Source organism: Nuphar pumila, chromosome 13 (assembly GCF_984573655.1).
Source record: "Nuphar pumila chromosome 13, dmNupPumi1.hap1.1, whole genome shotgun sequence".
Lineage (NCBI taxonomy): Eukaryota > Viridiplantae > Streptophyta > Magnoliopsida > Nymphaeales > Nymphaeaceae > Nuphar > Nuphar pumila.
In genome coordinates, this window is record NC_143261.1 from 99336712 (window position 1) to 99462378 (window position 125667).

At 36.9% G+C, this 125667-nt stretch overlaps 3 protein-coding genes and 2 long non-coding RNA genes across 5 annotated transcripts; 2 read left to right on the plus strand and 3 right to left on the minus strand.

The window, feature by feature from the left end:
- Positions 1-1205: 1205 nt before the first annotated feature.
- Positions 1206-4115, plus strand: LOC149819421 (uncharacterized). The gene is made up of 2 exons (XR_016427127.1): positions 1206-1468; positions 3935-4115. It is a non-coding gene; the product is annotated as an uncharacterized LOC149819421 (long non-coding RNA).
- A 2692-nt stretch (positions 4116-6807) lies between these two features.
- On the minus strand, positions 6808-45006 carry PRMT7 (protein arginine methyltransferase 7). The gene is made up of 14 exons (XM_089985992.1): positions 44546-45006; positions 42718-42952; positions 42155-42280; positions 38977-39141; positions 38761-38879; positions 38615-38682; positions 38068-38339; positions 13428-13664; positions 13050-13123; positions 8369-8462; positions 8136-8285; positions 7960-8034; positions 7620-7716; positions 6808-7501 (listed from the first exon to the last, which is right to left on the minus strand). Exons 1-14 carry the CDS (start codon positions 44869-44871, stop codon positions 7338-7340), a joined length of 2202 nt encoding a protein of 733 aa, XP_089842118.1. The 5' UTR covers positions 44872-45006; the 3' UTR covers positions 6808-7337.
- A 17775-nt stretch (positions 45007-62781) lies between these two features.
- On the plus strand, positions 62782-96187 carry HINT4 (histidine triad nucleotide-binding 4). The gene is made up of 6 exons (XM_089985993.1): positions 62782-62911; positions 63027-63073; positions 93819-93895; positions 94006-94072; positions 95757-95834; positions 95923-96187. Exons 1-6 carry the CDS (start codon positions 62840-62842, stop codon positions 96020-96022), a joined length of 441 nt encoding a protein of 146 aa, XP_089842119.1. The 5' UTR covers positions 62782-62839; the 3' UTR covers positions 96023-96187.
- LOC149819424 (uncharacterized) lies at positions 90133-92179 on the minus strand. The gene is made up of 2 exons (XR_016427299.1): positions 90929-92179; positions 90133-90356 (listed from the first exon to the last, which is right to left on the minus strand). It is a non-coding gene; the product is annotated as an uncharacterized LOC149819424 (long non-coding RNA).
- A 4239-nt stretch (positions 96188-100426) lies between the features above and the next one.
- Positions 100427-102372, minus strand: LOC149819425 (Eukaryotic aspartyl protease family protein). Its single transcript, XM_089984783.1, has one exon. It carries the CDS (start codon positions 102136-102138, stop codon positions 100690-100692), a length of 1449 nt encoding a protein of 482 aa, XP_089840909.1. The 5' UTR covers positions 102139-102372; the 3' UTR covers positions 100427-100689.
- Positions 102373-125667: the final 23295 nt, after the last annotated feature.

Sequence of the window (125667 nt, forward strand, 5' to 3'; positions counted from 1 at the left end):
TTTGACCAAAGGGAGACGGATCAGTCAGATATCAGATAAAATTCGATCCATTGACTTCCCTAGTCCAGTTTATAGGTCTGCCAATGGGTCAGACCTCCTGCTAGATTTTGTCTAGGTGGAAATTAAAAAGAAATCGCTTGACCCAACTCAGGCCCATCAAGGAGCCCACCTAAAACCCGGCCTGAGTTGTTGTCGGGCTTGGGCCAAGCCCTTTCAGCCCATCTAGCTAAACGGGTCGGGCTAGTTAGGACCTGTTCTGTTGTCACTTTCAGTCGGGCCCACGCTGGGCTAGTTAGGGCAACTCTTAGTCTCCTAGTGAACTTGGGCTGGTTCATACCACCTGAAAGTTCAATGGGTACCCTCACTGATGTCTACAACTACAGATTGGGATGGGTACGGAACTGATCCAAATTAGAGTGTTGGTACTGGATCTGGGCCTGATCCCATCAAATCAGGTTTAGGCACCACTTCTCACCATATCAATTATTGGGCCCGTTACAAAGTTCATGCCACTGCCAGGAGACTGTTTGCACTAGATATCTCTCAACAGGTTGGGTATGACCTGATATTGGCCAGAAGATCCGGATCTGGACTTAAAGATGTAAATCCATTTAGTTAATCTGGTCGGAACCATAGAATTTGCTTAAGATTTTTTCACAACAGGCCTGGGGTCTGAAACCGGGTCCATTGTTCTTCAATAGGGATGGCAGTGGACCGGGGCGGGGAGGGAGACAAGTTTTCACCCCCGCCCCATCTTAAAATCCTGCCCTCCATCCCCACCTTCATCCTCACACGGGTTTTGATTTTAATCTTCATCCCCGTTTCATGTCCTCCATCCCCGGTTCAAACGAGGACAAGGCAGGATGGGGCAGTGTAAAACCCGCATTTTTTCCTGCATTCCATTTGAAATTTTAATGGAAAATTATTAATTTGGAGCCTGAGATCCAAATTTTTAATCCAGGATCCATATAGAATATCATATAACATATACCACATAATTTAACTTATGGATCCGTGGTTGAATCCATTTGGATCTGACCTTCGGACCCACTTCAGTAAGTCATCACGGATCCAACTCTAAGGGGGCTTTCGAGTTTTAGGTCCGGACCCGAGCCACGCCCCGTGAAATGGAAAAAAAAAATAAAAGTATAAAGAAAGAACCAATAAGTGGGTTGTTCGATAAAAACCTGCTGGGAGCAGGAGTCCATAACGCTGCTGAGGTGAGGGAGCGTTGCGTAGCCGCCAGGGAGGGTTCCTCCCTTTTCGGGCAACCCACCTACAAGTAGGGGTCCTGAATCCCTCATCCTCCCTCACTCTCCTCTGCCTCTCTACCCTTCGAATTGCCCTCTGAGCTGCGGCCTGTTGCTCGAAGCCCTCGTTGGATACACCGACCTCATCTCCACTGGTGGTGCTATCATGGTCGGCCGACCTTCCCTCGTGGTTGCCGCAACCACTTCACCGGGAAATGGTAGGATCATTGTACCTGTTCTTTCGGGTATGTCATGAAGCTCGTTTGTGTGTGGGAGTCCAAGAAATCCAAAAAAAAGGGGGTTCAGGATTTTCCATTCGAAGGTTTCAGATTTTTAATATGAAGAGGGTTTGCATGTGGACATCAAGGGGTTTCAAGTTTTAATTAAGGAGGGTGCTGCAAGGGCTGTTGGAAAACCCCAAATCGCTCAATTTGGGGATTCCGACTACAAAAAAAAAAAACCCAATTTTTCTGATTTGGGGGTTTTCCAGATTCGGTTAAGAGTAAATACCTCTGATGTTTGGTTGTTAATACTGTTCGGGTATTACATTGATCTTGATGTCATGTGTTCAGGGTTGAACTGTGCAAACAATAAATGCTGAAATGTGGGTATGCATTTTAGTTGATTCTCGTATCTTAATTTTTTTTTTAGATTGTGCTTATCATAAATGTGTGGGTGTAATGTTCTCTAATTTAAGTGGTATGCATATGACTGAGTGATACACATGTCAATTACTCTTCATAGTTCCAACACACTTTGTTCCTGTCTTATTGCTTTAGCAGTGTGATATTGATTGGCGCCGTGATTTAGTTTGTGTAGGGGTTTTCAAACAATAGCTCTTGTGCAGTGCGGTGGAACCTTTTAGCAAATAACATATTTGCCTTATAGTCGCCTCACTCTTAGATTTGTCATACAGAGCTCGGATTAGTTCACGTCAACTGTATACCTTGTTATATGCTGAGTAGATAACGTGATTAGCATACCTTATTATATTCTGACTAGATGTCGTTAACTGTATTCACAATACTGATTTTATTGTACCCTTATGATTTATTTTCAGAGTACATGGCTTAATCTAATTAGTCTTCCTTATATATAGTAATAGTTGTTTAAGGTCATCTCTGTGGTTGTCTAAAGGTAAGTGTGATACAGATGGGTTGTGTGTCAGCTAAAGAATCACAGGGTCTGAAAGTTATGCTACAGTAGTGCGGCTAATACTCACCTGTTCAATGCAGTTACATGCTTGAGTAGCTCTGAAATTATAACCTGCTATGTAGTTGCTGTAATCATCATTGCATTCATCGTTGTACGCTTGCTGTATCACACACTCATAATAGATTGGCTATATCAGGATTGCAGCCTCCAGGTGTTAGTTATTTAAAGAGCATTTGTTGTTGACAATACCCTGTATATTATGTCAGCATATGCTGATGTGTTGGTTATGTTTTATTAAAAGGACCCACATGCATGCGAATGTTTATAGTTACGGGTTACACTATGTCCTACACATAAGGGGTTTTGATTTTACCATAGTTCCTGCTCACTATGTTTAACTTTGGTTAATGCCTAACATGTAAATAAATATCTGAAAATACATTTCTGTTTCAGGACTGGTATAGGTATATGTCTTGAGTGGTTTGAGAAACCCTGCCTAATGGGCAATATGAGTGATTACCCGATGCGGGTATTTGGGATGTTAGCTTGTGTGCTAAGGCAATAAAACCGTTGAAAAACTTAATCTTAAATGTTGAGTGTCCGACTGGTTTAAAGGTACCAGGACTTTTGTGCTTGACTGGTTTAAAGGCACCGGAGCACTCTGAGTGAGTTTGTGTAATTAATATGATTTTTTTGAGGTATGTGTACCTTAGTAAAATGACTAAGGTTGAGAATTTACTACTATGGTAGTAGGAGGTAAATGGAGAAACGCCCCCATACTTCGAAAAAATAATTAAATGAAAAGATTAACCTGCTTAGATTCGGGCTTACCTTGGAGAGGGTAGGTGGTGCAAAACTTCGGGGGACGTGTTTAATTGTTTCGAGCTAAAATGACTCGTTGGTCTCCAATCCTCAGAGTTGGGGGACCCAGACCATCAATATGTCATAGGTGGTAGCTCTTTGTACTTCTGCAGAAGTTAGAGATGCATCCTATTTTGGTTTTGGCCTTTGGGAGGCTCTCTCGGTCACTGGCCGCTACCCTAGGATTTATAGTTTCAGTGACAACGTTCGAGTTAATAAAACACCCATGAATAATAAACTCTCAAATGTTCTCCTTCGTTACAGGTGATTCGGCCTACGTGTACCCGCGGGATAAATAAAGATAAACATTAATTAACACAATTTAGGTATCACACTGAGTAGTATAATTGAAACTTGTAGTTACAGTTCAATATTCCTTCTTGAATATAATTCTTTACCTGCAACATACTTTTGAAGTTGTAACATGTGCGATGTTTAAATTATGTTGATGTGTAGCTAAATGTTATCCCTACAAATGTTGTGGTTGTTGGTTAAATAATATACATGTTACTGTTATTGTAGAGTTTCTTTATTTGATTTTATATATGCTGAAAATCACTCACGACACCCACATCATATACTTGACACACGATATATCTGCAATAAAGGTTACAAGAATTCCTACTTAGACAACTATAGTCTAATTCATATAATTTATCATTTTTCAGGTGAAGAGTAGAGTTTATGAGCGATTGCGGGATGAGGCATCGATCAAGACTTAATTTATTTGTTCCTAAGCGGTCCTACTCACTTTCAAATGTGATTTTATTTGAGACTCATAATGTAGAAACTCTGATGTTTGATTCTATTATTACTGAAATAAAAATAAATGGTGTGGTTTGCTTTTACCTTCATGTATCGTTCCAGAATGCTTAACCTTGGAATTATTATTTGTTTCTGCTGTTAAAAAAAAAATCCTAAAAAACCTGGGTTAAAATTTTGGGCGTTACAGGCCCCTTTCCTCTCGATCCATCGTCATTCCTAAAGAAGGATTGGGGACGGGATGGGGGGCAAGGCAGGGATCGGGGTGGGACGGAGGAAAGCGTAAGTCCATCATGGCCTCCATCTCCACACAGGTTTTGATTTTAACCTTCATTCCCATTTCATGTCCTCTATCTTGAGTCATTTATAATAAGACCCTGGTCCAACGGTGAATGTTGTTAAAAGCGAAAAGCAAACTGGAGTGTTAGACCTTAAAGCGAGGTGTATCATGTATAATTCAAATTAAGTGAAAAGCGTTCAAAAAATAGAAAACTTTTAAAAGGATAATGACATTCCAATATATAATCAATATTTTAAAAGTGAAATTATAATGAACATAACCAACAAATTTATTCTCTCAATTAAGAAGCCAAAACATGGTACGTATTTTCAAATCATCTAAAGCATGCCAACCAAAATGGAAACCAAGCTTTTTCTTCTTCTTTTTCTTGCTAGGCCAAAGAAAAACTGGTTGTCAGTTGTTAAATCAATTGAGGTTCCCATACTCATGGCCAATGGAGAGTATGTTGGTCATACACGACCTTAGTAGCCATGTTTAACTAAGAGTCTCACTCGTTCAGGAGAGAGGTGGGCACACTCTCTCTCTCCAACAGGTGAAATCATCCAAAATAGGGTTTTATTCAAAATGAAGAGTGCTTCATTTTGGATAAACTCAGAATGTAAAGCGGTTAGGCTATCCAGAAGGGAGTAAATCCCCATCATGTTATCTCTCTTATTTAAATAAAGAGCTTACTCACGAACATAGCAAAACAAGTGACAGCAAAACCCCTTCTAAAGTAGGCTGTATACATCATCCTCACGTACATCAGTTTTTGATCCATCAAAGTAGACCCATCTTCATCCTTGTGGCAAAAGTGGTATTCTCAATGGCAGATCATATGCAATCACATTGCACACTTTGAGTGTACTGCTGCATCTTACTGCCCTCCATCTGATGTTCGGCTTTACAACTGACACACTGTCAGTTAAAGATGGAGGGTGATCAAGTGCAGCCGCAAACTCAAAGTGTACAATTCATGACGTCTCACTTGGTGATGTTCACATGCCACCCCTACCAGATGAGCAAAGTCTTTGTGGACCAGACCGAAATAAAAAATATTTCACAATTTCATGCTACCTTTTGACAAACAGGTCATTACTTTTGGATTAAGCCAATACTAACAGTAAACAACCTCAAGGAACAAACATGATTTCTAGTGCAACCTATCAGAGCCAAAATACATTCCTAGCCCAGTTCAGAACCTAAACCCTATCACTTGCTCTCGAACATGTATTTTCAAAACCCCATGGAGTTTGGCGTTAAAAATTTAATAGGACCTTCCACGTGTTTAGAAACCTGACCTAAAAGTTGATAATTTTCTATGCAGTGGTTTGAGAGAAATAATTATTCTCCCAAGCTCCATCAGAACCCATTATAACCAATTTTGACTAAGTTAGCTTACCTAACCTACTTGTCTGAACCCAGCCCAATCTCGTAGGCTCAAGCACACAACAATTAAGCAAACCAATACCAAATTCGGCGATGAAAACTGCTTGACCGACTTCAAGAATAGTCTTCAAACCATCACCACCATGCTGCAGCAACTTTTGCACCCAACATTTGTATTTGCCTAATTTCATATTTAAATATCTCGTTCAATCCTTTTTCCACACCCATAAAAGAAGAAAACTTGTGAAAAGACACTTGGGTTTTTGAAGAAAACCCATTAAGAAGGAAGAGGATGGAGAGAAATTACTAAGGGCCTGCATCAGAGGGGTTCCATCATAGAGTTTTCCTCTATGTGTTGATTTTCAGCTCTATTGACAGCTCTATTCACCACCAACTACAAACTGACATGTCACTTGGTAAATTAAACTCTTGAGCACCAACGGGGGTCGACTTGTGTAGTAGGGGCAGCTAGTGCACGTCACCTTGTGTTGAGACATTGCAAGTTCGAATCACAATGGTATTGTTGTATAACTGGTAGGGGTCTGCCTAACCCCAGCTTGCCTTTCAAAAAAATAAATTAATTCTTGAGCAATGTTGTCAGTATCAGAATCGGCTCTGGCTTAAAAGGTATCCAAGTTGGACATTGAGAATTCGATACCAGGGGCGTGGTTCGTTTTTGAACCTGCAACGTCCCAAACACAAGGAGACCGCGCTAGCTGCTCCTACCAAACAAGCAGAGCCCCCTCGGTGGAGGAGTGGGGGCTTTGGCCTGTGGATCTCAGGGGCTTTATCGGTGGAGACCTGTACTAGGGCTGGCTGGATTCACCTCCGTCCCAGTTGTGGCTGATGAGAATCATGTTTTCCCTTGGCTTAGTCCCCCCACCCCCCCCCCCCCCCACCCCCACCCAAAAAAAGTAACAGTACAATACTCCAATTATCTCCAACAGCCCGCATCAAACTTAAATTGGCAAGGTTGAAATCGAATTGTGTGGGTATTTCAAAGTCCATTCAGGTTAGAAATTCTTCATTAGGCTGGGGTCTGTGACAGGACTCGGGACTAACCAAAGACCAAAAGCCAGAGCCAATCAGAAAGAACCTTACCATGCATATGCCTGTAAATTTCATACGGGCTCTTTTCCTTTACCACATAAACTCTCACATACAACATAATTTTTTGCATTCATATTCTCTACACATTTGGCAATTTTCATTGTTACTGTCATTTTCACTGCCCAGCTAAGTAAAGGTATTGGATGCTTTCCTCGAACATGATACCTTAGTCCTTGATGAATTTTGCCGCTCAGAATTTGTCTCCAATGAAGCTCCCATATCGATTCAGCACCTTTTCAATGTCATGGAGTTCATTGATTTTGCATGCAATTTCGTGACAAGCACAGGAATTACTTGCTTGACAAGAAACAGAGATCTTGGTGGTGCCCATCGGCTTGCAACACACATGACCCGATAACTATTCATCTAGAGCTCGATCATATATTGGCGCGCCATAGAGGCTAAGTATCAAAGGGACCACTTCGAGAATTAATAATATAAGCAGCAACCACTGTACTGATAATAATAACTTGCTCACCTGAGCTGTCTGTGCTGAAAGAGCATGACCATAGTTTCTTGCATTCATGATGTCAATTTGATGAGAATGAATGCTTCATCAGCAGCTCCCCATTAGATGGATCAAAGGTGCACTCTACATCCGTCGATGAGTATTCATCTAATTTGAGTTCGCCACTTGTCCTGGCTGAAACAGGCCTATTCAACAGCTTGACCCCTTGTTTCCAATACCTCCTTGCTTCACATGATGATCCAGCAAGAAAATTTATCAAAGTCAAATGAACGGTTATTTTTTACAATAAAATATAATTTGAATGCCAAAGATCACCATAGTTCTTTGGTTAGAGAATATGCACCTGGACCTGTAGAGATAACAATTTCACCCCTTTGGTCCATCACCCAATCAATCCAAAGTGCAAATCCATGGCAGATGCCAGGCTCAATAAACATGGCCTGATATGAACACAAGTCCAAACTAAGCTAGAGAGAGAGGTCATGCCATACAATTGATATGAAAAGAATTTTATCCTAGATGTATCAAGTTTTTATTCACTTTTTGAATAAACAATAAAAAAGAAACAGTAGGAGCCCTGCATGTGTCACAGTAAATTTCCAGTGACAACTAGACACTCTATTATATAGGGCAACTTGTGAAACTAATGAGAACCACTGAACATGATATATTCAACAGTATACCTTAGATTTTCCAAAACATGTACTCATTGGCTCAGATAAATTGAACTCCATGATTGTAAAGGCCTCGCTGAGTTCCTGCATTTAACATACAATCGCTTTATGGAAGGATCTTCATGAACTGTTTGCATGAAAAAAAGTATCAGGTTAAGTCACCAATAAAGTTATTATTTGCTTACCTTTGTTTCTCCACATTGCCAAACAGAAGATGTCAGGAAAGGACCTTCATGAAACTCAGGTAAGTCACTGCAAGCCCCTAATATCTCATTCACAGGTGAATGGTCAAAGCCTTCAACTCTTTTAAGCATGCGACGACTTCGCCATAAATCCTGCAATGCTGCAAGCATTAAGCTATATTCTGAACAGCCAAAGCTAGATCGACTTCAAAACATGAGTACATGGAGAAACATACTGGAAGAGACATGGCACAGCATCTTAGAATTCCTTTATAGGGCATAATGGTTGCACCTTCGGATAACATGGGACCCAACGTAGTCCTTTCCTTCCTTTATCCAGTTTGCAATGAGGAAAAGAGGAAAAAAGAAAAGTAATATCAATTATGAAATGACATTAAATACAGACAGAATTAGCACACTGAAAATGAGACATAAGGAAACGAGAGAATTTTTTGATATGCAACCTGGGGTTTGGAACTCAAACCCAAGACACCTTGACAAAGATAGTCCAACCCTAAAAATCCAGCTACCAAATCGTATATCTTTCTTCCAAAACAGGGGGAAGAAAAAGAAAGATAAGTTGCATCTCTGATGAGCTGTGTGAGCAGGTATCAAGCAGCTTAACAGTTGGGACAGCAAAGATTGAATATATGACAGGATTAATAAAGATGGACCAATTGGAGCGTCACAATCGATCCTTGTCACAACCACAATGTCCTGAACTTAAGCAAAACACTTCTTCGGTAAAGGGTAACTGGGCCAAATCCCAATCTATCTAGCGAAGAGGGCATCGAGAAAAGGCTTGAAGATCTAAGAGACAGAAAAACCTAAGACAAAACAAAAACAGCTGCTCACAGCTGATTGCAAACCTTGTAGCTAAGCAAATACAAGCACATATTTATCTCAATTTAGATCTGTCACATGGGTGCGGGTGCGGCGCAATTCCAAAAAATTTGGACACGGGGACTCGACTATATATATATATATATATATATATATATATATATATATATATATATATATATATATATATATATATATATATATATATATATATATATATATTTTAAATATATATAATTATATATAACAATAAATTAACACATAAAGATTGTAAATTTTAAAGCAAAAATAAAAAAGCAATTCTTAACAACACAAACTTACCAAAATATAACACATAAAGAAGCTTGTGAGTGTGATAAACAACAAAACTTATCATAAATCTGCTTCATCGTCTGAATTAGAGGGAAGAACAGGATCGAGGTAGTCCATGTTGAGAGTATGTAAATTATGTTCTCCCTCCAAGTCAAAATCTTCTGGATTTACATCCCAATTCTTGAATGGTCCACAACTGCATCAAAAAATGATTATATTAGTATCTAACTTAAAACTTTGAATGCAAATATTTAAATACGAACTTTGAATACAAAAAAAAAAAAGTACCTATACTCTTCTTTGGTGCGGCGAGAAATTAATCGTAGATTTGAGTGAACATAAACCAAATCCTATACTCTTTTACTAGTGAGTTTGTTTCTTTTAATGTTATGAATTTGAGCATATGTACTCCAATTTCTTTCACAACAAGATGATGTAGCAGGTTGGGATAACAACTTCATTGCAAGACGTTGCAGATTTGGTGTCTCTGATCAATATGTTGCCCACCAATTAAGGGGATCTTCCTCGTCCCTTGCCAAAGTGCTGCTAAAGAATCAAATCTCCCAGTAGAAAACTTGTCAAACTCACTATTTATAACCTTAAACATGTGAGGATCATTAAAAAGTCTTCCCAAATATATCATTCTATTTCTTGATATCTCAGGATCTTTATTTGGAGAAACACGACCAACACCTGTTGTCAACCATTTTTTTGCATAGTATTTTGGATTGAGAGAGTGTGCCATGCAATGCAAAGATGTATTGCTTTTATCCCATCTTCTCACTAAAACTGAATGTACATGATTATAAAATTTTGAATCATCAAGTGCAATATCTTTCTTCTCATGTTTAAAAATGATACTTTGAACTTTTTCAATCATATTGTCCCACATTTCATAAATTCTATGAAGCATGGGTACATTTCTGTCAACTTCTCTCAACATTTCCCAAATAGGCTCTGTAAATTCAACAAAATATGTAATTTTATCCCACAAAAAATCATCACAGATGCATTTTTTGATAGCTTGAGCCTTGACATCATCTTCAGTACGATAAAAATCCCAATTTTGATCAGCCACCATCATCATCAATGCATTCTTGAGTTGCTTAATTCTTTTTATCATAACAATGAGAGAAGCAAAACGAGTTTCAGCAACTTTCAGTAACTTGAGATCAGAATGCCTATTAAATATAGAAAGGGCATGATGATGGTTTACAACAAAATTTCTAATATTTCGAACATCATGTTCTATTTCCTCAATCCATAAGCACATTTCATGTGCATGTGCATCATCTTTTGATGGATTGCATATACTCTTAAGTGCCAAATTTAAACTGTGTTGCACAAGGAGTCCAAAAAATATGTGAATATGTATCTTCACTTGCCAAATTCATTCTTGCACGACTGCAAACTGGAGCATTGTCAGTAATGATTTGCACCACACTTTCTTCACCCACTTCTTTTATCACTTCGACAAATAATCTCTTTAAATATTCAACATCTTTATACTCTCCAGATGCATCAACAGTCTTCAAAAAGATTGGCCCATTAAGTGAGTAAGCAATGAAGTTTATCAGTGGTCGCCTTTGTATATCAGTCCACCCATCAGAAACAATCGACACTCCATGTCGTTTCCATGCAAATTTTTGAGTCTCTAACAAGTCTTCAATTCTATTTTTTTCCTCTGCAAGAATGACTGTTCTTAGTTTTTCTGAACTAGGAGGCACATAACCACTCAAATTGCAATTAGCCAAAAATGTAATCATATCTTTCCAGTATGGACTTCTAGCTACATTAAAAGGAATTGAGCTTGAGTAAAAGAATCAGCCAATATTTTTATCAATTTCTGCTCTTGCCATGTTTTTGAATGACGCTTGTATTGTTTTATTGCTTTCCATCTTTCTTTTCTTTCAAAGCTCTTCTTGTATATCACTAGCAGTAGGAAAAGACAAATTAATCGAATCCCTTCTCATCTCTGCAATTTTCTTATTTTCAGCTTCCTCTTGTTCTTTTTTTAATTGCTTTAACATGTCTTTGTCAACCCCAGAACATGCTCTAATTCCTTGACCACGAATATGCAAAAGATGTGCTTTCACACGCGTATAAGAACCTGTGAAAACAGTCTTACATAGATTACAATGAAACTGCACATTCCCACCACCACCACTACTAGCTTTTACCCCTTTTGTCACAAGCCTCCAAAGTGGTTGAGAAACTTCTAATTCAGGGTTAGAACTTGAACCAAATGTATTGACACTACCGCTAGAACTCGCCATTATATCTGAAAAGTGAAAACTGAAAAGAAAATAAGTAAATAAAATAAAGTTAATAAACACTTCAAAATAATAGTAATATGAGCTACCCCCTATCTAACGCAAAAAAGGAGGGGCAGGGCAAGCCCCTGCTGAACCTTATCCGTGCCGGGGGCTTCGCCCTTGCCAAAAACCCAAAGGCAGCAGGGGAAACGAGGAGGGGCCGAGCCTCTCCTCGTTTTCCTTTTGTTCGACAGGGGTAAGAAGGAGTGGGGGAAGGAGAAGGGCTCGGCCCCTCTTCTGCCTTCAACTCACAGAAGAGGGGCTCAACCCCTCATTTTCCTTCTGTCCGGCGTGGCAAGGCTCGGCCTGTCAGCCGAACCACCTCCTTCCCCCACTCCTTCTTACCCCTGCCGAACAAAAGGAAAACGAGGAGAGGCTCGGCCCCTCCTCGTTTCCCCTGTTGTTCGGCGTGGCAAGGCTCGGCCTGTCAGTCGAGCCCCCTCCTTCCCCCACTCCTACTTTGAACTTTTTCAATAAAAGGGAAACGAGGAGGGGTTGAGCCCCTCCTCTATCAGACGCACAGGGAGGGGCCGAGCCCCTCTTCTGCGAGCAGAGGGTGCAGGGAGGGGGGACGAGCCCCTCCTCTGCGAGCAAAGGGTGAAGGGAGGAGGGGCGAGCCCCTCTTCTGCGAGCAGAGGGTACGGAGGGAGGGGCTTGCCTGTCATAAGTGATACGAGGAGGGGCCAAGCCCCTCCTCTGTGAATAGGAGGCACAGAGAGGGGCCGAGCCCCTCTTCTGCGAGCAGACGGTGCAAGGGAGGCTGCGAGCAGAGGGAGGGTTAATCGACGTACCTATTGAGTGTTGACGGAGGGGGAGACGGTGGCTGCCTGTGCGTACCGTCGCCGGAGTCTGGATCGCCGACGTGGGTGGAGGAGAAAGCTGTAGGGGCTAAAGGGGAGAAGCAAAATCGAGAGGGTAAGCCCCTCCCCCTGTCGATAAACCCCTTTTAGGGTTCGGCTGCAAAAAAAATGGATCTGGGTTGGGTCCAGACCCGACCCAACCCAGATCCAAAATGTAATTTAAAAGTCGAAATGGACATTTTTGGACTCAGTCAAAGTTGACCGAGTCCAAAATGTGGAGGGACTCGGCCTGGACTCGTTGACCGAGTCCGAAGCCGCACCCGAGTCCGCACCCGTGTCGGGGCGTGTAGACTCGGGTGCGGCACCTCCTTAGCCGAGTCCGTATGACATAGATTTAGATATATTGATAAAGCTTCAAAGACAAGGTTTCTTACAGATCCAAGGATCACCACCTAGGCAGAGTGCATGTTTGCAAAAAATGGACATTGCAAACCACTTATACGTACACACACACACACACACGCACATATGTGTGTGTGTGTGCTCTTCCAATTGTCAAATATGTCTACATGATACATGGAGAATAGTGAGGTTGCGTTATGTTTTAAAGGAAAATATATCTTTGGTAGAAGTTACAAATAAAATACCAAAACTGCAGTTGCTGCCATGGAAGCATTCCCTCTCTCCCACTATAAAAAGGCTCAGCCATAAACACGTCCACCTGAAACAGCCCACAATGAAGGTACTCTAGAAGATGTGAAGAACTTAAGAGAGGAATAAAAGATGATGGATTGTGTATCAAATTTTTTTTAATTCAATATGAACTCATTTATCCTCCTGAAGAATTATTCGTTTAGTATGTATGTATGTATGTATGTATGTATGTATGTGTGTGTGTGTGTGCAATGACACGCTTATGGCTATCCAATAAAAATGAAACTTAAATGATGAGTCAATTCAAATGAAACAGGCTATTTTCAATAAAAAATATTACTTGCTTAGATGTATAGGACATGAACATCTACCTGTTTATGATTAGTATCCTCAACAGTCAAGCATGTTGAACTTTTACCAAGAACCTTCACATGGTCCATAGAAAACTCATTGGAATTAGCCACTGTCTGCAGGTACATGTAACCCCTCTTACGTAGCCTTGGAAGCATAGAAATGACATGCGAACTTGCTGATAAATGTGCCACGAGTACTGTCAAGAAAATACTGTCATCTGCAATAACACATAATGGAGAAACCCTTTCCTGCAACTGTAACAAACGTCCACATCATGATTTTGAAGTAATATTTCTATAATCATGGACCTAATATTATAAACTTTATGTGAACTCCAACTTTACTTTGACAAGACATATATTCAGAATATAAATAACATTTTTACATCTTGAGCCTTTAGAAATCTGATTATTAGCACCGTCAAACTATTGGGGCGTGACATGATTTGGGTTGGATCTGGGTCCAGACTCCATACTGACCCGATTATTGTTTGTAATTTTCTGTTTTCATTATTTGCCCCTTTATGTTAAAGGTTCTCTTGTATATTAGTAGGTGCATTATTGTCATGTAAATTTTTGTTGTTTCTAATATATAAAGAAAAGAATAGGGCACAATCTCGCTCATTGGGAATCGTGCAGCTTCACAGCCCAACATCTCTATCGTGTCTCTTTGCTGCAGAACTTTTCTAGTACAATGCAAAATCTCACATGCTATTAGAGCATGGTGAGATTATGGGACTGGCTATCATCGATCTAAATGACCATTGAGATCTACACACATCGGTCACTTCCTCTTCCTCAACGCATCTTTACCTCTTTCTTCTAATCCTTCTTTCTGATCCTACTCTCTGTTATTCTCGCCCCATTATTCTTCTCTTTTCTATTTCATTATTATAGTCCCCATTGATGCTGATTATCAAGATTCCCAATCATTGTGTGGCTTTCTATTTTCCTCATCTTGATTTCCTCTTAAATCGTTCCATATTTCTTCTATCGTTTACTTTGGGTTTCTTTCTGAATAATTTTTCTTAAAATCTTTTCATATTTTTCTTGTTGTTTTCACCATCACGTTGATGTTATTCTGTCCATACAATTCTAGACATATTACTCACAGGTACACACTCTATTTGGCAATTAATTTGATTTTGATTTGTTTTTGGGCATCTGATTAGAGATGTCGATTGTTGTTGCTAAGGACTAGTTGAGCTTGTCAAGGATCTGCAAAAAAACAAACAAAAACAAAACGCAGATCAGATTACATATTTATTGATATTTTATTTGAGACATTGAGGGTGTTTTTGTTATCTGGTGGTGCCCGTGTTTCGTTTTCGGTTACCTGGTAGTGCCTGTGACCGTTACCAAATTACCTGGTAGTGCCTGCAGCAGTTATCAGTGAGTGTTCTTGACTGTTATTTATTACCTGGTACTGCCCGTTGTGTTCTACCATGCGTGAAGGGTGAGGAACAGAGAGAGAAGGAGCTGCAGAGAAAACCCGATTCCACTTGCTGGAGTCGGCTGCTAATCTTATTCATTTATATGTCATTACTAATACAAATTTTAGGGTACTAAAATACCCTTTTACAACAAGAAATAATTACATATGTGCCATTAATGAAATGGCATGATTACGGGTCTGGATCCCTTGACCTGTGACCCATTATAAACAAAACACGCACGTCTTTTCACCCTCTCTCAAGTTGTGCATGGTTCTGAACCATGAACTTGCCTTTCAACATCCAAAATTTGTCTTTTGTCAATCCTTTTGTGAATATATCAGCCACTTGATCTGTAGTTCGTACAAATTCAGGCTCAATCTCCTTTTCTTCTACCTTTTGTCTCACAAAATGTTGATCTATTTCAATATGTTTGGCACGACTATGATAAATGGGATTAAATGACATATTGATGGCACTTTGATTATCACATAAAAGAAGAGATTGAGAGATCGATTCTCCCACTTTGGTCAGTAAGTGTCTAATCCAGGTAGCTTCAGCAGTAGCGGCTGCCATTGACCTATATTCGGCTTCTGTACTTGATCTAGCAACAACTTTTTGTTTCTTACTACTCCAGGAAACCAAATTCATCCCAACAAACACATATTAGCCGAATACCGATCTAAGTTCATCTGAGTCTCCCACCCAGTCTGCATCAGTATAGACAGTAATTTCATGGGCATTCAAGAGATGTTTGACCTCTAAAATATGCATTTTGGAGTTACCTGTGATGATAATATTATCTACATGTATCAACACCATATTAACTATGTCTTGGTTCTTGAATATGAACAAGGAATGGTCAAGGAGAGATCACCTAAACCATATTTTTGTATTTCAAGAGAGAAACTATCAAACCAAGAACGGGATGCCTACTTCAACCCGTATATCGCCATTTTCAATTTGCATATGTATTTTGTAGGATTGCCTTATGCATAGCCAGTGGGTTGTTCCATGTATGCTTCCTCCTTCAAATTTCCATGGAGAAAAGCATTTCTCACATCAAGTTGACTAATTGTCCATTGATGTTCAATAGCTAAAGAGAGTATGACTATGATTGTCCCCATTTTCACCACTGGACTAAAGGTCTCATCATAATGTTGTTCTTGCTCCTCTGTAAATCCTTTGGCTACAAGCCTCGCCTTATACCGTTCTATAGTCCAATCCGGTTTGTACTTTATTTTGTACACCCATTTCGACCCAACTACATTTTTGTCAGGTGGTCTCGATACAACATCCCACGTACCACATTCATGTAGAGCCTCCATTTCTTCATTCATTGCTTCAATCCATCTTTTAGAATTTGATGCTTGAGAAAATGTTGTGGGTTCATCTTCCTTGCTCAAAGATGTTAGAAAAAGTTGAAAATCCAGTGAAAATTTTTCATAACTGACCCATCTTTCTATTGGATGACGAGAGCGATTGGATCTTCTAACATCAAAGGTAGAAGTGGATATAGAGGATGTATCCATTTCCTGATTAACAATAGTGGGCGCCTCTCTTCCTCGTCGTGTGTAAACAAGACCTTTATACCTTTTTGGGTCCAAGGATGGCTCTGATACCATGTTAGATTTTGTAAATCCAGAGTTCTACCATGCGCCATGTTAGATTTTGTAAATCCAGAGTTCTACCATGCGTGAAGGGTGAGGAACAGAGAGAGAGAAGGAGCTCCAGAGAAAACCCGATTCCACTTGCTGGAGTCGGCTGCTAATCTTATTCATTTATATGACATTACTAATACAAATTTTAGGGTACTAAAATACCCTTTTACAACAAGAAATAATTACATATGTGCCATTAATGAAAGGGCATGATTACGGGTCTGGATCCCTTCACCCGTGACCCATTATAAACAAAACACGCATGTCTTTTCACCCATGACCATTACCGTATTAACTGGTGGTGCCCACAGCCGTTACCAGATTACTTGGTTGTGCCTGTGGCAGTTTCCTGTAAGTGCCCATGATTTTTGTTGTGATTCTTTTTTACTTTAAACGGTGTAGATTCTTCGTCATTTTCTTCTCAAAATAGATTTAAATTCCTTTCAATCATCCCTTTCAGCCAACTTTATGAACCAGCTTCTCCCAAAAGCTTAATAATACCAACTTTTTTACCTATAAGAGACATTATTATTTTTATCAAGAGTCAAGATCTCGCTGGTCATTTGGATGAATGGATTCACATCCCACCTAAATATATTTTGCACAAAGAGAAGGATGATAAAGGGATTGTCATTTTAACGAAAACCCTATGAAATCCTGAGTTTGTTAGCTGGATAAAGTGTGACCATGCATTTGGTTGCGTATATTACCTTTACTCTTTTCCAAGAGATAATGATTGCACAACACGATATTCTCTGATCTGAGAGGCAAAGGTCATGTACTTGAAAAGAGAATTTTAGCTTCTTCGTAAAGATCTGTTCATGTCCATTTTGGCCTACTTTAACAAGATTAAGAACATCATGGATCAACCATGGTTGTCAGTCGAGGAAGCAAGAGCAGAAAGCGATACAGGAAGCGGAAGCGGGAAGTGAGGCACTATCAAAATTTTAAGAAGCGGAAAGCGTGGGACAACTTAGAAGCGAATCGGGAATCGTCTCGGAAGCGACCTAGGAAGCGAGGGAAAAGTGCGGGAAAAGCGTGCTTCCCATAAAATTTTAGTGCTTCTCAGTGCGACGCTTCACGCTTCCCCACTTGCCTAGGCATTTCTGGTAACTCTGGGATCAACTGATTTTGGTTGGTTATGTGGTTGAGGACAAGGACATGGTGCAACAAGCTTTAACTGAACCGGACCCGAATTTCATGTGTTCTACGACGCTTCTTATGTTTGATGAGTTGAAGTCCAAATTGTTGCACTATGAGATGTCGATGAAACAAGATGCAGAACAAGAGAATACATCTCATGAAGTTTTAGTGGGAGGTACCTCTTCAGGTTGTGGACAGGGAAGTTATGGTCGCGATCGTGGCAATTACTAGGTAAGTCGTGGCATGCTCCTTACTCCAAATATGCTTGTTTCTGCTAATAATAATACCAACAGATTACCTAATCGTTTCATATGCAAGAAGCCAGGCCATGTGAAAGCAAACTATTGGTTCAAGGATGACCCTAGATACAATCATTAGGCACAAAATAAAGGGCAGGGCAACAAATAGGGTTAGAATAAAAAATAATGCAGTGATCTCAGAATGGGTCAAATAAAGAGTTGTTGGCAGCTTTGGGAGGATTGAATTTCAAGCAGAATGATCAAGGAGTTTGGTATGTAGACTCGGGTGCAACCACCCATGTTACGGGTGACGTTGGTAAGTTTTCTACATTAGTTCCTTACTCTGGAAAAAGTAACATAGTAACCAAATATGGTAATCATCATCTCATAACTTGTAATGAAACAAGGTACAATGGAACAATAGTGAAACAAACACAATGCCAACAAAGGGCTTTAATAAACTCACTTGGTCACTAATGGACCAAATACAAATAAAAAACCAAAACAACACAAGAGGCATACAAGTCTATAAGATGGGAAAAAACTCTAGAGAAAACCCTCAAATGTTTCTTAAAGCATTGAGGAATAACAAGGGAGTGAGGCTCTATTTATAGAGCCTCACTCCAACACATGGGAGGCAGTCCATCTCTTTGGACTGCCTTCCAACAGTCATTATTATGACTGTTGGATGGCAGTCCAAGTTGGACTGCTGCCCAACAGTCATAGATATGACTGTTGTGCTTAACTGTATGACAGTTTATTTATTACAATGCAAAATTACATTTCAGTCCTTAGTGGACTGTACTATATGATAAAAGACAAAAATACCCTTATCGGGTATTTGAATACAATTTCATTTTTAACACTCCTCCTCAAACTTATGGGAAAATCACCGAAAGTTTGCTAAGAAGATACAAAAATTGAGGTAGTGGAAGAGCTTTGGTGAAGAAGTCTGCAATCTGAAATTCGGACTTGACATATGGCAACGTAATGGTCCCCTTCAAATATTCTTCGCGAACATAGTGACAATCCATCTCAATCTGTTTTGTCCGTTCGTGAAATGTGTGATTGTTAGCTATATATATGGCACTTTTATTATCACAACATAGCTTTGAAGGTTCTGAGACATCAACACCCATATCAGAAAGTAGTGCTCTCATCCACACAACTTCAGTGGTTGTGGTAACCATTGCCCTGTACTCAACTTCCGTAGAGGATAAAGACACTTTCTGTTGTTTTTTGCATCGCCAAGAAATGAGAGAATCACCTAAAAACACACAAAAGCCAGTAGTTGAGTGACAGTTATTGGAATTTCCTCCCCAGTCAGAATCAGTGTAAGAAATAAGACTTAAAGATGAGGAAGAGGATAAGAATAGTCCTTTAGATATAGTTTTCTTGATATATTGAACTATTTTTAATACTGCACTCATGCGGACGGTTGTGGGCGCATGTTGAAATTGACTTGCAGAATGTACAACATGTGCAATATCTGGCCTTGTAATGGACAGGTACATCAACGATCCAATAAGTTGTCGATAAGGGGTTGGATCATCTAATAATACTCCATCTTCAGCTCGCATTTTTGCATTTATTACTTCAGGAGTATCAACATAATTTGTGTCTGTGATTCCTCAACGCTCAACAATATCAGCTGCAAACTTGATTTGAGATAAAATATATCCTCTTGGTGAGTAGGCTACTTCAATTCCTAAAAAGTATCTCAAAAAACCAAGATCAGTCATATCAAAATACTTTTTAAGTAAAATTTTAATATCTTTAATTTCCTTTTAATCATTCCATGTGATGATCATATCATCAACATACAAAAGAAGAATGGTCAATGAAGTACTTGTAGATCTCACAAAAAGAGCAGTGTCAGTGTAACAAGATTTAAATCCAAGTTTTAATATCGTACCACTGAACCGATCATACCATGCTTTAGGGGCTTGTTCAAGCCCGTAAAGGGCTTTTTGAAGACGAAGGACCATGCCTTTTTCAATAGACAGACCAAGGGGAGGATCCATATATACTTCTTCATTTAAGTTTCCGTTCAAAAATGCATTTTTAACATCTAACTGGTATATCGGTCATTTTCGAATGGATGCTATAGCAACTAGAGTACTAACTGTAGTCATACGAGCTACTGGGGCAAAGGTTTCTTCATAATCTATACCATATTCTTGAGAATATCCTTTTGCAACAAGTCTTGCTTTATATCTCTCAAGAGACCTATCACTTTTTGTTTTAATTTTAAACACCCATCTACACCCTATTGTCTTTTTTCCGATAGGAAGAGGTTGAATTGTCCAAGTGTGAGCCTTGTGTAATGCATCTAATTCAATTTTCATGGCTTCAACCCATTCGTTTATATTTTTGACCTCGTTATAGTTGGATGGTTCATGATAGGAATGAATAGCTAGAAGACATGCCGTGTAGTTTGGTAAGAAGGATTCATATGAGACAAACCTACTTGGAGGCCTATGTGTTCGTTATGACCTTCTAACCCTAGTTTCTTCAGTATTTGTTAATTGATTATATCTGTCAAGGGCACATGGATGCTCCCCAGTATTTCGTCTAGAGTATTGAAGAAGATCTTGAGATGGTTCACTACTTTAGTCATTAATAGACTCGAAGGTTTTAATATCATTACTAATACCTTTATTGGGTAACAAATCAAATAAGAAAGCATACTCGGATTCTTCCTTAGGAACTTCAAAATCAAATCCACTGTCATTTTCTAGAAAGGTTACATTTCTAGAAACATAGAGTTTATCATTTGTTTTATCATAACATCAATATCCCAATATCCTTTTTTATTAGTTGCATGACCAAGAAAGACACATTTTACGGCTTTAGGAGAGAGTTTGCTATAAGCATTTACAACCAAATACCCTTAGCCTTTTTAAATCAGGAGAAATTTTAAAGAGTTTTTCAATAGGAGACTTGTTTTCCAAAGTTTGAGAAGGCATTCTATTTATTAGATAGACTGCGGTTAGGGCAGCTTCAGCCCAAAATTGCTTTGGAATTTCTTTTGAAATAAGTAGGGTTCTAGTAGTTTCAATGATATGACGATGTTTTCCTTCAGAAATCCCATTTTGTTGAGGTGTCCTAGGGCATGATTTTTGATGTACAATTCCATGATTTTTTAGATATAATTGAAATTCATTTGAAAGAAACTCTCCCCAGAGTCGGAGCGAAAGACTTTAATATTTGTTTTAAATTGATTTTTAACTAGATTGTGAAAGTTTTTAAAACATGAAAAAACTTCGGATTTGAGTTTTAGAAAGTAAATCCAAGTATGTCTACTAAAATCATCTATAAATGTAACACAGTACGAATAGCCACCTTTTGACATAACAGGGGCGGGACCCCACACATCTGAATGCACTAATTTAAAAACTTTATGTGTCACAGAGGTTCTAGACCCAAAAGGTATCATTTGCATTTTTCCAAGTATACAATCTTCACGTACAAAATTTTTATCTTTACAAAAATTTTCCAAAAAATGGAAAAAAAGATAATTTGTATATACTTGGGTGTCCTAATCTTTTATGCCAAAGATCTATATTAATGTCTTTGACATGATTACAAAACGAGTATTTTGGTAAACACAGGAAATCCATATAATAAAGGTCTCCTTGTCTATGGCCTTGCCCAATCAACTTCCCTTACTGGAGATCATGCACCCAACACGCCTTAGATGAGAAGAATACTTTACAACCATAGTCAGCAATTTGAGAGACCGAAAAAAGATTTAAATCCAGATTGGGAATGACTCTCACTTTTGGAACAAAGATTTTTTTTGAAATATCATCAAGGTTTCCTAAGCTTTTGACTTTTAAAGAGGTACCATCGACAGTTGACACACATGAGAAATATGATTTAGTGCAATCGGATAATAGAGATTCATTATGAGTCATGTGGAAAGAAGCACCTGAGTTTAGAATCCAAGAGGTCTTACCTGGAGGAGACGAGGAAAAGATGGCAGCTCCGGATGTAGAAGGTGCAGCCTTAAAAAGTTGTGAGACGGCTTCTGCTATTTGAGCAAGATTTAATTCATTGAAGCTGCCCCCTTTTCTTGATTCTTGAGGTTCTTCACTTAAGGCGGCCACCTTTTTAAATTTTGGACATTCCGGTCTTATATGTCTGGGTTCCTTACAATGATGACAAATAATTTTTCCTTTGTATCCTCCTCCATTATGTCCTTCCCCATTGAACTTCTTCTCAAAGTGAAGTGGTTTATATGTTTTCACAAAATTTCCGAGTCTTGCCATGCCAAGGACCTCATCATTAGACTTGTGCATTCCAAGTCTTGTCTCTTCTTGACAAATTTGAGCAAGGTCCTCACTTATAGAAGGAGAAGTGGTCCTATGAAGTAAGGAATATCTTGCTCAAATTCCGGTCGAAGGCCATAAAGAAAGGAGAAAAGATTTTCTCTTTCGATTTGGGTCATTCTCATATCAATAGCCGAATCTTCCCATTTTGGTTCCAACATGGCTAATTCATCCCAAATAGGAGATAAAATACCGTAAAAATCCCTTACACTTTTATCTCCTTGTTTTGAATTACGTACCTTGTCTTGGAGATAATAAAGTCTAGCCATATCCTTTTGGATAAAGGTACTTCTTAGAAAGCTCCATGCGTCACATGCCTTCTTGAATTTGATGATATTGGTGGCGATCTTGAACTCCATGGTATTCATAAACCATGAGAGTATTTGTACATTGCTTGCCTCCCAATCTTCCAATTTATATATGATTCTCCATAGCCGTCGCCCACATCAAGTAGTTGTTTTCATTGAGTTTGTAGGTGATGACGGTGGCGGACTCTCTTTCTCCCATAATGAATACTTAGAGTTTAAAATAGAGGAGATAGGGAATGATCAATGATCGAAGAACACTTCCTTCACGAGATTCTCCTTCTTTCAAGAGCCTAGCTCTGATACCATGTAATGAAACAAGGTACAATGGAACAATAGTGAAACAAACACAATGCCAACAAAGGGCTTTAATAAACTCACTTGGTCACTAATGGACCAAATACAATCTCAAGAGAGATAAAAAAACCAAAACAGCACAAGAGGCATACAAGCCTATAAGATGAGAAAAAACTCTAGAGAAAACCCTCAAATGCTTCTGAATAACAAGGGAGTGAGGCTCTATTTATAGAGCCTCACTCCAACACATGGGAGGCAGTCCAGCTCTTTGGGCTGCCTTCCAACAGTCATTATTATGATTGTTGGGTGGCAGTCCAACGTCTAGTTGGACTGCTGCCCAACAGTCATAGATATGACTGTTGTGCTTGAATTGTATGGAAGTTTATTTATTACAATGCTAAATTACATTTCAGTCTTTAGTGGACTGTACTATATGATAAAAGACAAAAATACCCTTATCGGGTATTTGAATACAATTTTATTTTCAACATTACTCATATTGGAAATGTTTCAATTCTTGTATCTAGTTCCAAATCTACTGAATTATCTAATGTCCTTTGCTCTCCTAATATTAAGAAAAATATTGTGTCTATATCCAAACTTGTGGATGATATAAATTCTTACATCGAATTCACTTTCTCTTTTATGTATGTCAAGGTCATCCGAACGAGAAAGACGTTCGCTAAAGGGAAATAATGTGGAAATATGTAAGTCTTCAAGGAGGATCCTATAATGAAATGGTGATCTTCCACAAAAGCATGAAAACTCACAAAGGGTATCCATTTGAGACACTACAAGCATAACCCATAAAAGGGCATAAATGGAAGAACACAAAAGAAAATAATAATATTTTTATTCTTCACAAGAAATGCTTAAAAAGCAATTGAATACAATGAAGGGGGATTACCCCTATTTATACAAGAGGGAGAGGAGTGAAGGAGACTGCTTTTAGAGCTCTCCTTGAGAGTTCCAACGGCTCTAAATATAGCCGTTGGACTAGGTCCAACGACTATATTCTAGTCAAGTCCTAGCTGGGACTTGACTAGATTATAGTATCTAGTTCTAAATGAACTAGATAACAAAATAAAATTAAAAATAAAGGAAAAGAGAATAAAAATAATATTATTATATTATATTATTATTATATATATTATGTATGTTACATTTTAACACTCTCCCTCAAACTTATGGTACAAGGAGTGAAAGTTTGTTCAAGAGAAAGTGAAATCGGGAAGCAACAAAAGGTTTGGTGAAGAAGTCTGCTAATTGATATTCTTATATAACATATGATAGATCAATGGTTTCATGTGTTAAAATGTAAAATTGTACATATATATATATAATATTATAATATTATATACATATATATATATATAAATACATTTTTTATTTCTTTTTTTCTGTAATTTTTTCCCTTTTTTTTATTTTTTGTCTTTATGTCATCTAGTTCAGTTCGAACTAGAATGACTGTTGCTAGTCAAGTCAGTCCAACAACTCTATTGAGTCCTCTTTCAGCTGTGTCTATAAAGGGGTGCAGCCCCTCTTGTATTTCATTTCCAATGCTTCTTATGCAATTGGTTTTTCATATCAATAAAGAATACATTTTTATTTTTATTTTTATTTTGTTTCCAGTTATACCCTTTTTAAGGGTTATGCTTTAGTGTCATTCTTGACACTTGCCCTTGTGAATCTAAGCTCGTGTTTCGAAGATCCCCATTTCATTTCATGGTATCAGAGCCGCGAAAGTATTAAATCTTGAGAAAAATCTGCCTTGGTTTCCGTGCCCATTTGCAAAAGTGTTCGCCACTTGAAGAGAAGTGGTTTATCACTTCATTAGGGAAAATTTCACATCTTGTTGTATTGTTCATTTTCCTTCTTGTTTCTCTTCTATCCCTATTCTTTCTCTCCTTGTAATCGATGGATGACAATGATAAAGTCACCATCATGCCTATGAAACTAAGTGATACGAACTATGTAACATGGGCTTCAATCATGAAGCATCATATATGGGGAAAAGACCTATGGGGGATTGTGGATGGTTCCGATTCGGAACCTAAGCTATCTCTTACTAAAAAGGAGTGAGATAAAGAGGTCCCTCTATCGGAAGAAGAGAAAATCAAGGCTATTGCCTCATACGAGAAATGGAAAGAATGGAGAATATCTCATGCGAAGATAATGTCATGGCTTATCAATAGCGTTGACATTAAAAAATGCTCAAGTCTTGCCAAATTTGATCATGCCGATAATGCATGGGAATACCTTAAGAATATGTATTCCCTTAAAGATATTGCACACGTGTGCAACCTCCAAGAAAAAGTTTGAATGATGACACAAGGAGACAAAACTATTCGTGAATATTACAATGGGTTGTCCGAACTTTGGGAAGAACTTTCCCTTTTAGAACCAAAGTGGCATTGTGCCGAAGACATCGAGCTTCGTCAGAAACAACTCGATGCTGAACATTTTTACCAGTTTACCATTGGATTAAGGCCGGAATTTGAAACCACTAAATCGGCCCTACTTCACCGGAAAAAAAAAATTTCTATTGTAGAAACTATTGAAGAGTTAACAATGAAAGAAAATAGTCTCCGGAAAGGTTCTTTAAAAATTGAAGATGATTCCGTTTTAGCCGTGTCTAGACCAGGGAATCATGTTCGATCATACAGGCTTCCTCACTTTAACCGACAAAATGGCGACTATGATAAAAAGAAACTTATTTGTCATCAATGTCATGAATCGGGACACTACAGGCCACAATGTCCCAAACTTAAGGAGCTGAGAGAAAAAAGAGCTGCAATTGCTGGATCAGAGCCTAAAGATCAGGATACACCAGTTTCCCTGGCCCAACTAATGGAGATTCTTCAGCCTCTCATCAAAGGTGTCTCTTTCTCATCTGAAGCTTCAACCGACGTAGCAGCCTCATCTTTTTCTGATCTAGGTAAATTTTCTTGGCTCCTTGACTCTGGTGCATCTTTTCATATGACCCCAAACAATCAAAGTCTATCCAAATGTGTTAAAAATAAAACAAGTGTGTCAAAGGTCTTTACTGTTGATGGGACTTCTCTTGAAATAGAAGGAATAGGAAATTTTAAAAAAAATTATAAAACAAAAAAAAATCTATTCCAGAAATTAGACATGTTCCCAAATTAAATTTAAATCTTTTATCTGTATCTTAAATTTCTGATTATTGGTGTAATATTTTTTTTTCTTCTCATGGTTGTTGGGTATAGGATCGCCAGTCAGACAAGTTGATTGGGGAAGGCCATAGAGAAGGAGGACTCTATTACATGGATTTTTTGGAAATGCCAAAGAAAGCTTTTTGTTATAATATTCAAAAAATAGAGTTGAAATTGTGGCATAAGAGACTTGGTCACCCACATATAGCCAAAATCCAACATTTTCAAAATCTAAGAAAATTTTATAACTCTGAATCATTTGATTGTAAAGATTGTATTCTCGGCAAAATGAAAAGATTACCATTTCAGAACAGAACTTTTTTCTCTTCAAGACCACTTGAATTAATACACTCGGATGTTTGGGGTCCTGCATCAGTAATTTCTAAAGGAGGATTTGTTTACTATGTTATTTTTGTCGATGATTTCTCCCGACATACGTGGATGTACTTTCTCAAACATAAGTCTGAAGTATTTTCATACTTTCAAACTTTTCATAATATGGTTAAAAACAAGTTTCAAAATGATATTACTATTTTTCGCACAGATTCAGGGGGAGCGTTTTTATCCACAGATTTTCAAAATTATCTTAAATTGCATGGCATCACACATCAAAGATCTTGTCCTTATACACCTCAACAAAATAGACTAGCAGAACGAAAACATCGCCATATTATAGAAACCACTAGGACTTTATTAATAGCAAATCAAGTCCCGAAAGACTTTTGGGCAGAAGTTGCCTTAACTGCCACCTATCTCATTAATAGGATGTCATCTTCTTCATTACAAAATATCACTCTCATTGAAAAACTTATGAACATTTCTCCAGACTACTCTAGACTAAGAATATTTGGGTGCAAATGTTTCATATTTACTGACAAAAATGATAAACTTTCCCCTCGTGTGATTCCTTGTGCCTTTTTAGGATATGCTGAAAACCAAAAAGGTTATAGATGTTTTGACTTCAAAAATAATAAACTATATGTGTCTAGAAATGTTTCCTTTCTTGAAAAGGAGAGCTTCTTTGATTTTAGAAAATTAAAAGACGTCACTGAGTACTCCTTTTTGCTAGATCTAACATCAACATCTGATGAATATGACCTTGACTGTAACTTTGATGATGATCAAAGAATTATTGATCTTAATGTTGAAAATGAAGAAGTTCATAGAGATACTAGTATTCAATATTCCAGGCGACAAGAGTCTAATCCTCCATGTGCACTTGAAAAATATTCTAACATTCCAACTAGACAATCATCCAGAGTCTCGAGGCCTCCAGGAAAGTTTGTATCATACGAGTCTTTCTCACCCACATATAGGGTAGTTATTGCATTAATTCACTCATATGAAGAACCATCCACATATTTTCAAGCAAAAAATGATATCAAATGGATAGAAGCCATTAAAGTTGAATTAGATGCACTTGAAAAGGCTTCTACATGAATATTCAAGATCTTCCTCCAGGGAAGAAAACTATAGGATGTCGATGGGTTTATAAAATTAAAACCAAGAGTGATGGTACTCTTGAAAGATATAAAGTTCGTTTAGTAGCCAATGGTTATGCCCAAGAATATGGGATTGATTATGAAGAAACCTTTGCTCCGGTGGCTCGTATGACTACTGTCTGAACCTTAATTGCCTTAGCTTCTATCAACAAATGGTCTATTTTTCAAATGGATGTCAAAATGTTTTTTTAAATGGAAAGCTAGTTGAAAAAGTATACATAGAACCCCCACTTGGTCTAAGTATTCCTAAGGGTAAAGTCCTTCGCTTAGAAAAAGTTCTTTATGGACTTAAACAAGCACCAAAAGCTTGGTATGATAGGTTTAGTCGTGTTATGATTGATATTGATTTTCAATTTTGTTTAACTGACATTGCTTTGTTTATTAAGAATTTTGATGCAGGGATCATTGTGCTTCTTCTCTATGTGGATGATATGATCATCACCGGAAGCGATAAACAGGGAGTTGAAACAATCAAAACACTTCTTAAATCTCATTTTGAAATGACTGATTTGGGCTTGTTGAGATATTTTTTAGGCATTTAAGTTGCTTATTTTCCTAGAGAATATTTATTATCTCAGACTAAATTTGCTTTTAATATTGTTTTCAGGTCTGGTATTACTGATGATAAGAAAGTTGATACTCCAAAAGTTGTTAATGTTAAAATGAAGATTGATGATGGAGAACTTCTTGCAGGCTCTACTCCTTACAGACAGCTTGTCGGGACACTTTCCTATCTATCCATTACCAGACCAAATATAGCACATGTTGTTCACACAGCAAGTCAATTTAAACATGCTCCTACTTTTGTTCATATGGGAGCAGTTATGCGTATTATCAGATACATCAAGTCATCTCTTTCACGAGGACTTTTCTTCCTCTTTTTCTCTTGATTTAATTGCATATACTGATGTTGATTGGGGAGGTGATCCCAATAACAGACACTCAATCACTGGCTTTTGTGTCTTTTTAGGGGAATCATTAATCTCGTGGAGGTGTAAAAAGCAGAAGGTATCTCTCTCATCCACCGAAGCTGAATACAGAGTCATGGCAACCACGACCATAGAAGTAGTTTGGCTCCGACGACTGCTTGCAGACATGGGAGCTGAAACAACAAAGGCTTCACAAATGTGTTGTGACAACAAAAGTGCGATCTACATTGCCAGTAACAGAACATTCCACGAACGCACCAAACACATCGAAATGGATTGTCATTACGTCAGAGAGGAATATCTACACGGGATAATTGATCTGCCATATGTCACTTTATAATATCAATTAGCAGACTTATTTACAAAGCCTCTCGCTGCACCCCGATTTCACTTTCTCTTAGACAAACTTTCGCTCATTGTACCGTAAGTTTGAGGGGGAGTGTTAAAATGTAAAACTATATATATATATAAATACATTTTTCATTTCTTTCTTTTTTGTAATTTTTTTCCTTTGTTTTTATTTTTTGTCTTTATGTCATCTAGTTCAGTTTGAACTAGAATGACTGTTGCTAGTCAAGTCCTGTCCAGACTTGACTATCAATAGAGTTGTTGGACTGACGCAACTCTTAATAGAATTGTTGGACTGACACATTCCAACAGCTCTAAATAGAGTTGTTGGACTGTGTCCAACAGCTCTATTGAGTCCTCTTTCAGATGTGTATATAAAGGGGTGCAGCCCCTCTTGTATTTCATTTCCAATGCTTCTTAAGCAATTGGTTTTTCATATCAATAAAGAATACATTTTTATTTTTATTTTGTTTCCAGTTATATCCTTTTTAAGGGTTATGCTTTAGTGTCATTCTTGACACTTGCCCTTGTGAATCTAAGCTCGTGTTTCGAAGATCCCTCATTTCATTTCACCATGTAGATATTAATCTTTGACGTACTGATAGTTCATCTCAATATGTTTGGTGCATTCATGAAAGATCTGGTTGCAGGCAATATAGATCACACTCTTATTGTCACAACACATTCTTGACGCTTGTGTTGCTTCAGCTCCCATGTCAGCTAGCAAACGTCTGAGCCAAACTACTTCTATTGCCGTGGTCGTCATGACTCTATATTCAACTTCGGTGGAGGAGAGGAAGACATATTGTTGCTTTTTGCACCTCCAGGAAATTAAAGATTCACCTTATAAAATACAAAAACCAGTGGTTGAGTGTCTAGTATTGGGATCACCTCCCCAATCAACATTAGTATAAGCAATTAAATCTAATGACGATGAAGCAGACAAGAAGAGGTCTCGTGAAAGAGAGGACTTTATGTATCTAATAATACACAAAACTGCTTCCATGTGAACAGAGGTAAGAGCATTATGAATCTGGCTAGCTGTGTGTACCGCGTGTGCTATATCTGGTCTAGTAATGAAAAGATAGGAAAGTCCTCTGATAAGTTGTCTGTAACGATTAGGATCATCAAGAAGTTTTCAATCATCAATTCTAATTTTAACGTTGACAACTTCTGGAGTCTCCACTTTCTTATCATTTGTAATTCCAAACTTGGAAACAATATCAAAGGCAAATTTAGATTGAGATATCAAATACCCCCGAGGAGAATAAACTTTAATTCTTAAAAAATATCTTAATAAAGCAGAATCAATCATTTCAAAATGAGTTTTAAGAAGTTTTTTGATGTTTTCAACTCTTTGTTTGTCGCCTCTGGTGATGATCATATTATCCACATAGAGAAGGAGAACAATAATCCCTGTATCAGAATTCTTAATAAACAAAGCAGTGTCAATCAAACAAAATTGAAAATCAATATCAAGCATAACATGACTAAACCTGTCGTACTAAGCTTTTGGAGCTTGTTTAAGATCGTAAAGAACTTTTTTCTAAACGAAGAGCTTTACCCTTAGGATTCATGTGGAAGACCCAAAATGAATTTCTTTTTTTGGTTCATATCGCTGACCCCAATTGTTTTGAGATGAAGGCGTAGTTGTTGTTGTTGTTGTTGAAGAGCTTTACCCTTAGGAATAATTTCAGGTGGGGCTTCCATATACACTTCTTCAACTAGATTTCTGTTGAGAAAAACATTTTTGACATCCATCTGAAATATGGGTCATTTTCTAATGGAAGCTAAGGCTATTAATGTTCTGACAGTGGTCATTCGAGCAAATGGGGCAAAAGTTTCTTAATAATCGATGTCATACTCCTGAGCATACTCTTTGGCCACTAATCGGGTTTTATATCTTTAAATAGTTTCATCACTCTTGGTTTTGACTTTGTAAACCTATCGACATCCTATAGGTTTCTTACCTAGAGGAATATCTTGAACAGTCCAAGTGTTAACCTTTTCTAATGCATCTAATTTTACCTTCATGTCTTCTACCCATTTTATATGATTTTTGACTTGAGAATAGGATGACGGTTCTACATATGATTGTATTAATGTGATAACTGCCCTATATGTGGACATAACTTTTCCTTCTCTTTTTTTTGTGTTTCTTCCTTTTTTATTTTTCAACTCACGCCTACGCCTTGAGGCACAGAGGGTTGCACCTCAAGGCGAGGCATGCCTTTTGCGCCTCAAGGCGCGTTTTTGATAACGCTACCTATGACACAAATTTTTCAAGAGGTCTAGGAACTTTGAATGACCTTTTGATTGATTTTTCGAAATATTTATCTAATGCAAATGGAAGATTTGGTTCTCTACGTCTTGAGTATTGTAAACTAACGTCCCTATGAGTTTGCTCTTCATTATCAACATTACGTTCCAAATCAATAGTACTTGGATCATTGTCAAAATCACATTCAAGATCATATTCATTAGATTTTGAAGTCAAATCTATTAAAAAAAATATTCAGAGATTTCCTTAGGTTTTTCAAATTCAAAAAAAAACTTCTTTTTTTCAGAAAAGACACATTTCTTGATACATATAATTTTTCATTTTAAAAATCAAAACACCTATAGCCATTTTTATTATCAGCATATCCTAAGAAGGCACAAATCGCACGAAGAGAGAGTTTGTCATTCTTGTTGGTGAAAACAAAACACTTGCATCCAAAGACTCTTAATATAGAGTAATCAGGAGAAGTTAACAAGTTTTTCAATAAGAGTTATATTTTTTAAAGAAGAATATGGCATTCGATTAATAAGATAGGTAGCAATTACTGCAGCTTCTGCCCAAAAACCTTTTGAAACTTGATTTGCTATTAATAAAGTTCTAGTGGTTTCCATGATGTGTCGATGTTTACATTTAGCAGACCATTTTGTTGTGGTGTGTTGCTATGTAAGTTGAGATAGTCATTGAATTGTTTGGACATAAATTTGCCCCCTGAATCAGTGCGAAAAATGAAAATATCACTTTGAAATTTATTTTTAACCATTTTATAAAATGTTTGAAAGTACGAAAAAAACCTCAAATTTATGCTTAAGAAAGTAAATTCAAGTATGCCTAGAAAAGTCATCGACAAAAATTACATAATATGCATATCCACCTTTTGAAATGATTGGTGTTGGACCCCAAACATTCGAATGTACTAATTCAAGTGGTCGAGAGAAAACAAAAGTTCTATCATGAAATATTAATCTTTTCATTTTGCCAAAGATACAATCTTTACAAGTAAAACTTTCACATTTACAAAATTTTTCTAAACTTGAAAAATGTTGGATTTTAGATATACGAGGATGACCAAGTCTTTTGTGCCACAAATCCAACTCTAATTTCTGAACATTATAACAGAAAGCATTCTTAGGCGAATCAAAAAAATCCATGTAATAGAATCATCATTTTCTATGGCCTTCCCTAATCAGCTTCCCTGATTGACGATCCTGTACCAAACAACAATGAAAAGAGAAGGAGATACTACACCCATAATAAGATGTTTGAGAACCAAATAAAATATTAAGATTTAGTTTAGGAATATATCTAACTTCAGAGATAAAAAAAATTTATGAAGTTTTTCAAAATTTCATATTTCTTCTATTTCAAAAGAGATACCATCAGTTGTAAAAACGTTTGACACACTTGAGTTATTTTTAAGACATTCAGATAAACTATTGATATTTGAAGTCATATCAAAAGAAGCACCAAAGTCAAGGAGCCAAGGAAGGTTACCGGGATCGGAGAAGAATGAAACAGTTCTTCCAGTCGAAGCTTCAATCGAAGATGATGCTCCTTTGAGAAGAAGGTTGAAGGATCCCCATTAATTGAGCTATGGACATCGGTGCATCTTGGTCTTTTGATTCTGATTTGACAAATACAACCTTTTTTTTCTCTTCTTTTTAGCTTAGGACAATGAGGCCTATGATGCGACTTTTCTTTTATCAAAATCACCATTTTGTCTACCAAAATGAGGTAGCCTATAAGTGCGCACATAATTTCACGGTCTAGATACAGCTAAAACAGAATCATCTTCAGGTTTTGAAGTATTTTTCTTAAGTCTGTTTTCCTCCATAGTCAGTTCCTCTATAGTATCAATGATAGAGGGAACCTTACCTCGATGTAAAAGAGCTGATTTGGTAGACTCAAATTCCAATCTTAAACTGTTTATAAACTGATAAAAATGCTCCATATCGAGTTGCTTTTGGCGAAGCTCGATATCTTTGGAACAATGTCATTTTGGCTCAAGAAGAGTCAATTCTTCCCAAAGTTCGAATAACTCATTGTAATATTCCCTAATAGTTTTGTCCTTTTGAGTCATTGTCCGGACTCCGAACTTTGTCTTGCAAATTGCACATGTGCAATATCTTCAAGAGAATACATATTTCTAAGATATTCTCAAGCTTTATCGGCATGCTCAAATTTAGCAAGGCTAAAGCATTTATTAATGTCAATGCTATTAATTAGCCATGACATAATTTTGGCGTGCCCTATCCTCCATTTTTTCATTTTTTTTCATAAGTCGCCAATGCCTTATTCTTCTCTCCTTCCATAAGAGATACTTCTTTGTCATTCTCTATTTTTATGAGAATTAGTTTTTGTTCTGAATCAGAACCATCCACTATACCCCACAATCCTTTTCCCCAAATATGGTGCTTCATAATTGAAGCCCACATCACATAGTTTGTGTCATTCAATTTCATGGGTATGATGGTGATCTTATCATTACCATTCATCTTTTACAAGGGTGAGGAAAAGAAAGAATAGAGAAAAGGAGAAGAAAAGAAAAGAGAGAAAGAGAAAGATAAAGAAGGAGAAGAACGAGCGCATCCACGAATTTCCGTAGCCAAGCTTCCTCCAAATGCTTTCCTTCAAAAAAAAATCACTTGAGCCACGAACAAGAGGATGAATGACCTTTTGCAAAGGGCGGCATGAAAAACGAGGTAAAAATTCTTCAAGATCTAAAAGTCTTCAAGGCTCTGATACCATGTAATGAATTGGTGATCATCCACAAAAGCACAAAAGCTCACAAAGGGTGTCTATTGGAAACACTACAAGCATAACCCATAAAAGGGCATAAATGTAAGAACACAAAAGAAAATAATAATATTTTTATTCTTCACAAGAAATGCTTAAAAAGCAATTGAATACAATGAAGGGGGATTACCCCTATTTATACAAAAGGGAGAAGAGTGAAGGAGAGTTCTTTTAGAGCTCTCCTTGAGAGTCATTGGACCCGGTCCAACGGCTCTAAATATAGTTGTTGGATCCAACGACTATATTCTAGTCAAGTCCTAGTTGGGACTTGACTAGATTATGATATCTAGTTCTAAACAAACTAGATAACAAAATAAAGAAAAATTAAAAATATAATAATAATATATATAATATAATTATATTATTATATTATTATATATATTATGTATGTTACATTTTACATTTTAACTGCATGTGCTCAGTTGGGCCAGAATTCGAAGCTCGAGTTTGTTTCTCCTACATGTGTCTTCAGTTTGTCTAAGTCCAATAAGCCGGATATATGGCACAATAGTTTGGGTCATTGTAGTCATATTTTTATTGAGAAGTTGGCTTCTATTGGTCTTTTAGACAAGTCCAGTTTGAGTCAAATGGTCATGTTTGTTCAAGCTGACAAATATGTAAGAGTTATGTTTTTCTTTTTAATTCCCATAATAAAAGAGCTTTGAAACCTTTTGAGATTGTTCATTCTGATGTATAGGATGAACCTAGCCCTATTTTATCATTTTCTGGTAGTCGACATTGTTATTTTTATTGATGATTATTTTCGCTTCACATAGATTTTTTTTTATGAAACATAAGTCTGAACCGAAGTTTTCAAATTGTTTTGCAAGTTCTACATCTTTGTTCAGAATCAATTTTCTTCTACCATCCTTATTTTTCAGTGTGATGGTGGGGGCGAATATTCATCTAAGTAATTCATCGATTACCTCAAGAGTAATTGAATTAATCGTAGAATATGCTTGCAGACACCTCAGCAAAATGGTGTGGCTGAGAGGAAGCACCATTATATTGTTGAAAGTACCTTGTCTATGATTCATGTCAGCAATATTTCTCTTAAATTTTGGACAGAGGCATTTCATACCGTTGTTCATGTTATCAATAGGCTGCCCATGAGAATTCTTGGGAATGAATCACCCTATTTTTTATTGTTTGGAGAGGATTCAGATTATGCTGATTTTCGATTGTGTTTGTCATGTTCAAGTTGACAATTCCTTGAGGAACAAGTTTGATAACAAAGCATGGGTTTGTAGATTTGTTAGATATGCTTAAAATTACAAAGGTTTTCGATGTTATGATCCCAGGACAGGAAAAATCAAAGTCTCTAGAAAGTTAGAAACGTTGTTTTTTATCAAAGTAATTTTGCACAGGAACCTAGAAACTCACTAATTCAGGGCAATGAAGGTGATGAAACTTATCAATCATGGATGAGTATAGATCTATTTGCATCCATTGATCATGAAGGTGCACCTTTAGTAGTTCTTTTCATTCAACAGAAACAGGTGATCAACATCTGCAACATGAAGAAAACAACGGGCAGAATGAGATGGGTCATGCAGAAAACATTTCTGACAGATTCAAAGAAGGGTGTGCCTACATTAGAAGAAGCAAGGAGATGCACGATACAGGTGAACAACCACAAAATGAAGCGAATAATCAGCTTAATTAGTCACATTTACAGCAGCAACAGCAGCAGAGAAAGTCTACCAAGATACATTACCCTAGTGAAAGATGGGTCAATTATGAGAATTTAGTGTTGACTTTTAGATGTTCCTCACTCAAATCGAAAGGCAAGAAGAGCTGAAAACCTTTCAGCAGCTAGTGAGATCAAATGGATGGGCTGAGGCTATGAATGAAGAAATGAAAGCCTTACATTAATGTCATATATGGGCCATAGTCAAGAGGTCACCTCATAAAAATGTTGTAGGGTGAAAATGAGTTTATAAAATAAAATATAAACCACGTGGAAGCATTGAAAGGTGCAATGCCAAGTTGGTAGTTAAAGGCTTCACACAAGAGTATGGACAAAATTACGAGAAAATATTCAGTCTAGTTGTTAATATGGGCACAATACAGATTATTTTGTCTTTAGCAGTGGATCATGATTGAAAATTGATTCAGTTGGATGTCAAGAATGTGTTTTTGCATTGATAATTAAAGGAAGAGGTATATATGGAGCAACTACCATGATATAGTGAGAGTGATTCAAAGACGTATGTATGCATATTGAATAGAGCCATATACGGGTTAAAACAAGCACCGTGATCTTGGTTTGAAAATTTCTCCCTAGAAATTCAACGATATGGGTTCTATCGTTCTCATCTAGATTATTCGTTGTTTATTATTTATAAAGGAGAAAACTTTATTACGCTGCTCCTCATTTATGTGGACAATATAATCATCAATGGTGGTTCTAATCAACACATTGATGATGTGAGAAATGTTGAATAAAAGATTCAAGATGAAGAGCCTTGGCATTTTAAGATATTCTTTTGGGGTCGAAGTAGATAGAAGAGATGGGGATATGTATTAAGTCAACACAAGTATACTATTGATCGTCTCGCGAAGTCAGGAATGAAAGATTGCAGGCCAGCGTTGACTCCTAGCCGCATAAATCAGAAACGCAATATGAATGATGGGGAACTGTATGAAGATCCTACCAGATATCGATGCTTGGTTGGCATGTTGCAATATCTTACCTTTACACAACCAGACATTGTTTTTGTTAATAAGGTATCACAATTTATGCATGAGCCGAGAAAAGTGCACATGAAAACAATGAAGAGGATCTTGAGATACTTGAAAGGAACAGTATGGGACGGTTTGTGTTACAAAAGAAAGATCAAAGAGGAAGATGTTTTCCCCATTATGGCTTACTTTGATGTAGATTGGGCAGGGGACCCGGATGAACGAAGATCGGTATTTGGTAATTGTACTTTCATTGGAAGAAATTTAGTCTCGGGGAGCAATAAGAAACAACAGGTAGTGAATAGATCTAACAATGAGGTTGAGTATCGGTCCATGGTTGTTGTGACAGCCAAAATTATGTGGATAAGATATCTTCTAAATGATTTGGGTGAGGTGATTCTCCTGTGTGACAACCAAAATGCCATAAAAATATCTTAAATCCAATTCATCATGGGAAGACTAAGCACATTGAAATAGATCAACACTTTCTTAGAAGAAAGATTGAAGATCATGAGTTGTAAGCAAAATTTGTTAGAAACTTAGAACAAAACATTAATTAGTTGATCTGTTCACAAAAAGATTGACCAAGCAAAGGTTCTGGTTTTTAAAGGACAAGTTGTCCATGGTAAAGAACCATGCACAACTTGAGGGAGGCTATTGGGCCATGACATGATTTGGGTTGGATTTGGATCCAAATTGATTTGATTCTTGTTTGTAATTTTATGTTTTCATTATTTGCCCTTTTATGTTAAAGGTTCTCTTGTATATTAGTAGGGGCATTATTGTCATGTAAATTTGTGTTGTTTGTAATATATAAAGAAAAGAATAGGGCACGATCTCCCTCATTGGGAATCGTGCAGCTTCACAGCCCCAACATCTTTATCGTCGCTCTCTCTTTGTTGTAGAACTTTTCTGGTACAACGCAAAATCTCACATGTAGATTCCTGTAATCATCATATACAGGTGGCTTCAAAGAAGTTAGAAGTTCCATAATGTCAAATATGAGAAAGGCAGACGGTTTATCTATGGTCTAATGTTAAGTAGGTGAGTTCATGGTACAAGAAAAACATTTAAGTGAGAAATGTTATGGAACTTACATAGTACTACTGTGAGCAAAGCACCTTGCAAGATTACAAAATGACTATATAAAGCCAGGTTGAGAGACCTGAGAAAACTATTCCAAAGAAAATTGAGAAATAAATATCGTGCCAAAGTAAGCTCAATCTTTTTTACATTATGTGTTGCCTCCAATAGGCCTCATCTTGTGTTAGTCTTTTGCTTTTGAAAATACTGGGTATGAGGCCATCCATTTTTTCTGCCATGCTGGAATAAAATGACTGCAATCCAGGACCCATCAGTCACGTGCATACACATACAAACACACAGACTGTTTAATTGAGAGGTGCTTTCACCCATCAAAGAATGGTACTTTTTAGCAAACACTACAAATTAAGCTCAAGTTCATGTTTAATCAAACATGGGAAATGTGTCTAATTCATTTTCTATCTAGTTGATATGAGAGATGTACTCACAGCATTTCTTATAGCTGCTGACATAGCAAGCCTCCATTCTCTATCTGCATAAATTGCAATTCTTTCTGGTGGCAATTCAAGATGAGAATACCCCACAGGAATATCATGTTTCCATTCTTTTCCTGGATCATCATAGTTTCTGACATTATAGGAGATACTAATATTATCATGAACAGCTTCAAGAAGGACCTGTTCATCTTTGGATACAGATATTCCCGAGCCAGGAGTGAACCATACACACTGCTTCCAGTGATCACACCAGTCCAAAGCACCTTGTCAACAATAAAAGTCATTACCAATCATCTGGCTGCATAGCCATGCCATGCCACACCATACGGAATTTGCAAACAGGCATGCACATGACAGAAAGATTTCAGGAAATATTATTTTCAATATGAAATCACGAAATAAAAGGATAAGAACAAAATACACTACTACATTACAAGGATCACAAAAATCAATTGGCCTTTATGGTTATCATGATACTTGTGATAGATAGATAGTGTATGCTCACCAGAAATATGAGACATTGTGTTAAGAACATTACCTGACTTTATCCATCGTGGAGCTGTTGAGTATAAAATGGTCCCTTCATAGTCAAGCTGAAGAACCCACCTGTCAATGAAATTCATGCACTCATCATCAGTCAATAACTGGCAGAAGGAATATTTAAAAACCTTTTAAGAGAATTACCATGAAATAACAGCATGAATGCTGCCATTATCCTTTGCCTTGATTGACAGCTGCACATTTCCATGACTTTCTGGCCTCCTCCAAAAATCAAATTCAAAAATTTTAAATGGCTCTGACAGCTGGAAGCAAGATATTAGTATTAAACCATGGGGTTTTCAACAAATGTGTCATAGGCCTCATGGCTCATACCTTAACAAACAGATTTTCATAACATACCAATCTTATCTCTCCTGACAATGGATCGCAATGCATTGGATGTTGTTTTTGTTCAACACGGATAGCTGTCTCTGAACAATGTGGGACAAGATATATGCCATCTGAAACTTGGGCTTCATTGCCATATAAATCATGAAGCTTCCATAGAAATGAACTCTCAACAAGCTGAGACAAAGGAAGTATCTTAAGATGAGACAAAAGTTCCAATAACATAAAAACTAGTAGACTGCAGAAGAATTTGGACAATCATTTTATCACAAACAAGTCACATTATTAAGGTGAAAAATCTGTATCCAGAAAGGACATCATGATCCCAAGCATAATTCAGCTAACTAAATCTGAGATCCCAAACTTTTAAATGAGAAAAAGTGAAATCATACATGATTACATAACATGTAGGAAAACTAAAATCCATGTGACAATGAAACTGCACAACTTCTTATACAAGTAGAGGCCTGTACATGACAATATTGATGAAATTAAATGGAACACTATCCCGCGTTATGTGTATGAACAAAATGACTCAAAAAAACCATAAATCTTAAGTTCAGAATGTTAAAATGTAAAACATATATATATATATATATATATATTATTGTATATATATATATATATATATATATATATATTATTGTATATATATATATATATCTGTATTTTTATTTTTTTCTGTATTTATTTTTGTATTTTTTAGTGTCTAGTTCTAATAGAACTAGACTAACCTTATCTAGTTAAGTTCCACTTGGAACTTAACTAGAAAGGTAACAATTGGAATGGTCCAACGGTTACATTTCTAACCGTTGGACCATTCCAACGGCTACAAGGAGAGCTCCTTAAGAGCTCTCCTCTTCTTCCCTTTTTCAAACTTGTATATATAGGGGTGCAGCCCCTCTTGTAAAATAGTTCCAATGCTTCAGAAGCATTTGATGTTTTTCATATCAATAAAAGAATATTTTATTTTTTTGTTTCCCATTATACCCTTTTTTAAGGGTTATGCTTTAGTGTCTTTTTAGACACCTTCTCGTGCGGATCTAAGCTCGTGTTTGGAAGATCCCCATTTCATTTCATGGTATCAGAGCAAGGTTCGTCCTATGTCATGAGAATTTCTTGCCTCATTTTCCGTGCCAAGCATACAAAGGTGTTTTATCATCTTGGTTGGGTTCTTTGAAGCCCCTTTTTGAAGGAAAGAGAAAAGATGAAGGCTCGTTGCATCAAAATCTTGTGTTTGCTTTCTTTTAATCTCTTTTCCCCTTTATTTCTTTTCTTTTTCCTTTTCTTCTGTTATCACCTTTATGATAAAGAAGTTCTCTTAACCGAAGAGGAGAAAAACAAAGCCTTAGCCAACTTTGAAAAAAGTTGGAAGGAATGGTAAATAGCGCATGCTAAAATTATGTCATAGCTAATTAGTAGTATTGACATAAAGAAATGCTCTAGTCTCACCAAGTTTGAGCATGCCGATAAGGCATGAAAATATCTCAAGAATATGTATTCCCTAAAAGATATTGAACATGTGTGCAATCTTCAAGAAAGAGTGAGATCTGTGACCCAAGGTGATAAAACTATATGTGAATACTATAATGAACTATCGGAACTTTGGGGTGAATTAGCTATTTTAGAGCCAAAATGGCATTGTCCCGAGGACATTGAGCTCCGGCAAAAGCAACTTGACATGGAGCACTTTTATCAATTCGTAAACGATCTAAAACCGGAATTCGAGTCGACTAAGTCGGCCCTTCTTCATCGGGAAAAAGTTCCCTCTATTGTCGATACTATAGAAGAATTAACTATGGAAGAAAACAGAATCAAGAAGAATACTCCAAAGACTGAAGATGACTCCGTTCTAGCTGTATCTAGACCGGGGAATCATGTACGATCTTATAGACCTCCTCATTTTAACCGACAAAGTGGTGACTATGACAAGAAAAAAGTTATTTGCCATCATTGTCATGAACCTGGACATTTCAGACCTCAATGTCCCAAGCTTAAGAAGCTGAGAGAGAAAAGAGTTGTGATCGCTGGATCAGAGCCCAAAGATCATGATGCACCAGTTTCCATGGCTCAACTAATGGAGATTCTCCAACCTCTCATCAAAGGAGCATCATCTTCATTTGAAGCTTCAACTGGCGCAGCTGCCTCATCTTTTTCCGATTCAGGTAGCTTTCCTTGGCTCATTGACTTTGGTGCTTCTTTCCATATGACCCCAAATAATCAAAGTTTATCTGAATGTATTAAAAATAAAACAAGTGTGTCAAAAGTTTCTACAGCTGATGGAACTTCTATTGAAATAAAAGGAATAGGAAATTTTGAAAAAAATCATAAAACTAAGAAATTTTCTATCTCAAAAGTTAGACATATTCCCAAATTAAATTTAGATCTTTTATTTGTATCTCAAATATCTGATTATGGGTGTAATATTTCTTTTTCTTCTCATGGTTGTTGGGTTCAGGATCGTCAGTCAGGAAAGTTGATTGGGGAAGGCCATAGAGAAGGAGGACTCTATTACATGGATTTTTTGGAAATGCCAAAGAATGTCTTTTGCTATAACGTTCAGAAAATTGAGTTGGAACTGTGGCATAAAAGACTTGGCAAGGAATCTTACATGTATTCATCAAATGTGGAATCTAATAGAAAGCTCTGATTCATCAAATGTATTCAGACTCAAGTCTACTTGAAATGCAAAATAGTGAAAAACATGTTTCACAAAAAAATAGAAATCTGATGCAGACATGAATAGAAAGATTGGCTATGGAAATTAACATTAATGCAGACCACTAGAAACCAAGGTGTGATTCATCAAAATTACTTCGTAACGTGATGTAACAGAACAGAAATGAAAATTTCTTGTACTTTGAAGGCACAAGGTCATTGAACAGAATATTATAATGAAAACATAACTGCAGTTTTCCATCTAAGGGGAGGCAGCTCATGTGTTCAACATTTAAAAAGGTCAATGTTTCTCAGCAAGTGCAACCAGAAGCAGCATTATGTATTGTATGTGACAACAATCAGGATAGCAAAGGAATTTCACTTCCATGCTTATGATTTTCCTTCACAAAAAAGGGACAGTGCGTGAAATTAATAAACCTAGAAATATACAGTCACCAGCAGCTTGTTAACTGAATTCATGAAAATGTTGCTGTAGGCATTCCCATAAAAAATAATAACCAGTAAAAAGTACCTGACCATATGTGGTAGCTCGATATGGGACAGTTTGAGGATTTTTATTCAGCAACATGTCATGTGCATGCTGAAGAGTTGGTATCAGCCCTTCGCCTAATAATTCCGAGTCAAGTATCTCACTTATCTGCACCCCATTAAAAAGGTTTCAATAGAAATTTATTAACCTTCGAAATGCATTAGGGGGAAGCAATTTCAAAAGGTTTAGTTGAACATGAAAATTGCCTAATAAGCCAATAGGTCTGTATAAAACATATTAAGATATGAATACAAACTTTGTTCGGTCCTACTAGATTGCCTGTATTTAAATATATGAAGAAAAACTTCTCAGTCCCACTAAACAAAAATGACAAAGCAAAAAAAAGTTAATTTGAGCAGCTTCAACACTTGCATCTTTTGGTTCATAGGAATGCTGTCCAACCCAATTTTTCAGTGTCTGACTTGGTTATCATTTCAACCTTATTTAGGGACCAAAGAAGGTAGAAATTCATGCAGCCATGCAACATAAACTTTCACTGGAGGGACCACATTAACAAGCACTAAAACAGTTTGGTGTCTTCTTACCAAAATATCTGCCTCGGAAGGGAGGTCCACTCCAACTTTAGTTTCATCAGAACGTTTGTGGATAAGATGTATTTTGTCATTCATACCATTAAGATGCAAGACCTTACGCATTAGTCTTCCCATTGGAAGGTAAGACTCACAAGCTGATATCATCCCTTTTCCACCACTCCATTTCATTTCCTCACATGCATCCATTGCTTGCGCAGCCATCATTGATAGTAAGCCAGTACCTGCACTGTGCTCACATCATTCATTTTAGTGCATGCATAGTTGTGCAAAAATAATAAAGCTAGCATAGGCAAAATGGATTAGCTACGTTTTTAAGGATTCTCATAGTAAACATGCTAACTGCAACTAGTTTCAAGTTTGACTGCGTGTTAATTTCCACTCGGTAAAGTTGTCATATTTTCATGATAGTTTCAGAACCCCAAACAAATCACCACTGAATTGAGATCTGCATCAACCTTTAAACAGATAACTCACCACTGAATTAGCTGATTATTTTTCACAGCACTTAATGTCCATTTATTGAAAACCCCACTGCAGTTCAGACACGGTTGTGCTGACTGGTGAGTGCATACTGTTATCATAATTAGCAAGAAAACACCTTTCCAGGAAATTTCCTTTAAGAAACATGATAAGAAGGTCCCTAGCATGCAAAACAAATTTTCAGGAACAAGTTGGAAAGTTCCATTATATTGGTCTAAAAGCTGTCACATTTATGTTGGGGCGAGAATTCAGAAAATATTTGTCAAGAAAACACTGATCTCAAGCCAACATTTTGGATGACCTGTGCAAAGGCCTTTTTCCCATCTTTATGTATGCGTGACAAGATAATTAAGATACCTCAAACTTGGCCTGGGTCGTTCATGCCTTTTTGTATATTTTTCTCTCTCTCTATTTTATTACATATATGTGAAATAGAGTAATGATACAGTGACCTATGGAAGAACGCAAAAGACAAGTTACATTATGTTGTGATCACAAATTATATGCAATCGATGGTCTTTCAGATAGAAGGACAAAGATGAACGAGATTTTCTAGATAATTTTTCATAACTCCACAAGTAATGGCAGCATTAGGGAATTATTTTCAAAATAACAAATTGAACTAAACACGGGCTTGTTCGCCCAAGGGGTGAGGGTGCATAAAAGATTTGTCCTGTGAACCCGGCCCCAAAATGCGTCATGTACATTCACTATCCTTAGTTTCAACCACTCAACAAAATATAACTGATGGAACATTTCTTGACTCGTGTGAAGTAAACCATATAAATCCAAGCCTAACCATGTGACTTGATCATGCATTGACTTTCTTTGATCTCCATCCCTCATATGCACTTCCATCTCAACAAAATGATGGAAGGATATAAACCATCCAAGTAAACATCATCCACACAAGCTTCTTATCGTGTAACTCCATAGATATCGAATTAATAAAACAGAGCGGTCACTTTCCTTATCGCAGAAAGCATCAATATTTAATCCTGGCAACCAAGTAACAATATATCCCATATATGATAATGGGTTGTAAGACATATCCACCAAAACCTTCAACTTATTTTCAACCAAGTATTCAAATTAAGAAAACTACACAACTTGACAACCCCAACAAGTAATCCAATAAGCGTAAAAAAGAAAAACAGTTGACCATGAGCTATATGTAATAAAAGAAAAACCATCAGAACCACCTTTTTGTTTCTCTTTACTCTCAGACTACACATTCAAACCAACGCAGGAAATGACCATCCAAATCACCAAAACCAACAAAGAAACCAATAAATATCCGAAAAACAAGAAGGTGGTAACATGAGTTTCTGTTCAGTACCCAATATCCAGCACATGGCAAGGCTTCCTTATGACCTTCTTGATGGCTTCGTGGTAGGCCCTGTTCCTCGAGGAATCGTTGAGCATGTCGAGGTAGGACGTCGAGGAGAGGAGGTCCCTCGGCGGGTCGGTCTCGCCTGTTTCCTCCACGACGACCCACTCTGAGCTGCCGGTCACGGGATCGAATCTCAGCTGGAACATTCGTTGGGAGCTCATCCCCGAGGCCTGGAGGCTTCCTCTGAGGGCGTTGGCGGAGACGGAAGGGAGCGTGGGACGGAAGCGATTGAGCGTTTGGAGGACGGAAGGGCGGAACAGAGAAGCCACCATGGATGTGTCTCGCTTCTTCTGGGTGGTTTTTGGCAAGTCTAGGGCTGTTAACGGGTCGGATTTGTGTCCGACCCGGTTTTGGTCCGAATCTGATGTGCTGGTACCGTGTCAGTGTCTGACCGAGGACACTTAGCGTACGCCGTACTGTGTAAAAATAAGGGTAATTCCCTGACTCGGTCCCACATTTTACCTAAAATTTCATGTCATGACCATGTTTTCTGAAATTGCTGAAATGTGCTTTAACTTTTTCTTTTTTCATTCGTTAATAACTTAACATGTTCGTTATGGATCTATTTGGGGGTGTCTGTTTGGCCAAGTCTTGTGCAAAACCGAAATATGGGTAAATCTGTTTTTAACCTAGTTATGATATGTTTTAATCACTTGTAATTAACAATGTTGTGTTAGAATCGGCCTGTATCGGCAGAAAATCGATACTAACTTGAATGGGCTATTTTTTAATAGAAAAAAATACTTAACATAATTTTTTTTAATATTATTTTAATGGCTTTAACATGTGTATTGACACAAAATATTTTTTTTAATTATTTTTTAGCCCATTCAGAATGATTCACTTGAGAATCGATATCAACCCGATTCACCTGAATAGTTGGCCAAACGATTCAGGGCCCATGCCGATACTGATAGCATTGGAAATTTCCTAAAATATATGGACAAGTGGACATAAGTTCATAACATTTAACAAAGCTTGGTATATGTCTTTTTATAAAGGTAATCATGTCTTTTAGGAGATGTTTGATGCAGTGTTTGTACGCATCACCCCAAGACACCGGATGTCACATAAACAACTAAGACAAGACCGGGCAACAGTCCTTCTGTCTGGGGACACGCTGTCCTGTCCTGTCCTTTGCTATCTGTGATTCAAATGCCTTAATGAATAAAAGCTAAAAATAGATTTTAGAACAGTTTAAAGCATTTCTTAACATTGTGTGTAGGGATGAATTAAAATCAAAACCCGTGGGGGGATGGAGGCAGGACTAACGCTTTTTCCCGCCCAGACTCGTCCCCATCCCGATTCCCGCCTTGCTCTGTCCCCAATCCTTCTTTAGGGATGGCAGTGGACCGAGGGAATACAGGGCTCCGCCCCGCCTCGCCCCATTTGGATCGGAGATGAAGGACATGAAACGGGGATGGAGGTTAAAATCAAAACCCATGCGGTGATGGTGGACAGGATTTTGAGACCGGGTCCCCCTGCCACCGCCCCGGTCCACTGCCATCCCTAATTGTGTCTCAAAGGCTAACCCAAGGTATTTGTTTTCCCTAAAACAAAATAAAGTCTTTGTTTGTCCATTGTCAACAACATGTAGGTCTATCTTACAAATTTCAAAAAATCAGGTAAAAAGGAGATTTTTCTTTTTCTTTTTTAGTTTAAAGTTAGTGGATCTTAATTTGAACTTGGGTCAGACCCTTGTTTGGGATGAAATTTCATACACTTTTGCATTCGCAGATAGCTTGGACACGTGGGCTTGAACTGAATAGCCGAACAGATATATTCCATCATGCATGATCCCAGGATCTATTGGATTGGGTTATTTGCTTGTCTTGAACTGACCAACCGGACCTCACGAATGGATTCAGCATGGTCTAAATACTAAGAATGACTTCCAGCAAATTGTGTTTTTTATTAGAGTACATAGTTTTATAAGTTGATGTATTGTTGCATGTTATAGGTCCTTGAGGAGGTGTTTTATTGCTTGTTCATGATTGGACCAAAGAGCAGAACATAACAGGTATAACACATGTTTTGTTGTTATATAACAACTGGACTACATCCAATGTTTGTTTTGACTGGACAAGAAGTTGTATTCCTTGTGTTCAGCATTTGATTTTTACCTTGTGCGAACAACTTGAACAATAATGGGTCGAATAACTTCATTTTGGATCATACGTCTCGTTATGCCCCACCATGAGTGTTTTAACATGTTTATTATGGATTTTAGTCTCATATATGGATCTCATATTAGATTTAAATACAAACATATGTTAAAATTCTAGGTAATTTGAGAAAATCAATAATTGATATTTTTTTATATATAAAGGCTTTAATCGATGTCATGTTATATCTGATTATTAAAGTTTATCAAAAAAAATTCTGAATTTTAGTCTCAAATATGAATCTCAAAGTGGAACCAACTACCAAAAAAATTTGAGTAAACTGAGAAAAAAAATTATATTTTTATATGCAAAATGCAAAACCCATAAATAAATCATAAAACCCTAAAATGCAAGAAAATACATCATAAATGAACCAAAGGATTCTAAAATACAAAAAAAAAACATAAAAAGCCCTAATTCAAACCTTAATCAGAAGAAATAAAAAATGGCCATAATCGAATACAAGAAAAACTTTGAACAAATTAATTATACAAACTTCTAATTAAAGAATTTTGATTCAAACCCCTAATCAAATGAACTATAAAAGCTCTAATTTAAGAAATTTGACCCAAACCCTAATAAAAGAAGATCAAATAAAAATCTTTAATCAAATTAACTATAAAAGCCCTAATGTAAGAAATTTGGTTCAAAACCCTAATTAAAGAAAAAAACTTAATTAAATCAAATAAAAGCCCTAATCAAATTAACTATAAAATCAAAGATAAAACCCTAATAAAGGAGATTTCTTGTTTTGAGTCATAATTAAAGCCCTAACCAAATCGACGAAGAAGAAGATAGAGAGAGATAAGGGAAAAAAGAAAATAAAGAAAAAAGGAAAAGAGAGAAACCAGGGTATCATCGTCGGCCACTCATTGTTGGCCTTTTGCCAGTGGTCTTGTCTTTAAGCCATTGCACATGAGAGAGAGACTTGCCGTCAATGGCAGCTGCACAGGGGCAAGAGAGGGGGGGGAGGGGGGGGTAGACCCTTTCTCCCCGACTTTTTTTTTAAATAATGCTCCCACCTCCATATTCTCAACGTAACAAGGGCTATTGTTCCACGAGCGTGGCAAACATGCATTACACGCATCCACCACATTTAGCGTTTGATTATCATAATGTCCCATGGGACACACAATCAAAAACACCCAAGGCTCGTAAAATGGTGATTTTAGGGTGAACACGGCCATTAAGGACACCATATCTTATGTCCTTTCACTACAAGAATTTTGTGGATTAGCGATGGACACTATCCGAAGATAATCAGTCATAAATCTGGCGCTAATTCATTTTGTGATGGATTGGCGATAGATAGCGTACGTCGTAATTTTTTGGTTGCTAATTAGCGACATAAGTGATATGTCACTACTTTCGTCGCTAATTCATGACGAATTACCGAATATCATGATATGTTGCTAAATAAGGACTGATTTGGTTTTGCGACAGATACATATCTGTCGATAATCCATCGCTAAAATTTAACATTCCATGGCTAAATTTTGTCACTGATTTAGCGACAAATTCGTAGTGGATTACATTCCATCGCAAAACATTGTCTGAATTAGTTTTTGAGACAGATAAATATCCGTCACTAAATTCACGGTGGATATTACCACCGGATAATATTCATCGCTAATCTATCATAAATTTTTAAAAAAATATAAAAAAAAATGTTTGAAATATAAATATCGAGAAAATTTTTCTCGTTATACAATTTATATAACCTGTGTATAAAAACAAAGTACACATAAAAAATACATATACAAAGCAGGTGAAACAAATTTAACACAAGTTATAAGTAAAACAAATTTAACAACCTACTATCATCCTCGCCAAGTTCTAATTAGTTACAAGTGAACATATACAAAGAGTTTTGTTTGAAACAACAAGTACATTAAACAAATTCAACACATGAATCTAATCTTTGCCAAGATTTGGAGCATCATCCTCTTCGTTGTCTCGATATGCCTCTTCATCCATGCCTCCATCAGCTCCTCTACGCTGATCATCTCTAGTATCCTACAAAAGAACCGAAATGTTAGTATTAATAAATAAAATATAATAAACTAATTTATGCAATACACCTAATCTAAGGCAATCAAAGTAACATGGTTGAATGACACATAGACTAGCAATAAAGTGAAGAACATTAACATAATTCAGATATTATTTTAAGGTTGACAAAAAAAATCACAGTGATTCAATCATTCAGATATGTATTTTAAGGTTGTCAAAAAAATGTCATAGTGATGAAAGCATGCATGTATGGTTTATAAGGTTGTCAAATAAATGTGTCATGTATCATAATCATGCATATATGTGTTATAAGGCAGTCAAAAAACTTTCATAGTGATGAAATCATGCTTATATGTGTTCCAAGGGTGTGAAAAAATGTTTATAGTGATTTAATCGTGCATATATGTGTTATAAGGCAGTCAAACAATTTCATAGTAATGAAATCATGCTTATATGTGTTATAAGGTTGTCAAAAAACTTTTATAATGATTCAATCATGCATACATATGTTCTAAGGCTGTCAAAAAACTTTCATAGTGATTTAATCATACATATATATGCTATAAGGTAGTCAAAAAACTTTCACAGTGATAAAATCATGTCTATATGTGTTCTAAGGTTGTCAAAAAACTTTCATAGTGATTCAATCATGCATATATGTGTTATAAGGCAGTCAACAAAATTTATAGTGATGAAATCATGCTTACATGTGTTCTAAGGTTGTTAAAAAACTTTCATAGTGATTCAATCATGCGTATATGTGTTATAAGGCAGTCAAAAAACTTTCATAGTGATTCAATCATACATATATGTGTTATAAGGCAGTAAAAAAATGATAGTAATGAAATCATGCTTATGTGTTTTAAGGCAGTAAATTTTTTTTATAGTGGTTCAATCATGCATATATGTGTTATAAGGCAGTCAAAAAATTTTATAGTGATGAAATCATGCTTATATGTATTCTTAGGTTGTCAAAAAACTTTCATAGTGATTCAATCATGCATATATGTGTTCTAAGGTTGTCAACAAAATTTCATAGTGATTTAATCATACATATATGTGTTATAAGGCAGTAAAAAAATTTCATAGTAATGAAATCATGCTTATATGTGTTCTAAGGTTGTCAAAAAACTTTCATAGTGATTCAATCATGCATATATGTGTTATAAGGTTGTCAAAAAACTTTCATAGTGATTCAATCATGCATATATGTGTTATAAGATTGTCAAAAAACTTTCATAGTGATTCAATCATGCATATATGTGTTCTAAAATTGTAAAAAAACTTTCATAGTGATTGAATCATGCATATATGTGTTATAAGGCAGTCAAAAAGCTTTCATAGTGATGAAATCATGCTCATATGTGTTCTAAAGGTGTCGAAAAATTCACAGTGATTCAATCATGCATATATGTATTCAATCATACATATACTATCTTGAAATCTAACAACATGAAATAAATGACATGAAACTTTATACCTGGTAGGTACCGGAGCTCATGTTGAATGCATACAGAGTTCCTCTACCATGGAAAAAGTTGCACAACTCATTATGAACAAGGTTGAGAATGACTTTATGTAAAAAGTCATGCATTATGTCCTGAAGAAGTTGGTGGACACCATCTCAAGAAATAGCGGGGTCAATCGGACGGTGAGAGTTGATGCTGATGGGAGAACTCTGCGAGCCCTGATTGTAGGAAGCAACGACTGGTGTGACGTTCATGTTACTCCTAAACTCGAACACACGACCCTTTTTGGGTTCACTGGTTGCAGTCACCCATGCTGCAGAATAAAAAAGGCAGATGTTGAGTAGAGTTATCGCTATATCGTTCTACCGTCTGTTGCTCGTATGACTCTTGCAAAGTAATGATTATAATATGAATTAATAATTAAGAATTATAATGTTTATGAAAATATAATTCATAGTAACTTGTATATTACAATATTTATTAATACAATAAATACACATCATTGTTGCTCTCGCCTTCTTTGATACGAACTCTCTCGTGTTATTACGTTTATGTGTTTCAACAAACACATTCTTGTAAGAGACAATGCCTCTTTTTTTTGCTTTCTGTAGGGTTAAATTATAAAAAACTTAATTAAAAAGTATGCAGAAATACTTAAAAAATTGACAATATATATTGATGAGTTACCATTTTCTTTTGGTGGTTCCCAAAAGTCCTAGATTCATATGTGTGTAGATGGGTATCAGGCATCTTTGCTCAGTTTTGTGCAGACTTTGTTGAGTGGCTTTAAAAATCATGGCTCTCTCACTTGTTGCACATTGCATCTCAATAATATGTCCTGATAGTAGAAGGGTCATGACCCTTCTACTGCAGTGGATCATCTATCTCACCAGCTGCTTTTATTGTTGCAGTCTTCATATTGTGCAGCATGTCGGCAAATCGACTCACAGTCACCTTCAGTCACACTAGCCTTGTGTCCTGTTCTTCCTTCACAGTCATAAAATGATTCGAAACCTATAAATAATTCTAGAAAGTTAGTACACATGACTATAACAAAAAAATAAATACGAACACACATTAGCTATGATAAACGATTGCTTACCATGAATGAGGACCATAATCTGTCGAACACCTCCTTCGGGTACTCTTTCCATTGAGCGACTGGTCCTGAAAGATGTTGAACTAATGACTTCCTAATTTATCGTATTACTTTTTGTGGCTCGAACCTCATGCTGCACATGAATTGATGCACATTAACAATCGACTATCAATATACACTATTTATAAGATAAGTATTGAACAAGTGACAATGAAATACTTACGATCGACTATCAATATACACTATTTGAATGAGTCATCGTGTGTCAAACTAAGAAGACCCTGCATCCGGCATTGTCTTATGATGTGTATGAGTAGCTGGTGTAGGTGGGTCATGTGCAGGTAAAACATCATCTACAAAATAATGAGTTAGAAATTTACACAATGCATATTTAAACTAATTAAGTATGTAATTATTTAAATGGTATACCTATCAAAGCATTACGTGAAGACGAAGACTGAGACTGGCTATCACTGAGCTGGGATCCTATAAAGACGATTAACAAGTAATATATTTTATATCAACATATAAGCAAAAACATAATGAATGCTTATATTTAAATATAACACAAAGACATCTACCTAATGATGTTTAACGGCCTCCACTTGGTCCTCGACCACTGTGACCTCCACAAACCATATTCTAACAAATAAAAATGTTATTTAGATCAGTTACATAACTCTTGATCTTAGCATAGACATGACATATGCATGAAATGTAAAGATTTAAAGGTCTTATATGAATCAGTTTTATAATTATGCATGAACTGTGCATGTACATGTTAAGTATGCATGGAATGTAACATGATATACAATTTCATGAACATATATATATAATCAAATCGAAAATAACTTCATGCAAGTATGAATACAGTCACATCAAACATGGTAATAAATTCCAATCATTCATATCACAATAATGTCAAGCATGTAACTGCAGCAAACACGCTCTAATATTCCACTAACTACAACCATTATTAGCATGGTATCCGAACTACAAAAATAAGAGCATATGAGAAAGTGATGTGGTATGTATTACAAGATATATTTCACTAGCTCGAGTATGCTTCCTCATCACTTATTTGACTTTCATATTCTTCTTCTTCCTCCACATTTTCGCCTTCTTCTTCATTGGGCGCCCATCCACTTGATATATCATTTGGATCATATTCTTTCATATGTGTGTCATAAGACAATGAAGATGTGACATGCAGACCATATGTGACATCATGACCATAAGAGAAGTCATACATATCATCTGATTGATATTAAGCACCATCTTCAACAATTTTATCTTTCAGTAATTGATCATACTCGGGGTATAGTTTAGACTTCACATTGCAAACCGCCCACCATTCATTTCTATATGACTTCCTTGTATTCAGATATGAAGTATAGTAAACTTGTTGAGCTTGCAATGCTAATATGAATAGTTCATATATTTCAAACCTTGATTTATGATTCACCTTCATAATGCCTGAGACTTTGTTGACTCTTGTTGTTGTGTGATCAAGCCAATAACACTTGAATAAAGTTACCCTATTATTTATGCTTAAGTAAGTCAACTCCATTATTTTTTCTATAACATCGTAGTAGTCAAGTTCATTTTCACCGTAACTGCTACCCTTGACACACATGTCACTATTCATCATTGACTTGTTTACATCATAGTCTTTTGTATAGAATCAATAATCATTTATGATGTACTCGTTATAACATTGCACAACTTTCGTCAGACTATTTTGTAAATCACATATTCATTGGTCATTAACATTGCAAGTGTATCATCACATGTTTCATAACGTCAAAAAATGTTGGCAAAAATATCTTCTCTAGCTGACAAATAATAGTGACGACAGAATCCTTAAAATTCTTTACCTCAGTTATTATAACTTCTGATGCGACTTAACTCGAATAATACCGCCCATATAGGTTTGTCTAACATATCATGGAATGCTATGGAAAATCAACCATTGCATGATGACATAACAATCATAGTTCTTCAACCTATATAATTGTCCCTCATCTATCTTCACAGCCCAAGCAATGTTAGAGACGTATCCATATGAAAATCTCAACTGTCTCAACCACTGACATACTTGCTTTACTTGATCTGGTCCAAGCACGTACCTTGCCTTTGGTTTCAGTTCTTTGCCATTGTAATCTTTGAGTTTCAATTCTGGTCTTTTACATATTACTTTTAAATCCATACGGGCTTTCGAATTATCCTTCATTTTCCCTTTGACATTCATTATCGTATTGAACATATTAATAAACACATTTTTCTCCACATGCATCACATCCAAATTATATCATATCAATAAGGTCGACCAACATGGGAATTCCCAAAATATAGATTTCTTTGTCCAATTGTGATCCTTTTCAAATTCAAGAAAAGGCGTCGCACTATGAGCATCTGTCAGTCTATATGGAAAGAATCACAATTGTCTTAAGATCTTTGTGCCAGACAACCGTGTAGGTGGACCTTCTATTTCAGTTGTGCCTGCTTGAAACACGTTCCTTTGTCGTCGAAACAGATGGTTGTTGGGTAGAAATTGACGATGACAATCAAACAAACACAGATTCCTTTTATGCATCAATATAAAAGATTGTGCATCCTTCATGCAATACGAATATACCAATCTCCCATGTGTGCTCCAACCAGATAACATACAATATGTAGAGAAGTCACTAATTATCCATAGAACAACATCCTTCATAATGAAGTTTTATTTGTTGTGAGCATCGTACGTGAGAACACCGTCATCCCACAATATTTTTAGTTCATCAATCAATGACATTAAATATACATTAAGATTTTGGCCTGAAAACGTCAGACTAGGGATCAATAGAGACAAGAAAAGCTTTTGATGCTTCATGCACAAGCTTGGAGGAAGGTTGTATGGGGTGACAAATACCGACCAATATGAGTATGGGGTTGATCTACCCCCAAATGGATTAAATTCATCTGTACATAAACTGAGCCTAACATTTCTCACTTCCATTGCGAAGGTCTGATGAGTACGATCAAAGTGCTTTCAAGCTTTCGCGTCAACATGATTCATGATCTTGTTTTTATCATGTTGAACTTTATTTGTATATCATCTTATGTGTTTAGCTGTCATCGAAGGCATATACAATTATTGCAATCTAGGAGTGAGAGGAAAGTAGCAGAGTGACTTGTATGACACTTCTTTTGACCTCGTGCTGGCATTGTCTCTTGTCTTTGGCTTGAACCGATGATGCCCACATGATGGACATAATCTGTTATTTTCTTGATCTTTAAAATACAACATGTAGTGATTTGGACAAACATCTATCTTTTGATGCCCCATACTTAGAGCATTGACTATAACCTTCGCACGGTAATTTTTTTTTTATAATTTCTCATATTTGGGCAACATACTCTTTGCAACAGAGCACATACAATCAAAACATAATTGTCTCAAATTATACTTTGACTTCAAATTTAGTAGTTGAAAAACTACAGATAAGATAGTGTGACTCTCGCAATCATTCCACAATGACTCATCAACATCTCTAAGTAAGTCATAAAATCTACTAGTTGCATCGTTTGCTGCTTCTTCCTCTACTACAGTTGGTACATCATTAGGACCGATAGCAGAACTCAGTGTTGGTCCTGCGGCATTAAATATCAAATCCACATATGGATTATCGTACACCACATCCACATGTGCATCAAAATTGTTTCAAAATTCTTCACCATGAAGCATCCAATTCTGATAACCACTCATAAAACCCTTCATATATAGGTGATGTCTAACGCCATCAGGTTCTACAAATCGATTATTCTTACAGATCGTGCAAAGGCACCTGATCTGACTGGTGGGATCCACTGTACTGACACTTGCTATTGTAAATTCAATAAAATTGTCAACACCATATATATATATATATTCAAGCAACACATCATTATCAATTATCCTACGGTACATCCATTTACGGTTTGCAGTCATTTTGTCTTATAATATTAAGGATATTATCCTAACCAATTAAAAGAAAATCATAAGAATGCTATGTGGTTTACAAATCAGTTAGAAATTCTTTTTTGGTGATTGTTGGTGAGCAATTTTTTTATTTCAGTTAATGGGCAAATTTTCTTTCTCTCTTTACCACATACATGTTTAACATAAAATGAAATTCCATGAACTATTATGCATGCATTGATAATTCAATATTTTCGTGTGTAACACCATCATATCATATTTACACACATCACAAAGATATTTAGAAAGATAAAATCACATTTACAAACATGATACATTCAATTTAAGCATGTTTTCATGATACAATTTTACATGAAATGCATAATCAAATCTAAAATAACTTCATGCAAACATGGATAGTCATGTCAAACATTGCAATATATTCAATTATTCATATCACAACAATGTTAAACATATACCTGCAACAAACAAACTTTAATATCCCGCTAACTACTACCATGCCTAACATGGAATCTGAACTGCACAAATAAGAGCACTTCTATTCTCATACATTCAAATCATTCTCAACATGATATTCAAACTCCAACAAACAGTCCTAGATATCCACAACTAAGTCAATGTGTGAGCAGGAAAGTGTTGCATCTAAGAAAGTAAATAACATGTGATGTGCTTGCATCACTCACTCACCATGGGTATTTACCCGATTTGCATTTGTATTTTTCTTCTTTCTTTTTGCATGGCATTTTAAGCCACATGCGATGCTTAACATTAAGCATCGTGCATTTTGTTTTGCTACGCACCTGCAGTGACAAAGACTACCTGCCAAAGACAAAGACACAGACAGGGAGCTTCGCCACGCTCTGCCTGACGAAAGGGAAACACAACAGGGGGTAGAACCCCCTCCCCTTGTCGGTAGAAGAACCACTCAGGTAAGGGCTTTGTCCTCCCTAGCCGACGAGAAAAGACAACAACAGGGAGGCGGAGCCCCTGCCGGCCGGAGAAACAAAGTGGACAGGGGGTGGAGGGGCTCCGCCCATATCGACTGAAAGAACCAACGATAAGGGGCTCCACCCTCTGCCGACCGAATGAAAACAAAGAAGGAACGGGGGAGGGGTCGAACCCCTCCCTCGTAACCCAAGCAACAGGGAGGGGGTCTCGGCCCCTCCCTTACAAAGAAGGACAAACGGGATGGGGCTGAGCCCCTCCCTCAAAACCAAAGAAAAATGAAGACATGGAGAATAGGGAGGGGGTCTCGGCCCCTCCCTTACAAAGAAAAAGGAACGGGAGGGGGCTGAGCCCCTCCCTCAAAACCAAGAAAAAGAAGATAGGGAGGGAACTTAACCCCTCCTTGGCAAAAAAGAAGGAACGAGTGGGGAAAGGGCCTTGCCCCCGCTTGCTGGAAACACCCGAGCAGTAGGGGCAAAGCCCCTATCGACCAGAAGGAATGAGGCAGGGGCCCAAAGCCCCTAATGAAAACTTTGTCATAGGCGGCAGGGGGTGTCTCCTCTGTCGACCTGTCAGAAAAACTGGCAGGGGCTTTAGCCCCTGCTGGTCGGCCATGGTTTGCCAGCAGGGAAGAATGACATGCCTCTGCTGGTCGACAGAAAAGAAAGAGAAGTAGAAGAAGAAGACACATAAGAAAGATAGAGGGGGTGAGAGGTTACCTAAAAAGGGGTCGACGAGAGGGAGACCACCAACGTCAGGTGCAGGCGACAGGCGAGGTGAGTGTGGGTTTGACTGTGAGAGTTGAGTGAGGGAGAGGGTTCGGGGTCCGATCAAAGGAAAGAACTCAATGGTAGGTGGTTGGCGGTCGATCAAGGGATAGGGTTCGATTGTCAGCGGTGGCACATGGCAGTGAGAGAGATGGAGTGAGGGAAGAAGGAGGAGGTGAAGGAGAAAACTCAAGCGGCGGTCGACGACTATGTGCGAGGGATGAAACAAAAAGGAAAAGAAAGGGGCTCGCATTAAGGTTTTATGGGGAAAATCAGCCACGAAAAAAAAAATGTCTCAAAATTCGTCTCTAATTAGCGATGGAAAAATGGAAAAAATATGTTGCTTATCAGTCACGAAGTTGCGCTGGAGTTTGAAATGATTTTTTTTCTTCGCTAATTCGTCATTAATTAGCGACGAATTTTGAGACAGTTTTTTTCTGTCGCTAATTCTGCAACTAATTCTAATTTTAGGGACGACTAGTTTTATCTAGCTAATCCATCATAAATTTGCGACAGATTATTTCCGTCGCTAATTAACATTTTTCTTATAGTGTTTCTTCATACAACTTTGAATAAGAATGGCATACACCACTGTTATTTTTTTCATAAGTATACAAAGTGTCTTGCCCTCTCATGTTTTATTGGAGGAGGCAGATCTCCTCTCAGCAAGCATCCTAGAGAAAAGCTTTTGTAAAAGTGAGGAGATGTTTGCGCATATCGTGTTTGTGTGGGCAGTGAGCGCATGTAGACCCCATGCATTGCACATATGGAAGACATTGCCGCACAATAAAATGACAATCAAACCACTCAATAATATGATTCCCACTAACCAATTTGCATCTAAAAAAACATGCAGACATGTCATGACAACCTGACTATATGTATGTTTTAAGGCTTGCTTGATGGCTTGTATGGGGCATGATTTGGGATGGCTCAGCCACAAATCACGCTCTCGCTAACAAGCATCCTGATCTATATTTGGAATGGTGTTTCACCATTCCAGTACCTATCATGTCATGAATAGGATAAGGGAACAATTGAAAAAAATGGGTGGGGTAATACCCCGACTCCTACTATTCTTGTTGCCCTTCATCGAGCATCCCTTTGGCAACCGTCTCGCCATTGAGCCTCCATTATTGAGCGTCCCTCTGAAGAGCCTCCCTCATGCGACCGTCCATCCAGTAAGCCTCCTTCCTGTGAGCATTCCTCCAGCAAGCTTGTAATACATGCGATTTTTCAAAGTTTTTTCATAATTTTTTACCATTTCCTTTATATGTGATGAATTTTATATGATAATGTGAACTAAATGCTATGCTATAGGTTGTGTAAGACTTAAAAAAAATTATATGAAATACACTCACACAGCCCGAGGGTCCATCTACCCTAGTGAAATTCCTTTTTTTCAAAAATTATTTCTAAGGAATTCAAAATTTGCTAGAAGAAAAATATATAATAAATAACTAATATAGCCACAAATTGGTAGAGACATTCACCGACATTTAAACCTAATTTAAGTTGCATTTAAAGTCATTTCACTTAAATCAAAAGTCTAGTTTTGAAATAATTGAAATCCAAAATACCTAATTTAGTTAATTAAAAAATAATAAAGTGTAATGAAAATTATAATTTAACCAAAGTTAATAAAATTGTAGGAGTCCATAGGTGGGCCGTCTCATCCTATGTGGCACTCTTTTTCAACTTTAAAAAGTTAAAATCAATTTTTAACTTTGAATTCATAAGGTTTTTAAAACTTACTAAAAATCAAGACATGTTTTAAAAAGGTCAAAACTTGCCTTATTTCAAGGGAAGCCTCCCAAGGGGGGTGGGGGGGCATCCCATCCTACATGCTTCTACAATGGGATGGCTGGAACAATAAGGAGAATAGAATGTGCCTTGAGAAAAGGAAAAAAAAAATAAAATAAAAGAGTTTTTTTTGACTAGTCAAACTTGCTTGCCAAACAAGCAAGTTTGAGTGTTTTGGAATATAAAAAGGTTGAGCCTATGGGGGTCGACTAACCCATGTTCCCCCTCATCTACCATAATATGTACCATGCATGTAATATGATATGCATATGAGTAATACATAATATGTACCATGTAATATGATATACATATGAGTAATACATATTCTAACCTGAGCTAAGTAAAGATATTAATGAAAAAAAAGTTTAAAGCAGGAAAAGGGAAAGTAGAAAAGTTAGAGGAATTGAAAAAAGTCATGATCAAGAACAATGGCTGAGATTAACCCAGCCCTTGAATTAATCCCCAAAATCTATAAAAAAATTAGGAGGGGCTCCCCCCCTGTTTGCCACTTTTGAGATTTGTGCCTCTTGCTCCCTTGATTCCCCTCCATTTTCTTCTCTTTTCCCTACATTTTCCTTGTGCTTCCCCTCTTGACTCAACTAAGAGGGCATTCACGTACGTGTTTGGAATGTGAGAAAAAGTTTGTGTGGTCACCATACACAGTGGGTGGCTGGTTCGTGACAAAGTTTATTTTTGCAAGCTAATAAAGTGTTTTCGTGAAAGAGGTAAGGGGTTCTATTCTTTACACGTAAATCAAAACTTGTATGCACAAATTCTTCTAATTTTTTATAGGGACAAGCCCTATACCACGCCCTCCCCCCCTCCTCCCATATATGAGATTGGCGTGGGGTTTGTCGAAAAATTTTTATAGAGAGGATTTTCGGAAGAAAACCCCCTCTCAAAATCGTTTTAGTAAAATCGGTTTCTTGAACCCAATCCAAACTATTGTTAAAGAGAGAATCTTTGTAAAAATTTGAGTTTGGTTTGATGAAGGGGGGTTGATTTTGGTTTATCCTAGAAGAAATTGATTCATCCCCTAAATTATTCGAATTATTGAAATTTAAAAAAAACAAAAAGGAATAAAGATTGTGGAGCATGCTATCGATTTTCTAAAAAATAAAAATTGTAACTTCTCAAAATACATGCAATGCTTATTTGGTTTCTTACAAATTTTTAGTTAGAAATTGTTGTTAATATTCATGTCCATGTACAATGGTGCTTAGAATGAATTTCCTTGTTTTTTGACATAAAAAATTATGTGTTGTTAAGTGTTTTGTTGCAAAAATACTGAAACTATTTTTGAGAAAATAGGGTTTGGAGAGACAGACCCGTTTTCTGGGCTGATAGCTGAAAAAATTGGATTTGTCCATAGTAGAATAACTAAAATTAATGTGATGATGTTTTTGAAGTTTTATTTAAGATGTTCATGTAAAAATAAATCAGAAATATGAATTCAGGTGGCCTATTTTGGCACACCCAAATACATATTTTCTGTTAACACGTATTTCTAGACTGACACCTGACTAGTAAATCATTAGTATCTCCCCCATCCAATGGAGTTTTTATGAACAATTTGTTGCGTTAGAAAGATAACAAAATTTTACATCTTGTGTGAATTTTTAGGCTATGTTCATGTACTAAGCACTGAACTGTGATTGTCGGAACAGAAAAAGTATAAGCATGCACTAAATCGTTCGTATCTCCCTCATCCGGAAGATTTTTTATGAACGGTTTACGACATTGGAAAGCTGACGAAATTCTCTGCAAATTGTAAAAAGTTCAACTCTATCTAATAAATGTAAATTTTTCTGTAACCTCTATAACAGTGGGACATATTTGAGTTTTCGCAAGTCTGAAACCAGTTTAAAACTCGACTAGCAAATACTTGTGAACTCTATACAATTTCATATGTGCTTTTGTGAATGATTATCGTACTGTTTATGGACTATTAAAAATCAGTTTTTTGCAAGGAACTAAGTGCCAATTATAAGGCGTGAAATAAATGATGTGCTAATGCACTACCTTGCTTTTGTGGCCTCTTGCTAGTGAATGGAACGGCAAAATGCGTCTTGTGAATCAAATGTGAATGTTTAATGAACCATGCATGTTATTTCTATATGATTGACATATACATGATGATGATGTGAATGATTGGATGCATTTAGTGTAAAGGAAAATTCATTGTTTTATTTTTGCATATGCGCGTAAGTTTGAAACAAAAGAAGCATGAACAATGATACCAATTTTAATGTTTAAAAAATGTGCATCCGTAGGCCCTGAAGTGTCAGAATCTTTTTAGTGGATTCATATGTGTGTGTTGTATGTAAAGTAATTAACTTAAAAGTATAAACATATAACACTAAAGATCGATGCCTGTAAGGAGAGGGCAAGCGGTACTTTCAGTTTTGTGGGAAACGTTTTGAGCACGAAAGGTTGCTCCTCCCCAACTACGAAGATAGAAAAAACCTCTGCATTAGACTGAAGCATAGATGATAGAAACTTATAAGTGAAAAATTGATACATCGGGATGATGGTGTTGGGAGCGCTCTTTCGATATGCTCGTTCCTCACCTGCAGGACTGGTGAAAGGTGTTCGACCAGGCTAAAGCCATAATTGTATGAAAACAGTGTCATCACCATGGCCCTGATCTAGGTTTAAGTCTGTGTTAGTACCCAGAGGGTTAAGAACTGAATCCTAAGTGATTGTACATTAGATAGGCATAACATGCATCATATAAGAAATGAAACCTAATTAAATATAATAAATGACCCATGCATAACTTCTACAATGGTAAGTACATGCATTTTTAATTGTTCATGTATATGTAATTATTCATAGTCAAGTGCATGATTGATTGAAAGATATTGCGTGAATATTTACTTGAATGACATATTAAAGACTTATGCATGTAATTCTAATGTATCTAGTTTTATTTGAATGTATGAAAGATTGAATTTATTCATTTATGCTGATTTTAATTTATATGTTTTGAATAGCTTTATCCTACTGAGACTTAGTTGTATGACCTTATTGAATTTAATTATTTTCAGGTAGCGAGTGAGTTTATAAGCGATGATAGGAGGTTGCGATGGGGACCGAGCCAAGCATTTCCTATCGTTTCAATTGTTTTTGGACTACAAATATTTTATCATGCTCAAGACTCTAATTAACATTTAATTTTAATGAAATATTATTATTAAATTTTGAAATATAATGGATAATTATTAGATTATGGATGTTTAAAATTAGTGAATTTAATATATGTATGAAAAAGAATGTATTCGTGAAGTAACACGCCAAGTTTTTATCCCGTTTTGCTGCAGTTTTTATAAATCAATTTATTTATTTTTTTTATGATTTTTGGGATACAAAATTTGGGGTGTTACAACGCCTCCCTCATGCGAACGTCTATCCTGTGAGCCTCCCTTTGGCGTCCTCCAAGCTTCCCTCCTCCTCTCTCTCTTTCACTGTTTTGAGATCCATGTTTAGGACAAAAAATTATTGATCTTTTTACATACGCTCATAATTTGATCCAATATGATATCAATTATAACATTTGTATATAAAAAATATAGTTTGCTCATTTGTTTTAGAAAGCTTTTATACAAATTGTTTTGTCCATATTTGATGTTAAATCCCATAATATACTTGTTAAAATATAGATAATGGTAGAGCAAATCAGGTCTTACAATCCAAAATGAAGCTAATCTAGTTACACGTATCCAAATTGTGCGCACACCATAAATCAAACAACCAATGTAAGAAACACAACTTCCATGTACGATCCAAATAAACGTTGAACGAAATACAGTTGTTAGAGAATAGACATCTTGGACAGACCATCAAACGCGCCCTTAGAACGAGATTTGGAAGGCAATCGGATATGATGTCCGAGCAACCAACCCGTTCCTTCCCTCGTCTCCATTTTCAGTTTTTTGAGAAAACGGAGCGATAAAAGAAGTTACCTGTAAGGGGTCTGACGACAGATATTCGTGTCAGAGAAGTTTGAAAAATGACGAGCAACGCGCCGTGTCTGTTTTGTCAAATCGGCCGTTCTGCAACTCCAACGAAGCTCCTCCACGATGTGATTTCTTCCTCCCTCCCCGTCCCCTTCTTCATATTCTCCCTCTTCGTTCCCCCTCTTCCTTTTGCACAACGATCTGTTTCTCAAGTTCCTTTAGTTCGTTGATTTCTTTCAGGATGGGAAGGTGGTGGCTTTTGAGGACATTAATCCTTCTGCTTTCAGGTACTTCTCATCTCTTTTCATGCTAAGGAGTGTGAATTTCTGAAATGAGTTCTCATTTGTGTTGGCTTCTTTGCCTTCTTAACCACCAATTGGATGTCACCTTTTTTTTTCCCCTTTATTCCTTTTCATTTTGATGGTAAGGCAGAAATTGGGTGCCACCCATATTCTTTTTCTTTTGTGATGGCTTATGGGTCTTTTAAAGGCAGCAATTGGGTGCCACCCATTTTCTCATTCTTCTTCCTTTATAAGTTTGTTGGTCTTGGATGTAAGCTAATATCTATTTGAAAGGTTGTGATTGTGCATTCCTTAAGGCTTTTATATATTGCAATTCCATTGGCCTTTTTTTTTCTCCCCATCTTTTTTCTTTCAATATTTGAATGAGTTAAAAGTTATCGGTGTTCTTGCCCGTTGCTTCTTTTGGTAAAAGAATAAGGAAAGCTGTATTTCGGCATTTGGTTTAGCCAATTCCTTTCCGAGGCTGGTGGATTGTTACGGTGTAGATTTTTTAGAGATTCCCATGCATTTGTTGGTTGATTTACGGCATGCTTCAAGTGTGGTATAGTGGATACTTTATTATTCTCATATTCTGCTATCATTCGAATATGGACCTGGATGGCTTAGAAGGATCGTAGTTTATAGTGTTTTGTAGACTTACAAGTTTGATGCAGTTGAGGATCTCTGGGAATTTCATATTTTTTATCAGGTTGGTGCAATGCCTAAAAGTGGTTGGTTCCTGTGGGGATCAAACTATCCTACCTATTGCTCCTTTAGTTCTTTTTCTACAACTTTTTGTTGTTTTGAAAATGTAAAAAGTTATGCATTTTCGGTCAAATCTCTACACATGGTAGCCTTAGACCTTGAAGGGGGATTTAGAAGGAAAAGGCTTCTACCATTCAATTTACGGAAAAAGATGGCATGTGAGTTAAACATTGTCTGAACATTGGCTTTATATTTGAATCTACTTGAGTGTGATTTCCAAAGAAAAGTTTAGTATCCTCTAAAGTGCATGGTTTGACTTTTCTGACAAGCGGCTAATGAGTGTTCATGAAAAAGAACACAAAGAATGCATAGAAAAGTATTCTGTAGCGATGAAACTCTTAACTTTCATATTCAGAAAACCCCTTGCCAATTATGATAAGTGGATTTTCAAAGATAATGCTTGGTGCTGATGTCAACACCCAATCTTATCCTGGATGAGAATAAGTTTCCATATATTGACTAAAATTTATCGTGTAGTTTTTTTTTTTTTTTAATTTGTCAACTATTGACATAATAAACTGATGTCATCTATGATAATAATATAAACGAAAGCCCTCGATAATGCACACACTTCAAAAGGGAGGAAGGCTAGTTTTTAATTTAATGTAAATAATATTTCTCATTAATCACTGTTAATTTTGGCAGAGTTTCAGCCTGTATATGAGAGAGAGAGAGAGAGAGAGAGAGAGAGAGAGAGAGAGAGAGAGAGAGAGAGATTCCTCTGTTTTCATATACAAGCGGACGTCCCTATGTGTGTATTTATAGAAAAAAAATTGAGTTACAATAGGATTGTTATACAACAGTTTGTGTTTAACTAAAACTGGTCCAGCAGAATGACCAAAATACCCTCAGTTGGGATGCCACTAAGAGTCCTAGTTATAATAGGATTGGTATGCCTAAATGACTAGAATACCCTCTTTATCCTTCATGTCTCTATCCTCAACACTCCCCCTCAAATCGTGCAAGGGTCAAGACCATGGACAGTTTGTTTTTAAGTATCCAATGACGAAGAAAGGGTAATGGTTTGGTAAAGAGATCAGTCACTTGATGTTCTCCAGAAATAAAATGTGGTTGTACTTTCTTATCCTTCACTCATTCGCGAACAAAATGTTGATCCAATTCAACATGCTTTATCTTCCCATGTTGAACAAGATTAGCTGCAACTGCCACTGCACTTAGATTATCACAATATATAAGAGATTTATCTATCCACTGTCTCAAGGTTGAGAGTAGGTGATGAATCCATAAAACTTCAGCCATGACAACAACCATTGCTTTATATTCAGCTTCCATGCTTGATCTGGCCACCTTTCTTTGTCTATTGCTAGACCATGAGACCAAGTGCCTTCCCAAAAATACTCCATAACCTGTCATTGACCTTCTCGTGGAGGGATCACCTGCCTAATATGCGTTTGAATATGCAATCACCACAAGGTTCATCAAATATGAATGATTTGTCGGTTTGGAGTATACAAGACCATCAATAATCGTGCCTTTTATGTATCTAAGGATTCTTTTCATAGCATCCATATGACTTCACCTAGGAGCATACCTGAACTGCGATACCTGGTTAACGACATAGGCCAGATTTGGTCTTATAAATGTGAGGTATTGAAGTGCCTCTACTATGCTTCTAACAAGTCATCATTCACACTATGTCCATGCAATTTTGTATTTAATGCCATTGGCGTTTTAGGAGGGTTACATTTTGCCATACCACTGCATTGTAAGAGATCCTGGGCATATTTACTATGTGAAAGGGCCAAAGAATTGGTTGTTATGTCCACCTCTACACCAATAAAATACCTTAAAACACCAAGATCCTTCATGTGAAACTTATGATGTAGAAATGTCTTCAGATCTTGGATGCATGACTGACTACTCCCTGTTATAATTATGTTATAAACATAGACAAGAATTAATGTCATATCACGATCATCAATGTGGGTGAATAAAGAGTAATCACATTGACTACATGTGAAGCCAATAGATCGAGCTGTTGTACTGAATTTCTCAAAGTATGCCTTGAAAACCTGCTTCAGCTCATAGATAGCCTTTCTTAATCTCAAGGCCGTCTTCGTAACATCACCTTCGAGATAACCGAGATAAAGCTCCATATATACTTCTTCATTTAATTCTCTGCGAAGAAATGCATTCTTCACATCAAGTTGATATACCAACCAAAAGTGACGACAAGGGAGAGGATAACACAGATTGTCCCCATTCAAACAACAGGATTGAAGGTTTCATCAAAGCCAAGACCATGTTCCTGGGTATACCCTTTGGCAACTAATCTTGCCTTATATCTCTCAATACTACCATCAACCTTATACTTAATCTTATAGACCAAGGTTGCCAAACTAAGAAGCAAAAGCGGGAAACAATACGGGAAGCGAAAGCGAGAAGCGCTACATTTTAAAATGTATAGGAAGTGGGAAGCGAGGAATAAAAAAAAACAATATAAGAATTGAATGAGAATCAAAATGCAACACAAATAAAAACTAAAATAAAAGTGATTATTCTTATATTTAATAATTTTTTAGTGTAAGAATTAATTTTTTAACAAAATCTAAAAATGATGATTGTCAATTTAGAGAAAACACATGGAAGTGAGTGAGAAGCGTGAGAGGAAACACATAAAAACATTAAAAGTAGAGTGAAAAAACATATAAGAAGAATAGATGAAGCATGTGGAAAGAATATGAGAAGATTGGAAGAATCGAGATTCCCATCAAGTTTTAGAAGCGAGGAGTATCGCTCTTCTGAAGCGAGTTTTTGGGAAGCTTGCTTCTGTTAAAATGTATTGTTCTTTCTCTCTCTCTCTCTCTCTCTCTCTCTCTCTCTATATATATATATATATATATATATATATATATATATATATATAAACCCGATAAGGGTATTTCGGTCATTTCCCACATTTTATGCATATTCTCATTTGAGAATATGATTATATTTTCCCTTTTTATTTTTTTCTTTCTTTTTCTTTTTTGTTTTTATTCAATATTGTAACATGGGGGCCCCCACAACATATACGTTGGAGCCCCCCTCGAACGGTCGCATATGTTGGAGCCCCCCACTTCTCCCTTTTGTATATATAGGGGTGATCCCCTTCTTGCTTTATAATGTTTTTGTAAAGCCCATTTGAGACTTAATATATTGAAGTTCATTTTTTTATGCCTTTGTGCATGCGTATCTATGCCCTTGTGCACTTGTGAGAGTTCTCCTTATGCATTTGTGCACACTTCTTGTTTCTAGTATTGTGTTCATACACAAATACTCTTTTTATAGAGATTTTCACATGGTATCAGAGCAAAGTTGCTTGGAGAAACAAAAATCTTGCGGTTCTTCACAATATCAAGTGCCTTGAAAAGCGTGCCTTCAATTTTTTTGTGATTGGCCTGAAGATTTCTCTTCTTCCAAAATTTTAGAAGATTACTACAACAAGTAAGATTTAAAATCTTATTGTGGTACGTTTTCTTTTCTCTCATCTCATCTCTCTAATGGGTGAAAAAGGCTTCCATTTCTCTTTTGGCTTTAAGCTTAATGACTCCAATTATCACATGTGGACCATAAATATGGAAGCCCATATTAAAGAAAAAGGACTTTGGGGTTACGTTCAAGGCTCGATTATGGAACCGAAGCCTAAAATCACTTTGGTTGAAAGAGAAAAAATCAAAATTCTTGAGGGAGATGAAAGAACTAAGGATCTTGAGGAATATAACAAAAAACATGAGTGAGAAATGGAGAACTTCAAGATCTTGTCTTGGATCTTCTCATCCGTTGAGACAAGAATCAACGCCAATATTATAAAGTTCAAAAAAACATCTCAAGTATGGGAGTACCTTGAGAAGATGTACACTTCTAGGGACTTGTCTCATAAGTATTACCTTTAAAAGAGGGCGTTAACCCTTCGTCAAGGGGAAATGACTATAAGGGAGTATTTTGCCGAACTCTCTTCCATTTAGGACGAGCTTGCTATGCTCGAACCAAAGTGGAGTGGAGAAGCCATAGAGCTTCGTCATAAACAATTAGAAGATTGATTTTTTAATTTTTTGAATGAACTAAGGCCCGACTTTGAGCAAAGTAGATCTTCTCTTCTATCCTCCTTCACCTCTCACTCTCTTGAAGACGTCATTACAAAATTAAGTAGAGAGAAAACTCGTATGGGCATTAGCAAGCAAAATCCAAGTGTTCTTGCAATGCCTACAAATCAAGAAGAGTGTGATGGAGAGAATGCCGTTTCTAGGCCCGGGAACAACTTGAGGACATATAAACCTCCTCATTTTAAAAATCAAAATTAAGGATCCAATGGTGGACAAGGTGGAAGAAGGGACTATAGTAAAATTATGTCACTTTTGCAAGGAATCGGGACACATCAAACCGGTTTATCCCAAATGGAAGAAACTATTGGCTATGGCAACTACATCCCAACCTCAAAAAAAAGAAAGTGCATCTACTTCCACAAATGGATCTATCTCTCTAAATCAAATTATGGAAGCTCTTCAACCATTTCTTAATGGAGCCATTTCTAGTGCCGCCGTATCTACTCCTTTCCCCCAAGGTAAAACTTATTGGCTTTTAGACTCGGGTGCTTCATTTCATATGTCTCCAAACATTTCTTCTCTTTTCAATTATTCTAAAAATTCGTCACCATCGTTTGTTTCAACCGCGGATGACACTTCTCTTGAAATTAAGGGGATTGAAAACTTTGAAACCCAAAATTTCTTTATTCTCAAAATTAGATTTATACCAAAATTAAATTTGAACTTAATTTCTGTTTCTCAACTCTCGGACCTTAGATGTGACATTCAATTTGTTAAAAATAAAATTGTATTCAAATACCCGATAAGGGTATTTTTGTCTTTTATCATATAGTACAATCCACTAAGGACTGAAATGTAATTTAGCATTGTAATAAATAAACTGCCATACAGTTCAAGCACAATAGTCAAAATGTGACTGTTGGGCAGCAGTCCAACTAGACGTTGGACTGCCACCCAACAATCATAATAATGACTGTTGGAAGGCAGTCCAAAGAGCTGGACTACCTCCCATGTGTTGGAGTGAGGCTCTATAAATAGAGCCTTACTCCCTTGTTATTCTTCAATGCTTTAAGAAGCATTTGAGGGTTTTCTCTAGAGTTTTTTTCCCATCTTATAGGCTTGTATGCCTCTTGTGCTGTTTTGGTATTTTTATCTCTCTTGAGATTGTATTTGGTCCATTAGTGACCAAGTGAGTTTATTAAAGCCCTTTGTTGGCATTGTGTTTGTTTCACTATTGTTCCATTGTACCTTGTTTCATTACATGGTATCAAAGCTAGGCTCTTGAAAGAAGGAGAATCTCGTGAAAGAAGTGTTCTTCGATCATTGATCATTCCCTATCTCCTCTATTTTAAACTCTAAGTATTCATTATGGGAGAAAGAGAAACTCAATGAAAACAACTACTTGATGTGGGCGACGACTATGGAGAATCATATCAAGGGAAAAAAATTGTGGGGTTTTGTTAGTGGTTCTACTAGTGAACCACAACTCAAATTGACTAGAAGAGAAGGAGATCAAGTCAAAGCCTTGTCCGAAGAAGAAAAAGAAAAAGCCTTGGAAGAATTCCAAAATAAATTGGAAGATTGGGAGACAAGCAATGCACAAATACTCTCATGGTTTATGAATACCATGGAGTTCAAGATCGCCACCAATATCATCAAATTCAAGAAGGCATGTGACGCATGGAGCTTTCTAAGAAGTACCTTTATCCAAAAGGATATGGCTAGACTTTATTATCTCCAAGACAAGGTACGTAATTCAAAACAAGGAGATAAAAGTGTAAGAGATTTTTACGGTATTTTATCTCCTATTTGGGATGAATTAGCCATGTTGGAACCAAAATGGGAAGGTTCGGCTATTGATATGAGGACCCAAATTGAAAGAGAAAATCTTTTCTCCTTTCTTTATGGCCTTCGACCGGAATTTGAGCAAGTAAGATCTTCCTTACTTCATAGGACCACTTCTCCTTCTATAAGTGAGGCCCTTGCTCAAATTTGTCAAGAAGAGACAAGACTTGGAATGCACAAGTCTAATAATGTGGTCCTTGCCATGGCAAGGCCCGAAAATTTTGTGAAAACATATAAACCACCTCACTTTGAGAAGAAGTTCAATGGGGAAGGACATAATGGAGGAGGATACAAGGGCGAATACAAAGGAAAAATTATTTGTCATCATTGTAAGGAACTCGGACATATAAGACCAGAATGTCCCAAATTTAAAAAGGTGACCGCCTTAAGTGAAGAACCTCAAGAATCAAGAAAAGGGGGCAGCTTCAATGAATTAAATCTTGCTCAAATAGCAGAAGCCGTCTCACAACTTCTTAAGGCTGCACCTTCTACATTCGGAGCTGCCATCTCTTCCTCGTCTCCTCCAGGTAAGACCTCTTGGATTCTAGACTCAGGTGCTTCTTTCCACATGACTCATAATGAATCTCTATTATCCGATTGCACTAAATCATATTTCTCATGTGTGTCAATTGCCGATGATACCTCTTTAAAAGTCAAAAGCTTAGGAAACCTTGATGATATTTCAAAAAAAAAAATTGTTCCAAAAGTGAGAGTCATTCCCAAACTGGATTTAAATCTTTTTTCGGTCTCTCAAATTGCTGACTATGGTTGTAAAGTATTCTTCTCATCTAAGGCGTGTTGGGTGCAGGATCTCCAGTCAGGGAAGCTGATTAGGCAAGGCCATAGACGAGGAGACCTTTACTACATGGATTTCCTGTGTTTACCAAAATACTCGTTTTGTAATCATGTCAAAGACATTAATATAGATCTTTGGCATAAAAGATTAGGACACCCAAGTATATCCAAATTATCTCCTTTTCCATTTTTGGATTTTTTTTGTAAAGATAAAAATTTTGTATGTGAAGATTGTATACTTGGAAAAATGCAAATGATACCTTTTGGGTCTAGAACCTCTCTGACACATAAAATTTTTGAATTAGTGCATTCGGATGTGTGGGGTCCCGCCTTTGTTATGTCAAAAGGTGGTTATTCGTACTATGTTACATTTATAGATGATTTTAGTAGACATACTTGGATTTACTTTCTAAAACTCAAATCCGAAGTTTTTTCATGTTTTAAAAACTTTCATAATCTAGTTAAAAATCAATTTAAAACAAATATTAAAGTCTTCCGCTCCGACTCTGGGTGAGAGTTTCTTTCAAATGAATTTCAATTATATCTAAAAAATCATGGAATTGTGCATAAAAAATCATGCCCTAGGACACCTCAACAAAATGGGATTTCTGAAAGAAAACATCGTCATATCATTGAAACTACTAGAACCCTACTTATTTCAAAAGAAATTCCAAAGCAATTTTGGTCTGAAGCTGCCCTAACCGCAGTCTATCTAATAAATAGAATGCCTTCTCAAACTTTGGAAAACAAGTCTCCTATTGAAAAACTCTTTAAAATTTCTCCTGATTTAAAAAGGCTAAGGGTATTTGGTTGTAAATGCTTCGTGCTTCTTGAAAAATATAGCAATCTCTCTCCTAAAGCCATAAAATGTGTCTTTCTTGGTTATGCAGATAATAAAAAAAGATATCGATGTTATGATAAAACAAATGATAAATTCTATGTTTCTAGAAATGTTACCTTTCTAGAAAATGACAGTGGATTTGATTTTGAAGTTCCTAAGGAAGAATCCGAGTATGCTTTCTTATTTGATTTGTTACCCAATAAAGGTATTAGTAATGATATTAAAACCTTCGAGTCTATTAATGACTCAAGTAGTGAACCATCTCAAGATCTTCTTCAATACTCTAGACGAAATACTGGGGAGCATCCATGTGCCTTTGACAAATATAATCAATTAACAAATACTGAAGAAACTAGGGTTAAAAGGTCAGAACGAACACATAGGCCTCAAAGTAGGTTTGTCTCATATGAATCCTTCTTACCAAACTACAGGACATGTCTTCTAGCTATTCATTTCTATCATGAACCATCCAACTATAACAAGATCAAAAATATAAACGAATGGGTTGAAGCCATGAAAATTGAATTAGATGCATTAGACAAGGCTCACACTTGGACAATTCAACCTCTTCCTATCAGAAAGAAGACAATAGGGTGTAGATGGGTGTTTAAAATTAAAACAAAAAGTGACGGGTCTCTTGAGAGATATAAAGCAAGACTTGTTGCAAAATGATATTCTCAAGAATATGGTATAGATTATGAAGAAACCTTTGCCCCAGTAGCTCGTATGACTACAGTTAGAACTCTAGTTGCTATAGCATCCATTCGAAAATGGCCGATATACCAGTTAGATGTTAAAAATGCATTCTTGAACGGAAACTTAAATGAAGAAGTATATATGGATCCTCCCCCTGGTCTGTCTATTGAAAAAGGCATGGTTCTTCGTCTTCACAAAGCCCTATACGGGCTTAAACAAGCCCCTAAAGCATGGTATGACCGGTTCAGTGGTACGATATTAAAACTTGGATTTAAATCTTGTTACACTGACACTGCTCTTTTTGTGAGATCTACAGGTACCTCATTGACCATTCTTCTTTTGTATGTTGATGATATGATCATCACAGGGAATGATCAAAAGGAAATTAAAGATATTAAAATTTTACTTAAAAAGTCTTTTGATATGATTGATCTTGGTTTTTTGAGATACTTTTTAGGAATTGAAGTAGCCTACTCACCAAGAGGATATATTTTTTCTCAAATCAAGTTTGCAGCTGATATTGTTGAGCGTCCAGGAATCACAGACACAAAATATGCTGATACTCCTGAAGTAATAAATGAAAAAATGCGAGCTGAAGATGGAGTATTATTAGATGATCCAACCCCTTATCGACAACTTATTGGATCGTTGATGTACCTGTCCATTACAAGGCTAGATATTGCGCATGCTGTACATTCTGCAAGTCAATTTCAACATGCGCCCACAACCGTCCACATGAGTGCAGTATTAAGAATAGTTCGATATATCAAGAAAACTATATCTAAAGGACTATTCTTATCCTCTTCCTCATCTTTAAGTCTTATTTCTTACACTGATTCTGACTGGGGAGGAGATCCCAATAACCGTCACTCAACTACTGGCTTTTGTATGTTTTTAGGTGATTCTCTCATTTCTTGGCGATGCAAAAAACAACAGAAAGTGTCTTTATCCTCTACGGAAGCTGAGTACAGGGCAATGACTACCACAACCATTGAAGTTGTGTGGATGAGAGCACTACTTTCCGATATGGGTGTTGATGTCTCAGAACCTTCAAAGCTATGCTGTGATAATAAAAGTGCCATATATATAGCCAGCAATCACATATTTCACGAACGAACAAAACACATTGAGATGGATTGTCACTATGTTCGCGAAGAATATTTGAAGGGGACCATTACGTTGCCATATGTCCAGTCTGAATTTCAGATTGCAGACTTCTTCACCAAAGTTCTTCCACTACCTTAATTTTTATATCTTCTTAGCAAACTTTCGGTGATTTCCCCATAAGTTTGAGGAGAAGTTTTAAAAGTAAAATTGTATTCAAATACCCGATAAGGGTATTTTTGTCTTTTATCATATAGTACAATCCACTAAGGACTGAAATGTAATTTAGCATTATAATAAATAAACTGCCATACAGTTCAAGCACAACAGTCATATCTATGACTGTTGTGCCCAACAATCATATTTTGACTGTTGTGCACAACAGTCAAAATATGACTATTGGGCAGCAGTCCAACTAAATGTTGGACTGCCACCCAACAGTCATAATAATGACTGTTGGAAGGCAGTCCAAAGAGCTGGACTGCCTCCCATGTGTTGGAGTGAGGCTCTATAAATAGAGCCTCACTCCCTTGTTATTCTTCAATGCTTTAAGAAGCATTTGAGGGTTTTCTCTAGAGTTTTTTCCCCATCTTATAGGCTTGTATGCCTCTTGTGCTGTTTTGGTATTTTTATCTCTCTTGAGATTGTATTTGGTCCATTAGTGACCAAGTGAGTTTATTAAAGCCCTTTGTTGGCATTGTGTTTATTTCACTATTGTTCCATTGTACCTTGTTTCATTACACAATTTTCATCTAATAAGTGTTTAATACAGGATCACCGGTCTAGAAGGTTGATTGGGGAAGACTCTAGGAAGGAAGACTTGTACTATGTGGACTCTCTTCAAATTCCTAAAACTCATTTTTGTAATGTGGTCCAACATAAAGACATAAATGTATGACACAAAAGACTTGGTCATCCCAACATTACCAAGTTATCCTATTTGCATTTTGTTAAAAATCTTTATAAAAATACTTTCTCTTGTAATGATTGCATTCTTGGAAAAATGAGAAGTATGCCTTTTGAACAAAGATCTATGTTTACTACAAAACCTTTTGAAATTATTCATTCGGATGTTTGGGGACTGGCACCCGTCATATCCAAGGGAGGCTTTGCCTATTATGTGATTTTTGTGAATGATTTTTCTCAATATTGTTGGATATACTTTCTTAAATACAAGCATGAAGTCTTTTCATGTTTTAAATCATATCATATGATAATTAAAAATCAATTTAATAGTAATTTTAAAATATTTAGGACCGATTTCGGAGGCGAATATCTCTCCAATGAATTTAAGAAATATCTTGAAGACTATGGTATTGTCTATCAAAGATCGTGTCCTAAGACCCCACAACAAAATGGGTTGGCCGAAAGGAAGCATAGGCATATCATTGAAACCACTAGAACTCTTCTTATATCCCAAAGCATTACAAAAATTTTTTGGGCCGAGGCGGCTCTTGAATCTGTCTATCTTATTAATCGTCTTCTATCCAAAAATTTAGATAAAATTTCTCCTTTTGAAACTCTATATGGAAAAAAACCCGATTATAATAGATTGAGAGTGTTTGGTTGCAAGTGTTTTGTCCTTACGGGTAAAAATGATAAACTTTCACCTAAAGCCATTCATTGTACTTTTCTTGGCTATTTCGAAACCTCAAAAGGATTTCAATGTTATGATACTAAAAATGATAAGTTATATGTCTAAGGAATGTGACGTTTTTGGAAAATGATAGTGGTTTTGAAAAAAATGAATCACACTTAGAAAATGCAGACTATTCCTTTCTATTTGATTTATTATCTAAAGATGATGATATCTCTAGTGATGATGAATTAACATATGATAGTGACAAAGAATTGGTTGAAAACAACAATGATTCTAACTCTCCTACCTCTCAAGAAGAAAATATAACTAGAGACACTATCACCTATACTCATAGAGATAAAAGTACCTTTAGAAGTGCTATTGAACAATACAACGAACCTAGCGAATCTATCTCCACACATGATACAAACCCTAGAAGAACCGAAAGAACTAGAAAAACCCCTTCTAGATTCATATCTTTTGATTCTTTCTCTCCTAAATATCAGGCTTGTTTAAGTGCCATTCACTCATATTTTGAACCAATTTTTTTTTGAAGAGGCCAAAAGATGTGTCAAATGGAGAGAAGTTATGGAGAGTGAACTCAAAGCGCTTAAGAAAGCTAACACTTGGGAATTTCAAACGCTTCCTAATGGAAAGAGAACTATAGGATGCCGATGGGTGTTCAAAGTCAAAACCAAGAGAGATGAATCTTTTGAGAGGTATAAAGCTCGCTTAGTAGCTAAAGGGTATAGTCAAGAATATGAGATTGCCTATGAAGAGACATTTGCTCCAGTAGCACGTATGGTTACTGTCAGATGTCTCATCACCATTGCTTCAATTAGAAAATGGAATATTTTTCAAATGGACGTCAAAAATGCCTTTTTAAATGAAGATCTTAATGAAGAAGTCTATATGGATGCTCCACCTAGTATGAAAATCTCTAAAAATAAAGTTCATCGTCTTCGTAAAGCTCTTTATGGATTGAAACAAGCTCCCAAAGCTTGGCATGATAGGTTTAACAATGTAATGATAGAAAATGGTTTCACTTCATGCTATACTGATACTGCATTGTTTGTTAAGAAATCTGATGCAAGAATTGTTATATTACTGATATATGTTGATGATATGTTAATAGCAGGTGATGATTCCAGAGGAATCAAGAGCATTAAATCTATCTTGACTTCAAAATTTGAAATGTCAGACTTGGGATTTTTGACATATTTTTGGTAATTGAGGTTGCCTATTCTCACAAAGGCTATTTTTTTGTCTCAAACTAAACTTGCTTGTGAGATTCTTGACAGATTAGAAATCACATATGACAAGGTCTATGAAACTCCTGAAATAGTGACTTCAAAGATGAAGATTGATGATGGGATTCTCCTAAAAAATCCCACACCTTACAGGCAACTGGTTGGATCTTTAATGTATCTCAACATTACTAGGCCTGATATCTCTCATGCAGTACATGTTGCTAGTCAATTTCAACATGCACCTACTACCGTTCACATGAGCACCATTCTCCGCATCATCAGATACATAAAGGGTACAATAAACAAGGGGGTATTTCTATCTTGTTTTTCTGAATTGAATTTAATTGCTTATACTGACTCTGATTGGGGAGGTAACCCGAATAACCGTCACTCCACCACTGATTTCTGCATCTTTTTAGGGGAATCTTTAATTTCTTGGAGATGCAAGAAACAACAGAAGGTCTCACTCTCATCCACAGAAGCCGAATATAGAGCCATAACATCTACTACCATGAAGATTATTTGGATTCGCAACTTGCTGAAAGATATAAATATTCAAGTCTAAGGGCCCACAAAACTATGTTGTGATAATAAAAGTGTAATTTACATTGCCAAAAATCATATATTTCATGAGCGCACGAAGCATATTGAGATGAACTGCCACTATGTTCGTGAAGAATACTTAAGAAGAACAATAGACCTCCCATATGTAACATCAGAATATCAACTGACAGACTTCTTCACCAAAGCGTTGTGCTCTTCAAGATTTAACTTCCTTCTTGACAAACTTTTGGTTATTTCACCCTAAGTTTGAGGGGGGGGGTGTTAATATATATATATATATATATATATATATATATATATATATATATATATATATATATATAACCCGATAAGGGTATTTCGATCATTTCCCACATTTTATGCATATTTGCATTTAAGAATATGATTGTATTTTCCTTTTTTATTTATTTCTTTCTTTTTATTTTTTGTTTTTATTCAATATTGTAACATGGGGGGCCCACAACATATTCGTTGGAGCCCCCCTCCAACGGTTATAAATATAACCGTTGGAGGGACTCCAACTCATATGTTGGAGCCCCCCACTTCTCCCTTTTGTATATATAGGGGTGATCCCCCTCTTGCTTTGTAATGTTTTTGTAAACCCATTTGGGACTCAATATATTGAAGTTCATTTTTTATGCCTTTGTGCATGCGTATCCGTGTCTTTGTGCACTTGTGAGAGTTCTCCTTGTGCCTTTGTGCACACTTCATGTTTCTTGTATTGTGTTCATACACAAATACTCTTTTTATAGAGATTTTCACAGCTTCCCACCTATCTAAGAAGCTTTCGATAGCTATGTTATAGACTCATCTACGTCCAACAATATTTTTTATTTATGGGTCTGTCCACAACTTTCCAAGTACCACACTCATGCAGGGTATTGTTTTCTTCATTCATAGCTTAAAACTACATGGTTTCTTTTCTTGATGGATAGCAGCCATAAACAATTTAAAATCAACAGAAAAGGTAACCCCGTTGTTTGGCGGATGACATGGTCTAGTGGATCTTCTTAATTGAATATGCTGTCCAACAACATTATAATTCGTTTCTATTGTGTCCTGAAGATTGTCTGCAACTCCTTTTGAGATTTTATCATCGTCATTAACCCTATGATTGTGTTGTGATTCCAGCTGTATCTTAGAACACCTTTTATATACCAAGGGAAACTGCTGAAACTGCAGTGAACGAGAATCTTTGTTAGAAGCAATAGTAAGCGACTTGGTTCCTTTATCTTGACCAATATCCAAGTTTTGTTGCATGCTGAACTCATGATTCTCATCATCATTTCAACCAAAATACACATCATTTGTTGCCAGTTGAGTCTCTAATTGGCTGCCAATTGACTGTACCTGTCTTGAAGGTGGGCCCATATATGGTTGAGATAGGTTGGAAGCTAAGTCACACGGACTCGACTAAAAGGTTGACCCGCGTCGACACGCCCCAACACGGGTGCGACTTCGGACATGGGGCGGACACGGTCAACTAAGTGTCGGTCTCTGTCAACGTATCTAGGCCGAGTCCGTCCACATTTTGGACTCGATCAACTTTGACTGAGTCTATTTTTGTCTATTTATTAAAATTAATTTTGGACTCGATCAACTTTGATCGAGTCTATTTTTGTCCATTTATGATAAGTTTTGTTGTTATCACACTCACAAACTTCTTTATGTGTTATATTTTGGTAAGTTTGTGTTGTTACTTCAATAGAATTACTTTTTTATTTTTGCTTTAAAATTTACAATCTTATTATTGTTATATATATATATAGCTGTATATATATATATAGCTGTAATGAGATATGCGAAAATATAAAGAGTGCTATAAGCACTTGCAATGTCCTACAATGGACAAACAAAAGAGACAATAGCCAAGTCCACTAAGGGACAATACATACACAAGCGAGAAAGGCAAAAATATAAAAGCCTCTTTATTGAGAGAGAGAGAGTTTTCAAGTATGAAAAAAATACAAAGGGGTTCACCCCTATTTATACAAAAAGAAATGAGAAGAAGGGAGACTACATGGCCTCAAAAGGAGAGCCAAAGGAGGCTCCCATGGAGTCGTTGGGAGCCCCCAACGACTCGCCCCCAACGACTCTATGGTGGGGCCCCTTTTTGGTTATTGAAAAAAGGAAAAAAATAAAAACTAAAAAACTAAATGTATTTAGAAAAGCTAAATTAAAAAACAGTTGTTTTCTAAAATAACTATGTGAAAAGACAAAAACACCCTTATCGAGTATTATATATATATATATATATTTTAACACCCCCCTCAAACTTTACAGGGAGATGACGGGAAGTTCGTAAGAAGAAACATGAAACAGAGAGCAGGAAGGGATTTAGTAAAGAAGTCCGCCAACTGATATTCTGAAGCGATATATGGAAGAGTAATTGTTCCTGGTAAAAATTCATCCCGAACATAATGACAGTCCATCTCGATATGTTTGGTGCGCTTATGGAAGGTGTGATTGCTTGCAATATATATGGCACTCTTGTTGTCACAACATAACTTTGAAGCTCTAGCAATATCAACCCCATGTCTTTAAGAAGATTGCGAAGCCAAACTAGTTCCATTGTTGTAGTTGTCATAGCCCGGTATTCAACTTCAGTAGAAGATAGCGAGACTTTTTGTTGCTTCTTGCATCTCCAGGCAATTAAGGAATCTCCTAAAAAGACACAAAAACCTGTAGTTGAGATCAAGGTTTTAAAACCCGTGACTCAGAACTTGACTCGTTATTTATTGACTCGTGACTCGGCGGGTCAACTCGGTGACTCGGACCGGGTTTTGTTAACTTTTGATTTTAAAAGAAAAACAATATGTAATTTGTCTGAAACCATGTTTTTGAGTAAACATAGTCTCCAAATGTCTGTAAGAATATAAAAACAACTGCAAAGAGCTATAGAGGTTTGCTTGAATAATTGAATTTGATATCTATACATGCACTTTGACTAATTCATGACTTGAATTAGAGGATTTGGTCACCATGAGTTCAGTCTGCTACTACCTAAGGTTCCTAAAATGGCCAATCATATATGCTAGCTTGTTTTAAAAGTTTTAATTCCCTCTCTAACAAATCCATAAATGTAAAACAGGGATATATGTGCATATTGAAAGTTTACAGAATGCCCAATATCAACATAAATAAGCAATTTTCTCATGTATAAAACTATGCAGGAAATCTATTAATGGCACAACTATAAAAAGACTACTAATATTTGAATATGTACAATGCTTGTTCACATAACAAATGGATGATGAAACCTAAATGTGACTTCCCATAGGCACAGTTGACCCGCCATATATAGTGAGAATCATTTCTTTAAAATATTTTGCTAGAATAAGTTGATAACAGTAACACAGGGTGAACAGTAGTTCGAACAACATGGCGATTTTATTCTATGGATTTAAATGCTTTTTTATCTTTGAATGATTTTTATTTTCTTTTTTATACAAAATCTGGGGGTAACCCTTGTTAAAATATATGTACTTATATATTTCGAAACTGTGATTTGAAACTCAAAAAATAAATTTCAAACATCCCAAAACTCGCCCGAGTCAGGCCGAGTCAAGCCGAGTCAGGCTGAGTCAAACCCGAGTTTTGGCAAACCGAGTTTGCCTTGCCGGGTTGACTCGCTGGAGGGGCGAGCCGAGCCGAGTCAGCCGAGTCAACGAGTTGACTCGGCGAGTTTTAAAACACTGGTTGAGATTCTATCATTAGGGTTACCTCTCCAATCTGCATCAATATAAGCAAGAAGGTTTAATGAAGAAGATGAGGATAAAAATAACCCTTTATTTATAGTGTTTTTGATGTACCGGATGACCCAGAGCATGACGCTCATATGCACAGTTGTAGGAGCATGCTAAAATTAGCTTGCAGAGTGAACCGCATGAGCGATGTCTGGTCTGATGATGGTTAGGTAAGTGAGAGATCCAATGAGTTGTCTGTAGGGTGTGGGATCTTTCAGAAGAACCCCATCCTCCAACTTTAATTTGGCATTAATGACCTCTAGAGTCTCTACCTTTTTATCATCTGAAATGCCAGACTTAGTATATATATCTGCAACATGCTTTATCTGTGACAAAATATATCCTCTAGGAGAATATGCGACTTCAATACCAAGAAAATATCTAAGGAACCTAAATCAGACATGTTAAAATTATTTTTTAACATGGTTTTAACATCAACAATACTATTTTGATCATTCCCAATGATAATCATGTCATCAACATAAAGTAATAAGATAACAATGCTAGTACCTGCACTTTTAACAAAGAGAGCAGTGTCAGTATAACAGGAGTGAAATCCTAATTTAACCATGATATCAATAAAATGATCATACCAAGCCTTGGGGGCTTGCTTATGACCATATAAGGCTTTTAAGAGTTTAAGGGTTTGACCTTGTCCAATATTAATTCCGGGTGGTGGATCCATATATACTTCTTCATTTAAATTTTCATTTAGAAAAACATTTTTCACATCGAGTTGATATATAGGCCATTTTTTGGTTGATGCGACAACTATTAGAGTTCTGACACTAGTCATTCAGGCTAGATGAGCGAATGTTTCCTCATAGTCGATTCCATATTCTTGCATGAAAATCAAATCAGAGAGTAACAATTTTACAGTAGAAATCAGATAAGAGAATAGCGATTTACAGTAGAAATCAAATCAGCGAGTGACGATTTACAATAGAAATCAGATCAGAGAGTATCGATTTACAGTCGAAATTTGATTTATACTGTGAATTGCTACTCTCTGATTTGATTTTTATTGTAAATCGTTACTCTCTGATCTGATTTCTACTGTAAATTGCTACTCTCTTATTCGATTTTCATTGTAAATCGCTACTCTCTGATTTGATTTCTACTGTAAATCGCTACTCTCTTATTTGATTTCTACTGTAAATCGCTACTCTCTGATTTGATTTCCACTGTAAATCACTACTCTCTTATCTGATTTCTACTGTAAATTGTTACTCTCTTATGTGATTTTTATTATAAATCGCTACTCTCTGAATCAATAAGATCATGTAAAAACATATAATCACTTTCATTTGATTTTTCCATTTTTTCAAAACCATTCTCATCTTCTAAGAAAGTTACATCTTTTGAAACATACAACTTGTCATTTTTGAAATCAAAACACCTATAGCCTTTTTTATTTTTCCCATGACCTAGAAAAACACATTCAATTGCCTTTGGAGACAACTTATCTCTCTTATGCAAGAGAACAAATCATTTACAAAAAAAAATGTGAAGGCGATTGAAATCTGGAGAGAATTTAAAAAGTTTTTCATAAGGAGAGACATTCTTTAATTTTGAGGAAGGCATTCTATTGATTAGGTAGGTTGAGGTTAAGACGGCTTCAACCCAAATTTTTTTGGGAATATTTCTAAAGACAAACAATGTTCTAGCGGTTTCTATAATATGCCTATGCTTTCTCTCCGCTAGTCTATTTTGTTGTGGAGTTCTAGGGCATGATTTTTGGTGACAAATTCCATTTTGAGTTAAATAATTTTGGAATTCAGTAGATAAATATTCACCACCGGAATCGATTCCCAAAGTGGATATATTACTTTGAAATTGATTTTGAATTTTTACATGAAATTCTTTAAAGAAGGAAAACACTTCCGATTTGTGACTAAGAAAATAGATCCAAACATATCGAGTAAAGTCATCGATGAAAGTGACATAGTAGGAGTAACCCCCTTTATACATGACCGGAGATGGACCCCAAACATCCGAGTGCACCAATTCAAAGGGTCTTGAAGAAAGAAAAAATCTAGTTGGAAAAGGAATAGACTTCATTTTTCCAAAAATACAATCTTTGCAATTAATGTCTTTTTCCTTACAAAATTTGTTTCCAAATGGAAAAAGATACATTTTTGAATAGCTTGGATGACCAAGCCTTTTATGCCAAGTTTCAATACTTTTTTCTTAGAGATAAGAACAAAAATAGTTTGTAGGAAGGTTTAGATGATCCATATAGTAGAGGTCCCCCTTTCTATGACCTTGCCCAATCCGCTTCCCGGACCAGAGATCCTTCACAAAGCAACCATTAGATGAGAAAGATATTTCACATCCATGGTCGGCAATTTGGGAGACCGAAAAAATGTTTAAATTTAGTTTTGGAACAACTCTAACTTTTGAAACAAAAAGATTTTGAGAATTTTTTGAGTTTAGAGTTCCAATACTAGAAATTTTCAAAAAAGTTTCATCGGTCGTAGAAACACAAGAGCCTTTTGAATTGGTGCAAACATCGACTAAGGCATTTTCATGAGGGGTCATATGAAAAGATGTTCTGGAGTCTAAGATCCAAGAGTACGTACCAGGTGATGATGTAGACGCAATGGCCGTACCCGATGTGGAGGAAGTAACTTTAAGGATTTGTTGAAGAGCCATGGATATTTGACCAAGGGTCTCTTTGAGGTCACCATTTTTGCCTTCATCTTCCTTGGTGGTAGATTCTTCAAGAGAGGCCACCTTAGGTTTGAAGGTTCCATTGAGTTTTGGGCAAACGAGTTTGATGTGACCCGACTCATAGCAATGATGGCCAACAATCAATTTTCTTCCTCCATTGTAGTTTCCTTGTTTACCAAAGTAGGGGGTTTATAGGTTTTTACATTGTTGCCGGGTTTAGATACGGCAAGCACTTCATCAACATTCTTACTCATGCCAAGCCTTGTTTCTTCTTGAGTGATTTCGGCAATGACATCCTCTATTGGAGGAAAGATAGATCTATGGAGAAGTGATGACCTCACTTGCTCAAATTCGGGACGTAACCCAAATAAGAATTGAAACAATCGATCTTGTTCCATTTGCTTTTGTCTTAATTCAACATCTTCCATAGCAACCCATTTTGGCTCTAAAAGAGCCAACTCATCCCATAGTGGATTTAAAACACTATAGTAATCTTGAATACTTGAATTACTTTCTTTGGTGGTTTTAATTTTTTCTTGCAAAAAATATGCTATTGCAAGATCCTTTTGGGTATACATACCCTTTGTAAAAAACCAAGCCTCATTGGTCCAGCGAAATTTAGCTATATTAGCACATACCTTGAGTTCGACATTGTTCATGAACCAAAAAAGGATTTTTGCGTGATTGCTTTCCCAATCTTCAACTTCTTTTTGATGACTTTCAATGGCTTTGAGGTGAGCATCTCCTTCAAGAGCCTTTTCTTGGCCACCTTCAATCTTTATGAGCTCCAATCTAGGTTCCGGAATGGAACCCATAACATACCCCCCAAAGTTTCTTACCTTTGAGGTTGTTCTCCATAGCCGATGCCCACATCATGTAGTTCTTTCCATTGAGTTTGAAGGATAGGTCGATTTTTGCTTCCATAATGCCACCAAGAAGTGAGACAATAGATGAGAAATATATATACCACGTTTTTTTATCTAAGAACCGAGTCGCTCTGATACCATGTAACGAGATATGCGGAAATATAAAGAGTGATATAAGCACTTGCAATGTCCTACAATGGACAAACAAAAGAGACAATAGCCAAGTCCACTAAGGGACAATACATACACAAGCCTTGAGAAAGGCAAAAATATAAAAGCCTCTTTATTGAGAGAGAGATAGTTCTTAAGCATGAAAAAAATACAAAGGGGTTCACCCCTATTTATACAAAAAGAAATGAGAAGAAGGGAGGCCACATGGCCTCAAAAGGAGAGCCAAAAAGGGGGCTCCCATGGAGTCGTTGGGAGCCCCCAACGACTCTATGGTGGGGCTGTTAAAATATGATGTATACATATATATATCTATATATTTAGATTATGACATATACACATATATATCATCATATATATGTCTATATGTCTATCTACATATATAAATATATATATTTATTTTGTAATACACGATAGGGGTAATTTTGTCATTTCACCTGTACACGCATATCCTAGATATGCTTCTTTTTCTTTTTTCTTTTTATTCTTTTTCCTTTTTTGTTTTTTTACTTTTTCTTTTTTTTTATTGTTTGAGAGGGGTCCACATAGAGACATTGGACCCCTCCAACGGTCATAAATATGACCGTTGGAGGGGCTCCAACGTCCCTATGGGAGCCTCTCCTTGGGTCCCTTGCTGTGTATAAATAAGGGGCATGGTCCCATGTATTCTCGAAGCTTCTTATGAAGCATTTTATGAGTGAAATATATTTTTTTACCTCTTTGTGTGTTTAACCACTTTTTGTGGTTTATTTTGCCCATTTGTGGCCTCTTGTGTATGTGAGTGCTTCCGTGCTTACTCTTGGAGATTTCGCCTCTCTCGTTTCGCACTTCATTACATAGTATCAAAGCCTTGGTTGTGAAGGCTTCATTGGATCCTCTCTTGACAAGTAATATCTCTCTTCTCTCTTGTCTCAAAATTCTTGTTCTAGAAATGGCCAACAAAGATGCAAAAATCGATCTCTCATTCAAATTGGATGGGACCAATTACCGCATGTGGGCGGCCTCTATGGAAAATAATCTCAAAGGTAAAAAACTTTGGGGTTATGTATGTGGAACCATTCCGAAACCACAATTGAAGTTAACTAAGTTTGAAGGAGATGAGGAAAAAACTTTGAACGAAGAAGAAAAAGAGAAGACTATTCTTGATTACTCTTCTAAAATGGAAGATTGGAAAAGTGAGCATGCTAAAATTCTAGCATGGTTTATGAATAATGTCGAATTAAAGATTTGTGCAAATCTTGCTAAATTCAAGAAGGCTAATGAAGCTTGGTCTTTTATAAAAGGCATGTACACCCAAAGAGACCTTGCTAGGCATTTTTTTCTACAAGAAAAGGTAAGAGCTACTAAGCAAGGTGATATGAGTATTAGGGATTACTAGTGCTCTATCCTCTTTATGGGATGAGCTTGTCTTTCTCGAACCGCAATGGGAAGGAAGTGCTATTGCCATGAGACAAGAGCAAATGGAAAAGAAAGGTTCTTTCAATTTATTCATGGGCTTCGTCCCGAATTTGAGCAACTTAGAGGATCCTTTCTTTATAGGGCCTCTACTCCTCTAAGTGATATTTTGGCCGACTTATGCCAAGAAGAAACTCGTTTGGCCTTGAAAAGAGATGTTGATGAAGTACATGCCGTGTCTAGACCCGACAACAATGTTAGATCATATAAACCACCACATTTTTGGAAGAATAATGGCAGTGGAGGAAGAAAAATCATTTGTCATAATTGTAATAAACCAGGCCATATTTGTTCGGATTGTCCTAAATTCAAAAAGAAGGTGGCTTCCGTGGGTGAAACTCCTCCAATCATCAATGAAGACTCACAGAAGGATGGAGACATAAAGGAGTCCATCGCTCATCTAACCGAAACCCTTCAACAATTTATAAAGATGAACTCCTCTACATCATCCTCTTCACCTTCCACTTTTGGTGCCGCCATCTCCTCCTTTCCATGTATGACTTCTTGGATTCTTGACTCGGGTGCCTCCTTCCATATGATTACAAATGCATCACTTTTGTCAAAACCAAGTCTCAATAAATTTAAATCATATGTATCCACCGCCGATGGAACATCCTTGAATGTTGAAGGCATTGGAAATCTTGAGAAAATTTATGACAAAAACAAAGAATTTTTTGTTCCCAAAATCCGAATTATTCCAAAACTTAATCTAAATCTTTTTTCCGCTTCTTAAATTACCGATTTTGAGTGTAATGTCTCTTTTTCACCAACCCATTGCTATGTGCAGGATCTCCGGTCCAGGAAGCGGATTGGGCAAGGCCATAGAAGAGGGGACCTTTATTATATGGATTTTTTGTCTTTGCCATCCAAATCATTTTGTAATCATGTTCAATCTAAAGATATTGGGACTTGGCATAAGAGGCTTGGACACCCTAGTATTTCTAAGTTGTACCTCTTTCCATTTTTGGAAAAATTTTGTAATACAAATACATTTACATGCAATGATTGTATTCTTGGCAAAATTCATTCTCTTCCATATTCACATAGTAATTTCGTGTCAAAAAGGCCTTTTGAACTTGTGCATTCCGATGTATGGAGACCGACACCCGTTATGTCTAAAGGGGGCTATTCTTACTATGTTTCTTTTATCGATGACTTTACCAAATATACTTGGGTTTACATTATTAAGAATAAATCCGATGTCTTCACTAATTTTAAAGAATTTTACGTTCTTATTCAAAATCAATTTCAAAACAATATAGCCATATTTAGATCTGACTCTGGAGGTGAGTACATGTCTAAAGATTTTCAAAATTATTTTAAAACAAATGGAATTTTGCACCAACGATCTTGTCCTAAAACTCCGCAACAAAATGGTCTTGCGGAAAGGAAACATAGACATTTAATCGAAACCACAAGAACTCTTCTTGTATCTAAAAATGTTCCTAAAAACTTTTGGGCCGAAGCTCTTCTTACCGCAACATATCTTATAAATCGTATGCCCTCTTCTTCTTTAAAAAATGTTTCACCTTTTGAAAAATTATTTAAAATTACTCATGATTTTAATAGACTAAGAATCTTTGGATGCAAATGCTTTGTACTTAGTCAAGGACAAGATAAATTGTCACCTAAAGCTCTTGAATGTGTGTTCATTGACTATGGTGAGAATAAAAAAGGCTATAGATGCTATGATGTTCGAAACAATAAACTGTATGTGTCAAGAAATGTAAACTTTCTTGAAGAACAAAATGGTTTCGATATCCACACATCTAAGGAAGACATCGATTATTCTTTTCTATTTGACTTAGCTCCTAGAATTGAGTCCCTCGAGGCAATTAGTTGTGATACTACTTGTGATGGCATCTTACATTATAACGATATACCACAACATGATAATGTTTCTCAAAATGAAAATCTTAATGATATAAATGTTTACACTCGGCGGTTAGGAAATGAACATCAACCTGCTATTGATAGATACTCTCAAGACTTCTCTTTAGAAGAATCTATTGATAACAACCCACCTAGGAGATCTTCTCGTACTAGTAGGCCACCACAAAAATTTGTGTCTTATGAATCCTTTTCTCCAAATTATAGGACTTGTCTCATGTTAATACATTCGTATCATGAGCCTACCTCATTCAAGGAAGCTAAAGATCATCCACATTGGATTGAAGCTATGAAAGTCGAATTAGAGGCTCTTAACAAAGCCCAAACTTGGAGCATTATTCCTCATCCATTAGGAAAAAAGGCAATTGGGTGTAGATGGGTATATAAAGTCAAAACCAAATGTGATGGGTCTCTAGAAAGATATAAAACTCGCTTGGTTGCAAAAGGCTACGCCCAAGAATATGGGATTGATTATGAAAAAACCTTTGCTCCTGTAGCCAGAATGACTAGTGTACGAACCTTAATTGCTTTAGCCTCCATCAAGCAATGGCTGATATATCAACTTGATGTTAAAAATGCGTTCCTAAATGAAACTCTGTGTGAAGAAGTTCTTATGGACCCTTCGCCCGGTCTTGAAATTGGGAAAGGAAATATTCTAAAGTTGAACAAAGTTCTCTATGGTCTTAAACAAGCACTAAAAGCTTGATATGATCTTTTTAGCAAAGTAGTTCTTGATAATGGTTTTTCCTCATGTTACACAAATACTGCTTTGTTTGTTAAATCTTCTGATGAATACATAACAATTTTGTTACTATATGTTGATGACATGATTATCACTGGTAATGATAAGAAAGGTATTGACTTTATTAAAAATATTCTTAAGAAAAATTTTGATATGTCTGACCTGGGTTTTCTGAGGTATTTCTTAGGAATTGAAGTTGCATACTCCCTCAAGGGGTATGTCCTATCTCAGATGAAGCTTGCCTCTGACATTATTGCCCGGTCTGGGCTGACAGATGACAAAAGGGTGGAGACTCCAGAAGTGATCAATGCCAAGATGAGAGTCAGTGATGACAATCCTTTAGCAGACCCCACGCCTTACCGTCAATTGATTGGATCACTAACATATTTGTCTATCACCAAGCCCGACATTTCACATGCAGTTCATAGTGCAAGTCAATTTCAGACTGCTCCTTCTACTGTTCACATGGCAGCAATAATGAGGATTATCAGATACTTGAAAAATTCTATAACTAAGGGAGTATTCTTATCCTCTTCTTCACATCTTACTTTACTTGCATATACTGACTCCGATTGGGGGGGTAACCCCGATGATCGTATTTCTACCACAGGTTATTGTGTGTTTCTTGGTGAGTCACTTATCTCATGAAGGTGTAAGAAGTAGCATAAAGTCTCTCTCTCGTCTACCGAAGCAGAATATCGTGCGATGACCACTACCACAACTGAGATTGTATGGTTAAGAAGCTTGCTTAAAGATATGGGTGTCTCATTCTTAACTCCTTCAAAGCTGTGTTGCGACAACAAGAGCTCTATCTATATTGCTAGCAATCACACCTTTCATGAACGAACAAAGCACATTGAGATGGATTGTCATTATGTTCGTGATGAGTTCTTACGGGGCACCATTCAACTCCCATATGTTCCTACCGAATATCAGTTGGCGGACTTCTTCACCAAAGCCTTGCCATCGCCTCGCTTCTTCTTTCTCCTTAGCAAACTCTCGGTGATTTCACCGTGTGTTTGAGGGGGGGTGTTAAAATATGATGTATACATATATATCTATATATTTAGATTATGACATATACACATATATATCATCATATATATGTCTATCTCCATATATAAATATATATATTTATTTTGTAATACCCGATAGGGGTAATTTTGTCATTTCACCTATACACGCATTTCCTAGATATGCTTCTTTTTCTTTTTTCTTTTTATTCTTTTTCCTTTTTTGTTTTTTTCCTTTTTCTTTTTTTTTATTGTTTGAGAGGGGTCCACATAGAGACGTTGGACCCCTCCAACGGTCATAAATATGACCGTTGGAGGGGCTCCAACGTCCCTATGGGAGCCCCTCCTTAGGTCCCTTGCCCCTGTATAAATAAGGGGCATAGCCCCATGTATTCTCGAAGCTTCTTATGAAGCATTTTATGAGTGAAATATATTTTTTTACCTCTTTGTGTGTTTGACCACTTTTTGTGGTTTATTTTGCCCATTTGTGGCCTCTTGTGTATGTGAGTGCTTCCGTGCTTACTCTTGGAGATTTCGCCTCTCTCGTTTCGCACTTCATTACAGGGGCCCCTTTTTGGTTATTGCAAAAAGGAAAAAAATAAAAAAATAAATGTATTTAGAAAAGCTAAATTAAAAAATAGTTGTTTTCTAAAACAACTATGTGAAAAGACAAAAATACCCTTATCGGGTATTATAAATCTATATATATATATAAATAAATAAATAAATAATATATATATATATATATATACATATTTTAACAATAGCCGTGTCCCTGTGTCCAAATTTTTTAAAATTGCTTCTCACCCGCACCCATGTGACATAGGTTGGAAGTTGTTAAAACTGCCACAAGCCAAAATTTTATCAAGGATTTAAACTTAGCTGAAGCAGAAACCACACACTCATTTTCGTTAAATATAACATGTTTGGAAATTACGAGACGATTAGTCTCCAAATTATAACACCTGCAACATTTAACCTCATTGTCATATCCAACAAATTGGCAAACTTGAGTTTTTGGGGCAAACTTGTTCCAAAGGAAGTCATCAATATGAACATAACACAGACAAAAGCTGTGTTATCAATACTGTTATCAACATCATTGATAGAACGAGATACTACAGACAAAAGCAGCGAACAACCAGAAGGAGGTAACACAAGAGAATCCAACGATTATGTGGGAATTTCATTTACCACATAAAGACCACAATATCGCTTCCCTTCAACGAGCATCCGCTTCTTGCGAATATCCTGTACAAAAATAAAAGACAAAGAAAAGGAAACATGAGAATTCATTTGATCAGACAATTGAGAGACAAAAATAAGATTACGTTTAATGCTAGGAGAGAGTGTTGAACAAATAAAGGGGACCAGAATTGGTAGGTACCAAGACAATGCCTATATGAGTGATGGGGTGATGTTTATTATCTTCTTTAATAATAGGACCCAATCCACGATAAGGCATAGCATGTATGAATTTACCTGAATCTTCTGTTACATAATGTGCTGCCCAAGAATCAAGATACCAAGTGTTTTGAGCAGAAAAAGAAGCCTGAGAGGAGGAAGAGACATGCTACCCTTTAACATTGTGATGTGTTTGCGTACTTGTAGACCACAGATTCACCGACTGGGTTTGTTGCAAGTTCGACTAGCTGAATGTGGTGCTAAGAGTATTATGATCCTGATATGACGCCACTGATGCGGGATATGAAGGCCACTGGAGAAGGTGATGGGGGCCTTGGACCCCCCCAAAAGGGACACTTGAGAGTGTGCAAAAACATGCTGGAATAGGAACCGTTGGTGGGTGATACGCAGGAACATACCTCTTGTACAAGTTTATTTGTCTGCCTTCCAACCTTTGATTCATACTGCAATAAGAACTCTGCAGGAACATGTAAAGTCCCATCGAGATGTCCAATCAAACCATGACTGCTGATAAAGGGGATGATCTGTTTCTTCCAAGTGACAAAATTGGAAGAGTCTAACTTGTCAGAGACAAGTTGACTAGGAAAGGAAGAGTTGATGAGAGAGTTAGAACTTAGGGTAGCTATAATGAGAGGATTATTAGAATTTTGAAAAAGCAAAAAGAGGAAGTAACAAACCAACACCAACCTTTTCTTTTGCTGGTTGATAACAGTAGCTGCAGACTAACGAGATTATGCAGACTCTATACCTCTAATACAAGCTTATTTGTCTGCTTGTCATCCTTCGATTCAGACTGTATAAGAACTCTGCCGGAACATGTAGAGTCCCATCAAGATGCCCAATCAAACCATGGCTGATGATAAAGGGGATGATTTATTTCTTCCAAGTGACAAAATTGGAAGATTCTAACTTGTCAGAGACAGGTTGACTAAGAAAGGAAGAGTTGATGGGAGAGCCAGAACTTAGGGTAGCTATGATGAGAGGATTATTAGAATTCCGAGAAAGAAGAAAGATGAGGTAATAAACCAACACCAACCTTTTTTTTTGCTGGTTGATAACAGTAGCTGCAGACTAATGAGATTCTGCAGACTCTATGCCGGTGACATCTGCTAAAACAGAAGTATATGTATTCTTTCCCTTTTTTTGTATAATGAAAGGAAAGAAAAAAAGGCTCAAGAAACAATGAAAGAAAGAAAGAAGGGCTCAAGAGAGGAAACAGTCCAGTAGGTTCAGATTTGGAATAAAGTGGATCCAGATCTGAGTCTTTTAAGATTCGTTCCCCTTTTTTTGGAAGGATATCTATATAACTTTTTTCTTTGAGAGAAAAAGAAAGAAACAGGACAGTAATGAAAGAAGAAAGAAAATGGAAAGGACTGTTCAGATCTGAATCGTTTTAGAGTTTTTTTTAAACAGTTTTTTTTTTTGGAAGGGAACAAGAAAGAAAGAAGAAAGAAATAAGGACAGGATTTGAGAAAGAAGAAAACAGAAGGTAGATCACCTTACCAGCAGCCTTTGATTTGATGAGGTGCTTATTCTCTCCCCTGCTCTGATACCATGTTAATTTTAGCAGAGTTTCAGCCTGTATATGAGAGAGAGAGAGAGAGAGAGAGAGAGAGAGAGATCTATGGGACGTTCCTTTGTTTTCATATACAAGAGGACGTCCCTATGTGTGTATTTATAGAACAAAAAATAGAGTTACAATAGGACAGTTATACAACAGTTTGTGTTTAATTAAAACTGGTCCAGCACAATGACCAAAATACCCTCAGCTGGGATGTCACCTAGAGTCCTAGTTATAATAGGACTGGTATGCCTAAATGACCAGAATATCCTCTTTATCCTTCACGTCTCTATCCTTAACAACCACAACTAGGGCAAAACCGTTTCGAATACATGTAAAGAATGAGCTAGAAAAAATGCTTTGGGGAAGCGTATAAATAACAAAAGTGCACATGATTGCATGTCACAGATGGATAATAAAGTTGCAACATTTTAATTAAATGTTCAGCATCAAGACTTCAAATCCCACAAGGGAATGCATTCCAACCTGACTATCAACAGAAGGAAGCTCTTGAAGAAGAGGATACATGACCATATGTGTGTGTGCATGCATATGTATTAGTTGCATCTTCACATGGTGTAAGCATAAGTTAAATAATCATGCGAAGAATGCACTTGTCGAGAAATATGCCAACTATGTTGGAAGCACTTTGTTGGGTCATATGATCGTCATTCATCAAGGGCCGTTGTGTTTTTTTTTTTTTTTTTTAATATGGAAGGGAAATTGATGTAGGGGCAGAGCGGAATCTGGGTTGATCAGAAAGAAGAAGGCAAGAAGAAGCTAGAGGAGTATTAGTCTCGGGATCCAATTTGGATCCAGATAGGTCCATTTAGTCTTGCATTTTATTTGGATTTTGGATTTGTCCTAAATCCGTCATAGGGTAGGGCTTTCTCTTTCAAGTGTAAATACATTGTTATGGGATTTGTAATTAGATGGTTGATTAATTACTTTGAAATTGATTTTCTCTTCTCTCTCTAAACTCTATTCCTTGCTTTCTTTTTGTAGTTGATAGTGTAGACCATAGATCATAGCATAGATTTTTCGCGAATTGGGCAACTGATTTGCATCAAAGTGTTTGAGGTACATAAGCAATGAAAAGAAAAGTTGTTGCTTATCATTGTATGCAATGGGGCTTCAAAATTTTGCACGAATTTGAAAAGGTCAGGCCTGAATTATTAGAACAGAAAATCCATATATATATATATACTAGTGTGTTATATATGAGGAGATTGTTTATATGGCTTGTTAGTATTCAATATTGTGAATTTCGGGATTGTAACTAGCTTTGACAGATCATTGTAGTTAATTCCTATAAGGGATAAAGGGGGTGTTGAAAGTTAAAATATGCCTTAATTTAGACTAAAGGAGGTAAGATATTGGACAAAACACAGGAACACCTAACCATGGGGCGGTGATTACTATAAAGTGTAAAGCATGACATGTTAAAAGGACCATGATTTCAGGTAAATAAGGTCATTCTAACAAGCAGAAAAGTTCATCTTCTCTCACTTGAAATCATCATTAGTAAAGTTCTGTTCTGCATGAATTGTTACCTAATAATCACATTTATTGTTGATTGATTCATTTATTAATTACATTGCCGTTGTTTGGTAGGATTTGTGCATCTTCATGCATGCATGGCATATAATAGAAGCAAAATTGACATTGTGTGGTTGATTTTTTTGTCTTTTTGTTACTTGTTCTTGTCAAACCCAAAAAATTTAAAGGCATTATTTGGTTATTCCTGTGGAACATATCTCAACCGTCAAGGATCTCCAAAGAAGAGCGGAGGATTATCTTCTAGGTAAATAACATCTTTGCATGATTATGATCATCAGATTATGCTAGTTCCATTCTTTATTTCTTTGCATTCATTTCAATCTTGTATTTTCTGATCTGTTGTTTTCTTTGCAGTAAATCACATGTTAGAAGTTGGGAAAACTCTATTGCAAAAGAATGCACCTGAAGCTGTAAAATACAGGTATTGCTTCTAAATGCTTATATTCATATTTTCAAAAGACTGTATGTTATTGCTAACCTTGCTGCCATAAGCCAAAATTATGTGGTAGAGGAGAGTAACAAGTTTCTGTTTTCTCTCAGGGAGAGAATCTTGAATAAGAATTAAGTAGTGATATACGAGTGCTTGAGTTGTTAGACCTGGTTCAATGAAGCGGTATCCCCTGGCCATGTTCTTCATTAGCATTTTACACAGAATAATGACAAAATAAAAAATTCAAATAAAGAAAACGTAAAAAAATAATAATAAATCAGTAAGAATCCTCCTGATATTATTTGACCATGTGAATGGGACATGGCGTGATGATTATGATATTACTGTTATATAGTATATACATGTGTTATATGTCATTGCAATTGAAGTTATATTAGCTTGATTGAGCGTGTATAATGACATAAGTGGCTTTTTGCAGAAAATGATATGTTGATAAATCTGTTTATGGAAAGCCTGATCGGCAACTTTGAGTTTTTAAAGAGTAGGGTGAAGCTTGAGAGGAATTGATACAGACACATCTTAAATTCGATGTGGTATTTATTATTTCCAAGTCAAATAAATTATCTTGTACTTGCTGCAGTCAAATTACAGTACTCAAGTTTTGATTAAGATTTAGAGTATGTGTTCTACAATCGACATCTAAAGTTGGATATATAGGATTGTCTTTCTGAGTTAATCTGACTTTCTTTGGAAATGGAGTTGGAGGAACTGATACTGAAAAGGTAGTAGGAGATCTATGCTTAAATGATCAGTTTAGACTACCATTCTAAAGGAAATGGATGGAAGTAAAGGTGACACTTTCTTTTTTCCTTGTTGGGGGTGTGTAGTGCCACAGACAAGGAGATTTTGAATTAGTAACAAGCAAAAAAAAGACAGTGGAATTCGTGTGGAACAAGAATATTTTAAAAGATTCTGGTTAGGAGTTGTCTAATAAAGGACTATTGATCCTAAATGTTTTCATGGTTAAGTCCGGAGGTTTTTCATTACAACGAAACATGTATCTACAGCCACTTTGGAGCCTCCAAAGGGAAAAGGATGCATGTGTAACCACTTTGGAATCAATTTTGGTGGTGCCCAATAGAGGTAGCACAATATGCAGACTATAGGCCAGAAATGAAAACCTTATGTTTTAGGAAAATCATATTTTTGGTTCACTCTTCCGTCTTATCGTTCCATAATTTTTCCAATTCTTCTTTTTATCATCGAAAGGCTATGTGTAGCATGTCTTCATTCTTCCTTTATTTTTTGTCCTCTTTGAGTGGTTTATGTATCTGATACTCATTGATGTAGTGATTTTCTGTTCCAGGGTAAAAAATGTGAAATTAATCAATTATAAATAGATGATTGAGGGTTATTAGTTAGGAACCACTGTTTGACAAAGTCAAAAGGAGAAAAAACTGATAACTCAGTTATATATAAATATATAAATATAAATATACATATATGATTTATCAGAGTTTTCTCCTTTTATATATTATGTATGTATGTTAGTATGTTCATATGTGCTTATCTATGTACTCATACTTATGGAGAATAATTTGTTATATCATCTACAGGATTTAGTTCCATGTTATTTTCCCAAGCAGTTTGTCTTTCTTGGAAGGGATGCTTCCTTTACATGGTAAAGCTGGATCTAAAATTTTTCGTTCTTCAGGTTTGGCTTCCATCATCCGCCATTCAATAGTGTTAATCATCTTCATCTTCACTGTCTAGCACTACCGTATATACCAAGGTATTGTTTTAGGATTTTATTAAGTCTTTATTTGATCAAATTGTATCATATTACTCATATCCTTTGATATTGTTCTCCAAATACTTAGGTGGAGGCATCTTAAATATTTATCATGGGGGCCCTATGGCTTCGCGGAGGCAGAGAAGCTGTTGGAGAAGATAAAGCCATTGAACCCAATACAGACATGATCTTTGATAAATCTTTGCACTATTTGATGTTTTTTTCATGAGACTGACAGCATCAACTGTGCCAAATTCAACATGGTTCCAGCTTGATTTCATTATTTTCAGTTTTTCGGCTTCACCCATTTAGGGGAGCACATAATAGCATCAGAAGAGCATTTGCTTAGAAAATTGTGTATCTTATCGGATGCATTTGTTGATAATTTAACTTGAAATCATGAATGTTGAGTATAAATCTCTCTGGTAATTCATCGACGAAAACTTTGGCTAATTTGGTGAATCTACTCCAGAGTTCCAAACATGATAGAAGAAGCTGGAGTAAGAGCATAAGTGCTTGTGAAAATATTTGCGAGTCTATCAAGGTTTATTCTTTCATGGCTAGTTTCTGCTACTATGTGCAAAGGATGACCCATGAACAGTAATTAGGCCTTCATTTCTGCTAACCATTTCTATTCTCTGTTCATTCTCTCAGTATGGTTCTACACTATGATGTTTAAGATTAAGGAATAGACAAATTACATGATCATCTATTTGCTTATGGATGGTTGCATTTCATCCTTAACGCATTTGAGCAAGTTGCTGTCGACCATGGTCACTGTGAATGAGTTTATTTGTTATGGAGAATTCTTCTGTTGCCAAAGAACTTCAGTCTAGGTATTTTAGGTTTTCGTTATTTTGAGATGTTCTTTCACCATTTCGGTTCAGAATCAGTTTTTGTAATCCTCATTCATGATTTTTTTTGTGAATAGCTCTAACCATTCTTTTCCACCATTTATTATAAATGAAATATCAATGTTGTTTCCTTACAGAGGTGTTGAGAAAATAAGAGAATTTCTCAGAATTTGTTCTTTGATGTTTATGTCAAAATTTAGGTACATCTGGATGCTTAATTTATTTCCATTTTATCCCCTTCTATATTAGACGTCCTTGACAAGTAAATGGTAGACTAGATCTTAGTAATTTTGTCCAGTCTTGATTAGTGCCTTTTTCTCATCTCACTGTATTCATGTTTGCATCAATGAATAGTGAGCAGTCCCACTGAGAATAAAGGGACCCATATCATTACTTATCATGTGCACCTGCTTTATTTCTTCTTTTTTTTCTGAGTTTTTTGGTGGAACTTTTTTCTCACCTTTTTGCCATGGGTATTCCTATGTCACACATTTCGGTGTTGCGCCCTCGATGACACAAGTGGGACACACACTGACACGACCCAAACATGTCCCATGATTATGTGAATATATATTTTAATAGTTATAAAAAAATAGTTTTATGTGCTAAAATATTAAAGGATAGTTTTTTAATTGATTAAAAGAATTAAAAAACCACGTCCTTGTATCCTATTTCGTTTCTCGAAACAAAATTTTGTGCTGCTTGTGTCGTACCCGTGACTTTGTGACATGGGTATCCACATTTGTGAGTAACATTTTTTTTGTGCTAATCCAAGGGAAACCCCCCCCATCACTGATCGCACATTGGCTGATCTCCAGTTGATAAAGCACTTAAGATCTCCCTGCCCACTGTGGGGAGTACACCCAGCTTTGACCAACGGGGGCTCTACTTGTCTGGCCGGATCAGTTAGTGCAAGTCACCTTGCGATGGGACATTGCAAGTTCGAATCCCAAATGATATGGTTGTATAACGGGTAAGGTTCTGCCTAACCCCAGCTTTTTCTCTGTCTAAAAAAAACAACAATTTGCTTATTCACCTAACACAAACATTTATCATCATTTCACTCTCTTGGGATGTCACTGGATGGATATGCATGCATTTGTCAAAGGAGTCAGTCAGTCAGTCAAAGCATGATAAATCACAATTGTAGCCTTGTAATCTATCACCATTATTATGAATGGTCCTCGATATTCACCTTGCACCAACCATCTCTAAGATAGACGGTTGTGATGGGACCAAGAACTGTGATGTGTTGTGCCTTTTATGTCACCATACTTCATCTATGGTGTTTTACTAGTGTGAAGATAAGAACTTGAGATATTTCTGCAATCAATTCATGAGTGAGACACAGCCCTTCAATGAAAGGCTGTACAGTTAGACGCCTAAAAGTTATGAAAGAAAGCAGTCGTATGCACATATACAATTATACCATGCACAAAATTAGAAGAGTCAGTGTGCAACTGCCGTATGATCCAAGGCAAGATTTAGCCCCTTCCATTTACAGCATTTTAATGGAGCATTCAAGCATACCCAATAATGCAATGAATGCATGAAACTGGCAGGTCGTCGCCTTCATGCTTTCAAAAAGTTTGCACGTGTACACATACACACACACATAGAGCTGGAAAATGAGACGATCAGCTCGCAGTTAGGCTCAGAAATTGAGCTTCATGAACTGAGATAAGAGCCAGCTTATTTAGGTAAATGTGTCGAGCATGAACATCGCAATGTAACATTAAAATAATTGTATTTAACATTGGATGGATTCAATTATATTAAAATGACTAAAATGCCTTTAAAAAAATAGTACTTTTGAAAATGCAATGTTAATTTTTGAGGTAAGAAAAGATAACTGTATAATGCTAAAAAAAATAAACATGTATTTTTAAGGATATTTTAGTTATTTTTTTAAAGGCTGATAATTTCGCCATTTTAATAACATTGAATCCATCTAATGTTAAATATAACTAGTTTAATATTAGATTAACCCATATACGTAAGGCATGTATTATATGTATTTTATATATGATCAAACTTTAAAAATACTTAAAAAACAATTTTTTTAGAAAAAAAGACAGCTTGCTATAGACTTCTAAAACTTGGTTCATAACGATCTCAGGCTAGGCACATGATGAGCTCGTGACCCGATTCCGAGCAGGGACGTACCCTTCTAATGAGCCGAACCCAAACAGCCCAAGTTCGTTTGCCAGCCCATACTAAGAATAGATGTCAATTGGGCATGCATAGGTAGAGCTGGTAAATGAGCCGAATGAACCGATCATGAGATGTTCAAGCTCAGCTTGTTTTCGTGGCGAGTTGAATCGAGCTTATCTCTAAATGAGCTGGGTTGAACCCTAGACCTATTGGGCAAAGTTCAAACTGACTTGTTTATAGAAAAATACACTTTTTCAACGCTGGAAGCAATAAGATTTGGATTCCAAATCTATGGCTTCAAACTGAACACTTCAGCTATCTTATTATACATGACATTATGTCATATAATAAAGTATACCTATAATATATTTATTACTATTTAATGAGCCGGTATGAGCTGAACCAAGCCGAATACCTATGGTTCATATTCATACCTATGCTCGTTGCGAGCCGAGCCATGAACTGCTCATGTCATTTGTTGGTAAGTAATAAGATTCAGAACCACAATCTGAAAATGTCCTGGATCTAGGTTTAGATCTGCGATTAAACCATGCAACACACAGACACGTGCAGGACTTGTATTCGTGGAAACCATGGTCCAATTGCCAACCAATCTAACTGGGCCAGATCACTGACCCATACCCGGGATATTGCTGGGTCATACTTGGTGGGACCCAGGACCGACCCGTCTGTAGCTATGGTTTAGGGAAAGGTGCTACCTACCGACCAGACGGCGTGGGCAAAAGCGGAAGGACAGCCGATGTCCAAGGCCCAGATGTGTGAGCTCTGTCACATCATTGCGGATCCGGGATTTTCTTTCTATGAAAAATGACGAAAGTACCCTATCATTGTCCAACCGAAGGACTATGCTGGTCAACCGAGTCAAGTGTGTGGTCTACAAGATTGCAAAAGGACTCGGGTCTATGATGTGTTCAACATAGGGGTGTCAAAGAGTCGGGTTTGGTTTGGATACAGGTGAAACCAGACTTGGACACTATTTTTGGGTATGGTATCGGGTCTGGACCCAAGTCTAATCAGGTCCACTATAAGAGAACCCATACCTGAACCCGATAAGAACTACATGAACCAGACCTGGACCATACCCAGCAAAATAATATTTTTTATCATTTTTACATTGAAAAATTGCAGGTCTTAATGGGAACTCGAGTTGAGCCTATGTCTGGTATAAAATTTCACAAACTATACCTGGATCCATGTATTATCACCGTACTCCGGACCTTATAGGATTTGGTATAAAAGCTTTTTGCCAACCGAAACGGGTCGTAGGCGGGTTACCAGGCAGTCATGCAACCACCCATTGGGTTTGAACTTGCAACATCCCATCACATGGTCACTTGCACAAACTGTTCCTACCACATAGTCAGAACACCCCGTTTGTGCTTTCTAAATGTTACTTTGACACTGCTGCTCGTTTCACGCCGAAAGCGGCATTCATGTAATTAATCCTTGTCACAGGGGTGATTAAATTGCACAACAGGTAATTAAAACATCCCTCTGGGTCGCGTAGCGGCAGTTTGGTGAAAAACATCAGGCTCCGCGATTTTAGTTCCAGTTTGCCAAATATTTTAAAATAATTAAATAATATATCGATCTCTTTTGTTTTCAAATATTCTTAATGAACAAAATGACCAAAATAACCCAACAAAGTTACACCCAAGGATATACCTGTCATTTCCAGAGACATTCCTATTCCCTACTTCTCTAAGTCCTCTTTCTTAAAATGACCACGATATCCCTATCATGAAGGGAAGATAAAAAAGGACAAAAGTGGAAGATATTTACATTGACTGTACTATTAACATATTACGAAGGAGAGCGGTCGTCGGTCAAAGAGAGTCCCACACGGACCCACAGTCCCACCGCCTAAACCCGATTCTATCCCTCTCCAAATCGAAAATGACCTCCACGTCCTGCTGCTGGAAATTCCCAAGCACCCCCGCGGGCCCACCTTCCTTGTCGTCGTCCTCCCCTTCTGTGGCCCCCATCACCAGGAAGCACCCGTGGGCCCTTCCCTGCGGGTGGGGACCACCACCACCGAAATTGAAGAAATAGCTCTCCGTCGGTATCTCCACGCTGGCATTCCCCTTGAAGACGAAGACCAGCCGGGGCACCGTGTTTCGCCAATCGCCTCCCTCCACGTAATAGCAGGGCCCCACCCCGCTGGCCTCCTCGACCTCGCTCGCGCGCTCGTGGGCCCCGCCGATGCCGCGCACGAACTCCGCCCTCACCAGCCGGAAGAACCCCGCCGGGAGCGTCGTGAAAGTCGTGCCGGAGTCCACCACGAGCCCGCCGTTCCCGGTGGTGTCGACGCCCCTCAGGTTCTCCGGCGCCGGAATCCACTGGTTTCCAACGAGGACACCCTCGAGACCGACGTTGTAGAAGTAGGGCTTGCTGGGGTTCTTGAGCATCGGCGTGTAGGAGACGCCGGCGTCGTCGTCGCCGGAGGAGGGTTTCCGGCCGAGAATAAGTGCGCCCGGTCGGTGGCCGACGGAGGAAGAGAAACGATGGGGGGTGAGGCAGTAGGAGAAGCAGCGGGCGGAGAGCTGATCGGGGAAGGAGAGCGTGCCGCGGCCGAACCCGGCGACGCCGACGGGCTCGGCAAGGGCGGAGTGGGCGCAGCCGAAGGTGAAGTTCCGTTGGCGGAGGCCGGCGGCGCGGAGGCGGAGGTGGCCGGAGACGAGCCGGGCGATGAGGCTCCCGTCGGCGTAGGCGTAGTAGAAGGGCGGGCAGGGCTTCCGGCAAGAAGCGGTCTCCAGGTCGTCGAGGCTGCAGCCGGCGATGGCGCAGAGGTCGGAGGAGGAGGCGGAGGAGTGAGCAGCGGAGCACGCCGGAGAAGCGCATGGGACAGCGGAGAAGGAGGAGGAGGAGGAGAGGAGGAGGGGGAGGGAGGGAGGAGTGGGCTTGTTCTCGCAGAGGATGCATTGGAAGCGGCCGCAGGGCAGCCAGACGACGTCGCTGCCGGTGTCGAGGTACACGTGGACGGTCTGAGGCGGGTGTCCGAGGGTCAATGGGAGGGTGTAGTCGGAGCCCGGCTCGAGGGGGACGGGGCGGTGGTTTTGGTGGTGGTGGCGGCGGCGGAGGGATCGGAAACGGGCGGAGGACCGGAGGGAGGAGACCTTGAGGAGTTGGTGGAGTGGTTGTGGGGCTTGCTCATGGGTGAGCCTGTGGTTTAGAGGAAGGAGGTGGAACGTTGCTGGGGCGGACAGAGAGAAGGTGGGGAGGAGGAAGAAGAAGAGATAGAGGAAGAGCAGAAACAGTGGTGCTGATGAAGCCATGTAGAGAGAGAGAGAAGGAGTCAGAGATGAAGAGAGAAGGGAGGAGGGGTGATTTATATAGGCAGAGAGAGAGAGAGAGAGAGAAAGAGAGATTAAATGTCTGCAGGAAAATGAGTAGCAGCCGTGTAGAGAGAGAAAGAGACAGACCAGAGAGCTTAGATGTTATACTTTTATACAGGACTAGACAGAGAGAAAGGGTTTAAAAAATTTGCAGGCGAATGAATGCTTTTGAGAGTGGATGGAAGGAAAGGAGAAGAAAGAAATTAAAGAATAGTGAAAGAGGGTTGGTGCAAAATTATTGGACGGTGTATAAGAAATTATTGCTAATCCAATAAATTAATATTTTTTGGGGGTTTCTTTGGCTTTAAGGTGCTGTTGGTTGACTAGCTGATTTTGTTGATTTGATGTGGGTTGGGCTTATCTTTGGGTTTTGTTTATATTTGGTATGTATTGGTTCCAACAGTGAGTTCAATGTGGGGCTTATGGGTTCTTTTGTTTTTAGTTGAGGGGCTTAATTGATGCTAAAAATTGAGATATTAAGAGTAGGTGTATGGAGATGTTCAGGACAGGAATAGAAGGGCTGTGGGTTTTGGTGTTTGGTCTTTTCCTTCCAGTTCCAGCTAGTATATGCTTTTGGACTTTGAGGCCCACGGAGTTTGATGTGAAATTTATTAAAGACACCTCATGCTGTCTTTCTTTTCAATTGGGGTCCATTGGGTATATGTAGTTAGAAACTAAAACGAAAAGGAGAAATATAAAGATATTTTTTATCCTGGCTTTTTTTTAAATGTTTTGTAAGAAAATCATTTCCTCAAGTAATTGCAAACGTGAGAAAATGGTTTCCTCATGATTGCAAGAAGGAAGGCATAAAAAGGTGAGTGATTATTTGCCTCATCTTTGAGAGAAAGGAAGTTACCGGCTGGAGGAAGTTGTTGGACTTTTTGGGTTACGGATCCAACCCACAGTCTGACCCGATTTGACACCATCTTAGTGGCTGATTAATGAAGATAGTGGGTGAGAGTTACGTGAATGTGGAGATACCACATTCACGTAACTGTCCAATTCCTCCATTATATAAAGAGGATAGGGGTTACGAAGTTGATGAGAGTTCGTAACGAATCCCTGCCCAAAATGCAGTTCCGCATTCAGGCTTAGCAGAACATGGTCCTGCTCACCGTCGACATTAGGCCTGGGCTCATTATGGGCGTCGACCGGCTGAGGAGAACGCCGAACTTCCTACACGATCAATGGCGAATCCAGGTACGCTCCCTGTCTTGTTGTATTTACAGGGTTTCGCCCAACAGAAGTGACTTTGATTCTGGAGGGAAAGAATCAAAAGTGATATTTTAACTTAGAGGAATTAAAACCTCCCCAATGACAACAGTCCCTAACCTATCCAATGATTTTTTTTTTGTTGTGTTCAGCATGATTGATTTACTAGAAATGGATACTTGGATCATGAATTTTGGATAAAAAATAGTATTTAAAGCCTAAAAAACTAATTTACTAGAAATACTATTTTGAAACTTATTAAAACCTATCCATGCATGGGAATCAAATGCTCCAAGAACTGATTCCTATAAAAACAAGCATATAGATTACACAATTCTTGTGTAAGGTCAAATTTTAAAAACAAGTGGCATGGTTTTCAAGACCTAGTACACCAAAGTGTAGGAAATGGTCCATGAAGAATAAGGAATTTGCAATTTCACATTAATGTCAAATTTAAATCATGTAGCTCACGAAGGGTTCGCTCATCCGGTAAGTAATATATATTTTTTTTAATTTATAACCCAAAAAACCACACTCGGCATGAAGACCTGGTTGCGCTGACTCATTGTCTCATGGAGAGAGGTGACATTCATGGGAGTCAAACCTTAGACAGATTCTCTAACAGCCAAGGCTTCACTCTGCTACTTCAACCCTCCTTGAGCCTCATCCGGTATGGTTGCTTGTGAACTTAGAAGTCACAAGTTGGTAATTATCATGTGTCTGCATCTCTTAAGCTTTTTGTGCATGTTTGTAATGCCATTTTTTATTTTGTTTTTCAGGTTTTTATGATTGTAAATCTGGATCATAACATCTTCTCAAGGTCAGTGGAACATGATAAAGGCTGATTGTAATTGTGACATGTGATTGTTTTTGCTTGAATCTGGTGAAAATTGGTTTACAAGATTAACCTTGCGACCAACAATCACAACTTTTATTGTTTGAGCCGTGTTTGTTTATCACCACCTGTGAGTCTGTGATCAAAACAAACATGGCCTTCACAAGTAGGAATGCACACGAGCCAAGCCTGAGCTATTAGGCTCAGTGCAAAATATATCTGTTCAAGCTCAGCTTGAGCTTGAATGGCTTTGTTCAGACTCGGTCGAGCCGAGCTTCAAGGCATTCCAAAAAAATTCATTTTTTTACAAAATATTGTTGAGGGTGGGTTTCGAACCCAAACCTCTCTCAAGTTTCCCATGTGACCAACAATCACATCTTTTATTTTCCGAGCTGTGTTTGTTTATCGCCACCTGTGAGGCGATGACCAAAGCAAACATGGCCTCCACAAGTGTGAGTGGTAAAGTTGCCCACTTTTACGATTCAAAAACTCGTGGACCATGCTCACACGGGTGGAGGGCGGGCTCCACTCACAAAATTTGAATTTTTGGTGTCAACGTCTCTAACTGCCACGTGGAGACATGGAATTCACTAGAAGAGACAGCCGGATCCAGCTTATAAGTTTGAACGTGGTCGCAGTCCAGGGTGACGAGATTGACAAGGAAACGCGTCATCCTTCTGGGGAACGTTGCACGAGGGGTTGCACTATGACTCCCACACTCACGTGCGGACCGTGGCTTCAAACCTGGACAAATACCTCACACAAATAACGATCATACCCTTTCTATAACGTGTGGGGCCCACCTCTATTATGATAAGTAGGGGTGTCAACAGGTCCGGATCCGACCCGAACCAAACTCTATAGAATTCCTATATAGTGACAAATAAGAATACCCAATTAAGACCCCCAATCCAGACCCTACTGCTGCCACCATTTGTTCCATTACCTCAGAATTGGAACTTACGAAAATTTGAATACCTTTTCAAGCCTTAAGAGGAATGAGAAATGGAGTTTTTTTTTCTTAAACAAATCAGTGCCCAGAAAACTAAAGCATTTCTATTTGGGCAATTTTGGAAGCGAGAGAATAGTAGGAAAAGTACAAGTAGGAAAAAAAGTGACAACTTTTCCATCAAAGTTTTTGAAAGAAAAAAATTTCTTAAAATTCAGAGTTTTTATAAAAAAAAAAATCCTCCGCCAAAGGGGGTGGAGGATTTTTTTCATATAAAAAACTTTCCTTCTCTCTCTTCCTATGACAAAACATCCATCTCAACCTCTTTCTATTGTGCAACTAGTTCTACCGGTTGCCTTTCTCCTTTGTCTTCCTGCCATGCAACTGAGTCCATCAACTGCCTTCCTCCTTCACAACCCCATTTCTAAGTATGGCCGGCCTCTCCCTTTCTCTCTCTGGTCTGGTTAACCCACCTTTTTCTTTCTTTGAGAGGGGTTGTTTTTGGAAAGGGAGAGCGGATCCTGTAAAACGTTGGGTGAGATTAGCAGCTTTTACAACCACAAAACCCATCCCACTGTACTTTAGCTCAGTACAAGGGGGTAGATTTTGTGGTTGTAAAAAGCTGGTTGAGATTGCTAATCTCACTGACCGTTTTCCAGGATCCGCTCTCATGGAAAGGGGTCTCTCTCTCTCTCTCTCTCTTGGTTTTGGTCAAGCCAACTCTCATCTGTGAAACCAACGGGTCTCCTCGGCCTGGTTTGTAGGAGCTGTCAGTGCACATCTCCTTGTGGTGGGACATTGTAGGTTCAAACCCCAGTGATATGTTGGATAATAACTAGTGGGGTCTGCCTAACCACAGCTAGATTTAAAAAAAAAAAAAAGTTCTCTCTCATCTCTGAGATGGGGTTTTAGCAAGTTATATAATGACAGAATGACCAACAGTTGGGTCTTCTTCTTTATGTTACACAGCTTCATCGTTGCTCATTTGTGTTTTCATCTTGACAGACTTTATAGGCTATTGGTGTCCACTACAAATTTGGTTTAATTCTCATACAATTGTACCCACTACAAGATGAATTGAGAGAAGCTCCAACATGATCTGTCAGTACACCTTGGCAATATTTTTAGAGTTGTGTTGATATCTATCTATATATATATATGCATTGATTAGATTGAAATCCAAGAAGAATGCTCAAACGAATGATCATTCATGATTAGATTGAGATCCAAGAAGAATGTTTTAAAATAATAGTGGTCAATGGGGCTTTTCAAAAGAACATGATATATGAAAAGACAAAAGTTTTCAACCATATTCTTTTTAGTACCTATAAGTAAGAAAAAAATTCTCACATTTTTCTACAGACACCCCAATTTTGACCAATTGGGTAAAGGGTCTTATTTCAAAAGCTAGTTGCCCTTAGTCTTTTCTAGCATACTCCCAATTTTTACTATATTTTTTGCTTACAAAACTACATTTTCTAAGTTTTTGTCCAAAATAAAGTTGAATCTAGAGAACCTTAGCTTTAAATCGAGATAAGAATCAAGTAATTTTGATACCAGAGTGCAAAGTTATGACCAAAACAAGTGGGTTTGCCTATTTGAAAAAAAATGTTTTTACGTAGGGTCCACTTTGAGTCTAATGTTGACTCTTAAATCATTGAATTTGATTTTTACTCGACAGATGATTTAAAATAGAGGATGCTTCAGCCATTCACCTTCATTTACGCTCGTACAACGTAAATTTTTATGCCGAATGCTCTGTTATTTCATAAACCATGTTTTAAATTTATATTTATGTAAAAATAGCTAAACATTGCCTTGCTCAAGGGTCCACTCATGCCATGCAATGAGTGGATTCCCTGTTTGCAACAACGGTCGACCCTGTATAAATGAGTCAACCCTTGCTTCTCTCTGTATTTGATTTGGTAGTGTCGACGACTACTCTACAGAGAATCGACCTCTATAGCACAGTGGCAAACATTTTTATCGGCAATTTCTCACTTTTCAAAAACTCACGAGAAATTGAAAAAAATTCATAAATCTAGTATTTTTTTTCGGCAAAATCTTGGCAATAAAAAAATAATTTTAAAATTTTAAAAATTATTTTTATAAGAAAATATTAATAAAAATTATTTAAAAATAAAAATACATGATTTTTTGTGATAAATATCCGTTTAAAATATAAACATTGTGTTTAAATCATGGTATTTATGTTTTTTCACAAATCTCACGATATTTTGAAAATCTTGTGAGAAATTACCATTTTAAACTTTCAGGCAATTTCTCACGATAATATATTATCGCACGCGATATTATCGCGAGATTTTCGTAAATCTCGTGATATTTGTCACATTTCTCTATAGTTCTTACATTTTGGAGGGTCGACTCCTGCAGATCATCGACCCTCAACCTATGTATTGGCAACAAGAGTCGACCCCTGCTTATGTTCATTTGCTGCAACGGTTGACCCTTTGGAAAAATAGTCGACCACTGTATTTCTCTGCATTTCAGAGGGTTGACTTTTACAGAAAGAGTCGGCCCTTGCATTTTTCTACATTTTAGAGGGTTGACTTTTGCAAAAAAAGTTGACCCCTGCTTTTTCTCTACATTATGAAGGGCTGACTCCTGTAGAGAGAGTTGACCCCAGCCTATGTTTATGTCAGCAAGGGTTAACCTCTGCATTTTTCCTAACTTATGGAGGGTCGACCCCAAGCCTGTTTACCGATGCTTATTTTTTGACCCATTCAAGAGTCGACCCCTATAGAGATTAGTCGATTTTTGCTCAATCAAATGCCTAGTAAGGGTTGACCCTTGGTCAGGTGAGTTGACCCATGCTGTAGTTAAGTTGGTATATGAGCAAGATAGACTCATGCCATGCTAGGGTTGACCTTTGAGACCTTAAGGTCGACTTCTGCATTGCAATAGTCAATTCATGACTTTGACAATCACTTTGTTTAGTGAGGGTCGACTCATGTTCGATATAAGTCAACTCATACTCAATTGACTCCTTATCCATGTAAGTAGAATGTTTGTATAACATGATTTCTTCTGAAAAATCAAGTGTAATGTCTCATATGTCTTATTTCATGCACACATGCAATATCTTACATAAAATCATGAATTTTCATGTAATATTTTGTGCTTGCACATAATTATTTACAAGTTTCACACTTATCATTTCATGCTTGCATAAATGATTAAATCAAGCATCGATCTAGGGTTCACAAAACTCTAAGGACCATCTGAATACGTATATAAAAAAATCTTGAAAATTTTAATGTGTAAACATATGTTCCGCTAAAGACAAAATCAAGGTTCAAAGGAACCATAGTAATGTAAATTAAATATCATATTGTGTATGTGACATGTAACATGTATTTTGTTATATTCACCCGTATGCATGATATATGTGACACTTAGTTCTGCTTTCATAAACGAAGTGCTCATAAAGGGTTAATGACGTCAGAGCAATTATGAATGATGAATGCATACACACATGCTTAAAGTGATCCACATTTGTAGTCAAAGTGATCGTAAGTGCCAATAGTGCCAGAGTAATTATTGAATGGGTAGGTACATTATAAAACATTTGGCTACCCAAAAGGGGTATAATGATTAAACTCTAAAATTCCTACAAAAGGTTTATGTAATGATAAGTCCTATTATACAAAGAGAAAACCATGTTACCCATTCAAGATTATGCTTAACTTGGAGAGGGTAAGTGGTACAGGTAGGCAACAGGATCTACTACAAGTTTGTCTAAGGTTGATAGTTTCCTCACTTCTCTATAGGGTTAAGGTGCATCCTTACTAAAACATGTCTCTAAAACATCTTTCTCGATCATTATATTGTTCTCTGCGACTTTTATGGAAGGCTAGTCGTATGAGTTACTAAAATACATAGAATAATAAACCCCCATACGGTCTCAGTCTTGACTCGAAACTGCTCCTGTGAGTACCCATAGGAGGATTAAATATCAAAACAAATACCTTAATGCTCACATTGATGATTACCTGCTTGATGAAATGTGATGCTTGACTTGTATTATATTCATGCTTTAATTGTATTAATGTCTTATTGAAACCATGCTTTAGTTGTACTAATACTTTCTCTGAAATTATATGTGATTAGCTAGAATTGATATAATTACCTACCAAGTTTGCACAAGTCTGACCCTTTAAAGATAATTTTTTAGGTGATTAGCTCATGGATAGTGAATGACGTGAGACAATGACAACCTCCTGAACCAGACTTCTAGAGGATCACAGGCCAGCACAAGACGTTTTGTTCATATATCATTTTGACCCTACATTTTTGTATAATGAACTTTGATGTAATTACAATTGTTTAGACTCTTTGACTTATTGGGATTTTGTGAATGATTCTCAATCGTGACCTGCCCGAAGTTTGCTTAACCATAAGGTTAAAATAATCATTTTTCGTTGCTTAAAAGTTAAAAAGAAAAATTTTAAAAATTTTGATAAAATTTTTAGGTTAAAAATTTTGGAGTCACAATGAGGGTTTGTCACGGTAGACAAAACCATGTTAAATTATGTGCCTTTGTGTGCGTGCATGTTGTTCAAGACAAGTTTGTAGCATTTTCAGGCTAATCGTAATGTGGCCAAACTTCACGAGCTCTTGTTTGGAAGTGCCTATGCTCCCAGTTCCTCTCCTCTGTCGTCTCCCTTCTGTCGCTCTGCAATGTGATTCTTTTCAACATCACTTGATTCCAACCTGTATAGGTCTCCCTTATAGTTTCAACATTACTAGAGCCACCGGTGCCCCACCTTTGGATTCGAACATGGATACTCAGAAAGCCTCTAACAATTGCGTCCACCTATTGTGAGCAGGACCATGATGGCCTAAAATGAGAGAGAGAGAGAGAGAGAGAGAGAGAGAGAGAGAGAGAGAGAGAGAGAGAGAGAGAGAGAGAGAGAGAGAGCACTTGAATGCGCATATGCAAAATTTTTGTGGATGAAGTATATGTTGTTATGCTCGAAATCGCCAGGGAGATCCACACTCTCAACTCACTTACAATTGAATGCTTTTTCATTGTATGATCCCATACTATTCCATTGTATTTATAATTTTGTAAAGAGTTCAAGTTTTGGAACACATCCCTAGGAGAAATCCCTTCGGTCCCAAGAGATACGTCTCTTTGAAATTCAAGCATAGTGACTGTTGGAATAGCCTCCCAATAGTCACTTTATGGCCATATAGCCTTACATCTCCCACTTGGCCATAAGGGATATCCTGTGTTTATATGCTTGTTCTCAATCAGAACCTTGTTTATACACTTTTCGAGTGATCTTTACTCACTTACCAGTTAGACATATCTGAGTCTCATCTAACTCACATGTCTAGTGAAAACATCCTCAATGACTACCTTGGTTAGCAGATCTGTTACCATGTCACTTGAAGGAACATAGTCCACTGCTATTTCATTTTTCATAAACATATTATGAATATATTGATATTTAACTTCAATATGCTTACTTTTAGAGCTATCAACTCCTGTTTGTATTAGTCTTATAACAACTTTATTGTCACAATAAAGTTAAACTGGATCTTTTAGAATATTCAATTTCAACTCATTTAAGAAGCGATTTATCTCCATACTAAATATGACTGCCATGTTACATGCAATATACTCAGCTTCTTGGGTATGTTGTGCTACACACCTTTGTTTCTTGCATGACCATGTAATTGCCTCACCTTCTAACACAAATACATAACCAGAGGTGGACTTTGTTTCATCTCTATCATCAGCAAAGTCAGCATCTGAATAACCTATAAGCTTTAAACTATTTGATTGATAGTATAACTTGAGTTCCTTAATTTCTCTTAGATATTAAAAAATTCTTTTTACTACTTTTCAGTGAGAGGGTCCATGATTACTTTGAGATCTACTCACTAGAATTATAGTAAAATTTAAATCAGGTCTAGTGCAAAGCATTGCATACATCAGACTTCCAATGGCTTGAGCATAGAGAACATTCAACTTTTCTTGTCTATCTTTTGGATAATCATTCTTACTAAACTTTAGACCTTTTACTACAGGAGTACCCTTTACCTTGATACTTTCCATAAATTTTTTTAGAATATGGTCAAGATATTTTTCTTGACTTAGACATAACAATCTTGATTTTCTATCTCTCTGTATCTTAATTCCAAAGATGTATGAAGCTTCACCCATATCCTTCATTTCAAATCGAGAACTTAACCATGATTTAGTTTATCATGTCTATGTCATTTCCTGCAATTAATATATCATCAACATAGAGGGATAACACAGTAAACTTACTCCCACTATTTTTGGCATATACACAGTAGTCCATAGTATTTGCCTCATAACCCAATTTGATCAAAGCATTATGAAAAGTCAAATACCACTATCATGGTGACTTCTTAAGTCCATACAAGGATTTATTCAACTTGTATATTTTATCCTCTTGACCTTGAATTTCAAAACCTTTCAGTTGTTGCATGAAAATAGTTTAATTTAGTTGACTATTTAAGGTCATTTTCACATCCATTTTATATAGGTCAAGATCAAAATAAGTTATCAATGCCAAAATGATACGAATAGATGCTAGTTTGGCTACAAGAGAGTAAGTTTCTTCATAATCAATCCATTCTCGTTGAAAATAACCTTTTGCTACTAATCTTGCCTTGAATTTATCAATAGATCCATCTGACTTGAGTTTTTTCTTGAGAACCACTTACTTCCAATAGACCTATATTCATTAGGCAATGTGGCTAGTTCCAAAACTCTATTCTTTTCTATGGAGTCTAACTCATCTTTTATTGCTTCTTTTTATAGTTTAGATTCTTTTGAAGTAATTGTATCTTCAAAACCTAGGTTATCAAGAGTTTCATCCAGATCTATAGAATAACATAATTCCTCACTCAAGAATCTATAATAATCATTTAGATAAGATGTAGGAGTTCTTGTTCTTTTGTATCCAATTATTGATTGTGAAGTTTTCTCATTATTCACAACTGGATCATTATGCTCTAACTCTTGAATAGGTACCTTAGAATCATTTATGATTTCTAGAAGGACACCATCATCTTCAAAGTCAAGATTACTTTATTTGGTTTTCAGGAACTCTACTTCTCTACTCTATATAAATCCCCTTTCAGGATTATATAGATGACATCCTTTTAATCTTTTTGGGTATCCCATGAAGATGCATTTGATAGTTTTGCTATCTAACTTGTCTCTTATCTGACTAGGAATCAACATATGAACAATGTAAATACCCCAAATTTTCTAGGTCCATTCTGGACACCCCCCTTTCACAGATGCCGACCTTGTAGTACAGTGTAGGAGTTTAACCCCTAGGTCTGTCCCAGTATAGGTGTCACTTCACCCCATTTTGTCAACAAAAAATACCATTTTACCCCTAGGTCACCTTAGATCTTTGTCAGTTAGACTCAGCCAAGCTCATTTTAAGTTCAAAAGAGTTAGAATGTTAGTTATTTCTAGCTCATTTGTGCTCACGACGATAAGACCCTATTCATTTATGATCATTTCAGCTAAAATTGGTTCATTTCTTGAGAAATAAGCTCATTTTTAGCTAGAATCCAAGCCAATTGTCTTCGAGTTAGTTAATTTCAGTTGACCCTATTTTTCTGAGTTAAACCTGAGCTCACCAGGAGTTCAAGTGGTCCAGTTTTAGTTTAAATTTGTTTTTCATACTATTGGAATTCACTTTAGTCAATTTCAGTTGAAATTAAGCTAACCCAAGTCAATTTAACTAGTGTTTGAGCTCCAGATTTAGTTCATCTCAATATAATTGACCTTTACTTTACCTCACACTCAGTACATTCTCGTTACTCACTTCACTCCAGTGTACATTTCTCACCATTTCACTGAGAATTGTGTCATTTCTCGATCATTCGATCTAGGAATCTAGTTGAGTCAGTGTCTTTTTAGTTCTCCTAAGTTTAGAAACCCTAGAATCCAGTTCAATTCAGTTTAAACTAGTTCAAACCTTATTTTTTGGTGTCACTCTATACCCTGCAGAGGCAAAATCATTCTTTGATCATTTTTATCCAAATCATCAATTCTGACATTTTCCAAGCTGGTACAAGTCTCAATCTGGACTCAAATCAATCCCTTTATCTGATATTTTATATATATTCGAGATCCAATTCACATTTCAATTCAGACATGGATCTAATATCCAATATCCAATTTTTCTTCCAAACTTGGATAATTTATTTAATTCATTCCACTACTTATATCCAGAATCCAATTTGCTTTCTGAACCTAGATTATCTCATCAGATATCCAAAATCCAATCATTCATCATTTTAGATCCATTTTCATATCCAAGATCCATTTCTATTTCATTTCTGATCCAGGATCCCCTTTTTGAGTTTCTCTCTGATCTGGCTGCCATTTCATCTGTCTTATCAAGATCCAAAATTATTTTCCAAATCTATCCAGAATCTTTCATCATGGTTTGAGATCCAGATCCATTTATCATTTTAAAGCTTCGAACCCAGATCCAAATTCAAAGTTTCTTTTGATTTCGAACCTGGGATTCAAAAATCGATTCTTGCATCTTCTATCCAAACCCAATGCTTTATATTTGATATTTTAAAAATCTTTTTCAGAAATACACCTTTTTCAATATGTTAGATCTGGATCCAGATCAGATTTTTTATGTGGATTTTTATCAAATTCGGGTTTTAAAATAGACCTTAGATCCAATTCACCCCAGAAAGGACCCACCTAGGTGGCGTCACCTGTGAATTTGTTTCTCCAATTTGTCTTTCTTTGTTATTTCAGAGGTTTAGTTAGTTCAGGACTCTATTTTGTTTTTATCTTTTACTTTTATTTTTACTTGTTTTTAATTTTTTTTTTAAATATTTTAATCTCTTTAAAAACTAAATGTGGAGCCCACTTAGGTGGTGCCACATTTGAGAAATTTTCAATCAATTTAGGATTTCAGTTGGTATATGACTCTGTTTTCACTTTAAATTTTGCTTTTATCCTTGTGATTTTAACTTTGTTTTAAAACCCCTTTTAATCTTTTAAAAAATAAATAAATGTGGGGCCCACTTAGGTGGCGCCACATTTGGGGATTTCCAAGTTTGTTTAGGATTTTAATTAGGTAGAATTTTGAAAAGTCAAATCAATTAAGAAAAATCGCCCCCCTTTCTTGTTTATCCCTTTTAATTAAAGAGAGTTCCAACTGGATCATAACTCTCTAAACCAAAGCCAAATTTTTTTTATAAATAGAATCCCATAGGGTGGTCGACCCATGTGTTCTCTCCCTCTCTCCATCCACTTAGCTTTCCTTCAAGCTCTCCTCCTCTTCCAGCAACCCCTTCCTCCATTGAAGACCCAAGGTGAGCTCCTCTTTCTTTTATTTTTTTATTATTTTTATTATTTTTTATGTTTTACACCATTGCCGCCCCTCTTGCTTGAATCTTTCCCACTCTTTTTCATTCAAGAACCATGTTCATGATTCAAGAAGGTGATCTACTGAGTATTCGATATTCTTTACACATTTTTTATCCATTAATAATGCTTAGATTAGATTTATTTCATTAATGCCTAAAAAAAGATTGAGATTCGACCCCTCTATGAATCAAATCCCTCTTTTAATGGCTAAATCAAGTTCTTGATCATGCTTTTATATATTTTAATTTTTATTTCATCATGCTCATGCATGTTTTCATTATTTTATACGTTTAATCACGATTCATATCCTTAGTTACACATTTTATTAATTTTGTCATGCTTAATTAAATTTCTTTTTGTTTTAGGGTTTTAGATTTCACAGTCTCAAATTCTGGCAGTCTGTTTATGCTATTATTTTACATGTTTAGATTAATTGTTTAAATATAATTTTTTATGGTAGAATCATGCATCTGTCTATGGTTTTCAGTAAAAAATATAGATTTTTTGAGTTTTGTAACCCTATTTTCAAAACTCCAAGTCGAAACCTGTTTTCTGCACTGTTAAAACGTTGTGCAGAATCAGGTGCTACTTGTTGGGGTCATATCTCCCTAACCAGAGATTGTATTTTAAATCCGTAAAAAGTAGCATCTTCGTCAAAGTGTCTAGTTTAATTTGTAAAATTTTTATAATTTTTTATGGTCATTTATAGTTTTATTTTATCCCAACACCAGAACCTGTGTTTCTTAAATCATCAGGCACAGTTCAGGTCCCGGTTCATCTTGACGAAGCTATTTCTCCCTAACCGGAGATCGTATTTCAGATCCATAAAAAGTGATCGATCCGTCTATGTGTTTACTTTTTATGATGTAATTTTTGTGATTTTTCATTGTCATTTTCCATTTTCTTGAAACCCAAAATCAGAGTCTGTGTTTCATGAATCATCAGGCATGATTCGAACTTTGGGTCATCTTGCCCAAATGATTTTTCTCTCACCAGAGATTGTAATTTTGATCCGTAAAAGAGTTTTTTCTCATCATTATATCTAGTTTATTTCTGAAAAAAATTATGAATTTTGATGATTGTTTGCTATTTTCCTTAAACTCGAAACCGGGTATGTCTTTCTTGCATCATTATGCGTGGTCCAAAATCAACTTTGTTTTGCTGGAGTCGTATGTCCCTTGCTGAAGATCATATTCTCGATCTGTAAAAAGGGTTATTTTTATTGATCTATTTAGTTTCTCCCTATTAAATTTTATCTCTATTTGTTATGTCGTTCTGGTCTGACACCATGACAAGTATGGAACAACAGGTAAAATAATATATTTTTCCTTTTTTATTTAATATTTATATCCAAAATAATCATAAAAAATTATTTTTTGACTGCAAGTTCTTTTTAGGGTTATTAGTAGTGTCTATGTCAATTTTTATGATTTTTAGAGGTCATTTGATATATTATTTAGTTATTTCATAAAAATACGATGCCCGCAGAGTCCTAATTCAACTGAAATATGGGCAAAAATTATATTTTTTTTATTTCATATTTTTCATGAAAAGTTTATGTTTTTAGGATTTGATCATGTTCATAATCATGTTAGGGTGCCCTCCATTCGACATGACATTGTTTTGAATTTGTTTAAGCTTCGGATTAAGCGTATTACAAAGTTCTGTTCTGAAAAACCCTATTTTTAACCCTGTTTTGCAAATAATATCAATTTTAAGGGTATTTTGGTCATTTTCTTTTAATTCTAAATTTATTATTTATTTACTTTTATTATTTGTTTAGTCATGACTCATCCATTATGTTATTTAAAGATTTTATTTTATGAATGCATGGGAAAATGGCTTCTTTCAGGAAAATATCTCTTAATTTTCAGATATTGTTAGATAAATCTAGAAAAACCTACATTTGTCTACTAACTTGTTTGCTAATTTTGCAGAAAAACTCAAGATTAGATTTTCTTTTATTTTTTTTCTTTTTCAATTATTGATGTCAATTATAATTGTAATATTAGAATAAGTACATTTTCCTTTATACATAGATTAAGGTTGCATTTGCATATAGTTTACTTTCAATAATTGACTGTTATGGATGATGATTCATACACATATTTTAAATCTGCAATGATCAACTTGAATGACACGTACACCTGCTTCTAAAGAGTTGATAAACTCAGTGGAGTTCAAATTTGTGGCCATAGTCAGAATACAAATGAAACTCAGATTTATCATCTTTTTTTAAGATACAAACAACCTACACTCTTAGGTTATCTTAAAAAATCATTGCATATTTCTAATACTTTTATTTCAAAACCCTCTTTTTAGAATTTAATGAGATATATTCAAAACATATTCGTGGCCATAGTCAGGGATATGTAGCGAGTTTATTTCGTTTAAATTCTATAAGGCATATAAAATCCTTTTATTTTATACGAATTCAATTTCTGAGAAGAAAGGGGATTTCTCAAAGCTTTTCAGAATTTCTTCAAATATGATTTTACAAAACCACATTCCATGCAAGTTAGTCAGCATCATTTTCCGAGTCTTCTCCTTAAAATTGATTTTCTCAAAACCTTTAGTTTTCAAAAAAATTTCAAATTTTTTCTAAGTCCAATTCATAATTTTCCCAAGTTTTCTTTTCTTTAAAAGAGTATTTTCCAAGTTTGGCTCATGATTTTCAAAGCATCTTCTTTTCCAAGTATTTTCAAATATTCAAAGCATACATCATATTTTCAACCTGCATTTTTCAAAGTTCATAGTACATGCCTGCTTCTTCGTGCATTTAGGAATATAATAACGATTTAGACAGTTGAGCAAAGCAAAGCAAAGCACAAAATTGATTCTTCGTTCGATTACCCCTGGTTATGACACCAGAAACAACACAAGGAACAATTGAACCTCATACCGACAGGTGAGTCCCATTCTACAAAATTTTCTCACATTTTAAAATGGAGGCAAGTTATTCTCAAAACTTTTTCAAAAGGTCAGTTTGACTTGCAAAAGTAAAATTTTGCATGATAACAAACAGGTGACCTTCACTTTCGCAAATGACTCAAATCTGGCTTCCTACCAGTTTAAGATATACATGGCGATGCAAATTGCTTCTCCCCAGAATTTCTTGAAAAGATTTATATGCGCCAACATGGACCTTGTCATATCCATTAGAGTTTTATTCCTTCTTTTTACTACACTATTTTATTGAGACGTATAAGGCATAGTTGTATAAGGAGTTATGTTATTATCATTGCAAAAAGTCTTAAACTCTTTAGAGTTATATTCTCATATATCGGATGTAATAACTTGGACTTTTCTTCCTAGTAATCCTTCAACTTCATGTTTATATGCCCTAAACTTTTCTAGGGCTTCAGATTTCTTAGAGATTAGGTATATGAATCTATACCTTGAGTAGTCATCTATAAATGTGATAAAATATGATTTCCTTTCATGTGTTTCTACTGTTAAGGTCCACAAATATCTGTGTATACTAAAACTAGTAAGTCAGATGAACTACTTTCCTTAGAAAAAGGTTTTCTAGTCATTTTTTCTTATATGCATGGTTCACATTTTTTAAATTCTGCATTTTTAATAGAGGGTAATAATCTCATGCTAATTATTCTTTTCATTTTATTAACATTTACATGTCCTAACCTTAAATGCCATAAATATGCATCGACATTAAATGCACAATCAATATAACCAGAAATATTCTTTGCATTATTTATAGAATGAGTTATATTTAAACGGAAGAGACCATGGTTAGCATCATAGTGACCCCTGAGCTTCACTTTTTCATCTTTTCCAATAGTAACCTTATCACCCCAAAAACATATTTCAAAGCCCTTTTTAACAAAACCTTCAACTGCTAAAAGATTTTTTCTCATGAAAGATACATAAAGTATATTTATGAGTAGAAGGCTGATACATTCTATTTGTAGCTTGTAGGTTCTTATCCCGACCACATCACTATAGGTGTTATTTCCCATATACACCTTGTGATCTCCAAGCTTTAGCTCCTTTAACTCCACGAGTCTTTTATTTGACTTAAACACATGATGTGTCACTTCTGAATCAATCTACCACCCTGAGAGATCACTATTTGCGATCAATGATTAAGATACAATGCAAACTATTTATTGTTCTTGTTTTTCTTGCTTTCTTGTATTTTTTTCTTGGTTCTATTTAGGCAATTATTCTTAAAATGCCCAATCTTTTTGTAAGAAAAACATGCTCCCTTGATTATAGTCTTGGAGTTTTTGGTTTACATTGGATGCTTCTTATTAAATTTATTCATCTTAAATTTCTTGAAGAATGTGCCTTTAGGCTTGAACTTATGAGAGGTTGTTGGGAAGGATTCTTGAGTATTCATGATTTCTCCCTTTCTTTCTTTTGACATGTGCTCTTGCTTAAGAGCTAATTATAGAGAGAGCTCAGTTAGAGATAAACTTTTCTGGTTTAACGTCGTGACAATTGACACCATCTTCCAAGTTGGAGGAAGGCTGTTTAGTATGGTGGATATTTGCATTTGCTCAGGAATATCATTTCCAGCTATGGCTAAGTCCTTAGCCATTACCAACATTTGATTCACATGATCGACTACATTGTCTGACTCTTTCATCCTGCATAAGTTGTATTGCTCCATAAGAAGTTGAATATGGGTTTCTGAAGTCATATCATACTTTTTTTTAACTTCTTCCATCATTTTCTTTGCAGTGTCAAAGTCTTTAAATACTCGAATGAGGTCATCTTGCATAAATGTTAGAAGAGTTGCTCGAGCAAGTTGATCATCTTCGATAAACTTATTATGAGCTTTCTTCTCTTCTTCACTCAATTTATTAGTTAGTGAAGATTTTATATTATTCAATACATATAGAGTCTTGTCATGTGTTAATAGATATTCCATCTTCCTTCTCTATATTCTAAAATTTGTCCCATTAAGTTTTTTTATTTTGGACAACTCAGTCATGGCTACTCGATTTGTCATTTTCCTAGTTATAAATAAATATTAAAATTAATAAAGTTTATTTCAACTAATATTTGTAAACATAACTAGTTTTGATCATTCTAAATAAGTTTAGCATGTAATAAGATACTTAAATGTGCAAGAATATGCACAAAAATGCTAAATTCTAATTACTTTTAGCACTAGGTGGTTTTCAGAAACTCAGGACTACTTTTCTGTAATTTCAGAAAACAAAAGAAGAGGTTTTGTTTAAACAAAATAATACAAACCTCTTTCTATAAGTTTCTAAGTTAAATAGAAACTTTTTGACCCTCTTTCAATAATATCAGAAAAGATTAGATGCTTTGTTCTGCAAAAATTCAATAAAGAAGAACACTTTCTGAAATTTTTGAGTTTATCAGAAAAGAGAAATCACCTTTCTGCAATTTCCAAAAAAGCAAAAGACTTTCTAAGCAAAAACAAAAACAAAAACAAAAACAAAAACAAAAACTTCAAATTGATTTTTTTTAAGTTAAACAAAAAGATTCAACCCTCTTTCTATAATATCAGAAAACCAAAAGTCTATTTCTACAAAAATCGATAATCAAAGGCTTCTTTTAAAAAAATAGAAAGTAAGCCTCTTTCTGGAATTTTCAGAAAATAGACCCTTTGAACATACATTCCAGATGGGTCGTAAAAGGAGTTAAGTAAAATATATGGATTTAAAATGAAAATTAAATTTTTTTATAAGTAATGAGAGAAGAAGGGTTCTCGACCCTTTTTCTCGAAGAACCTCATAGGTTCCCTTCTCCGGTGATGAGGCCACGCACCAGGCGAAACCCGATGACCAGTCCAACGACTGTACGCCACACCAAACAACACCCGACGATCAGTCTGATGGCAGAACGCCACACCAAGTGTGGTGACCGGCGGTCACCGCATGACCTCAGACAACGAGGCTACCGCTGGCGAGGTTTTGAGTACTGAAAAATCTGTCCAATCAGTCCCTGACAACAACGCCACTACGGGTACCTCCGACGGTGAATCCAGCCTCTGATTGAAAAAGATGAGCACAGTTCTGGGCCCTCTATTTTTTTCCGTTTTCCCCTTTTCTGTTGCAATGGCTCAACTGATGCCGATGCAGACGATTTTCGACAATGACCCGTCGAAAATGGAGAACCCACTTGGCGCATTGCTCTCAATGTTAGGCGGAACCTCCAAAGGCAACGATGAAGAGAACCACCATTTTTTTATTTTCCTTTTTTCTCTCTCCAGCAATACGACCGAGAGGCTCCGTCCTCTCTTGGCCACACCTTACGCCGAGCAAACTCCAACGACATTCCTTAACAAATCATTGATTTTTGTTTCAAAATCGGTCGATCTTCTCGGTAACACCGACAACCCTACAACTGCTGCCTATTTTCGGCAAGGACATAGGTTTAGAGGGTTGCGATGGGTGGCGCTCCCCTCTCCCTCTGTCTCTTCTTTTCAAGATCGAGGATTTAACCCTTTCTTGGGCAAGCAGACACCACCACACAAATGGTGGTTTATTGTTCTCAAGAAACAATTTTTAGAGGGTTTACTTTCATCGACAACCAACAATGACTCTAGCAACGCTCAATTTTTTGGCAACACCAGGGCAACCGATTAGATAGGGTACATTCTCAAGACCCTTTCGGCTTTCACAAATGGGAATTTTCTTTTTACTGTTTGTTTGTCAGTAAACAAAATTTTCTATTAACCTTATTTCGCTAAAATATTCTTTCTCTTGTTTCTGCCGAGTTCGATTCCTACATCAATGCACCAACACACATTGCTTCCGGTACCATAGGGGATCATCGAATCCGCTCTGATGCGAATGTTAGCACTTGAATGCACGGATGCAGAATTTATGCGGGATGAAGTATACACTGTTACGTTTGAAATCGGTAGGGAGATCCACACTCTCAACTCACTTATAATTGAATGTTTTGTCATTGTATGATCCTATACTATTCCACTGCATTTATAATTTTGTAAAGAGTTCAAGTTTTGGGATACATCCGTGAGAGAAATCCCTTCAGCCCCAAAAGACACGTCTTTTTGAAATTCAAGCATAGTGACTGTTGGAATAGCCTCCCAACAGTCACCTTATGGACATATAGCCTTACAAGAGTTCTACTTTATGATATGTTGAAAGTTGAGCTAAAGCAAGTTCTAGGGCAATTCAACCACCAAAACATTGGAAAGACTTGTGAAGATAAATACAATGAATTTTTTGTTTTCTAAAATAGGCTTTTAGGTTGCTCGGTTCGTGTAACCTCGTTAACTAGTAATAAACATATTTTAGATATATTTTATGTCATATAATGTATCATAAACTAATAGTACAAAATAAATGGCCAAAGTATTTGGCTTGCAAGGAATATGTATAGAGTTCAAATTTGATTGTTTCTAGCTTTAAAACAATGTGTATATTTCTGCTAAACAAGTTAGCATGATCTTGGTTGAATAATTCTATAGCTCAAATCCTATTACTTTCAACTCTGAATGTAATTTTCCTGTTTTTGTAAACAAACTAGTTCGAACTCAGTTCATTTAGCTCCAGATTTGCTCAACTCGCCACAAAAATCAACCGATCTTGAACACTTCATGTTCAATTTACTCTGCTTGTTTACCAACCTTTTAAGTGTTTGTTCAATGGAATCTGTCATATATTGCTAGGTCTGATGAGATCACATGAAAGCAAGAAAACATAAATTAGGTGTGATAAAGCAACGTCACGCCATGGAAGTTTGAATCCACTTTATTGGCTTTAAGGCTCAGGTCCTGCGGTGGAGGAGCCCTCATTTTTTTAATTAATCAAGCTGAGGTTAGGCAGACCCCTACCAGTAGGGATGGCAATGAACCGGGGCGGGCCTGCCCCATCTCAAGATTAGAACCTCCTGTTGCGCAGCAATAAAACAAATGCCCAATTTGCACAAAGCAATAAAGCGGAAACAAGAAACACAAATAATCCACAAGACAAGATTTACGTGGTTCGATCAAGATGATCTACATCCACGGGGCAGCCAGATAAATCCACTATAATCGGTGAAATAACAAAGATGTTTAAATGAGATGCTACACAAAGCCAACTCTCTAACAAAATATCTCAATATCACCATAAACAATATGAGATAAACATAAAAGAGATATCACCGAGTGAATATGGGAAGATGCTCCTTGCTTCCTCAACACACATAACTCGTGCACACGGCAAGCTGCTGTCCCCTGCCCTCTGCTGCGTGCCTGCAGCACTTTCTCTACAAGGCAGACCACAGACGACTTCGTCTTCACTGCCGCAGATGCCACAAGATGATCTTCACCTCGTGCAGAAAACCGCCGGTTCACGCAGAGCGTCTTCAAGCACCAGGTTGACCCCAAAGAAGGTGTTCGCTCGCGGGTTATCCTCTGCCTGACGCTGATGAACCACCGCCTCACCACGATGCTTCTTTTCACACCTCCAGAAAGCATGCACAAAAACATTAAAGACTTAGGGCATGATCGAGGCCCTCATTGCGCAAGGCGACCCAAGTTGATTTGGATCGGGTCCCCGCTTGAGGCTGGACCCGACCCAACAAACTCCCCCTCCAGCCTCAAGAGAGAGAAAAACAACTGACAAATTCCATGTTCACGGTTTAGACCACCAAGGTCCACCTATGGGTTTAAGCTCCCCCTTGAAAGAAGCTCACCCACCAACATTCTGCTCATCGACTAAAAGGAGGTCGTTCCATTCCAGCAATGAAACGACATGTCTCAAACTTCCCAGGTGGTAAAGCTTTAGTCATCATATCTGCACCATTGTCATCAGTATGGATCTTGTCAAGTACAAGTTTCTTTGAATCTAAGACATCACGTATCCAATGATACCTCACATCTATATGCTTCGACCTTGCATGAAAAGTAGAATTCTTCCCAAGGTGTATGGCACTCTGACTGTCACAGTAAAGAACATACTTGTCTTGATTAAACTGAAGTTCTTGCATGAACCTCTTTATCCATAACAACTCCTTGCATGCCTCTGTAGCTGCAATAAACTCTGCTTCAGTAGTAGATAATGCTATACACTTCTGAAGCCTGGATTGCCAAGAAACTGCACCACCTGCATGTATAAGTAGGTAACCAGATATAGATCTTCTCCCAACTGTGTCTCCTGCCATGTCTGAATCTGAATAGCCAACAAGATTTGGCTTTTCTGCTCCAAAACAAAGTGAAAAATTGCTAGTCCCACGAAGATATCTCAAAATCCATTTAACTGCTTCCCAATGTTCTTTTCCTGGATTTGAAACAAAACGACTAACAAGTCCAACTGAATAAGCAATATCAGGTCTAGTGCATACCATAGCATACATCAGACTGCCTGTGGCTGAGGCAAAGGGAATCTTCTCCATATTTTTCTTTTCGGATTCTGTCCTTTGATTCTGCTTGGTGCTCAACTTAAAATGCGCTGCAAGAGGAGTACTGACAGGCTTTGCCTTGTCCATGTGAAATCTTTGAAGTACCTTCTCAATGTACTTCTCCTGAGATAACCACAACTTCTTCGTCTTTCTATCTCGCATGATCTTCATGCCCAAAATCTGACTAGCAGGTCCCAAGTCTTTCATCGCAAAAGACTTGTTCAACTCCTTTTTCAAGTTTGAAATTCTCGACATGTTTCTGCCAACAATAAGCATGTCATCAACATAAATCAATAAAATGACAAAGTCATCACCTGAGAATTTCTTCATGAAGACGCAATGATCTGAAGTAGTCTTGGTGTAGCCATGCTCCCCCATAAAAGACTCGAACTTCCTGTACCACTGCCTAGGTGCCTGCTTCAAGCCATACAAACTTTTCTTCAACCTGCACACATGGTTTTCCTTGCCTTTCACAAGAAAACCTTTGGGCTGCATCATGTAAATTTCTTCTTCAAGATCACCATGAAGAAATGCTGTTTTCACATCCAGTTGCTCAACCTCCAAATCAAGACTGGCTGCCAAACTGAGAACCACTCTGATAGAAGACATCTTAACCACGGGTGAGAATATCTCATCAAAATCAACTCCTTTCCTCTGATTGAACCCCTTCACAACGAGTCTAGCTTTGTATCTTGGGTTTACAGAGTTTTCATCATGCTTCACTCTAAAAACCCATTTGTTTGTCAATGCCCTCTTACCTTGAGGCAACTTCACAAGCTCAAAAGTGTGGTTGTCGTAGAGTGACTGCATCTCATCTTTCATAGCATCCATCCACTTTTCCTTGTGAACATCCTGCAAAGCCTCCTCATAACATTCAGGTTCACCACTATCAGTCAACAAAATATAATCATGTGCAGGATACCTGGTAGAGGGACGCCGCTCCCTCGTGGATCTACGCTGTCGATCTGCATCTGAGGAAGAACCCTCCAAATCCTGATCATCATCTGAGGTAGGGACATCTGGCATGTCCTCTTCTTCTTCTCTATCTGGTATCTGCCCTGTAGTATCATCTGACACTTCATCTGGAGTACTCTGCAAAGGAATAGGCTCCACATCAACTGGCTGATAGCTGCTCTGAGAAGAATCCTTTTCTGCTTTCTGAATATCCTCAATATTCTGATCCTCAGAAAATACCACATCTCTGCTTCTGATAAGCTTCTTCTCTACTGGATCATACAACCTGTAACCAAACTCGTCTTGTCCATATCCCAAGAACACGCACTGCCTACTCTTTGATTCCAACTTGGATCTCTCATCCTTTGGAATATGCACAAAGGCCCTGCATCCAAATACACGTAAGTGTTGATAGGATACATCTTTCCCATACCAAACTCTGTCAGGAACATCACCATCCAAAGGTACATGAGGAGACAAGTTAATTACATAAGCAGCAGTCTGTAAAGCTTCACCCCAAAAGGAATTAGATAACTTAGCTTTAGATAAGAGACATCTGACTCTCTCCATAAGTGTTCTGTTCATCCTTTCTGCCACGCCATTCAACTGAGGAGTCTTTGGTGGAGACTTCTGGTGCCTGATGCCATGAGATCTGCAATACTCATCAAATGGACCAATATACTCTCCCCCGTTGTCGCTGCGAACACACTTCAACTTCTTTCCTGACTGCCTCTCAACCAGTGC

Excerpts from the sequence above, each read along its gene's own strand:
- PRMT7 (XM_089985992.1), bottom strand. The coding sequence starts at position 44,871 with ATGGTGGCTTCTCTGTTCCGCCCTTCCGTCCTCCAAACGCTCAATCGC. Across the intron at positions 39,142-42,154 it reads GAGCTACCACATATGGTCAG|CTTGTTGAGAGTTCATTTCT; the intron begins GTACTTTTTACT and ends CCTTTGTCTCAG. Across the intron at positions 8,286-8,368 it reads GCTGTGCCATGTCTCTTCCA|GATTTATGGCGAAGTCGTCG; the intron begins GTATGTTTCTCC and ends GCAGCATTGCAG.
- HINT4 (XM_089985993.1), top strand. The coding sequence starts at position 62,840 with ATGACGAGCAACGCGCCGTGTCTGTTTTGTCAAATCGGCCGTTCTGCA. Across the intron at positions 62,912-63,026 it reads CAACGAAGCTCCTCCACGAT|GATGGGAAGGTGGTGGCTTT; the intron begins GTGATTTCTTCC and ends GATTTCTTTCAG. Across the intron at positions 95,835-95,922 it reads GCACTACCGTATATACCAAG|GTGGAGGCATCTTAAATATT; the intron begins GTATTGTTTTAG and ends CCAAATACTTAG.
- LOC149819425 (XM_089984783.1), bottom strand. The coding sequence starts at position 102,138 with ATGGCTTCATCAGCACCACTGTTTCTGCTCTTCCTCTATCTCTTCTTC.